The sequence below is a fragment of the Neopsephotus bourkii genome, unplaced genomic scaffold (assembly GCF_033783945.1).
Source record: "Neopsephotus bourkii isolate Nb327-2 ecotype Australia unplaced genomic scaffold, CSIRO-AGI_Nbou_v1 NB_1037, whole genome shotgun sequence".
Lineage (NCBI taxonomy): Eukaryota > Metazoa > Chordata > Aves > Psittaciformes > Psittacidae > Neopsephotus > Neopsephotus bourkii.
Genome location: NW_026901526.1, coordinates 1,806,683 through 1,950,861, shown reverse-complemented (window position 1 = coordinate 1,950,861; position 144,179 = coordinate 1,806,683). Strand labels below are relative to the sequence as shown.

The 144,179-nt window shown below is 40.0% G+C and overlaps 1 non-coding gene across 1 annotated transcript; it reads left to right on the top strand.

Moving 5' to 3' along the window:
• The first annotated feature begins 54,216 nt into the window (after window positions 1-54,216).
• TRNAH-GUG (transfer RNA histidin (anticodon GUG)) lies at window positions 54,217-54,288 on the top strand. The gene has a single exon. It is a non-coding gene; the product is annotated as a tRNA-His (tRNA).
• Window positions 54,289-144,179: the final 89,891 nt, after the last annotated feature.

Sequence of the window (144,179 nt, the reverse complement as noted above, 5' to 3'; positions counted from 1 at the left end):
GAAACAAAGCCGGTGGCAGATAAAATCTCTGCAAATGCAAGCCCTCAGCTTCAATAATTTAATAGTAGGAATAGTTTGAAAACAGCTCCACAAAAAATAGGATTCCTGCAGACTTTGTACCTGCTTGTACTTGTAATTCTGTTTACAAAACTTGTTTCCAGTATTACATAGAAGTTACTTTTCAGCACAAATGGTACTGTAATTTTAAGTGAAACAATTACTAAAATTTAGAAGACATGCATATCTAAAGCTTCTAACCAGAATGAGGGGAAGTATATGTCAATAGGAACTGGTAATGGGTGCTAGCTAGCAAACATAGTAACAAAAAATATGCTACAATAGCCAGGTAACTAATTTGGTATCAAGCATTCCTTTATTATCTATGCTAGTGTGGTCAATCACTGCCAGTTATAAGTCGCTGTTAACAAAGTAAAAATCTAATTACACCTTTTAATTTATGCTAATGTTCTTTATGCATCCCTCACAGTGTTCAAGGCCAAGTAGGACAGAGCCTTGGGTGACATGGTCTAGTGTGTGAGGCATCCCCACCCATGGCAAGGGTGTTGGAACTGGATGATCTTGGGGTCCTTTCCAACCCTAAGTATTCTGTGATTCTATAAAGGACAGATCCAGTTGTTATTTTACTGCACTGTGGTTCTTTTCTGCATGTGAAAAGTACCACACCAATGGATTTTCAATGGCCAAAATAAGCTGTTCCAAAAAATCACAAACAAAAGAAAAAAGATGCAAAAAATTAAGGAAGGCAAAACCTGAACTTTCTAAGCTTTAACACCTCCTTTTTGTAATTATTCTTTCAGTTCCTGTGGATATAATGAAGAAAAAAGCCTAATAGAGACTGCCTTTTTACTTTTCTTTTTTTCTCTTTTTTTTTTTTTAATACAGAAAGAAATCACAATGGTTCAAAATCAATACTTATCACTGCTGGATTCAAATGACTGATTTCTTGTAGTGAACTGTGCATTCTTAATCATGAGTCTAAATGCCTTGCTGCCAGAAGCATATACAAGATGGGCACTGTGCAGCTTGATAGGAGTTGCATTTTAGGATTTGAAAATGACTGTACACTTAAAAGAGAAGGTGTCCTCTTGCAATTATTCTTCCTGATTACAAAAAGCACTGTCTACCAGGTAGAGAACAGAATCTTTCTTCGATGAGCTGGCATGTTATTTACATAAACTATTCATTGGTTGCTTGCCATTATATTAACATGAGTTTAGGATTCAGTGGAGTCAGAGTGACACTTCAATGGTTTGGTTTTTTTAGTCTATGGCCTGTTAACTGGGTTAGAAAACAAGTGTATATTCTTTCTTTAAATGCATGGCAGTGTACACCCAGTATCATAGTCTCAAATTACTCCCTTTTAACTCATGACATGCTCATTAATTTTTTAGTGTATGCATCCCATGACATCACTGGAAATATGTTTCATTGGGTATGGCATCTCATCTTTTTAAAATAGATTGGTTTGGAGGTGGTATTTTTGTCCCCAAATTTATCAAATTAATAAAAAACTGAGGTAACATTTTAATGTTCTAATTGAGTTCTCTAAACAATTGTATTTTAAAAAGTTGCAATTTGATAAGGTTATTTCCTATTAAATTCCCTAGCAATTTTTGTTATCTGTGAAGTAATTCTTACCATGTTGTTAAGGAAGGCATAGATGATGTGTGGTCTTCAGCTAGTATATACACAGGTGTGCCTTTGTTGCCATTAAAGAATGGTGTTAGTTTACAGTAACTACAGGGGTGCTCTAGTGTCATACAAACTACTTTGCACTAAACTGCTGCTGCCTCTGTAGAAGTGCAGGAAATTGTACAAATACAAGTAAAAAGGTTGTATTTCATAGTGTTGGAAAAGATGTTATGTGAACTACACAACAGCACTGGTGCACACTGCATGCATGTAGTATAGAATGAAGTAAAGCAATCAAAATACTCACACAAGTATTGACAACTAGCTGTGTAAACTGAGTATTCCCTCTGTGCACTGTAAGTAAAAAGTTACCACATATTGTTTCCTGGCAGAAATTTGTGTTTCACCCTATACACATAATGTCACCTGCTGAACTGCTTGTTGTTTTTCCTGGACAGCTGGGGAGGGACAGGGAATTGGAGATCTTTAACTTCTTTTTTTTTTTTCTCTCAGATATATAATAGTATGTGTATACATGTATTTACATATACATGCATATCTAATACCTAAGCAACTGAAATATACCCATCACCGTTGCAGGGGTCCAATGTTTGTTGATGAAAGCAAACCATAAATCAAACAATTTAATCTTTTTGGATGATATTATTTGCAGCATAGCATCCTGCATATTTTTAGCCACAGAATACCCACAGAAGTAGTGGACCAAGAAGGTTTCTTTTCTTCCTAGCATTTTTGACAATGTGAATGCAGTTCTGAAGGACTTTCTTTTTTTCGTGGTTGTGGATAAGATCCTGTAAGCAAAAGGGAATGTGAAAGGCAGAAGCTAAAATAAAACATCAGAAACAGTGGAAATCTTAACTCCGTTATTAGCAGTCTGCCAATACCCTTGAACATAATTATGCTACTGAAAAATATTTGGTGTGGTTCATTGGTCACTAGATAATTACTAAGAAAAATTAGTGGAAAAAAAAGAAAGTTGATTTTTTTCCCCTCACTTTTCTTATCTGTTTATGGATTATGCTTACACTTCTGCTTACATTTACAAGAGCTGAAAGGGGTGGTTGTATTAAGATGTCACATGGTGCATTTGCTAGACCAATACAGCATCAGCAAATTGTTGGTTGGAAGTATGTGTAAGTAATGCACTGTATTATCTTCCAGCAGAGTAGAATGCCAGGCACCCTTCATTAACTATTTAGTCTTTGGCACTTTGCTGTAGTGGGGACCTCAGGACTGGGAAACAGTGTAGTCTTTGTGATAGGAACCCTCAGACAGTGAAATGATTTCTTTTGACCTGCTCTCTTTCCAGTGTACATCTATTGTAGATTTTTCTGTGTTTCTCAAACTTTTTTGCTGGAGTTTTTTCAGAAAATAAACAGTACTGCTCCATCCTAAGCAAATGGCTTTGGAGAGAGTGTCAAAATTACTCTCTGATCTAGCATTATGCAATCTAAATGCATACTTAGGCCATTAAAGACCTGCAGCTAATGAGACAGTCTTTTCATGAGATCTAGGGTCAGCTCACTCAGGGGATTATCTCTGATGTACACTCAAGAGCCCAGGTTTTGTAGTACTCTACATTCTGTAACATAGTCCTCTAAATAATGGCATCTATTAGCATTTTGATCTGACCCTAGGGGCTCCTTACTGCTATTTCCTTGTACCTTTCTCCAGACACTGTGACATTCCGTGCCACCACACATCTTCCAACTGCACATCATCTCAGCCCATACTCGTGTCTCCAGAAGCTTTTGCCTTCGAGGTTTCATTTTGCTGCACCTAGCACAATGCCTTCATCTTTTACTTGGTTCTCACATGTGTCACCTTAGGAACCTGACCATCAAATGCCCATTTTGTTCCTACTGCACACTCCCAGCTCTACTTCCCTCCTCTTCCACCCCGTGTCTTCAGGCAAGTGTGAAAGCCCTAGCTCTAACCCAGATGCCCAGCAAGCAACGTCTCAGTTAGGGTGGTGCCAGCCTGGGGGCACTTGCTTTAGTGAGGGGAGCATACAACTTAGAACAACTTAGGAGGGAAAGTTGCTGTGCATCACTGTTGTAACCACCCCAGTGAAGGCTTCTGCACTTTGTGGTACTAGGTACTTTGAGACTTAACATGGGTAGGAGCAAGTGATCAGATAGTTGACAAGATGCATCTGAGGACCCAGGACATAGTTCATTACTAGTGGTAGCCTGTTCAGGCTGCACTGCACAATCAGTGGCTCAAACAGCCAAGTCTACAGGGGGCAGGAAGCACGCTGAACTGTACTGGTCATCCACTGCAGGAAAAAGCACCATATGAGCAGTGCCTGAACCTAGTACTGCTGGGCTACTGCTCCTAACTCTTGTCATTGGCCTGGTGGATGACTTTGACTAAATCTCTTAATCTATATAGCTTTGCTTTCACTGTGAGTGGAATCTGGGTAATGCTGTCAAATTGCTTTGAAAGCACTCTAAGATCTAGTCATAAGTATATGATTTAAGAGTTAGGTCTTACTACTACATCACTAATTTGCTTTCCTATCAGCTGTTACATCTAATTTGGGGGTTCACTTTGTTCTCTGCTACTTAGAAGTTAGTTGCTTTACTGGTGTCTTGCATTATTTGTGTAGCTATAACTTTGGATGTCGGTGGGTATCCAGTATCTGAATTAAATACATGCTTACTGATCTTACTTTTTGGAATAAACTTTCTTCAATTATTTGTTGCCTGCCTAAGGAAATTTTAAAAACTCTAGTTATTAAAGTTGCTAATTTTCACTGTGAAATAGAGCAAAGGAATACAGAAATACTATGTCTTTCAGTATCTTCTTGAATTTGAAAATATGCCTGCATTAGTGTTTTTCTGAACTCTGTCCTGCAAGGTGATGAACAATCTTGTTCTGATGGTGTCAAATGAACTGTTCACATATTGAAGTGTTAATGAGATAAATATGTGCTTTGTTGGATTAACTTCTACTGGACAAAGCCTATTAAAAATTAGATCTTTTGCTACAATGAGATGAAATTCATTTCATACTGAAGATAATGACTAAAGTCACCGGGGGCTATACTTAAACACTTGCAAAATGATACATTCAACTTGTATCTATCCAACCTTTTGTAATATAGATGATATCAGGGTATTTTGGGGGGAGAGGAGGAGGAAGATTTTTTTTCTTTTTTTTTTTTTTTGGAAGGACTGTTATTGTCCACAATTACTGAAAAACATGCCTAGGAACTTCTGGTTTTCCATTAGCTCACATGAATCTAGACCCCTACCTTATAAGCCTAATTTTAGCTTAAAACTAGTTTTTTGCATCTCATGGAAAAATAGAGGTCTGTCGCACAACTGCTGACACATCCTTAACTATAGCATTGCTTCTCAGTGCTGCTATAATACAGTACATATTTCTTTGTGAAAGAACTGAAAGCTGCAATAATAAAGCTTAACTTTATGGTATCGAAATTTGCTGTGTTTGTACCTCCAGGGAGAAAAACAATTAGAGAAAGACAATCTACCTAAATAGGCTGGGAAACTGAATTGCTCTGTCTATGCTTCATTACCCTCCTTCTTTCTCATCTTACACTTTCCACAAATAGCATGATTATGTTTACCTGACATCTTCATGCTTCCCTGCTGAGCAGGCTGAGGAAGCCTTGCAGCTGAGATCAGCAGTGCTTTCTATGGAGAATGACTTAGATTATTTTTTTCCTTTTTTTTTCTTTGTCTTTTTTTAGGGCCCAATTCTGAAGCCATTTCAGTGAGGAGCTTCAGAGTGTCCACAGACTTGTAGGGAGAAAAATACATGAAATGCTAATGGGCTTTTTTTAAAAAATGACCCCGGCAATAACAAGTCCTAGCTTGGCTGACATTATCGTAGAATAATTAGGGTTGAAAAGGACCTCAAGATCATCAAGTTCCAACCCCCCTACCATGGGCTTTGACGCCTCACACTAAACCATGTCACCCAAGGCTCTGTTCAGACCGGCCTTGAACACCACCAGGGATGGAGCATTTACCACTTCTTTGGGCAACCCGTTCCAGTGCCTCACAGTAAAGAACTTCTTCCTTATATCTAACCTGAACTTCCCTTGCTTAAGTTTGAACCCATTACCCCTTGTCCTATCACTACAGTCCCTGATGAAGAGCCCTTCTTCAGCATCCTTGTAGGCCCCCTTCAGATACTGGAAGGCTGCTGTGGGGGTATAAGTACAATATCTAGGGACTGGAAGCATGTATTACCTGTCATCTTCTTTCCAAATACTGGGGAGACAGGCATCTTTTCTCTCTGAAACCATTCTTTAATGTAGCAAAAACAAAGCCACAGCAGTTTCTGGTTCAAAGGCTTAAAACCAAAAAAAATCCAGAGTAGTGTTCACTATTGAATTTAGCTGTGTGGGGTGGTGGTTTGTTCTGTCTTATGTGATTGTGTTGATACATCATTCGTTACTTGAATAGAAAGGCGTGATCTGAGATACTAAACACAAACTTGGTGATCTTCATAACTGGTAGAAAGCCTGACAGATTTTTCTGGAATGTGCCTCTGAGCACTAAAAAAGTAACCCCTTAGAGTGGCACTGAAATAAAATGCCCTGTTATGGATAAAGGCGTTATTATAAAGGAAAAAGATCTGGAATAAAACATGCAGTGAAAGTTACCAAATCATACCCGAATTTATGATTCAGGAGAACTGAATCGTAAATCCAGAGCAGCAAAAAGACTTGTGAAATATACAGGCTGCCCTTACAGGGAACATGTATTTTATTTTTTGGAATTCTGAGTTAATGGAGAAGAATTCAGCACTTCCTTGTTCCGAGTTGCCAAGTTATAAATCTGAATAATTAAACTACAGATAATTGGACACAATCCCTCAAATTAGAAACCAATATTACATGCGAGGATTAATGACGTTTCATTATGCGTTACTGTCTACATTAATAAGCTATGACTGTATTAGTCTTAGTGGCAGCATTACAAGGCTCTTTTTCTTGTAGCCCCTGGGATCTTGCTCTAAATCTAGTTTTAATCTAATGCTCTAAGAGCTGCAGAATAGCTGAACTTGAATTCATTTGAATGTTAGTTTGAAGTGTTCAGCAGTACACAGGACTCAGTTAAATCATCATGAAATTTGTAGATACCTGTGTATCTACATATAAACTCAGAGTCTACATAATATAGGCTTAATATCAGTTGCATAAACCCTGCTACTACATTTAGCTTACTAACATTTGGAAAGACATTGGTTGCTTTTCTGTCTTTATGTCTGACAATGAACATGACCTGAACCTGCTCTTCAGGTGCCAAAAACTTCTCCTGGTCTCAGAGTCCCAAATAACTGGAATTTAAGCTTTGTTCCACATTTTACAAAATGTCATCAAACAGAGACCATGGAGTTAATAGGCACCCTGGTTTTCCTGCCCTTTCACTTTTTTTTCCCCTTGCTTTGTTACAGTTAAAGGCACTTCACTAATATACTGACTAGGAAGCTGTCCTGAACTTTCCTTAAAACATGTTAAATCGAAATCTGCAGGGTTTTTTCAAATGAGCTGCATTGTCATGGATCCCACTTTCACATTATTGAAAAACCTAAGCCAGGCTAGTTCAGAATTATTAGCCCTATATATGCAGGGTTCTATTTCTGACCGCTTGCTTCTTCATCTCAAAGCTAAAACCTCCTGCAAAGTTACAGTAAGTTGCTGATATTACTGGCCAATAAACCTGGATCTGTTAGCAGTCCTGCATTAATGATTTTGGGTTTCACATTATTATTGGAGAAGTGTGCATATACAGGCAGATACCTTACAAACTCATACCTTAAAGGACACTGGAATTCATGTTCATGATTTGTTTTAGGATAAATACTGCAGGACATAGGCTGAAAACACTGGTCATCTTTGACCTCAGACAATAATAGTGACAGCATGGTTCCCACCCCTGCAAACTCATAACATAAAGATGTCTCAATAGACCTGGAAATATCAGTGAGATAGTTACAATTCATTTCATGTGCAATGACCAAAGCCAGGCTATTGACCCCCTGCGTGTGTTACAGCAAGGATGTGAATGGTAGCTATGGCAATACAATAAACTAGTGTCACACAACTTGATCTCATTCAGTACCAATACCTGGAGGTCTACATATTTTATATTGCACTGATCTAGGTTCAGAACCTTCAATCATTCATTTAAGTAAGGGATTTAACAGAACAGAATATTATTGCATTTTACATTTTAATATGTATAAATGTGTGATTTGTACAAAGAGTGCTTAATGCATTTCTATAAACAATACAAAACAATGTAAGGGTCCAGACTGTCAGTTGTGATTTGTATGTCTGTGGCTTCTCTATTCTTAGTGCTGCTATAAACAAAAATATCCGGTTATGTTGTAAAAGGGTTTTCATGCCAGCTAGCATTACCTGGAACGCAGTGACTCTTTGGACTTATGCCCTGTCTCCTGTCCACATATTTTACCTCCTAGTGCCAAGAAGGTATTGATAGGAGCCAGCACTGTCATTCACAGATTACCTTAGATCTTGGAAGCAAGCCACTTACAGGATCTTGTTAGCCTTTCCTTTGCTTTGCTTCCAGTGCAGTGCAGGTTTGCCAAGTCGGTGTGGTCTTACATTTTTATTTTCTCTGGTGAAGGTTGTTTCAAAAATTATGACATTTCTATCATAGAATTTCACAGCATTGAACTTGCTGCAGCTTCATATTATCCGGTGAAAATTGGTGTTTAGAAATGCTCTGAAGTAAAATACAGACTGCAGCAAATGGAGCTCACTTGCCTGACTAAACAAATGTGGATAGCTTGACGAGGAACAGTCATCAGCTGAAGGTCTTGACTTTAAAATGGGAGAGTGAGCACTCTGCAGAGGTATGACCTAGCTCTGAAACAAAGACCTTTAGCACTATAAACCACCTGGACATCTTTGTGGGGTGCTTTGCTGACCCAGTTAGTCCTGACAGAAGGCAGCACTGATGTAACTTTTCTGCTTTTAGAAACCAAGCTGACACTTCTGTGTAGTGAAGCTCTCTGCCAAGTGGCTGTATCAGGTCATTCAGAACTAGCTCAAAGATTTCTACATTGCAGAACATTTCAACGTGCTAGGCCTACCTGGAGAGTCCTTCCCGAAGGAATGCGCTATGTGTGAAACCAAATATTAGTTAGGTGCACTAAACATTTCTGGTTTTCTATTGCTATTAAAGAAAAATGAGAGGGTGGGAAAAAAAAGAAGAGGCACACCTTGCCAACTTTATTGTTTGAGAAATAGCAATAAGCAAGTCCATTAATACCCTGATCAAAACCTCTTCTGCACTAAATATATTGGGTCAGAAGTGATGGGTGTGAGCCTGCCTAGTTCCACTGATTAACACAGAAGTCTGGCGATTTACACCTGCGTTGACTCAGCATGCTTGCCCTTGTAAGTAGCCTGTGATAAAATAGACAAATAAATAAAATAAAAGCAAAAATTCTGTACTGTATCGAGATTGCTTGAATAATTCATTATAGCTGTGGGGATAGAAGTAAATACAAAGAAAATGCTTGCCTTTTGAAATACTAGCTAAAGCAAAGTCTTTATTTTTTTTCCAGGCTGGGGTAGCTCATATTTTCTTGCTACATGCTCTTCAAGAACTTATAAAAGTGAGCAACTCTTCAGGGTCTCACTTATTTATGTGGTGAAGCTGACATAGTGCTATAGATGTAAACGCTGTTTGCATCTCCTAGCACTGAAACAAATGTGGCTATGCAGCATATAAAACTGCAGTTCATTTATTAAGTCAGAGAACAGCTCTTTGCTATTAAACCCCTGTCCAGCTTTTTAATGAAGGCTCACTGTTGTCAAGTTGCTCAGCTTTGTGTAGGGCTGTGATAGAGCTGCACTTCAGCTGTGTCACAGATGTGGCTCTTGCACCTGAATTATGTGGTATTCAGTAGATGGCTGTTAAGCACCATGTAGACTTAATGCTAAATGGCTACTGTTGAAAAGTAAAATAGAGAGGGGGTTCAAATAAGAAAATTATCAGGCTGTGGTTTTATGCACCCCATTTTTAGAGACAAATGGCTCCGATAAATAGAAAACCAATCATCTGTATGGCACTGCCACTTTCAATAGGTGAGAAAAGCCATAGATTAAGAAATCACAGTGTTAATTTATGTTCTTGTAAAATCAATTAAGAAGATTTCTATAATACCACTTCAAGCATTTGAGGTTTGGGGACTGGTATTTTTTGCATTCTTTGCATGCCTGAAATGTTGGTTAGTTTATTTGTGGTGGGGTTTTATGTGGGTTGTGTTGTTTTGTTTTGGGTTTTGGATTTGGGTTTTTTTGTGGTTTTTTTTCTGTTTGTTTTTTATTTTGTTTTTTGTTTCATTGTTTGTTTTCCCCACAAAATAGGTATTTTCATATTGAAATCTACAGTACTTTATATTGTCATTGTAAAGCTCATAAAAATTCCCACTCTGACCATGCCAGCTGATTGGTTCTAGCATGTGGAGAAAAGAAAGAAGAAAACAAGCTTTTATTGATGAGATTTTTTGAGGTATTTAGAAGATCTCTGTTTACATTTATGAGTCTCATTAATTACCTCCCAGTTCTGCAGAGTTAAGCGTAGCCAATGTCAGACTGCACCGAAGTCACTAGAAATAAACATACAGTAGTTTTTTAGTGATACTTAACATGTGGCTTAAAAACCATACGCAGCTTCAATGCCAAGCAAGTGACTTGGAACACTGCTGTTTGACCAGCATCCTTTTTTTCTGCCTCACTTTGGGGTGAAGGAATTCAGATGCTGTAAATACTAACAGATGCATAGATCCTGCCTCACCCTTTCAAGCAGTTACAGAAATGATGGGATAAAAGAAAAAATCATTGTCTCCCCAGTAAATGGGAGAGAAGGTGCTTTCTGTCAGTGGCATCACACATTACCACAAATGAAGTTCAGGGCAAGATGTTGGGATTTCTTTGTATTTGTTTGTGACTGTATTTTCCACCAGCAGTTCTTGTATAGGAATCTGCTTTTTAAGAAATAAAAGGTTTTAAATGGAATTATCTGTAAATACATTAGCTTTAAAGGTAGTGTGCAAAGCAGTGTAAATGTGGCCCTCTTACAAGTGCAGGCCTTTATTCTGTTACACTTTTGTGTCATACTTATGTGCAAAATAGCAGTGTGCAAAGAAGCCTAAACTGATATAATTTCATATCAAAGCATGAAAAAGAGGATGTGAAAACACAGAGTTTAAGAGCTGCCACATTGGTTTAGGCCAGCATCTTGTATTTGAAAATGTCAGAATTAAATGCTTAGAGAAACAACCTAATAACACAAGGAGGTAATGGAGCTTCCCTTGTTGGATATTTTAGCAAGGGAAGATTTACTGAGCTCCTAAAGTAGCGGTTACATTTGGAAGAACATGTTTAGAAGCCACTAATCTAATGTTTCATAACTACTGATTAATTTGTCACCTTGAATTTTTCTTATGGCTTTTTGGTCACCAAAATATTTTGTGACAGTGGAGTCCACAGTATAATTATAGACTGTATGCGAAAAAGTTACTTTTAATTTATTTGAATGCCCTCTGCTTGTAGCATTATGAACAAGCAAAGACCTTCTCCAACTACCATTTACAGATCTGCATACTTCTATCTTAATAGTCATCCTGATTAAAATGTTTTAGACTGCTTTGACTTATTTCAGATGGAGGTAGATGAATACCCATGATCATCTGCACAGTTTTTATTGTGCCTTTTCTGAATAAAGACATTAACATATGCAAATTAAGTAAGGCAGGGGTACCTGCACAGTACACTTGTCTGTACACCTCCTAGTCTCCAAGATGAGCAAAAGCCCTGCAGCAGGTGTGCTGAATTGAGGCTAGCTAGGCTGCTGAATCTTGCTAATACCATCATGCAGCCTTCAGATTTGGGATGGGTTGTCATGACTGGGTGGGGTGTGCACAGAACTGCTATCACATTTTTGGCTGCCTTCAGTACCCTTTGTTGCTGTAGGCTGAGGTTATCCTTCATCAGGTAAGTTATAAGGGCAGAATGCTGTGAGAGTTTCCTGTTTGAAGGTGGTTTAAAAGCAGTGAGATAAAAGTCCTTATGCTTAGGCACTTCAGCCAGGATTGTTGAGTCTAACAGGAAACTGTTCCAGGCACCTTCTCTGTCTCCGATGGTGGTTTCCTTCTTTATGGTTTATACACTTAAATAATGTATGTGAAATTTCAGCTGTGTTTAAATCAAAGAATTCCACTGACTTGACTTTGGAAGGGATTTATCTGACGATATTTACTAACTTATAGCATATTCCCATTTAAAAGATCTGCTATAGAACATCACTATGCTGCCCAACAAGGTCTCAGTAGCTGTAAGGTGTATGTATTTTCAGTACCAAATACATGCTGCCTGTAAATAATTACAGAGAATGTGCATCTTGTTCTATATCTGCCCTTCTCTCCACCAGTAGTGTTGCTGCCAACATCTATCCTCATTTTTGTTTTTCCACCTTGCTCTCTAGTAGGATTGCACAAAAGCAGCTGGGAAAGAGAGTGAAGTGGCCCCATTTAGCTGGCCCAGTAGCTACTGGAGGAATAAAGGTTTGGCTGTAGAAAGCCTATATTATTCAGTATAAACATGGTTTCATTTTAAAATGGTGTAAAATACACAACATGGAAATAATTTTCTTCCTGTCAGCTGACAATGGTATTTTCATCTGGGTAACATTCAAAGGAAGCCTTCCAGTCCCCAGAGAAGGATAGCAAAGGCATAACAAGACAATAAAGATGAACAGATGTTTCAAGGATAAATGCTGTGAAGAAAGTCTGAGGATGTCTGATCATAAGGAAGCATTTATGGAACAAGAGTTCTTCTGAAGTAGCTGGGCTACTTCTGGGCTACTTCCAGCCTTCTGGGCTGGAGCTGAGCGTAGGTGATAAAAATGTTTCTTAAATACATGCAGGTGGCAAAATATGGGTATAACAAAGGGCAAAAGTGTACTGGAGAGTAGAAGGTTGAACAGCAGGGAAAAAATGGTAGTTCTTGTGAGTCATGATGAGACAGACACAGTGAAGTAATTTTAAGAGAAGTTTCCTTGCTTGGTGTCGTGGTTTAAACTCGGTCAGCTATGCAGTCTCTCTCTCACTCCCCTGCCCTTCATCCCCCACTGCTCCCAGAGAGATGGGGAGGAGAATCCAAAGAATGTAACTCCCATGGGTTGAGATAAGAAGAATTCAGCAACTAAGGTATAACACAAACCACTACTGCTGCCACTAATAATAATAATGATAAAGGAAATAACAAGGGGAGAGAATATAACCACTCACCACCTTCCGACCGATACCCAGCCTGACCTGAACACTGATCTAGCCCTTCTGGGTAACTGCCCCCAGTTTATATAGTGGGCATGACGTGCTGTGGTATGGAATACCTCTTTGGTCAGTTTGGGTCAAGTGTCCTGTCTCTGCTTCCTCCTGGCTTCCCCTCCCCCCTGGCAGAGCGTGAGACTCAGAAAGTCCTTGGTCAGAGTAAACATTACTGAGCAGCAACTAAAAACATCGGTGTTATCAGCGCTGTTCCCAGGCCAAAAGTCAAAAACACAGCACTGCACCAGCTACTAAGAAGGAGAAAAATGACTGCTACTGCTGAACCCAGGACAGTGGGTTTCAGAAACAGCTGAAATGTTTTTTGTAGTGGTGCAAGAGGCATGGAAAAGAAGGTGGAAAATGTGAAATTGAGTATCAAGTGTTAACAGAAACATTGTGTCACAGTACAGGTACTGGGGAATTCAATTTACCAAGGAAAGAGGAAAATAAAGGTAGAGATCACAGTGTACGTTAAGATAGGAATAGATTGTTAGCAATACCACCCACCTGGGTCAAAATCACTGTCAGCAGAAAGGAGATGAAGGCATGAGAGAAGTAAATTCTAACAATTTTAGAGACATAAATGATGTAGGTGACAAAGTCATATCAACTGAGCTTAGTGTGACTTTGAGAAGGCCTGATAATTCCTAAAGTCAGGGAAGTCTGTTGCAAATAAAAGGCTCATGACAAACTATAGAAATGTTACATGAAAGCAGAGATCTTACAAAAAGCATATGGATAAAAAAGAAAGTTGTGACTTTGTGGCTTGGAAGGGCACAGATCTAGTAAGACCTGCTCTAGGACTAACTTGTGGAGGAAATTAAAACAGGCAGTGAAAGATATTTATGTGGAAAAGAAGGGGTAAGGACTAAAGGTAAAAGTTTGATATTACTCCAAAACTAAGCAAACTATTTACCTAGGATATCTCTTAGGATCAATGAGAATGATGTACTACATGATTAGGAATTAGGAAATTAACACTACCAAGTCAAAAGCAAAACTGCAGGAACTACCAACCATCCAGTTCATGGGAAACTTGCGTAATATTCATTCTAGGACTGGAAAAGAAGCTGTATATGAAATCACAAATACCATTCCCTTTCTTTCCAAGCTTTCTCTTTGGATCTGGTTCTGTGTAATGCTGTGCCACTGGGGCTTTTGCTGGAGTTTTCCTTCACCAGCTGATCTCTTCTCCTTTAATTGGAAAGGAGCAAAGCCTGTGGGTTATGTAAAATGCCTTTCTTCTTAACACCTCATGGATTACATCTCGAGAGAATCTACATGAAAAATAACCTTCCTGAAGTTTTCCCTGAAAACATATCTGATTCTGAATCATCATCTTAACAGTACAGTTTGTGGAATTTAACATAAAGCTTATATGCGGAATGCCTGTTTCAATATAATTTTGTCCTTAGAGATATAATTTCAACCTAGATTCAGAGTTCTGCAGCTTTTATCTGTCCAGTCTCAGCAATATCCTGATCAATCGAAGCAAGCCTGACTTATTTAAATCTCTGATGTGTCCTTTCTGCAAGCTCTGTAATGCACTGTGGTTTGCTGCTCTCAGATGACTGCAGTCCTATCCACAGAAAGCATTTCCTTACCAAAAGTATCCCCTTCCTCAGAGTTAACAAGACCACCCTCAGGCTAGTAGAGTGGCAGAAGTAGTATTTTATGAGAGCCACTCATTTTGGCTAAAATTTATTCCTTCTTGAAAGGCGAGCTCTTGTCTTCTGGGCTTGTGTAGCCTATGTGTAATGTGTTACTTTGGGGCTGCCCCCCTGGGGTATATTTTCTATACGTTCCAAGCACTGACTATATTTTTTTCTGCGTATGTATTGCATGCTGCATACACATTTCCTGGGGCTTGCTGCTGTTACTGGAATATAAAGTATCAGATCATTGCAGCTCTTCAGGCACAGTGGATCTTCTCAGTCTTAGGGGAAAGGACCGACATTTGACATTTCTGATGAAATAATGGGTATTGGGCAAAAAAAATCTCTGAGATTGTAAAGACAAGGGTATACAAAATGAAGGTATTAACCTTGTTCATATTGATAAGGTTGTGACATACTCAGGTCATTTACTGGAGTAAGCTAGGTTGGTGATTCTTGTGGTAATGCATAGGTGCTCCTGTATTTACTTTAGTAAACATTTACTTGCCATGTATCAGCTTCCTCATTTTTGTAAGCATTTGTCAAAACACTTTTATTTTGAAAAATCTGAACTGACATAGCATTTTTTTGCAAGTTATGATGTCATTTCCATAGTGAGTAACGTAAATTTTCATTAGTGGTTGAAGTCACTTAACAGAAGATAAGCGGGCATGTGGTACTTGTTAAAAAAAAAAATAGCCTGCTGTGCTTGGCTGTTGCCATGAAACAGAGCTCTCAGGCTGTTCTGCAGCCTCTGCCTCTTCTTCTCAGACAACAGCATGCAAGTATGTGTGCCCACGCCTGAGTATGAGGGAGAGAAAGATATACTTCCTTTGTATTTTGACTGAAATGAATTGTCTTATTGCCAATAATAGACCAGAAAAAAATTTGGTCAGTTTTTTCTTACCAGCTAAGAGGAAAAATAAGAAATGTTATTTTCAACTTCTTAATGTGACAATTGTTCACATTTCCACATATTCATCCTTATCTCCCAGTGATCTGTTTACAAGACTGTGTTTTGTAGAAATCGTTGCAAGTGCCTGAGAACTAGACTGGGTTAGGAGATGCCACAGCTGTGGAGGGAGGGAATCAAGCAGGCAAATTTATGATAGTTTGACATTTCAGATAATAGAGGTCAGTCCTTCAAGTTGCAGTCTCCCCGAGATGAGTGGATTTCTGCCAGTGAGTGTGGGAAGAGCTGGTACCATTAAATTGTCCGTATGCTGCAAGTGCAGCATGTGGTGATAGGCTGGAATAAAAGAATTCCTTTAATTATTGCGAAGCAAGTTCTGCTCCGTTTCTGATGTGGATGAATGATCCCATTCTTTTCAGTGGTTGTACCCACAGCTGGAAGAACAGAATTGAATTCCCGGGATAAAGTGTTATGTTGTGAATGAAGTGGAATAAGATGTATTAGTGCATCAGTATGCAAGTCTTCCCTTTCTTGTGCTCTCATAATTAAGATCTGAAGGATTATTTACTCTGAACACTGTTCTTGACATCTAAGACCAAATAAGTTGTATCCACTTATTAACAGGTTTTCTGCACTTTTTAAAATGAAGATGCAATACTGCTTAGTCTTTCAAAGTACTGATGAGCCCTGTCCCTCAAGCTGTCACATCTCTCTGCCTCAGGCACTTGTCCTAGCACTTGCAAGAGATAGTGATATGCAGTGTGGTAACAGTATTGGTGTGAAGTTTGTAGCGTAATATTTGCTGTGTGTTTTGAAACTGGTACTTGGGAAATGCTCTGGAAGAGCAAATAAATTATATCTGTACTCATTTTCATTGAATGTTATGAGAACATTTTTATAGCTTTATGACAGCATCAAATTTAATAAACTATATTGGCCTTTTTCCGAACTGGGGATAAAGCCCCCAAATAAGAAAACTAATGTCAGTCCTCAAATTAGAAATATGGCTTTATTTGTTTATTTGGTTTTAGTTAAAATTAGATTTTTCTTTTATTTCAGTTTGCTCTTGGAACTTCCACTAAAAGTATTCTAATTACAGTGCCAAGAGCTACTCAGCTTACTGCTGCGCAATTGTGAACTGCTGTGTTTCTTAGTTATCTGTTTTTGAATTAGCAGTGGAGAAAGGAAAGAGTTGAAAATCAAATTTCTATAGAAAAAGAGGTCAAAATTACCTCCATATTCACTATACTTATTTGATATCTGGACTGAGATCTTTGTTCCACAGAGATTTAGGAAATAGCATAAACTCTTGCCTGTGATGTGACCCAGTGGTAACTTCCTATAAAGAAGCAAGAAACCAAAAGGGGAGTGGGGGGCATAGAGTAGTAAGATTTGTGATTTGCATTAAGCCAAAGTGTAGCATCAGATACAATAGTTTTTCCTGCAAAAATATGAGCTGTTTGACTCCCTTGGTCTTTGAGTTTCTATAGATGCTAATTAAACAGGTTCCAATTGAATCTGGAGGAAATTATCAACCTCTTTTCTAATTGAAGACAAAACATTTAATAAATATTGTAATCTTTTCTTTCTTAAAATGAAAATTCTATATGCAAACCTCTATTTAATGTGCCACTTCCCTTATGTTTTCTTATGAGAAGCAGTCTTGTGCTTAGCTAGAGTATTGTGTACAGTTCTAGTGTCCCCAGCATAAAAAGGATATGGAACTGTTGGAACAAGCCCAGAGAAGGGCCACAAGGATGATCAGGGGACTGGAACACCTCCTGTATGAAGATAGGCTGAGAAAGTTGGGGCTGTTCAGCCTGGAGAAGAGAAGGCTGCGTGGAGACCTCATAGCAGCCTTCCAGTATCTGAAGGGGGCCTATAGGGATGCTGGGGATGGACTCTTCATTAGGGACTGTAGTGACAGGACAAGGGGTAATGGGTTAAAACTTAAGGAGGGGAAGTTTAGTTTAGATATAAGGAAGAAGTTCTTTACTGTGAGGGTGGTGAAGCATCTGGAATGGGTTGCCCAGGGAAGTTGTGAATGCTCCATCCCTGGCCAGGGGGCAGTTCAAGGCCAGGTTAGACAGAGCTTTGGGTGACGTGGTTTAGTGTAAGGTGTCCCTGCCCACGGCAGGGGGGCTGGAACTAGGTGATGCTAAGGTCCTTTCCAGCCCTAACCGTTCTATGATTCTATGATTCTATTATGTGCCTGGGAGCCAAGTATGTGCGAGTAGCTAAAATACGCACGTGCAAGCTAGAAGTGAGATATTCTACTCTTACCTCATTTGTTCTGGGAAGAAGTGGTATATGCAAACAAAAAGCACGTTTGTATAGTAAATGCACAATAGTTACATTATTTATATATGTATTTATACGATGTATATAGCTGTACAATATGTGAATGAGAAATGAAAGAGGCTCTAAATGTGTGGATGACTCTACTAAGGGAAAGGGATAAGTTTTCTTTCCTGCTGAGCTGTGACAGAATCCTTAAGGTCAGAGAGCCACATTTCAGAATTCTGCAGTTATCTAAATCTTTAGAAACCCTGTGTTCCTTACTGAAGGCAAAATTGACTCTTACCAAGATGTGGATTTCTGTCCAAGCTAGGAGGGAAAGTACAGAATTGCTCTCTGAAGTCCCAGATGGCACTTTTATTTTGTAGGAGGTTAGTTTGTTAGGTTATAATCCACTTGTACATGCTCTTTTTACTTGCGTACTCTTTCTGTAAGAATTGTTTTATCTCTCCTTTTGGACTTCCAAAAAAGGAAAGAAGAATTGTGATGTTCAGGTGATGAATTTGAAGAGCTGGCGAGAGAAGACCATTCATTTAAATGAGCTCCTGTCTTTCCCTACCACCCTCTAACAATGCCAGTTTCACAAGTGTGAGTCCTTGTGCAGCAGCCTTGTTGTCCAGGCCTTGCAGCCAGGCTAAGTCCTGCAGAACATGGTTCCTGGGAACAATGGACACCATGAACAGTATTCTTGTCAATATTTCTTTCATTATTTTGCTGGATCATCATTGTTGTCAAGGAAAATTAACATTTTCAAGAGTTCTTGGTGTTTGCTTTAAGCTCTTATATAAGGGTAGAAGGAGTAAACCCAGGAATTATGGCAACTAGAATTCTTGTATTTTGTAAAGACCTTCAGATGACACATCACATTACTGCCTTAATGACTACATGTGTCAAGAATTTCTTATGAGGCTGACTTCCGGAAAATTATAAACTCTTGGAAACCAAGAAAGTGTTGAAAAATTAGGAAATTACTCAGGATGAGAAAGATAAGATTAAAAAAAATTAATGCTTATTATGGAGGGATGTGATTACAAAGCAAAGCTACAAAAATCCTTTTGGATTAGATGCTATCTGTGAGTCTATTTATCTAATATTCATTCTCTTTTGTCCACTTCAGTGTGGTGTTGAGGTTTATTTTTCTTATTGTACTCTCACGATTATTTACTAAGATTGTGCTTTACTATAAATATTGTTCCTTTATCTTTACTGCTTTTAAAGGCATGCTTTCATGATCAGAATCACAGTGCTGGACTCCCTTTGTGCTTCTTGAGAATTGTTATTCTTGTTGCTTGTCTCTGCCAGATATTCTCTGGAATTGATATCCATACCTGTTAAAAGTTTATTAGTGGAATACTTTCATATACTGCAGCCACAATTTTGTTTTGTTCATCTGTGTATTTCTACAGAAGGGAATTGAATTAGTCTGGCATTAGTCACTTTTGCTCAAAGAATCCAGTACTCTTGAGGTCAAAAGTTTAGAATTCAGGCCTGATCCACAGCCCAGCTGAGTTTCCCTACTGGCCATGGTACTGTCTGGATAAGGCGGCATTTTTTTATTGTAATTGATTTCAATCTGTTTCAGCCAAAAAAAGGAACTTAATTGTTTTTGTAACCTTATTGATTTGAGTCTGTAAACTGTATCTGCAGGAAACTGATATTCTATAAATCTGTATGATTAAGCTGGAGAGCTGGAGGTGAGAGCTACTCTGTAGTTAAAAAGCCAGCTTCTGATACCATGCTAGGCAGCATCAGAGGCTAGTGATTAATATCTCGCATCCTGTGATAATACTGATTACATTAGCAAATTCCTTTATTCATTAAATGTTTCTATTTATTTTCTTTACCAAGCCCAAATGTGAATGTAGCCTGAATTCTCATGTAGTCATGTAATCTTTGTACTTGTTACAGTCAGATTTTTTCAGGAAATGGTATTTGTCCTTGCTGTCCTGTCTCTTTGTTTTCATATGCCATCAGTTCTGTTTGTTATTTAATATTTGTACTTAGTACACATAAGATATGTCTATTTCAGCAAATACCACAGCCTCTACAAACAGATTTGTGTAGCAAAAAGGTTGCAACAGAGAACGTGCACAAGTCCATGGGTCCTGATGAAATCCATACGCGGGTCCTGAAGGAGCTGGCGAATGAAGTTGATAAGCCGCTGGCCATCATATTTGAAAAATCATGGCAGTCAGTGACGTTCCCGACAACTGGAAAAAGGGAAATATAACCCCCATTTTGAAGAAGGGGAAAAGGGATGACCCGGGGAATTACAGACCAGTCAGTCTCACCTCTGTGCCTGGCAAAATCTTCGAGCAGATTCTACTGGAAGGCATGCTAAGGCACATGAAAAACAACAAGGTGCTTGGTGACAGCCAGCATGGCTTCACCAAGGGGAAATCCTGCCTGACCAATTTGGTGGCCTTTTATGATGGGGCTACAGAACTGACGGACAGCGGTAGAGCAGTTGATGTCATCTACTTGGACTTGTGTAAAGCGTTCGACACTGTCCCACACGGCATCCTTGTCTCTAAATTGGAGAGACATCAATTTGATGAATGGACCACTCGGTGGATAAAGAACTGGCTGGATGGCTGCACACAAAGAGTTGTGGTCAATGGCTCAATGTCCGGCTGGAGACCAGTAACGAGTGGTGTCCCTCAGGGATCGGTGTTGGGACCGGTCTTGTTTAACATCTTTGTCGCTGACACAGACAGTGGGATTGAGTGCGCCCTCAGCAAGTTTGCCGATGACACCAAGCTGTGTGGTTCGGTTGATACGCTGGAGGGAAGGAATGCCATCCAGAGGGACCTTGACACGCTTGTGAGGTGGGCTGATGCCAACCTCATGAAGTTTAACCATGACAAGTGCAAGGTCCTACAGCTGGGTCGGAGCAATCCCAGGCACAGCTACAGGTTGGGCAGAGAAGAGATTCAGAGCAGCCCTGCGGAGAAGGACTTGGGGATGCTGGTCGATGAGAAAATGAACATGAGCCGGCTTCAGTGTGTGCTCACAGCCCAGAAAGCCAACTGTATCCTGGCTGCATCAAAAGGAGTGTGACCAGCAGGTCAAAGGAGGTGATCCTGCCCCTTTATTCTGCTCTCGTGAAAACTCACTTGGAGTATTGTGTGCAGTTCTGGTGTCCTCAACATAAAAAGGACATGGAACTGTTGGAACAAGTCCAGAGGAGGCCACGAGAATGATCAGGGGACTGGAGCACCTCCCATATGAAGATCAGCTGAGAAAGTTGGGGCTGTTCAGCCTGGAGAAGAGAAGGCTGCATGGAGACCTCATAGCAGCCTTCCAGTATCTGAAGGGGGCCTATAGGGATGCTGGGGAGGGACTCTTCATCAGGGACTGTAGTGACAGGACAAGGGGTAACAGGTTAAAACTTAAAGAGGGGAAGTTTAGACTGAGTATAAGGAAGAAATTCTTTCCTGTGAGGGTGGTGAGGCACTGGAATAGGTTGCCCAGGGAGGTTGTGAATGCTCCATCCCTTGGGGTGTTCAAGGCCTGGTTGGAAGAGGCCTTGGGTGATATGGTTAGAGCGAGGTGTCCCTGCCCATGGCAGGGGGGTTGGAACTTGATGATCTTAAGGTGGTTTCCAACCCTAACTATTCTATGATTCTAACCCCAAATCCATGGTGTAAGTATTTCAAGGGGGGGTTACTTTCCACTGGTTCAAACCTCAGTCCCCAACTGCTCTTTAGTGACTGGAAAATATCAGATGAAGCTCTGGAGGAATTATTCTTGTTCAGTTTGATTAAAAAAAAAAAAATCCAGTTTGTACTGACACCACCTTGTGATATGAACTGAAGCAGGGACAGTTGATAGAGGTCCTTCAAAATGCCCTTCTGAATGCTGAGCAGTAATTTAGATGCCCACAGGTAACTGAGGTGGGCAGAGCTTTTTGTAAATCAGATGCACAGAGATTTTGCCCAATTTTCAGGTGGTACTTTATAAGTTTTACTTTGGTAGATTTGGCAGCAGTTTGATAAACTACAGACTTTAGTGTGCCAAGTGTTTTCTGCCACCATTTCGTAATGAAATAGAGGTTCAGTTCATTGGGATTAGATGTGAGGTATAACGCTATTTGGTAGGACAGCAAACATGAAGGTGTTGCAGCACCATTTCCTCAGCATGCTTAGTTCCTATAAAACCAGGTTTAATATAAATATATATATTTGTATTTCTGATATAAATTATCAAAGCTCTTTCATTTCAAAAAAGCAGAATGATTTACAGTACCTGATGATCTGGTTGGTATTTTCAAAATACACTGCTGTGCACAACACAGTATCTCTTCCAGGCACATACGCAGTTTCCTGCTGAGGAAACCATAATGAAAAGAAGATCCCTTATCTTGCGGTATGGATTGCATAGATTCAGTGTTACTGCTTACTTCATTGAAAAAGTAATTCAGCAAACTGACTGGAAACAACAGGTTTTACGGCAACCTCAAGGAATGGGGAGTGACAGGTTGTATCCTAGATACGTTGTTCTGACTTTAGTGTGTATGAGAAATCTAGAGATTCCTGCGTGGAGTTCCTGAAAGAGATCTTCCTGTGGTGAAACCTGGCTATTAGAGTATACAAAAAGATACAATGCAGACAAATATATAACAGCAGGTGCTTAATTTAGCCCCCTGAAATCCTGTGAATAAACCATTTCCTATCCTCTGGCCAGGCTACTAAATGAGGCATGCTCGGTAATTACTGAATTATCCATTTCAGCAGGGGGAAAGCAACATGGGTGCTAGGCTTTTGTTATTTTGCATTCACCCCCATTAGTGTTACTTGTTACACCTAATAGGCTGATAAATGGGGTATTGCTACTGTCAGTGACTAAATGGCACTTAATATTCCATTTTGAAGTTCAGGAAATCAGAATTAGGAGGAGAGGCTTTTGATGGCCATTTACTCAGTGACACAGACTTATAATCAAGGAAATTGACGTTGAAGGTTCAGTTACATGGATTTTACCACAAAATGGAGCTGTAAAATAGTGCAGTGGATGCAATGGAATTCAGCGATATACCTCTTCACCTCATTAGGTTTACTTCCACAAATAGCATTAGAAATTAGAAGAAGACCCAGTCTCTCATTCCTGTAACATTACTTCAGTGTAAGTAATGAAAAGAAGAGGGTTTGGAGCAGAGTACTGTATACTATTGCAGAATATAGCAGGCCACTGAAGAAAGTTTAAGGTGGCAATTTCTACTTTATGGTGGGCAAAGTCTGTGAATAAGCACCTTTGCTCAGGACAGGGAGAGGATAACATCTTAAAACGTTCATGTTGTTATTTTCCATGGATTCACCCTGGGACAACTACTCTGCACTTATTAAAGCAGAGAGGCATTTGATAAATCCTTTGTAACTTAGCAATTGTTATCCCTAAGTACAATTTTCTCAAGAATCAGCAAAAGTCTGAACAGTTTTCACTCTGAAGAAAAGGAATTCAGATACAGGCAGGCAGAGCTTGCACAGCTGGATCTGGATGCAAGTCTGGGGTTTAAACATTCCCATTATTCAGAATTGTTTGTATTTGTACAGCTGGTTGTGATCTTTTCTGATTCTCCCACATAGAAAGATACTGTCCATTGATTCATGAGGAAAAGGTGATGCAGCAAGCAGCCTAACTGTAGACAGAGAGTGGCCAGTAATGTATATGCTGAGGTCTTATAGTCTGAGAGAAGCAGCTTGGCCTCTGCTGAGTCACTGAAGTCCTCCTCTTGGGCTGTGACCTCTTTTTTGGACCCATACACCGTCACAGGATTAGATGGATTCAGAGTCTTCATGCTTTCCTTGCCATTGTGCCTCTCTCTTGGTCTGAATTTCAGCAGTGTTTTCAGATCTACCTTCTTCACAGTCCCTACCATCTGGAATAGCTTCACTGTGGCGCTCTGCCTCATTGACTCTCTTCTTCATTTCAAATCTCAGTTGACCATTTATCTTTTCTACCTTGCCAATTTCTTTTAATTTCCCTGTCCATCTGCTTGGTCTATTTAACTCTGTGAAAGCTTTGAGATTACGTATTTTATAGTAGATGCATGAGAAAATGGTGCTGTATTATATATGAACAACTTCACCAGATTCAGCAAGCGTGCTGTTAGCATGAGCTGAAAAATCCTGTGTCTCCCTGATGTGCTCAGAGTTACACTTCACAAAGTTAGAGGGGGATGTTCAGATTGCATTGACAGCCAAAAGAATATACTGACTTTCCTAGAGCTACAGCAAGTAGAGCAGATGGTATTTTTTCCCACTCCACATCACTCTCTGTCCTTTCCTTCCTCATGCCCCATTGTTCATTTTTCACACCTCTCTGTCGCTTTGGTTTGGATTCAACACCCACTGAAGTCGATGGAGAATCTCCCACTGACTTTATTTGGCTTTGCATCATGCTTCCTCTCCTCCCTTCATCTATTATGCCTGAACCCAAATCCCTCCTTGACCTCTCAACAGTTTGGATCCTGTCTGTGCATCATCCCTCTTTCCACTTCCTGCACTTTGCCAAGAGCCTCAGCAGAGCAGCAATGGGGAAAGCTGTGAGGAATAGACACTGCTCAGGTCAGTAGCTGGAAAGAAAGCCTGTGAAAAATTTTCAGTTTGGATTACTCTGAAACAACATTTTCTCTAGCTTTTTCCTCACTAAACCAGAAAGAAAACAGGTACATGCTCTTGAGTTAAATATTATGGGAATTAAATTGAAATGTTTTGTTTTACTTTGGGTTTTATCTTTAATTAAAACAAAAAATCATGTCAAAACAGAAATCAAAACCGTCTGTTTTGAAGATGTCTTAGTGAAACAGTTTGCTTTTCATGAAATAATGCAGATAGTTTTCCATAAATAATTTTTCCCCCCAGTTCAGTGGTAATATTTATTAACACCAAAACATATCTTTTCTTTTATGTTGTATCAATTAGTTATTGGATGCTATTCCTCTCACTGTTTTTCTCTGTATTCCAAAGCGCCTCTTTCTTGCTGAGATTCTTCCTAATCCTCTATTTCTTTTGTAGGCCTAGAAATGGGAAATAGAGGGCAAGGAAAAAAAAAAAAAAAGGAAAAGAAAGAAAAAAGAGTTGTTGTGGCTTTACCACTGACTTTTCTTTTTTAATCATTTAGGCTGGCTGGTGATTCTCTTCATTTTTCCAACCCTAACTATTCTATGATTCTATGATCTAGTACAAGACTGGAATAATTGTTCCTGCATTCAATGCTGCCTTCAACTCCATTAAAATTGAGAACACCATCTTATGATCTCCTGTACAGTGTCTCATTTCAGCAATGGATTTGTGTATAGTTTATATGATTTTCTCCCATAAGAAGAAAATTACAGGCTTCACTCATTTTCCAGCTCTTCAATTCCTAAGAACAAAATTATCACCCCAAGAAAGTCAAACAAGAATTTCTGTCAACTTGATGTAGTCAGAATGGTTCCTTTTATACCGAACAACCTCTGTGTTACCTGTCACTTGAGTTACTCCAGAAAAAACCTTCTTCTTACACTAACGTTATGGTTGTCATAATCAGTACCTCAGAAACAACTCTGCACTTCCCTAGGCCTGGGAAATATGTTTTAATTGACATCCCTAGGAGTTGTGATATTTCTCAGCAACTTGCAGGATTTAGCCCTAATAGTATTTACAGTAATTAAGCACACTAATTAAATAACAAAACAACTAATAACAAATTGATTCAATGCCAAATAAATGACTCAAATAAATGCTTAATTAAAGATGCTAATAAAATCTCCCTCAGCCCTTTACAGTCCACTCCCTAGGGCTTAAGATGACTTTCTACCTCAGAAATCTTTACAGCCCTTTACAAGCCCAGTCTCTAGGGTTGCTGCCTTCTTTAACCTCTGGATTAAATGCTTGTTAGCTAAGCAGTGTGTAAGCCCATTTAAAGCACCATCAAAATAATTAAGTTGGATCCAGAATGCTCTGTGTCCTCCTTATATTTTACACCATGACATTCCCATCTGCATGCAGGTTCCCATTCCCTAGGGTGCACAAGGTTGTGTCTAATTTTGATCATCTGGGCAGGAGGGCGGATGTCTGACCATCAGATGTATTTAAGCCAGTAGGACAAATCATATGCTAAAATTTGGTCTGAGTACCGTAACGAACTGAAGCTAATGCAAAGAAGAGAGTAGCTATAATGCAGTCCAGTTTAAATGAAGCCGAGACAGTTGTTTTGTAATACATTATTGATGTTGTTAAGCTTTCTTATTTATCACCTAAGTTGAACCCAGCATTAAAAATATTTTTCTTTTTTAATAAATGTATTGGAGAATGGAGTTGCCATAAAAAAAAAAAAGGCTATTAATCAGCACTCGAAGAGGTGAGAGTTCTTTAAGTTACTATTCAATATTGCTTTCATGTGCCAGGAATCTCTCTCTCACCCTGGCAGATAGCCTCATTAGATATTTCTCTCCTTATCTGTATGCATTTTGTGTCAATAATGATAAACCAAATGCTTATAAAAGTAGAAAATGAAGTGTAATTTCCCAGCCTTTCATAGAAGGTTTGCAGAAGAAGGTTCAAGCAGACAGGATTTTGTGATCACCAGGTACAAAATATATAGTGCATGGCAGCCCTTTCCACTTTTATCTATAATGTTTTGTGATGGGATTGTTGTCTTTGGGGCTGTAGCAGATGGTTGATCTCAAAGTTTCTCTTTCTCCCTCTGATGTGTTACAGAATTTCACATTATCTCATCTAACAAGTCAGTGTGATTTTGGATAACACTGTATGTGTTTGACTTCAGAAGAAGCTCTGAGCCCAGCTTGGGTATCTCTTATCAGCTTTGGTATTACGCAGCTCTAAAATTGGGGCAGATGGAAGTAAATGTGGTGTCAGTGAAAAAGAAAGAATTTTTTATGCTTATATAAGCCACCTCTATCTCTGTGCTGTTTGCTTATAGAAGATAGCAGGTTGTGCAGCCTGTGAAGAAATTATTACACAGAGCTAAGTGACATAATTTGGATTCTGTTGGAAATATTAGCAACATATATCCTATACGCCACCTTTAGTTGTGGGAGAGGGCAAGGAGTGGAAATGAAGAAGGAGCTAATTCACACGGAGGTGCTTCTTTCAGTGTGTTAGATTACCTGTTGGATACCCAAGTACTTGCAAATACTGCCAATAACTTGCATTTATCCCTCTGGAAACCCAAGAGAAAATGCTTGCATAGCCGGCAAGTTAAGAAGTATGAAAGCAAATGAATGTGAAAGAGGCTTAAGAAACAAAGCCCCAAAACAAAACACAAAACCCCAAAGTGTGAACAGAATTAGAATTAACATCCTTAACCAAAACAGAGTTGCGTTAACCACTCTAATCTTTCTAAACTGCACTGCTCTACATACTCCAATTATGTCTGCATGCTGCTTTCCATCAAGAATAAAGGAAAAAATCCAATCCTTCAGGCAGTGGTATTTCAAATGATTCATCATATCATGAAACATGTACTACAGTGTCAAATCGGTATTATGCTAAGTCATGTTCTGACCCATCAAAGACTCTTCTATTTCCTTTTTCTTGTTTGTTCCTGGGCTTTAAAATATCTGCCTCATCAACATCATGTTTGGGGCTTGTGCCTGGGCCTGGCAACCATAGAATAGTTTGTGTTGGAAAGGACATTAAGATCATCTAGTTTCATCCCGCGTGCCATGGGTAGGGGTGCCTCACACTAGACCATGTTGCCCAAGGGTGTGTCAAGACCATGTGCCAGGGATGGAGCATTTACCACTTCTTTGGGCACCTTTTCCAGTGCCTCACTGCCTTCACAGTGATCAGGGCACTGAAGCACCTCCCATATGAAGACACACTGAAAAAGTTGTGGCTGTTCAATCTGGAGAAGAGAAGGCTGCACGGAGACCTCATATCAGCCTTCCAGTATCTGAAAGGGGCCTACAGGGGTGCTGGGAAGGGACTTTTCATCAGGGACTGTAGGGATAGGACAAGGGGTGATGGGTTTAAACTTCAGCAGTGAAAGTTCAGGTTAGATATAAGGAAGAAGTTCTTCATTTAACCCTAGCAGCATCCCGGGACATGCAAGTGTGGAAAGGGCCCCAGCCAAAGGCAGAGGAACACTCACTGACTTCCTCTCCTGTTCCCCTCAGTTCCTGCAAGTGTCACTGGAGCCCATCGAGGACAAGGCCTGGACTGTGGACCTGAGCCAGGAGCTGAGCCAGCAGCTGGGCAGCTCTGACCCTGGCTCCTGGGAGAAGGTATGTATCCTGTCCTGGGCTGCGGCTGGGACTGGGGCTGGGGCTCTGCCCACAAGGGCAGTTTCCACTGCTTCCCCTTCCTTTGCCCCCAGCAGGCACATTTTCCCCGGGGCTGGCCAAGCTACAGCCTGGCTACAGCCTGGCACTGTGGCTGGGCTCAGCTGGGTCCACGTGCAGCCATCCCTCTGCCGACAGGTTGGGCCATGGCCGCATCTTGGGCTCAGCCTCTTCTCTTTCAGCTGTTCCTGTACAAGGTTCTTGGCACAGTGCTGGCAGCTTGTCAGAACATCTGGCATGTCCAAGGGCAGGTGCTGAGCTTCCTGCAGGCAAACTCTGTGTCTGAGCCACAGGTGAGGTGATGCTCATGTCCTGAGCATCCCCTGCCTGCTCCTGAGGGAGAGGTAGGGCTGCTCCAGACCTCCTGGATTTCCCCACTGCTGCCTTTTATCCCTTGTTGCAACTTCTTGTCTGACCACTGTCACTGGCCACAACTGAGTGCTTGGTCTGGAAACGACTCCATGTTTCTTTGGGGTTGCAGGCAATGATTTCTGTAGTGTCACATGCTGCCGAGAGCCCCTTCCATCTGGTCCTGGACACACTGACTATATATTCTGACAATTTCATCAGACTCTATTTTGGTCAGACTTGCACGGGCTCAAAGGTAAAGGATCCATAGATGCAGGGCTTTGCTGTTTGACTTTCTTTTTTTGGCCTTATTTCCATTTTTACACCTGCAGGAGCCAGCCCGTGGCAGCTGCCTTTAGCTTAGTGGTCTCCTAAAAGCTACCCAACGGAGCCCTGCATTCCAGAGGGGTTGTCAAGGCAGGGCCCTGCCAAGTGAGCGTTGCAGCCTGGCCTGGGGAGAGCCAGCAGTATTGATGCTGCTGTCTGTACCTCGTCCCCATGCCTGTGCAAGAAGCCAAACTGTAGGATGGAACAGCTCCCAGCCCCAGAGCTCACACACAGCTCAAGGAGTGCGTTGGGGAGCTGCTTGGAGCTGCCCAGGGAAACAAGGAGCTGGGGAGGCCATGGGGCAGGGCCTAACACAGGAGCCTGCACAAGTCCTGGGGCCGATGTCTCGGGGAATCTCTGTCAACACAGGCACAACAGCAGCAGAGGATGGAGATAACGTAGCCCTTTTCTGCTGCTGTCATCCACACCTACAGTGCGATTGCTCGGCTTGCCCCCAAGGAGCAGCTGCTCTCCCGTGTGCATAAAGAAACCCTGGGGGATATCCTGCGGCTCTCCAGAGCTATACAGAAGGTAGGAGCACGGGGTGCATGGGGCAGGGATGCCTGGGTGCCCCGGCAGTTACAGCCCCTTGGGGCTGGGGTATACCAAGATGGACAAAGGTCTCTTTGTAAAGCTCTCCTGAAGAAGGGTTTGTCCTCCCCATCTAGCTCCAACCCCGCTGTGGGTTCCACCTGCCCACAGTGTTCTACCTTGCAGTCCTTCCAAGAGTTCAAGGGGTCCTTTGCTTTCCTTTGCTTCACTCAGGGCATGCAGCTCAAGCTTGCCCTGGTGCAGAGCATCACTGAGGTCTGCTGTGCCATCCAGGCTGTGGGCAACTGTGGCAGCTTTAAACTCTCCTCAAAGCAGCAGGCAATGTGGACCCTGCTGGTGAGTGACTGTAGCTGGGGCAGTCAGACAAGGAACTTTTGGGCTCCTGTGCAATCAGCCTGGTTTCCCTAGAGCCCCAGATGGTCTCTTGGCTTCATGTGAGCTCCTGTAGCTGTGTCCTGAGATGGTGCTGGTGCTGGGTGGCTGTGGCTGAAGAGTACTGTCCTTCCCACAGTGCCCTTGGGGATCCATGGGGGTGACTGGCAGTCTCTGCCCAGGCCTGGCACAAGACTCTGTCCCCAGGGAAGGTGGAAGAGTTGTTCCATGTCCCTGTCCTCTGCCAATGCTGCAATTGTCTCTCTGGGCCTTGCAGGACTGGATAAAGATTGAGCCCTGGGACTCTGTGCTCTGTGGAGTGTTTCAGGCTCTGGAGAAGTTGAGATGAGGTCTGTTCCCCAGGCTCCGGGTGCTCCCTGTGTGCCACATCTCAGGTGAAGCAGCAGCCCCCATGGCCTTGAGCACAGGGCCAGGAGCTGTGGCTGTGGCTGAGAAGTGGGAGTGTGTTCCCCATGTCAGGTATCTCCCAGAGGAAGGAAGCCCCAGGGGTTCCTTAACCTGGGGGTGGGAGTTTGCCTGCTGCCTGGGATGAGGAAGGTGTTCTGAAGCTGAAGGCAGTGTTCGCTGGCATGGGTTGGGCTTGTTGGATTTGGGATCCTCCACTGAGAGGAACCCAGCTGTGGTTTAAGCTGCTCTGGAGAGGGACAGTAAATTCCCTTTTCCTCTGGCCAGAAAGCTGAGGCCACCTCTGAGCAGGGAGGAAAATCAAAACCTGCTGGCAGTGTGCAGCCCCAGTGCTGTCCCCCTCCACATCTGTACCCCCTTTGATGTCTTAGGAGGGACAACTCCTGTGGTCAGACAGCTGGGTTGGATGACGTTCCCAATGTTTCAGAGGCTGCCTTACACCTTGCTCCCTGCTCTGAGCATAGAGGGACAGGCAGATACTACCCAGGCAGTCTCCAAAGTCATCCCTGCCAGGGAAGAGATTTCCTGCAGAGCACAAGAGAAGAAACCAGTTTGCTGCCCAGAGCAAACAGGCCAGGAAGGAGACATCTGAGTTGCAGGCCCACAGTGTGCTACAAAGAGTTGCATTTGAAGCCTTTTCTCTTCAGGCAGCAGTCTGCCCGTGCTGAGGAAGTTGCAAGGGTTTACTGCCTCCAAGAGGTGATGGTGGCCTGTGTGGGAGTAGGGGATGCAGCTGCTGGGAGAAGAGGTTGCTGAAATGCCAAAGCCTCAGCAAAGAGTTCAAGGAGAAAGCGGGCTCAGGAGGGCAGGATTTGTCAGCTGTTTCCTGGGCTTGGGAATTCCTATGGTGCTGACTTCAGTCACTGCCACTGCTTGGCTCCCCCTGTACAGGATCTGAGGCCGGAGATTGGGTTTCTGTAGACATGACTCCTGTTTTCTCCTGGTGTTTGTTCCAGACAATACTGTGCTGGTGATACTGGAGGCTCATGAGATCAGGTGGCTTTGTGAGGAGCTGGGCAGCCCAGACCCCGACAATCTGGTGAAGAGCAGTATCAAAATCACAAAGGTATCTGGCCCCAAAAGAGCAGGGTGGGGGCCCAGCTCCTGTTCTCCTGCACATCCTCCTGCTCACCTCCCAAGTCTCTTGCTGTCCAGAAAAGCTCTTGCTTGCAAGCAAAAGACGTTTTGGGGGAGATGCTTCCAAATGGGTTAGCTGCCTCAGATGTGAACAGCAGTGTCAGCAGAGAGGGAGGGTCAGGGGATTTCCCCCAACACAACTTCCAAACCATCAATCAAGTTGCCTTTCGGAGCTGGTGGAGCAGAGCTGTGACGCAGTGTCTCCCATTCCTGACTTCTCTCCAGGCTGTTTGCAAACACATCCCTCCAGCACAGGCTGTGGATTTCCTGAGGGCCATCTTGGACAGCCCACTACATGTCACCACAGCCCCAGAGACATCAGTGGTATGTAAATGGGTGTTTGTTTTCCTGAAGGAATGTGGGGACATACTCGCAGAGGTAAAAAGAGATCTTTTTTCCATTGGTATTTTCTCCTGTTGGCTGTTGCACTAGATCCTGTGTGGTGTAAGGCTTTGAGCTGGAGCTGGACTGTGTGTCAAGGGAGCAGGCACTGCTTACGTTTCCAGTGTCTGTGTCCGGGCCCTGCAGGACAGGGTAATGGATGCACTTAGCTCTCCTTTCTCCTCTTGTTCTATTCAGGTGCCAGAATTCCTGAGCACCCTGTACACCTACAGGCAGAGGGGTATCCACAGGTATTTTGTGCCATCTGTCATTGTGAAGCTGTGTTCAGCTGTCTTCTTCAAGCAGGTCACCTTACAGACAGGTATGTGCACTACCCACTTTCTCACTGTCATCAGAGACCCTGCAGCTTGCTTGCATGAGGAGGCATCCAGTGGAGACGCAGGTCTGCCTTTTCTGCCTGAACAGTCTGGAGGGCTGCAGAGCAGCGTGCTTGTGTCTCAGCTTTGAGTGGGGCATTGTGAGCCCCATCACAGCTGAGGAGGTCTGAAGACACTGCAGGACATGGGCTTGGGGGTGAATGTCTCTTCCCTTGCAGCAGCATGATGGAGCTGTGGAGGAGCCTGGGGAGAAGCACCTGTGGGATCAAGATCCTGAGGTGCTTAGTGGAGAAACTAAACAAAGCAGGAAACAACGGCTGAGGGTTTAGCTCTTCTGTTTGTGAGTAGTACAGCCAGGAGACTGCTCTGGAGACTCTGGCAGTACATGCAACAGCAGAAACCTTCTGTGGGTTTGCGTCTGCTCTCTGTCCTGCTTCGGTATGAGGGAGTCAGGTGCCCGTGATGGATGCTCCTGGAGACTCCCAGAGCACTGTGCTGGCTGGCCTCAAGGAGAGTTGGGAGCCAGGAGAGTCCTGTGTTTCTGAGCCACAAAGCTGTTGCAGAAGTGACCATTGCAGACAGTAACCCGCTGGCCCTAGACAGGCAGGGGAACCAGGCTGGTGGAAAAGGCCTTGCCTGAGCAAGTGGTTCTTAGTCATGTTTCTCTGCAGATTACCCATACCATCTCCGGGGCGGTGTTTGTCTTGAGCAGCACCGAGCAGCTCAGGCAACTCCTTCCCCACATCCTCCCCAGCCTCCTGAGGTGGGCCAGTGAAACAGTGGGTGAGGAGAGGCTGCCTTCTGCCATGAGCAGCTGGAGACAACTGTTCCTTGAGGGCCAGGTGTTTGAACAGAAGCCATGCAGGTAAACAGCCAGGGGAACAGACCTGAGGGGTTGGCTTTAGCTCCCCTTGCCAAGGCACCGTCTCTCTGGGGCTGCTTGCCTTGCTTGCCTTGGTTGGTGTGTAACATGGAGGCAGTCTAGGGGCATGGGTTTTCTTTGGCTTCAGTGGGTTTTGTGCATCAAGAAAAGGCCAGTGTCATCAGCTGTAGCCTTGAGGGCTATGAGCATCATTTCAGGGGTATTTAGCTCTGCTAAAGAGAAGTCATGTGCTGTGATTTGAGATTTTCTGGGTCTGCAGTGGTGTTGCTGTTATTTTGATTTGGGGTGTTTGGGGTTTCTGTTTATTTAGCATTTTGTTTCTTTTGCCAGGACTTTCATTTTAGCTCTGAATTTGGTACTGGAAAAATGCATGGAAGAGAAGTAGATGCACCTGCTCATGCATCAGGCAGTGTGGGATCACCTGCAAGATCCTCTGACTCACCCTGACGGGTGTCTCTCCTAACCAGGTAAGAGCCCCAGGGATGCATCTGGCCAACTCCTGCAGGGCTGTGCTCAAGGAGATGGCTGCTGGGACCCTTCCTGCATGCCTGGGAAGCCATCCTGAAGATCAGTGTCTGCCTGCGTGCAGGTGAATTTGGTGGCACCAGACCTGTGGCCTTCCTGGGTAAATGGGTATCTCTCACTTGTTTTCACTTGCAGTGTCCTGCTCCAGGCTGGGCTCGTTTCTCCCACTCTGGTGCAGAACCTCTTTCCATGGCTGGATTTCAGTTCAGTTAAACTGCAGGTGGCAGCTGCAGCTTTCTTTGATGCAGTAAGGCTAAGGGCTGTGGAAGGAAGGGATCACGGGGCTTTTATTGAGATACTGCTAATTGGGAGGTCTGGTTTCATGCAAAAATCGGTGGAGAGCAGGTCCCTTGAGTGGGGTGGCCATGGGAGCACCTGGCTGGGACCAGATTCCCTTGGCTCTACCTGTGTTGTTTCAAATCCCTCCGAGCTACAGGAGTAGAGGGCCCTCTGAGTGAGGCAGGAACTAGAGAATACCTTCTGCAATACCTGGCTCCAGCCAACACCCAGGAGTTCATTAAAGCTCATCACTTTAATGACACCTAAAGGGGACTAGATCTTGTTTTTGCCCGGTGGCACCCTCATGGTTGGAGAGACCACCTGTGGGTGACAGCAAGGTTGGGGTCTGCCAGCTGTGGGGACACTGGAGTCATGCCAGGAGAGACCCCAGAGCAGGGATCTCCCCATGGGATCCTGGGGCTTTCTCGTGGCCATCTTATTACTTTCAGTCACTTTAGTTTATTCTTTATTTGAGTCATACTGCCCTTTGTCTTTCCCACTGTTACTGTTCAGCACATATTACAAAGTTTGGGTGGGTTTTTTGGTCACTATAATGTGTGTGTATTTTTCAGCCATTAGGAAAGTCCGCTATTTTTAAACTCTAGCAACCATTCAAAGAAAATATACTACTCATACCTATAGCCTTTTATTGTTCATGTCCTTAGATATTCATGGCTGCAGCAATAGGACTATGGAGCATTTTAAAACTCTGTTACTAATGTGAAATGCTATTTTAAGCCACTGTGAAAGACTGAGAACAAAAGTAGAGCTCTAGGTCATGGCTTGTATCTGTTAGAAAAAATATTTAACTTAATTTCCCTCAAAGTTTGTTATGCAAAATAGCAATAGCAGCACTTCTCTGCCAGGAATTTACTTTGCTGGAGAGCAAATATGGGTATCACCAAAAAGCTCAAAAGCAAGGGATTCTTTTGGAGTGCTGCAGCTGCACACGTCTGTAGGAGTTTTGTCCTTGGATGTTTGAGATACAATTCTGCAGTGTGAAATGGAGAGATCAAAGCAAGACAGAGACAAGGCTGATGAAAATACAGCATCTGAAAGCTCTACTTAGGGGACTTCCTAATATTTGTCTGTGTGTGTCTCTCTCTGTCCTTTGTTATTGCTGTTGATGGAAATAGTGATGTCTGTTGAGGTAAATCCATACAAGCAGCTTCACATCCCTGGAGTGAAAGGGGCTTCTATTTCTTACATAGCCTCGGGAGAAGTTGAAATACAATTCTGAATCCTAAGTCTTTGAGCAATTATTTGAATTGTTCTCAATATCATGCAGCACTTTCATGGCTAACTTGAAAAACTGTTCTATTATCACCCCGGGAAGTAGCCTGGAAGGGAAATGCTACTCTATAATAAACAAGACCCTGTCTGGCATGGCTGTACTAAGATGAAGAAGGAAAAAAAAAATCACCATACAGTTCAGCAGTACTTAAAAGAAGCAAAATGATTCCAATCTGAGCAAAATGTCATGGTTGTTCCCAGAAGTGTCACAACATGGGAACATGGGAGTACAAGATAAAGCTCTGCTGAAAATGGTTGTGTCTCTCAATAGCTTTAGTCAGCTGTGCCAGGAAAAACAAAGGCATTTCTTGCTGTGCTGCAGAAATGTATATTGGGCAGAAATAAAGGAATAAAATTAGGAAGTCACACTGACATAATAATGCAATGCAAATTTCATTTGCTTCAGTAAAAGCATAACGAATTCTCTCTATCCTACAGTAATTTCAGTTATTCTTTTAATGGCATTAATTCAGGATTCTTCAATTGAAGTTGCAGTAGTTTGAAAGGTGGAAATTGCATCATCACTGCATAATAATGTGAAGAATATTAAATTAAGCTTTGTCAGTAAAAGTGTCTTCAGTTTAAAAAAATATTTCAATTAATGGCATAGAATAGTTACATATTTTACTGGAAAAGGGAAAAATAAGGTTTTGAGAAGAACATTTTCATGAAATGTGGGTGCTGAGTTGTTATTTTCAGAACTGCAGTAATTTTGATTACTGAAATTTTGAACCTTTGGGGGACCTCACCTGTTTAAAGTTCTGTAGAACAATTAACACTTAGAAACTATTACTTAAAAGGGAGGAGATAAAGAATAGTGTTAATAATTTAAATTAAATAAATCTACAAAGAAAATGTTAAACTGACAAGAAGTCATGTTGAAATGAGCCAGAGGAAGTTAACCAGGAGACTTTAGCTAGTCTGGTTTGCCAGGGATGTGTTATGCAGTTGTTCTGGTTTAATGTTGATGCATCAGTTGATGCACTAATTAGATGTAAAGTTAATGCCTTTGAGAGGTAAGGTACTGTGGGGAAGTTTGCAGGTGACACAGTGTTAAAAGTACCGTCAGTACACAGGAGAAACGGGGTATTTTCCAGCAAGAGCCAGGTGACCACGGTGATTGCAGCAATAAAAATTTGATGAAATATAATCGTGAAGGCATAAGGTTAAATAATCAGTAACGTATAAGCGGAATTTCTCCTCATGGAGCTCATGGGGCTTCATATCATGAGAGCTCATTAGTCAAAGCTTATTAAGGATCAGAAAGATCTACATCTACTAGTTGCTCGTTCAGTGATTAGGAGCTGCTCCTATCATGTTGCCATTAAAAGGTAAAGGCAACTCTAAAATACTTTTGACAAGCTGTTTCCGAGATCTAGTAATGCCAGTGGTTCGTCTGGAATACCATGTGTGCCATTCTGTGGTCCTGCGTACTAAAAAAAAAAAAAGAAGAATTTAGGCTTAAATAGGCATAAAGGAGGAGACTCAAATAGTGAAGAAAAAGAAGGGAGAGCTGGCTTTGCTGGCCTTAGCAAAATAAACACTGAAAAAGAATGTCATCTCTTGATGTGACATTTGTTGAATGCATTGAGAAACAAGTACCAAAGAACCTTTAAATGTAGAAAAACAAGTTACAATAAAAATATGTATAAATTAATGCCATTGCATTTTAGGTTTAAAAATCATAATAGTGGAGTTCTATATTATCATTCTAACAAAAGATTGAGAAGCAGCACATTTTTAACGTGAAACTCAGTTTACAAAGCCGTTAGAAGTGACTCCTTCTGGCCTGGATGGAAACTGAAGGTGTGTCTATTATAACACTTTAGGTGGAATCAGAAGTGTACTTGTGCAGTGGGCTCCCCATCATCCCCACGGCCATGCTTTGTTTCACAGTGGAGTGGTCTCACACTGCACAGTTTCCTCTCAGATGAAGCTGAACTGGCAGATGCAGTCCAGCATCCACATGGTGCTGCAGCTGCTAATGGCTTGTCAGTTGACAGAACCAGGCTAGAGCTGCTGGGAAATAAAACCCTGTGAAGTTTATATGCTGTAGATGTCAGGCTCTTAGCACAACTCTTTCACTGTCTCTGGCTGCTGCTCTTCCTGTAACCTGCCTGAAAAGAAAAAATGCTGAATCTGATTCAATTTCTGTTAGATTTCTTGTTCAGGGCTTGGAAGTCTAAAATGAAAGCCTTCTTAATGCCAAAGGAAGGCATTTTGTATTTACTTATATAAAGTTAGTGGTTACTGGCATTTGAAAAGCAGGAGAAGGGCTGAAGTTTGTAATGCTTTCTAGGAAGAACCATGTTTATATATATGTGTTTATACACACACTGCACATACAGATACATATATATTGCATGCTGTCTTGCAGAGCGGAGTCCTGTGTGACACTGCAAATGTCATAAAAGAATGGATCACTAATATGGTGTTATTTATAGCTTTTTACTTTAGTTACAATGCTTATTGCACGCCAGTGTACTCATTTGCTCCATTAGGTCACAATTAATAAGTTTCAGTCCCCAACTAGCTTATTGAATAAAATAATTTGCCTGATGTTGTAAGGTAGTAAGAGCAAAATTCAGGAGCCCATGACTAGCCAAGGACACAGTGTTCCACAGAGATTAAAAAAATCACCTTACAGATGTACAGGGTGAATGATTCTTGTTAGGCAGTACCTGGTCACATTATTTGCACTTAAACCTTGTTGCCTTAATTCTCAAAGATACTCTCAGTAACTATAAAAATAGTTGTTTATTTAGCTAGTTAAGTGCAAGCAAAAGAGGCACACACTGTCAGCACCTCTTTTAAAAACATCTGAGTTGTATTCTGGAGTACACATATATCTCATCTGTGCACCTGGTCTGTAAGGCTGCTACTGATGCACTAGAATGCTGGGCACCTGCAAAATATGAGTTGTCTGTGAAAGGCAAATGTATATGTCCAATCAACTTCACTCTTCCAAAACTTAACTGCCATGTAATGTTTATTCAGGCATTCAAAAAATGAGGAACACTGTGTAGACATTCCCTACCCTTAGCTAGGTGCTGTTAGCAGTGGGCTGGTGTGACAGGCTTGAAACAAGGGTGCCCAGAGCATAGGGAGACCAACTCTGGGGTTCTGCTTTGGGCCAAACCATTGAAGGGCTTCTGCTCCTCCAGCTGCCCTGCTGAGCTATCTTTCTGCAAAGTCCTTGGGTTGACTGGCTCCACAGATCAGGAGATGAGCCACGTCTCATCTTTGTTACCATTGAACAAGCAGCTTCTTGCAAACTGAGGCCTTGTAAGATAATGTAGCCTAATACACGATTGCTTTTGGTGGCCAAAAATGTTTATGATGAGGTTTTATTCAATATAGGTGGACACGTAAATCGAAGTGCCCAGGCAGCTAGGCAATTTATCTACTGAAATGTCTATAATTCCTTCTAAGAAGAGCCTTGTGTTTCTGTCAACAATTGATTTTAAGCATTATTTCTGTCTTGAAGAGAAATGATCAGACTCCACCCTTCTGCTGGGAAGAAGTCAGTAACACAGGCAACCACAAAAACTTTCATTTTTAGTAAAAGTTTGATGGCTTATTCAAGTACTGTTCAATTGTGTTGTGGTTTGGTTGGGGTTTTTTTCAGTCAAGAGCCCATAGCATTTGCTTCCTCACTTCCAGCTCTCATGTGTAAAATATGCTCTGGGTTTGCCGGAATATGGATAGTGATCCATCGTGCTGTTTCTAATTGTTTATTTTGTTTCTATTTTACATTTTTTAAGTAGGCACTTTAGGAATTAATTTAACAAGGAGAGATTAAAACAGCATTTAAATTGCATCGCTCGTTTTCTCTTTGTGTTTGGTACTTATGTTCATCAACAAGGCACTGTCATTTATAGTAATTAAAAAAAAAAAAAAGCCATAGCTGGCAATTTATTTTTGAAGTTGCTGCTCCAAGACTGTAGATAACCTTCGACCAGACAGGGTAAGCCTTTTTTGTCATACAAGGTTGTCAGGGTAGCCCTGTTTTGGTCAACAGCAAATATCTCTACACTGATAAGAGTCACTGTGCAGTAAAGTCTGGGTCTCTTTGTGAGAGAAAAATGTCTGGGAGGCTTTTAGATATCTGCAAAGATAGTGAAACCTTTACTCAGTTTGCGAGTGCTTCTCAGCTGGATGACCTGTGATAGGGAAATCATTTGCTAAGGATTGCTGAGTATCACAATGCTAATGCTGGGGGACTGTATTCAGTCCCCCAGATATTTCCAGTATTAATTGTAATGAAAAGTATTCAGCTGTCAGAGCTCCCAGAGTGTTCATGTCAAAACCTGACAGGCTTGGGGACTGTGGCTTGCATCTCAGTACCAAGGCAATCTCTATGTTAATAATTAAGGTTGCTGTAGGAAGGTCATTAACAGACTTCAAGAATTGGTAGTCAGTAGCATTTCCTTTCTTTTCTCACCTTCAGTCAAGTTGTAGAATGGCAATTTTCTCTCTCTTATATGGGGGTGAGAGGGCACTATTATAAGGAGACATTCCATTGTATAGGGGAACCTTTAAAGAAGGTGGCTTGATACAACCACATGACAGCGCCAACACTGACTTTTTCTAGAATTTCACCTCAGAGCCAGGTTACCTTCACAGGAATAATGAAAGGGGATAATTGAGTAGTTTTGAATCTCTGAAGAGTGTTCTAGAAGTCATTGGCTGAATATAGATGTTCATTCATGCATCCTCTGTGACTGAGTCACAGCAGGGCTCAGAAATTTGTGTGTTTAGTAGATGCTTCTAGTTTTTAAAGAACCATTCACCTCTTTATCAAATTAGTATTCTATACTCATACACTACATTTTGGTGCTGTTAGAGCAATTTGAGGCTAATAATTGCTTTAAATTGCTGGTTTGATAAGAGCTATGTGTTTACTCTGGTGATAGTTCTGGTGTCCTCAACATAAAAAGGACATGGATCTGTTGGAACAAGTCCAGAGGAGGCCACGAGAATGGTCAGGGCACTGGAGCACCTCCAGTGAAGATAGGCTGAGAAAGTTGGGGCTGTTCAGCCTGGAGAAGAGAAGGCTGCGTGGAGACCTCATAGCAGCCTTCCAGTATCTGAAGGGGGCATATAGGGATGCTGGGGAGGGACTCTTCATTAGGGACTGTAGTGGTAGGACAAGGGGTAATGGGTTAAAACTTAAAGAGGGGAAGTTTAGATTGGATATAAGGAGGAAATTCTTTCCTGTTAGGGTGGTGAGGCACTGGAATAGGTTGCCCAGGGAGGTTGTGAATGCTCCATCCATGTCAGCGTTCAAGGCCAGGTTGGACGAGGCCTTGGGTAATATGATTTAGAGCGAGGTGTCCTTGCCCATGGCAGGGGTGTTGGAACTTGATGATCTTAAGGTCCTTTCCAACCCTAACTATTCTGTGATTCTACTCCTAAGAATTTGCAGTGTGATAAGCGCTCATTACAACAAAAAGAAAAGATTTTATTTTTGATTGAAGACTGTTCTCATGAATGCAAGCAAACTGGTCAAATTCATCCCTCAGCTAGGTTTGACTTAACAATGGTATGACAGTTGTATAGATGTATAGTGCCAGGATTCCTCTTGGTGATTGTTAACTCAGGGGTCTAATGCTTACCTTACCTATACTGATGTTGTTCATAGTTGCTGAAGTAGATAAATGAATGTAGAGAAGTGCTAAAGATCATAGGTTATCCTTTATTTCCTAAATACCCGATTAAGCCTCTTTTATATACTTTGTCATTGATCAAAGAAGTAACCATCAATCATAAAATCAGTAGTACCTCTCAGCAGTACAGACATTTTATGTCATCAGAGATCTCAGAATGTTTTCTCCTTGTCCAGTTCAAGAAAAGTTTGAGCCAGTAAACCACCTCAAAACCAGTCTTCATTTGCTTTAGGAGCTCCACATTACTTTATTCTTCTTTGTGGATTCTGCTAAATCAATTGAAATGCACTAATTTTACATTATCTAAAACTGCATCTAAAAAGCAGTATGTACCATGTTGTTATGATGATGCAGACAGTTTCTGAGAATAATTAAAACCAAACACAGGTGTTTCAAATGCTTCCCAAGGGCATTTTGGTAACTGCTAAGATTTACTGAAATAATAAGAAATTAATCTTTTCATATCTGTATTTCTAGCACAATCTTGAAAAAAAAGTCTTTATTCAACATAAGGTAAAGCTATGTCAATACAATGTCTGTGGGAGACAGGCCAGAATTCTTATATACTCTTTGTTCCTTGATAGCCTCCCCCCAAGCCTAGTCCCTGTGCAAACATACAAGACAGCGTCCCTAACATGGTAAGCTTCAAGTGTAAATGAGGTATATGATAAAGCATTTCCAGCTTGTGCTCGCACTGAGCTGGTTATGGAGAGTTGTATTAACCTCAACTTGTGCATGCAGAAAGGAGACATCTCCAGATGAAAAGAGAAGTTTAACAAAGAGGCACAGAGAGGGGAAGGGAAGCAAGAAAGGCAAAGCCTGGAAGCAGGGAAAGACATTTTTTCACTTACTTGCTTCCTTTCAGGCATAGGTTTACATAAAATTGTGTAGAGCTGGGAGGAGCTGAAACTGAACTTGAAGCCCTGATGAGGTGACAGATATCCAGAAACATTTACAATCATCTTTCACTTCAGTGTGTCCTCTAACTGCATAGGATAGGTGTACAGAATTCTTTCATCTGATCAATGAAACAACTGATTGTTTCAATAAAAATATTTTGGTCCACCTCTGTTAAAGTTCTCAACATAATAATAAGTTTCTTGATATTCTTTCACCTTTTCTATAAACAAGTAGTCAAAGACAAAACAAACTGTGACATCCTCTCTTACAAAGATAAATAAAGATCAGTCTTTTCTGACATTCTGCTTAATAAAAAAGCAGCAAAGAAGTCAGAGAAAGAAAGTAAACAAAAAATGCTTTTAAAAGAGCTAAGAGTTAGGTAACAACTGTCTAGAAAGATATGTGTTCCTTGTGAAAAAAAAAAAAAAAAATTTGGGCTGGAACTGACAGCTCTAAGTATGAAAGATATTGAAAATACTTCTTTTCTTGTGAATTTTAACATGCATTGCCCTAGTTTTCACCTCCCTTTGTTTAGTTGCCTGCTTCTGAACCAAAAACTCCTCTCAGTACTAACATTCTGAATTAAAGGAGACAAATTTCCAGATAAATCTTTTCAGACGTGAAAAACAGAATTTCTTTCTCAAGCAATTTAAAATCAGTTTTTAATTTCCTAGAGTTTGGTATACATCTTGATAAGCGTATGTTGAAGTATTAATTGATGAATTAAATATCCACTCTAAAAAACTTCAAAAATTTGGGAGAACATGTGTGTGTTATTTAAAACTACCCTTTAGTTGGTTTATGATTGCCTAATGAGAACTGATTTAATGGATCAGTTTGACCTTGTGAGAATTAAAATAATGTAGGTAATAACCTTTTATAAAAGTATTGCTCAGTAGATGTTGAAATTAATCCTGTCTGTGCAGCACTCCTCATTCTTCTGTTTTTCTCTGTTAATATTCTCTTTCCTCTTGGTGGTAAATTGCTCATTTTCTGTGTAGTCTTAGGCCATGTCCCACTGATGAACTCATTTTAAATAGGGTAAGTAGTACAACACCGCATCGTTAAAATTATCATCCTTTTGAGGTAATCTAAAAGATTCTTTATCGTTTAGATTACCTAATTAGAACCTAATTTCTTTAATCAGCAAAGGTACCGCATTGCATAGTGTGAATTATGCAAAATAATCCCTCTTGGCAAGCACTGAAGCATGTGCATAGTTTTTGCAAAACCTGGCATTATAACATGGATCATATCCTGGATGGAATTTCTGTAGAACTTAGAGGAGTTAGTACAGGAATACACATTCAGGTTCATTGGTTCTCATAGAATCATAGAATAGTTTGCTTTGGAAGGGACCTTAAAGACCATCTATTTCCACCCCCACTGAGATGGACAGGGACACCTTCCATTAGACCAGGTTCCTCAAAGCAGCCAACCTGGCCTTGAACAGTGCCAGGGATGGGGCAGCCACAACTTCTTTAAGCAGCCTGTGTCAGTGCTTACCACCCTTACAGTGAAGAATGTTTTCTTAATCTAATCTAAATCCCCTCTTTCAGCCTCATTCCCCATTGTCCTGTTACCACATGCCCTTGTAAAACATCCCTCTTCAGATTTCATGTAGCTCTCCTTTAGATATTGTAAGGCTGCTCTAAGGTCTCCCCTGAGCCTTCTCTTCTTCAGGCTGGGCAAGCCAAACTCTCTCAGCCTGTCACGTGTCAGTGCATAATCAAAGCATTGATCGTATGATCTTGGGAGAAGAGTAATGATATCCTACCCACAACAAAGAAGAAGTGAAAATAACTTGCTGAAGTTCCCATTGGAATGGTTATTTTAATACTGACTAAATTCATTGTATAATGGGGTTTCTAAAGCACTGAGTATGCCTAAATAAATAAATAAGTGAAAACACACCCCGAGAACAGAAACAACAAATGAAAAAGAAACCAAACATTTTAAATCTTAATAAGTAAAGTGGAAAGGGATGAATTCTGAAGAATGATTCTATGAAAATTCCAAACTGGGAATGAATTCTTGTTAATTTCCAGTTTTAAAGTGAAAACATCCTGGTTTTAGAAATCCACTAAAAATAAAACCTCATCATATCATGAAAGATACCAGCTTGATCTCTCATAGGAGACCTTCCTAGTTCTCAAAGTGGCAAAGAATGCCATTGAATTTGGAGGTAAAAGGTAAACTAACAATGAAAGTACTATTTACTCTAGATAAATGTGCCAACTACTTTGAACCTGAATTTAATGCAAGTTTATCTTTATTTTGATCTCTAAGTAACATTACACAACAAATAGATGTGCCCAGTATGCTTTCTTTTTTAGTATTAGAAGTGGTTCATATTTTAGCTACATTTTTCAACAGGCGCAGAATAAGGATTATGTCAAGGAACCTGATGAAATAAAACTTCAGTTCTTGAAGGCATAAAATTAGAAGATGGCATAAGGTACTTTTGTAAAATTTTATACATGGGCAATTCAATGACATTATGTTCCTTGCAGTTGCAGATTAGCCCTTTATTAGTATGGAAGGACTGTGCAAACATGGACTCCATTCACATTTACCACTTACTAGTTAATGTAGTGCTTAAATCAATAATCAACCTTTGTATATGTGAAGAATGCCACTGAATCTATGAATATATGTTCCTGAATATATGGAAGACAGCTGCAAGTTGTGCTTTCAGTCTGAACCACAAGAAAACAAAACCCAGTCATATATGATCACATATGTTACATGCTTGTCTGTGCATTTCACTCCTTGGTGCCTCAGCTTGGACCAGGAGCTTCAAGGGAAAAAAAAAATCTAATTCCTATGCTTGTCCAGTCCCTAAATGCAGAAAGTTCAGAACAATCAGTGTGATACATGATGATAAAAATCAGTTTTATATCATCTTACTTCCATTTGCGTCAGAACAATAATGAGTTGAGAAAAAATGTTTTAAAAGGAATTCAACCAAACACTATGAGAATAATATACAGCAAGTCAGGCATGTGTAGAAGAAAGAGGGTAGATCTAGATTTCATACACAGTCTACACTTAAAACTCTCATTACTGAAATAATGATGTCAAGACTGTTTAAAAGAGAACTGTTCAAAGGGACAAAGGTGCCTGATATCAGCTTTCAACAGGAACTGGTCAACTCCACTTTCTGACTTTAAGAAATTCTTGCTATTGCAAAATACTGTGGAGCATTTTTCAAATACATTCTTGAGATGTCTGTCTCTTGCTCTATTAATTTTTATTGATATCTGTATAGCAATTTTAAGCTACTGTAAAATATGTTTTTAATGTCTGATCAATAAGAAATGTCATTTACTACCATAAGAAGCATCTGATTTGAGAGCTTTCCAAACACCATTACTGGTATAAGCAAATCAATAAAAGTAGTATTTACTGTATAAAGTTTATATTATTTCTTCCCTGACAGTGTTTTTAGCCACAGTATTGGGTTAAAATTTTAAACACCCCCCCCCCCCCGTCTGATTTCACTAATGTATTTGTGAATTCATAACTAAACTAATTACAGGTTACAACAACACAGCTATTTTCAGAATGTGGTCTGATGAGGTGTTACCAGTGTGGAGTGAAAATGAGTCGATAACTTACTCTTTCTTCTTAAGAAATAAAAGTGTTACAGTCCTAGTGTTTTCTAGTCAAAGTGGGTGGTAGTTTCTCTAGTTTATTATTACAGGTGTGATCTTAAATAAAGTCAAGCAGTTAATTAGGGAGTCTCTTACAAGAGTTGTGCAATGACTAAATAGACCTGCTGTGACAAATGGCGAAGTGTGACTCTAGTCAGTTTTCCCAGCAAGGAAGGCATCTGAAAATCTGATTGCTTGATCTGTTTTTCAGGCTTAAAGCTGTTTTCTCTTTTTAGCAATTATATTTTGGAATTATGCAGGGAAAAGAAGGACTTTAGGAGTTAGGTATCTGCTGAGATTTCCTTTCCCTAGTTGAGTTGTGCTTCAAGGATCAAACTGCAATTTATGCACAAGGTGTGCAGGAGATAAGGGAAGAACAAAAGTCCCTTTGTGCAAACATTAGTCACAATTTTGTATCTATCAAGTCCCTTGAAAGCTGAATCATTTACTCCTGCCCAGCATTGCTGTTGAAATGTTTTTGATTATGTTCAGTCTCTGTTGAGAATTTAGTGATCTAAAGGCATCATTCCCCTTTATGTGTTCCTGTGAACTACACTTTGTATGATTGGAGGTAATACGTTTTTCACATCAAAAAGTTGCACTCTGATGTTTCAGCCAGTTAGTTGGGTTGTCTACCCATTTCCCTCTTAATGAGGACACTAACGAATAGTCATTTATGACTATTATGTACCCTTGGACTCAACCAAATTTAATAGTGAATTTTCCTTATATCTGAATGGGAGACAGTTTTAGCTATCCAAATTCAAAGGATACCAGTATGTCTAATACTGGGGGAAATCAAAATGAAAAAATGAAATAAAAATGAATGCCCTGGGAGAAGTGTTGCAACTTGGTACTTTGATTAAGTTCCAAGTTTGCAAGTCAGAGGAAATGCTGGGAGAAAAAGGCTTAAATAAGGTTCTGACTGTAATCTCAGACAGAAATTGGCACTTATTATACCCAGGTCAGTATTTCCAATAGTAAAAGCATTACCTAGAATGTCTTCCCTGAAGATTGAATGCCATTTATTGGTAACTTTGTATTTGAAAGACACAGAAATCCCTTGAAGGTGAAGTAATATTGTTACCTGTAAGTAGCATTTTTCTTCTCATCTCTGTACATCTAAGCATAGCAGCAGTAATGTTTCTATTTTAATGTAAGTGAAGAAGTTATTTACATTTGCCTAGTGTGAACAATAATTGCCTGATAGCTGGTCCATCCCAGGCATGCATTCTTCAAGTCAGGGATATATAGAAACACTTGATCCTGTCTTCCCTTGCTTGGAGTGAAGACATTTTTTTCCTTCTGAAATTCTTTGTGTAGTGTTTGAAAGTGAGAATGCTGAGTTAGGAGTGTCATTTTTTCAGGGACCAGTGTTACTTTCAATATCCTCGTTATTCAACTGGACAGTAAGGAAAGTACCATAATCTCCGGTGCGTCTTTATTCGTGAGAAGATTTTTGCATGTACTCACTGTGTAATGCTGCTTTGCGTGTACTCACAGTGTAATATTGCTTTATAAATGTTGCTTTTTGAAGCTACCTCCTTAATTACATTGCAAATAAATCATCCTGGTTGAAGTCGTGATTCCACTATTTATGGTCTTGATAAAATAACCTAGCCAATTTCTGTGAGACCAGAAAGCCTGAAACTGTAAATTAATCTTAACACAGTGTGATGGAGAAGGCAAAATACAAAAGAAAGTGAGCTTAGAATTGGAGATGAACTTTAATGTTCTTTGGGGACAGCACCTAAATTTCTGTTCTCATGGCAAGTTTTTCACTAACTCCTTTGCACAATACTTGTAGCACAAAATACTATTATGGATGGCTTTCCTAGACTTCCATCTTTAGAAAATTTGATCGGAAGGAAAACTGTGCTGGTTTTTCTAGTCTAATCTAGAATGAAAAATTCTAATTTGCAGATTTTTTAAAATTTATTTATTGTAGAAAATTCCTTTTAGAAGTTTGTACAAAATAGTTAAGCTTTCATAGAATCCAGCAAGCAACATTGTCAGCCTCTGATCCCTTCTTTAAAGACAGACAATGGTATTGTTATTGGTAATTGGTATTGATAGATGCTATTGGTAGATGCTATATACATTCTTTTGCATTAAGCAAACATAAATCTGTCCTGTCAAAAAGAAGACAATGAGCTGCTTAGATCAGACTAGAACAGGCAATGGAAGAAGAATATGTAATTTCCCAGCTTGTATTTTCATTATTCATTTGGCGTTTGGTGTTAATAATGCATTGCAATACAGAACCAGGTAATCCAACTCATAGAGTGCTTTATTATCAAGTATCCTCAAGGCACTTCACAAGAACATCAGAAAGGATACCAAAAGACAATAGCTCATGTATAAGAGACTTAAAGCTTTTGTTTAAAAAGTGATGAGGTTGGGTCCCATCCACTTGAGAAGAATTTTGTTTAGGGCTATGTCTGTTCCTTTCTCTTTTGATATGTGTTTGTATTGTTTACTTCACAGAGGTATCAGAAGTGGGGGTAAACTAGCCCTTTTAGTGGCAGTCTGCCTGGCAGTGCTTACAGACTTCCTGAGAAAGGAGTTTAATGGGAGTTCCATGGCAGTCTGCTTATTTGGTGTTGAAAAGAGGACTAGGTTATCCCTTAGTACATACCATCATAGGTATTACAGTCCAGTGCTGTAATAGATCATATGTACTTTCACAAGAGAGTATAGTTTTAGGGAGTTGTCAAATCCAGCAATTTTCTGATAGAGACAAGGTAGCCACAGATCAGTGCTCCAGGTCCAACCAGTAGTGAGGCTGAGAATGTATTCTCAATAGGTACCTGCAAATGCAGGTGGAAAAAGCACATACACAACACAGGCTACACAGATTAACAGAGGCAGAAACACATAGTATTCATACAGAAACAGCCTCCTGTTGTCCCCTCTGGCTGATCAGGATGAAGACCTATTAGTGGAAAGTTCATATGTATTTACCACATGAACCTCTCCAGAAACTGGGCTTATCCACACACGTATTCTATTTTCTGGCTAGTCTGCCTTGGTCTTCACTAGCAACCACACACTGGCTTATGTACCCTTGCTAACTTCAGCTGCTGACATGCCAGACACATGATCCCCAATGACTTGTGATCCACAATCCAGCTGCTGGCACTTAGACCTCCATGCACTTCTATGCACATAGAATAGGGACTTCTCTCACCCAAGGAAATAGCAATTGTTAGTAAGAATACAAGACTGACTGTGTTGAACGGGTGCAGGGCATGGCCAGACAAAGGTGTTGACCAGTACCCTACTTACAAGTAACTGGTCCCTCTTATCTGCTTCTCCCTCACTTGCCACACTTGTTCCATAATAAGTCTCATGCAATCCCAAAGTGCTCTTACCTGCATCCCACAGTGTGTCGCATACACGTTGGACTGTGAGATTCTTCAGAGAGGCTCTGCCATTGGCTCATGGTGCTGGGTTTTCCAGTTGAACCACTTGGGCTGATGGCTGTTGTGGGACAGCTCTGGATGTGCTTGGGCATGGGCTCGTTTCTCTGCCTGTGTTACTGAGGTTTTACAACCTGCCAGTGTGCTTTACTGTATGGGCTGATGTTCTCTGGTGGTGGGCCTGGGTGGTGCCAGGGCAGGATAGTATTCGGGTTCCCCACCTCCTATTGTGCCTCTACTCCACTGCACATCTGCTGATGAGCTATTTATCAGCCTAACATAAAAGAGCTTGTGTTTTAAAGATTTATTATACTTGGCACTGAATAGGAATACAAGAAGACAGGGGAGCAGGTCCAAGGTGCCACCTTATTTTGTATGTCTGTATTAGCTCGACACAGCACAAAACTGCAGTCAAAGCTATTTTGTATATTAGTCCTCTAGGATTAATGATCATGTGTCAGTCTACACTGCAACTGCTGTCATCACTGCAGCTCAGTTAAAATATACATGTGCCCCATTCAAATTGACTGCAATCTTGCAAAAGTTGCTGGTGATGATTGATAAATCCATAGCTAGTTAACTAATGCTGCTGGTGATCTTGAGTAGTGATGCCACACAGACAAAGCAAGGCAGCTAAAATTATCTTTGAAGATCATGCTGTTTTGTGGCATCTCTACTGAGTCAGCTGGGGACAACTTCACTAGCAAATGCATCCATTTAGCAACAAATTATATGATTTGTGGGTTACCAAGGGCTTAGTCCACTTTTTGCATCTCTTGGGGAAGCTAATGTAGAGGATTTGGCCCACAAGTATCACAGAAAGAATCACTGAAATAATTCTAAATATGTTTTTGTGGAGCAGAAAGCATGGATAGCTTTTCAATAGACTTAGGCCCAAATTGCCATTATAATAAATTCTTTATAGTTAGCCAAAGCACAGTGAGGATATAAACCACATTTTACTAGGCACAGGCATATTTAGTCAGAATACTTTTACATGGGTATTGTGGTGATTGAATGAGATCAAATGCATAACCATTTTCTGTTTGATTAATACCCACAAGAAAATGAAATATTTGTTAACCCATATATCAATCTCAATTACTCAGTTTTAGCCAGAATATTAAACTGGGCACTGCATTAGATGTCTAATAGATATCTAATGACAAATGTGGAGGCTGACACTGTCATACAGTTTGGACAGGGGTAAAACATCTGAACCGTTCTTAATGTTTCTTAATCAGGATTTCAAACACCAATGAGATCAACTGAGAGTACACAGCATAAGTGAAGGCAAAATGTACCATTCAATTACTCAGAATGCACAGAGAATTTTGCTAGTGAGTTTAGCTAACAGCCTGTCAGAAATTTTTACTACAAAATTCCATTCCAGGGACTCTATTATGTAAAAGAAACTCTATTAACTAATTTCAAAAATTTGCTAGAATCTTTTTGAAAATATGCCTTTCATGAGGACAAAAATAAAGAGAAATTTTGAGGTCACTTTGGTGCACGTGCAAATTTATTTTACTTCATTATGTTGTCCATGACCAGCAGACAGCATTGTGGCTGAGACGTGTCTGAAACTTAATGAAAAAGCTGCTTTGATTTACTCTGGGACATAAGGGACAGAGCACATTTTGTCAGTTGAAGCCAAGGGATGAAAGTCAATAACTCAGATTTAGATGAGTCATAGTTTCTCTGGCCTTCAGTTTACTCACCTGTAAAATGGAAATAATGGAAAGTGGCAAAAATACTAGTGTGTGAAGATTTAAATGGTGTTTTTAAAGTTTGTTGCACTGAAAATGGCAAGGATTTCAATTAATGCAGAAGTACTACCAGTGGTTGTGCCTGCTAAGAACTTTACCAGCAGCTAACAGTATTGTATTATCATAGGAGGACTTCCCCATAGAAAAGTATCTTTCACAAAGTCAGCCATACATTGGTTCAGAGTTGGGCTATTGAGTCCCTAGTTTATCTACCCACTTACTGGTCCCATCTTATCATTAATGAATTTCAAAACCATTTCTAAAAACAGAGATCATGTGATGCAACCCATTAAGAAATCTCTCAGAAACACTGATACTTATGATGGTATTTCATCAGATATGACCAATGCATACTTCACTACGAAACTTCTGATGTCAATTTGTGTTAAGGTACTGTATCACTGGCCTTGGACATTCAGCTTCCAGGGTTTTCTTTTGGTTAGTATATTCAGACAGAACTCTCATAAACGGATAGGAACTGAATTAGCTGAAGAAAATAACGGTTCTGTGTGCAGTTTTGGAAAATATTTATTGGGAAATATCTTTGCATTCATCAAGATTATGCAAGGTGGAAGTGGGCCAGTCACATGAGTCAAAATGCTTTGATAAGGTAACATTATGAATCAACTGTCACCTTGTTCATGAGATGGATGGGCAGTAGAGAAGATCGCGAATCCTATTTATCAGGCATCTTGCATGTCAATTTCCTCAAATTATAGAGAAATTGAGACATGCTTTCAGAGACAACTTAAAAACAGGATTGGGGGGGGGTGAGGGGAAGGAATACTCAGTTCTGACCATTGCAGGTAATAATCCCTAAGTCTAATTAAATCTTTATTCTCCCTTATTAGTCCTTTTCATAATGTCCAACTAAATGGTTTTCTTTGTAATCACCTCTTGCTTTCTAACTTTCATTGCTAATTAAGGAATTTTCCAATAAATTCTGCTTTTATTTCAGGTAATCTGAATGAAAGGTTTCCTGGATCCTGCAGGGTAGAAGAGATGAGAAAGAAGCTGATCTATTGCCTTAGCATCATCACTCACAAAGTAATAATCTCAATAGAGGAAAGGGTTGTGGTTACTCTCTGATACACAGAAATACCCTGGAAGACACCAACTTAAAAACAGATGCAGAAAAAGTAAACTGAGGACTTTAGATTAACTTCAGTGAAATTTATGTTGTTACTTAAAATCTTATTTTTGGCAAAGATGAGAGTGACTGACACTTGGTGCCTAATGAAGAAGATAGGTCATTATTTCCATCTGCATTTGACAAGCTTTCAAAGCCACTGCTAGAAAGATGAGATTTCTGAACACCTCTGTGCTCTCAACAGAAAAGCAAAGTTACGTATGTGTGAAGTTGAACATTTTAAATTATTATTTAGGTTCTATATTTATTTTTTAAATGTTATGCTTAAATAGGAGAGTTTTCTATTGAGGAAAAAAACCCAGCCCTGCTACTTAAAGTAGTGATGCCTGCATGCCTCTGTTAGGTAGGCTTAACTCCATAGCTATGTTGCAGGATTGAGGGATATTTTAGAAATCCTTTACAATTAATGCACAAGGTTTGCCCGCATGACGTTCCTATTTATCAGTCTCAGATATTCAGTTTTTACCAGAGTTATCAGTCCCCTGAAGGGCAAGAAATTGCCCCTGTCAGCTTCTTTCACGAATTCAGCCAGCCCCTTCTCCTGACTCACACACCTCCTTTTGTTGTGTTCAGGTGGGGTTCTTCTTTGAAGTGCACCACATTTATTATTATTATTATTATTATTATTATTATTATTATTTTATTTTTTGCACCACATATGAGTAAGAACCTTTTATTCTTCCAGGCCCTGAGGTTCATGGTTTGGATCAGTCAAAAATGAAAGCTTTTGTTATAGTTTCACTGTAGGTGTGTTTTATATTGTAGAATCATAGAATCATAGAATAGTTAGGGTTGGAAAGGACCTTAAGATCATCAAGTTCCATCAAGTGCCTTGGGCAGGGACACCTCACACTAAACCATATCACCCAAAGCCTTGTCCAACCTGGTCCTGAACACTGCCAGGGATGGAGCATTCACAACCTGCCTGGGCAGCCTATTCCAGTGCCTCACCACCCTAACAGGAAAGAATTTCCTCCTTATATCCAATCTAAACTTCCCCTGTGTAAGTTTCAACCCATTACCCCACGTCCTACCACTACAGTTCCTAATGAAGAGTCCCTCCCCAGCATCCCTATAGGCCCCCTTCAGATACTGGTGTGCCATAAGTAAAAATTAAAAACCTTACTCAACTTTAACTTCACAGCATTATAAAAACATTATACAAATATGGAATTAGTCAAAACCCAAAGCACCCTGTGAACTAAATTAGTGATTTGAGGTTCTCATGTTTAATGTTAAGTATCTTTAAGATACCGGCTGAACTCACTCAGTGATAGCTTTTTGAGCCCTGTCCTTAGTTTCTGCATGTTAGGAAGTTTTCACCACATTTTTATCCATTGTTCCATTTCTTTAGTTCAGTAATATAATAAAGTAATTGAAATAATTCACTAGCATGTAACCACTTTACATTACAAGATACTAATGATAACACTTCTGACTTATTAAGTAACCTGTCCTTTCCATAGTCACAGGGCTGTACGTACTAGATTTAGAGTCTGTTCCAAGTGAGTTCAGTTATTTCACATTGAGTCCTTAACTTGCGGGACTTAATATGAACAAATTTACACACAATTTCTCAACATAACTCCATTGAAACGATTGTGTGATTCAGTGTAACTACATAAAAATGACAATATAGCTGCTTCTCAATTACCAAATGGTTACAGGGTAGTCAGTGTTTCAGTGCAAAATGTAATTGATTCTTAATTATACTATCTTGGAAGAAAGGCCACTGCTTATAATTTCATTACAGTTATAAAAAAATGTCTCTGCAAAGGGAAAGAAGTAGTCACATGTGTACATCCTTATTTTCTGTTTGCTGGAAGTATCACTTTTTGATTTATCTGTTCTTTCAGGTGAAGTTTGCAGAACAGTACTCTGAGTATCAACAGCAGTATCAACACCAGAAAAAGAGTTTCAGGGCTATTGACTTGATGTTTTGTTTGTTTGTTTGTTTTTCGTGATATGCACTTATTTACTATCCCAGAAGCAATTAGAAGATAAAGCAGTTTTTCAGGAGATATAACAGTGTGCAATAAAACCACATAGGCAGCTTTTCTAGCCACAGCTGAACCTTACCAATTACAAATTCACTCAGTGAGCAGAAGCAGGCTACCCTACTTTTGTTAATCAATTCTGGGTTTCCCTAGCTCCCAAGGCTCTTCCTCTTTTTTCAGCAACCTTCTTGTCCCCAGCTACTACAGGCCCCTGGTCCCTCTGCCCTGCAGTCAGGGCACACAGGACAGAGTGCCTGGGGGCACAGTCTGGCCACTGTATGAGTCAGGGATCTTGCAGTATTTGGATTTTGATAGAAGTGGAGAGTCAAGCATAGCAGAGCTGGTCTGTCTGATACTACATGGGAAGCTTCCTGCAGAAAAGCAGTTTTCCCATGATCTTTACCACCACTGCCAGGGTGTTTCATTCCATTGACATGGTAAGTGAGAGACTTTCACTCTAGGGGTGCAATTATTCTTCATACTGGAAGCTGGGTCAGGTTTGAGGATACCTTTTATAATGCTTAGAATAGTATAAAGATTATTTTCTCTGTTGTCGGTCTGCACTTACAGTAAAAATGTGGCCACACTGCACATCTATTGCTGTCAGAGCCCCGGTAGCACGCTGTGATCGTATAGTGGTTAGTACTCTGCGTTGTGGCCGCAGCAACCTCGGTTCGAATCCGAGTCACGGCATCATTCCGGTGATACCACGGCACACGGGCTCTGCTTTTGCCCCTCTATTCTGCTCTCTCATGAGACCCCACTTGAAGTACTGTGTACAGTTCTGGTATCCTCAACATAAGAAGGACGTAGAGCTGTTGGAGCAAATCCAGAGGAGGGCAACGAGGATGATAAGGGGCTCGAACACCTCCCATATGAAGACAGGCTGAGAAAATTGGGACTGTTCAGCCTGGAGAAAAGAAGGCTGCGTGGAGACCTCATAGCAGCCTTCCAGTATCTGAAGGGTGCTTACAAGGATGCTGGAGAGAGGCTTTTCATCAGGGACCGTAGTGATAGGGCATAGGCTAGCGAGTTAAAATTTAAGCAGGGGAGGATCAGATTAGATATAAGGAAGTAGTTCTTTACTGTGAGGATGTTGAGGCACTGGAACAGGTTGCCCAAAGAAGTGGTGAGTGCTACATCCTTGGCAGTGTTCAGGGCCAGGTTAGACAGTGCTTCGAGCAACCTGGTCTAGTGTGAGATGTCCCCGCCCATGGCAGGGGGGTTTGGAACTAGATGATCTTAAGGTCCTTTCCAGCCCTAACCATTAACTTATCAATAGGATTATTCAGCTACATGCACTGTTCAATTTGAGATCCTTAGGACAGCGAGAAGAGCGTGCAGCAAGCTCACTGCCCTAGACTTCAAAAAAGCAGACTTTGGCCTCTTCAGGAACCTGCTTAGTAAGGTTCCATGGGATATAGCCTTAGAGGGGAGGGGGGCTCAAGACTCTTGATTGGTCTTCAAGGATCACCTGCTACAAGCTCAGGAGTGTTGCATCCCAACAAGAAGGAAGTGCAGCAGGAGGGCCAGGAGACCTCCTTGGATGGATAAGGAACTCCTGAGGAAAATTCAAACGCAAAAAGAGCTTTATAGAAAGTGGAAGCAAGGACAGGCAGCCTGAGAAGAGTACAGGGTTATTGTCTGGGAAGCTAGAGACCAGGTTAGAAAAGCTAAGGCCCAGTTAGAATTAAAACTTGGCTACGGATATTAAGGATAACAGGAAGGGATTCTACAGGTACATAGCAAATAAGAAACAGATTAGGGAGAACGTAGGCCCCCTCAGGACACTCTCGGGTGAACTAGCTACACAGGATTTGGAGAAGGCTGAGGTTCTGAATGACTTCTTTGCCTTGGTCTTCTCTACCAAAGGCTCTGACCGCACCACCCAAGTCTTGGAAGGCAGATGCAAGGACTGTGAGAATGGAGACCTTGGGCCCACTGTAGGAGAGGAATTGGTTCGAGACCATCTTAAAAATCTGAATGTGCACAAGTCTATGGGTCCTGATGAAATCCATCCATGGGTCCTGAAGGAGCTGGCGAATTAAGTTGATAAGCCGCTGGCCATCATATTTGAAAAATCATGGCAGTCAGGTGCAGTTCCCAATGATTGGAAAAAGGGAAATATAACCCCCAGTTTCAAGAAGGGGAAAATGGATGACCCGGGGAATTACAGACCAGTCAGTCTCACCTCTGTGCCTGGCAAAATCTTCAAGCAGATGCTCCTGGAAGGCATGCTAAGGCACATGAAAAACAACAAGGTGCTTGGTGACAGCCAGCATGGCTTCACTAAGGGGAAATCCTGCCTGACCAATTTGGTGGCCTTCTATGATGGGGCTACAGAACTGATGGACAGCGGTAAAGGAGTTGATGTCATCTACCTGGACTTGTGCAAAGCGTTCAACACTGTCCCACACGACATTCTTGTCCCTAAATTGGAGAGACATCAGTTTGATGAATGGACCACTTGGTGGATAAAGAACTGTCTGGATGGCCACACACACAGAGTTGTGGTGAATGGCTCAATGTCCGTCTGGAGACCAGTTACAAGTGGTGTCCCTCAGGGATCGGTGTTGGGACCGGTCTTGTTTAACATCTTTGTCGCTGACATGGACAGTGGGATTGTGTGCGCCCTCAGCAAGTTTGCCGATGACAGCAAGCTGTGTGGTTCAGTTGATACGCTGGAGGGAAGGCATGCCATCCAGAGGGACCTCGGCATGCTTGTGAGGTGGGCTGATGCCAACCTCATGAAGTTTAACCATGCTAAGTGCAAGGTCCTACATCTGGGTCGGAGGAATCCCAGGCACAGCTACAGGCTGGGCAGAGAAGAGATTCAGAGCAGCCCTGCAGAGAAGGACTTGGTGCTGGTTGATGAGAAAATGAACATGAACTGGCTTCAGTGTGCGCTTGCAGCCCACAAAGCCAACCGTATCCTGGGCTGCATCAAAAGGTGTGTGACCAGCAGGTCAAAGGAGGTGATCCTGCCCCTTTATTCTGCTCTCATGAGACCTCACTTGGAGTATTCTGTATAGTTCTGGTGTCCTCAACATAAAAAGGACATAGATCTGTTGGAACAAGCCCAGAGGAGGGCCACGAGAATGATCAAGGGACTGGAGCACCTCCCATATGAAGATCGGCTGAGAAAGTTGGGGCTGTTCAGCCTGGAGAAGAGAAGGCTGCGTGGAGACCTCATAGCAGCCTTCCAGTATCTGAAGGGGGCCTATAGGGATGCTTGGGGTGGACTCTTCATTAGGGACTGTAGTGGTAGGACAAGGGGTAATGGGTTAAAACTTAAAGAGGGGAAGTTTAGATTGGATATAAGGAGGAAATTCTTCCCTGTTAGGGTGGTGAGGCACTGGAATAGGTTGTCCAGGGAGGTTGTGAATGCTCCATCCCTGGCAGTGTTCGAGGCTCAGTTGGATGAGGCCTTGGGCAATATGGGTTAGGGCGAGGTGTCCCTGTGCATGACAGGGGGGTTAGAACTTGATGATCTTAAGGTCCTTTCCAACCCTAACTATTCTATGATTCTATTCTATAATTCTATGATTCTAAAATTTCACTTTGTGCAGTTGGGTTTCTGTCTTTCTCTTATTTCCACATCAGAAAATAATTCTAAAGGCCACCAGCACAAGGTTAACAGAAGAGAGCTGTCAGGTGAAACACTCTTCCACAGAAATGAAATACCTTTAAACAATAAGTGAACATCCTCAAGGAGAAGTGGCCTTTGTGGATGGTTGCCTAGTGATGAGAACATCCGGTGCCAGGCTGACTGACTGGCAGCTCCTGTTTTCAAGTCTGTAACAAGTCAAGGGGTTTTCCAGCTTGGGGAAGAGAGCTGCATAGGGAGGGCTTTCATTAGGTCAAAATGAGTAAAGCTTTTTGAGTGGTATGGCAGCATATCCCATCTACATATAGAAATTCCTGTGAGTGCTCCCTGAAACTGGCCAATGCTATGGTGGGGGGTGGCGGGGGGGTGGGTGGAGCATTATGGCTAGAACAGTTTTTCCTCAATTTTTTAGCTTTTTCATTTGTGTAAGTTTAGAGGTTCACCATAAAATTTGTTCCAGGCTGTAGTTAAACTCCTGTGTAGCTTATGTACAAATCGTGCTGCTACTTAAACATATGATTTACAATGGACTCCCCACATGCAAACACGTGTGCATAAGAAACAGAGCAAGATGAAGTAGAAGAAAGGTTGGAACTGATTTTTATTGAGGGGGGAAGGGCAGGATTTGGAATGGGAGGGCTTATTGCAGGCAAAAGTGACTGTGTAACTAAGGTCTCATGTTAGTGTGTACGTTGTGACCTTGAAAAGACAAACCATAAACCCTCAAATACCCAGATGACTTGTGTTCAGAGAAACGTGTGTGTTTTGCAGAACGTGGGAATTTGATGGGGTCCCAGTTCATAATGTAAACTGGAAGTCTTCTTTATCAGGATTGACCTCAGGCACTGACCGAGCTGCGTTTAAACTCCTGGGAGTTAAAATGGTTTTATTTTTGAAGGAGGTTCAAAGTCAAACACCAAGAAGTTAAATAGCCTGAAAGTTATTACATGATGTTTTATTTGGGGTTGAATTAAATGTTTTAGGTTGACCATAGGTTAACCATTTTTCTTTTCTCTTTTGAAAAATAAACCACCCTTAACACAATACCTCAGCATACTTTTCAAAGTAGAGGCTACAGCTATATTTTGATGATCTGGAATTACATCTACTATGATATTTAGCATTGTAGAATCACAGAATGGTTTGGGTTGGAAGGGACCTTTAAAGATCATCTAGTTCAACCTCCCTGCCATGTGTGGGGACATCTTCCACTTGACCAGGTTGCTTGCCTTACCCATGCAGTCCCTGGCAAAAATCCTCTCCATCTTTCATTTAAGCCCCCTTTATATTCTGATAGGCCTCAATACGATCTGTTCTAGCCTTTTCTTCTGCATGGTAAACGACTTTCTCAGCCTTTCTTCATAGAGAGGTGCTCCACTCTGTGATCATTTTCATGATCCTTCTCTGAACCCACTCTAAAAAGCTCCATGTTCTTTACTCTTGTGCTCCAGAGCTGGATGTAGTACTCTGTGTGGTGTACTTGAAGTATTTGGTAACATATTTTAAGAACAGAGGTGCAGCAACCTTGCTTTATAATTGTAGGTATCAAATGTTCCTTCAGCCGAGCAGTCTGCAAAAACTGGCAGTGTTTTTGTATCCCAGTTAGATCTGTGCAAACTGTCAGACAAGTTTCACTGATGCTTTGTTATCTCATGTATTTTTTCCTTTTTTCTTTTTTTACTCATTGATACTTTATTGTAGAACCTTAAGACAAAAAGCTTTCACTCATTCAAAGCATATCTGTACTTTCTTTGCATGTACAGAAGAATCAGAGAATTAAGCAAAAAATCTGTTGCACAATGTCCATCAAAATGTTTTGGTTGTACAAGAACTTCATAAGTTATATGTCAGAAAAACAAACAAACAAACAAACAAAAACAAACCAACAAAGGAACAGTGAAAATGCCTAATCTGAGATACGACTTTATTTGACCATGTGAAAGCTGGCGGAGTGGCCAAATCTGAATATGCAATGAAATGTCCACATAGGTCCTCACAGAACAAGACTCCAGTGGTGAACTTAGTTGCATCCTGTAATGACTATGCTTGCCCTCTTTCCTGTCCCAGTTCAGTCTTCAGATATCTGCTGTTGCCTCCTCATCATGAAAACCCATCTCCTGAGTCCTTTATCATGTGTTTGATTCCTCATGATGACTTCTTAAGATACCTTGAATCACCTCTAGACCTGATCTGACCTGCAATACATGGAGATGGCATTAAATAGAGTGCCTGACCTGCATAGTTTGTGATAACACATATTTCTTGTTAGTTTACCAGTGTGTTTCAAAGCTGGCAGAAGTTTCCCAAGGAGCAGGCAAGTCATGCCATCTCGCCTCTCCAAGTAACTAGTCACTCATTAGAGTGACAAACCCTGCCAATAAGCATCCCCTGCTAGCAGCTGTCCAGAGAGGAATGTTAATCTACAGAGAAATTGCCTTAGGGCATGGTGTGACAAAGAATATCCACAGAGAGAAAGCTGTAGTGATTCCTGTTTATCATTTCTGTTGCATTACAATTAGATCTGTAGAAAAAGCTCTGGCTGTCCTGACCTATCATGTGCTGTGACTTTGAGGGCTGGTATGTTTTCAGGTTGTTATCTAAAGAATAGGAGGACAAGATTTTTTGGCAGTTTCAAATTTCTTCCATGATTTTTTCCTGTCAGTTTATCTAAACCAGCTGAGGGACAGCAGTTTGCTGAGTTAGGCTTTTTGACATGTGCTACTTGGTATCCCTGAGTGACGGAGTACCACATAAGGTAAAAGGCATAGAACAGCTCAGAGGTGGGACAGGAAGGCTGGGTGCCTTCATGGTGGTGGTAACAACAAAAACTAACCTCTCAAAATACATTACTTTCTAACACCTCTGGCCATCACAAAGAGTGATGGCAGGACTCAGAAGGGAGGTTGGTGGGAGAAAGTGGCTCTAAGAAGTGCTGCACCTGTAGGGACGTCGCTGGATGCCAAACATGCTCTGGTTGTATGTGTAAAACCCAGGCAGGGGAAACATGAAAACTTAGCTCAAAGGGAGCCGGATTGGAAGTGACTAAATGAACAGCAGCTCAGCAGCCTGTGCAAAAGATTGATACCACCACTGGTACAATGAGAGCTAACCACAACAGGTTTTGTGGGCAAAATTGGTGGGGGATCAAGAACTGCAGTAGGTTTCATGCCTGTGTTACCAGTGTAACCCCAAGGGCAGTGCTCCTATGTATATGCACTGTGAGGAGAGGTTGGAGAAGGGGCTCAGTTTCTTGATGTTCTGTCATGTTAACGTGCAAGTAGTTAGTTGTCAGGCAAACTGAAGGAATGAACATCCCTTCATCCTAGAAAAATTGAAAAAGTATAAACAGTGAAAAATCTTATCTTGTATCAGGAATGTCATGTTTTTTCAAACACATATTCAAGAACAGTCCTTTTACTTGTGTGTGCTCATTTTTGGGTAGATGCCCAGATCACTTAAAATAATTGTGTCTTATTTGCATTTTTATACAATTTATTGCTTATTAATATATTTTCTCATTTTGCTAAAAACAGTGGATAAAAATCTGCACATCAAATGAAGGAAGTCATAGTTGGTGAGTGTAATTGTATTTTCTGGTTTAAGCATTTATGAATCATACGTAATAATTTATCCAGGACATAATCAGTCCAGAGCAGGTATCTGTCACAACCTTTCCAATTCAATATTTTTTTTACAGCCACTTTGCACTCATGGGCACATATTTCAGTGCTTGTCTACCTTGTGCACCATGCCAAATGAGAACATAGGCAAACAAATCAATATTTGATCATTAAGATGCATAAAGTGATTTTGGTTTAAAATGTGTTCATGAATTTGAGGACCATGCTTTTTAAAATGTACCCTGGTCAAGTTCCTCATGTTGTGGGGAACTTGTAAAATCTGAAGGGGTAATGAGCTTTTCTTACGCACTCACTGTCTGCTGCTGCACAACCCCAGTCCCTATTTGCTGACAGTTAAAAGCTGCCTGTGAAACCCTTGCACCTGATGTACACACATGCCATGTGCATGTGTTAGGTGCCACCTAAGATGTGGCACACAGTAAGCGATTGTTAAGAGTTTTGCCATTCACTCCTTTGATAAGTGAGACTGGAAGGCTTTTATGAGCTCTCATCACAGGGAAGACAGCGCTTGCTGTGAGGCAGCACTCCTGTGCACAGTGGAAGGAAACCAGCAGCATCCAGCCGGCCGTATGGAAAGCCCAAACAGTTTGTAGTTGAACATATGAGCCTGGTGGCTGCCAGTCGGGGGAAAGGGTGCTGAGAAACAGAGGAGCGTCTGCATGTGTCTGAGCACTGTCGTCTGAAATATCTGAACCTGAGCTTGTATTTGGAGTATCAGTAGTTAAGAGCTGTATCGCACCCAGTGCTGTGTGAACACAAAAAAAGACAAGCACTGTGCCTTGGAAATGGTTTTAATTTTGATCATGATATTAATTCCTTAAGTCATAGAATCATAGAATCATAGAACAGTTAAGGTTGGAAAGGACCTTAAGATCATCAAGTTCCAACCCCCCTGCCATGGGCAGGGAAACCTCGCACTAAACCGTATTACCCAAGGCTTCGTCCAACCTGGCCTTGAACACTACCAGGGATGGAGCATTCACAACCTGCATGGGCAACTTATTCCAGTGCTTCACCACCCTAACAGGAAAGAATTTCCTCCTTATATCCAATCTAAACTTCCCCTCTTTAAGTTTTAACCCATTACCTCTTGTCCTACCACTACAGTCCCTAATGAAGAGTCCCCCCCCAGCATCCCTATAGGCCCCCTTCAGATACTGGAAGGCTGCTATGAGGTCTCCACGCAACCTTCTCTTCTCCAGGCTGAATAGCCCCAACTTTCTCAGCCGATCTTCATATGGGAAGTGCTCCAGTTCCCTGATCAACCTCGTGGCCCTCCTCTGGGCTTGTTCCAGCAGATCCATGTCCTTTTTATGTTGAGGACACCAGAACTGTACACAATACTCCAAGTGAGGTCTCACGAGAGCAGAATAAAGGGGCTGGATCACCTCCTTTGACCTGCTGGTCACACTCCTTTTGATGCAGCCCAGGATACGGTTGGCTTTCTGGGCTACGAGCTCACACTGAAGCCGGCTCATGTTCATTTTCTCATCGACCAGCACCCTCAAGTCCTTCTCTGCAGGGCTGCTCTGAATCTCTTCTCTGCCCAGCCTGTAGCTGTGCCTGGGATTGCTCCAACCCAGGTGTAGGACCTTGCACTTGGCATGGTTAAACTTCATGAGGTTGGCATCAGCCCACCTCACAATCATGTCAAGGTCCCTCTGGATGGCATTCCTTCCCTCCAGCATATTAACTGAACCACACAGCTTGGTGTCATCGGCAAACTTGCTGAGGGCGCACTCAATCCCACTGTCCATGTCAGCGATGAAGATGTTAAACAAGACCGGTCCCAACACCGATCCCTGAGGGACACCACTCATTATTGGTCTCTAGCCAGACATTGAGCCATTAACCACAACTGTTTGTGTGCGGCCATCCAGCCAGTTCTTTATCCACCGAGTGGTCCGTTCATCAAATTGATGTCTCTCCAATTTAGGGACAAGAATGTCGTGTGGGACAGTGTTGAACGCTTTGCACAAGTCCAGGTAGATGACATCAACTGCTCTACCGCTGTCCATCAGTTCTGTAGCCCCATCATAAAAGGCCACCAAATTGGTCAGGCAGGATTTCCCCTTAGTGAAGCCATGCTGGCTGTCACCAAGCACCTTGTTGTTTTTCATGTGCCTTAGCATGCCTTCCAGGAGAATCTGCTCGAAGATTTTGCCAGGCACAGAGGTGAGACTGTCATAAGTTCTATAACCTAGTATAGTATGAGGTACTTCAGAGGCAGTACAGAAAATTTGGAATGAAATCTTTGAGTCATGCTGCTTTTTGCCCTGTTCTATTGTGGATGCCTCTTCCACCCCTCCCTCACCCCCCTTTTAAATATATTTTAGCAGGAGAAATTCAAAATTCAACTTTGCAAGAGCAAGTATGGTAGCAGGAGCTATAACTTTTCTGATTGCATTTGTGTAAGTTGGATGAATTCAACTGTAGCACGCTGTACGTATTTTAGACTAACGGGGACTTCACTATCATAAGCTGCCGATTCCACCTGTCATGTAATGCATAGTTTTTATGTGGTTTATCTCAATTAAGTTTCATTTCTAGAGCACACTGCTGCATATTACTGATCTGTTAATGAAGCAATAGCTGTGTTGTCTTTCTGATTCCAGCAAACACAAAATAAGCACAAGTCAAAGATTCCCTTGACAAATCGTATGAGCAAGGCTCGCACTGCTAGCCAGAAAAGTATCAGTTTAGCTGAGAGCTGTGTAGGTTATTATACCTCTTGGCTCTGAGACTTTCTTGGTCTTGGTTGAGTTGCTGGTAGAATTATTCCAAATGCCAAAGGAATCAAGGAACTTTTCTGCCTCTACAAAGCAGAAGATGCAGGGATGGTCCTCATCAAAACAGCGCACCCCAGGCCCTAGCAAAGACCAAGAGTAGCTTCCTGCAAGTAATGCCGCCCATGTTCAAGGCAGGAAGAAGGTGAGGAGAATTGCTGTCTGCTGGTAGCATACACTCTGGCATTGAACATCAAGTTCAAGGCTGGCTGGAAGAAAGGTGATAGCATTAGAAAGGAGCTTTCCGAAAAGACTTTCCCTGTTTTGCACTTCCAGCTGCTGACGCAATTCAGTATTGTTCTCCTTCACCCTGCTCTTTTCCAATGGTGCTGAATGCTGATGAGCTAATACTTGGCTCAACACCAAGCAAGTAATTTCCTGGTAATTAATTTGTTTTGTTTACACCTGACCTGAATTTTTTTCAGGTAATTTGCAGGTTGGGTAACCCATAAGAATCAAACAATTTTAGGGGGTACCCAGGAGTACAATAAGTAATGGTTATTTTGACTCTGACTTCCTTCAGATTCTTTCTCTCTCTCTTGGCATTAGGGTTTCATTGCTATTATAGCACTTTGCATATAATTACCAACAGCTTTAGGTTATAATTACATTGTCATTTAGTACATTTGTAATGGGAAAGAATGAACAAAGCAGTGGATTAAATATGCCAATGACTGTTGGTGTTGTGTGCCTTTTGCTTTCTTAACAACTTCATTAATATTTCGCAATGTTTATGAGGAGCTACCTGGAAAAACAGCCATCACATTCATTTATAAATGTCATGACTCTAGGAGCTAAAAGGAGAAAACAAACAGGATGAGCTGATATCCTTTAGGATTTAGGGTTTTTTTTTTAAATATGGACTTTAAAAATTATTGCAATCATTTGCATGTTTATTTCACATGACATTTTCAAAAGAGAGCAGCAGTGGGCTAATGCTGCAATAAGTGGTAGAACTCCTGTTGAACTCAGTAAGAGCAGACGTAAATAGGTACCATTCACTGAAGAAAATACCACAGGGTGCTAGCTGTTTGTAAAACAGTGAAAGTTAAAGCATACTGAGTCTATCTCTTTGTTCTTGAATTAACATCCAAACTCACTATCTGTATGGTATTTCCTCTGCTGGTAACCAACATAAAATATAGTTGAACAAATACATTTTGCCACCATATACGTAGAATAAATTTAATGGCTGTCTCTAGGCAATCTAGAATGGCTCTAGTTTATGTGAATCAAAGCATCATATACACTTGTTAATATTACATAATTTGTAATATTATGTAGTTACATTACATAACATAATGTAATATTATATTACATTGCACATGTAGAAGTGTACTCAGTTGTATGTGTATTTGTATGTATGCACAGCTACAGAATTAATTCTAAATTATATAGTACAGTAGAGCACTAGGTCCCAGCTGCCTGACTCAGCAGGTGATCATAAGTGTCAGGGATGTCAGAGGACGTTTCACACCCTTGTACTTCCTCCAGTGTGCCACGTTACATCTTTGCCTCTGACACTGGTTGCAGCACAGGTGGAGGGGATGGGTTAGCACAACTAGTTTAGCAGCAGGCAGAGGTGGAGTTTATTGTAGCATTGGTATCTGCATGGGTAGCACTGCTGCTTCACTCACAGCCCAGTTTGGGTCTCCTTCAGTGACTTAGAGCTGTGTCACCTGAATATATCAGCACCATTTCTCAGAGCACAAAATCATTATTAAAGATAATGGTCACTTTTTACAGTCCTATGAACTCTATGAGAGTAGGCATGAAAGAAACAATGTCTCTGAATATCTAAACAATTTCATGTAACTGTGTGTGGTCATAAGAGATCTATCAAACTTGAATACTGGGGACTTGCAGGTAATTCCACAAATCTAAAATAAGGCAAACATAATAAATTTGTTTAGTTAAATACTAATTCTGCAGGCCTATCCTTCTCTGTCTGGTCTCTAGCTAGAGAATACTGGCAGTATGATATTACTGAATATATGAGATCGTAAAGCATAAAATATATCTGATTCATTGAGAACATCTTCTATAAGCTCTCAATACCATATAAGCCTGTGTAAAATGCACTTTTCCAGACTAAATTCATTGAGCTTCTACTTATCAATAAAGATGATGAGTATTTAGTAAAATAACTGGTGTTTGTAACATATTTCAAGTGAGTATGAGAGGCTAGAATTTGACAGCATGGACGGAGTTGTTACTGAAGTTGGATCGTTTTAGTGATTTTGTCTGTAAATAGGATAGACGTCTCTGTATAGCAGAAGCATATTTTTTTATAAGTGAAATCTGAGCATCCATTTGTAAATAAAAGACAATTTGCAGAGAAAGAGAGTTTGTTTAATTTAGAAACAATTGTCAAGATAAGTGAATCAGCTAAAATTAATTAGGAAATGAAAGCGTATGAACATTTTTTTTCATATTCAAATATTTAGGATTAAATGCTTTACAATGTAACCCTTCAGTCCTACATACCTTTGTGTAGCGCGTATCTTTGTGCAATGTAGAAGAATGTGTGAAGGTAAGAACAGTCAAACAGAAGTGGAAACTGGTGGGCATTTCTTAAATATAAAATTTCAGTGACATTATTCTCAAGTGTTATACATGAATAGAAGAGTATTTAAAGGTAAAATGTATCCTATCTTCTGTCTTTTCCTGACCAGCTAGAGGAATTAGGAATGGAGATCAATATGACTGAGTAGGAATCATAATACTTTGTTCAATGGAGAAGCCATAACACTCTATGGGAAAACTTTACTTGCAAAAAGATGGAATACAAAAGTCTTTGAATCCAAAAGCCAAGCTGTCCACAATCAGGGAATGCCACAATTAAGCTTGTGAGCATATACTTCAAAGTTATGCCACCAGATTGCTTACTTTCTAGGATTTCTTGGTGCAAAAACGCACAAGGATTTTTAGACATTGACAATACATTTGCTCCCGTTTTGGATAACTGCCGACACAGCAAAAGCTAAGCAAGCACTCTGAAGTGGGCAAATGATATAGACACTTTCAGGCCAGTGCATTGAAATTTGGCAAAAATCTAGGTGCAAATGAAGTACTGTAGCGGAGAATCTCACTGATTTTGTCATGCTTAACTGCCTGAAAGGATCTGACCTAGAGACTTCAGCCTAGATGACAACTTAAATTTCTGAAGTCACATAGCCATCAGTAAGATTACAGTGTTACTTGACCCTGAGGTAGCAAACATCCTGCATAAGCACGTAAATGCCAGATTGTGAAGTGCTAGACCTGGTGTCTTAACCCTAGCAGGATTCTCAACACTGAGATTGCTGTATGAATCTTTTCTGTAAAACCTGAAGAAGGAGGATTTTCTGAGTTAGTGAATTCCCTCTGAAGAGAATGATAATGAGCCGCTGAGTAATGTATTGCTTAGAACAATAAGAGAGTGTGATAGCCTCCAATTCAAAACTTTCTATCTCTACCCAATTTGAATTCTGGCTCTGGGTGTGATTCTGAATACAAAATAAGCACCTGGAGCAAGGCTGGAAAATTGATTCATCATTTGCTTCTCCTGACAATCAAGTTGTAAAATTGTTCACACTCTTTTTTCTTCTTTCTGGATTAATGATTACATAGTATTTTAGTGTGATCAAAGTTATTCTAAGTTTCAAGATCATTGTTATTAATTATGTAATGAAAGTTTTGTTGATTGGGGTTTTTAGAGTTTGGAGGGGTTTTCTTTACTTTTTCTTTTTGGTACTGTTTTTTATTGTTGTTTTGTTGGTTTTGTGGGGTTTTCTTAATAGGAAGGAACAAACCCAGACCTTCTGAGCTATGCTCTTTTAATGAAAGGAGGTTAGAGAATTCATTAGTTTATGACCATTGTGTACTAAAAGGCAAATGATACAAGTTTTCATTTTTCAAATTTTATGTATAAGGCATAAAATCCATTGATAGCAGCAATATTCTAGCAGCATGGTCTCTTAGTAAACAAGCTTTCAGAAAAACTATGATAAATAAAGCATCTTTGATAGATAAATTAATGCCATGAAAGCTAATGCTCTGCTTAATGGATGTACAACTTTACCAGCATCCATTAATTTGTATATAAATAAGCTGTAAGTATAGGTGGTCTTCAAGTCAATTATACTTCAGCTAAGCATGACATGGAGAGCACACAACGAAACAGCCTCCTTGAAGATGCAGTAATGGTGAACAACAGGACAGATAATCATGAAGGATTATCTTACTGGCTCATAAATCCAGATCAATGCTGACAAGACTCAGCTCTGGGGATGACAAACCTCCTCTTTCTCTTGTGATGTTGACTCGAAGACGCCAGGCTAATGATCTTACTCCATTAAGCTTTTTCCAGTGCCATCATTCGATGGTGTCTTGTTTGAATGTTTCTATTCATCTTCTTTTAAGTTATCAGATTACTTTTCAGGCCTTGCTACATCTGACAAAAGTAATTCTGCAAGCTCTTTTTCCATTGAGAAATCAAAATATTTGCTATTGTTTCTAGAATATTGCACTAGTCATCAGATGGCATTCCACTTTCTTCTAAGGCAGAAGTCGAACATTTAATTAGGACTAATTAAAATACAGCAAGAAATCAAAATTAATCCCCCCCAAATGTTACTGAAATTTTAGAAAGACAGATACATTTTTGTTAATTTGTCTAACTGTTCACTTTGTAGGTTGGGGGGGGTTCAAAATGAAACTGCTGAGAGGTGTTTTTCTTGTGCCTTTTTCTTGTGTTTATTATTAACATAAGTTTGATCTAATGATGAGGTCATTATCAAATGTTTCAGAAGGGTGTTTCAGTTTTTCCATGTATAAAATCTGTAACTCTGTTCAGTGTGCTTTTCTGACTTGTCCATGCATATTGCATCTGTTTAAAGAGAGAGTGTTACTGAACATAGTATTCAAGGTAGAGGAACACTGCCATGCCCGTGGTTACTAATACAGCTACAGATCATTCAGATTGTGTTAATGAGGCTAGGTTGTCAACATTTTCTCACCTATTTTCTGCTACCCTTTATTTTCTCACCAGTGAATTTCTCTTTGTAATGCCCACCTGCCTATGTTTGATAAGTCCTTCAGCAGTACCTTACCAACATCTGTGTTCTTCCTAGTCAAAACAGCTCTGTGTATATATTCTAATTTATAATAGGTACTAATCTGTTGATCAATAAACTAAAGGTCCCTTTTCTTCTAAACTGGCTTGATTTTTAAAGCTGCATTGTGCAAGGTCCTGCACCTGGGTCGGAGCAATCCCAGGAACAGCTACAGGCTGGGCAGAGAAGAGATTCAGAGCAGCCCTGTGGAGAAGGACTTGGGGGTACTGGTCAACGAGAAAATGAACATGAGCCGGCTTCAGTGTGCGCTTGTAGCCCAGAAAGCCAACCGTATCCTGGGCTGCATCAAAAGGAGTGTGACCAGCCGGTCAAAGGAGGTGATCCTGCTCCTGTACTCTGCTCTCGTGAGACCTCACTTGGAGTATTGTGTGCAGTTCTGGTGTTCTCAACATAGAAAGGACATGGATCTGTTGGAGCAAGTCCACAGGAGGCCACGAGGATGATCAGGGGACTGGAGCACTTCCCATATGAAGACAGGCTGAGAAAATTGGGGCTGTTCAGCCTGGAGAAGAGAAGGCTGCGTGGAGACCTCATAGCAGCCTTCCAGTATCTGAAGGGGGCCTATAGGGATGCTGGGGAGGGACTCTTCATCAGGGACTCTAGTGACAGGACAAGAGGTAAAGGGTTAAAACCTAAAGAGGGGAAGTTTAGATTGGATATAAGGAGAAAGTTTTTTACTGTAAAGGTGGTGAGGCACTGGAATAGGTTGTCCAGGGAGGTTGTGAATGCTCCATCCCTGGCAGTGTTCAAGACCAGGTTGGATAAAGCCTTGGGTGACATGATTTAGTGTGAGGTGTCCCTGCCCATGGCAGGAGGCTTGGAACTAGATGATCTTAAGGTCCTTTCCAACCCTAGCTATTCTATGATTCTAATTTATGTTGCTTAAAAGGTCAAGTGGATGGTATTGTGTTTTTTGTGCTCTCCTGTTTTCTTGTGTTTGCGAACACCAGTGTTATGCAGATACTGTATTGCCCACTTTAAGTCACTGGATATTTGTCACTTGTTCAGTGGGTAAAAGCTTTGCTAGCATAACTAATAGGTAAGCTCCCACTTTCTAGAAACAAATCAATATGACATCAGGGACCTATTTTTTCCCCTTAACTTTACCTGCCCTCATCTGTTTAACTTGTCTGCCTCTATTATCTCTGTTTTAATATGAGGTTTCAGGAGTGAAACTGAATTACAAATGAGTCCTAGTGTCCTGTGTTTAAAAAAAATCATGTGACTTACAAAATTATGGGAACTTTTGGTCAAAAATAAACTCCTGAATGGTAATGCTCGTTTTGGCTGAGACAGAGTTAATTTTCTTCACAGTAGCTGGTATGAGGTCATGTTTTGGATTTGTGCTGGAAATAGTGCTGATAATACAGCGATGATTTCATTATTGGTGAACAGGGCTTACACAGAGTTAAGGCCTTTTCTGCTTCTCATACCACCACATCAGCAAACTGGGAGGGAACACAGTCAGGACAGCTGATCCTTCCTGACCAAAGAGATGGTCCATACGATAGAGTGTCATGCTCAGAATATAAAACTGGGGGGGGAGGGTGAGAGGAATGGAGGGACATTTGGAGTGATGGTGTTTGTCATACCAAGTAATCGTTACATGGGATGGAGCCCTGCTTTCCTGAAGATGGCTGAACATCTGCTCATGGGAAGTGGTGAACGAATCTCTTCTTCTGCTCTGCTTGTCTATGCAGATTTTGCTTTACCTATTAAACTGTCTTTATCTCAATCCACAAGTTTTCTTACTTTTACCCTTCTGATTCTCCCCCGCCATCCCACTGGGGTGAATGAGTGAGTAGTTGCATGGGGCTTAGTTGCTGGTTGGGGTTAAACTATGACAATGATCTCACAGGCTTCTGTGTACCTTCTTTTTATTATATACTCCTAGAGAGTAACACTGAAAACAGCATACTCCTGAAAAGGGACATTTTTCAATTGTTAGTATTATAAAATAGAACAGAACAGGTCCTGAATTTTTTAAGTCTTTATTAATTGTGCAAACATTGGCTTCTTCAGTGTGAGATTTGGTTGAAACCAGACTGAATTACAAAACAAGTGGTTTTGACCTTCCATTTTAGTGATACCAAGGCTCTACAGGGAAACCAGCACGTAAGTGTTGATATCTATAAACTTTTTTGTTTTATATAATTGAAATATATCCTGAAAACTCCTTATTCATTACCCTAACTGTATTATTATTTTATTATTCCTTTTTTTGTACCTCAGGTTTCTGAAAAGAGGAACAGCCTACACACTGCCAAGGGAGACTCTCTGTGAGAAGTCCTGGATAAATATGGCTTGAAAATCTGCCATGAGACTAGCATGTCAAGTATTCTGGTCCAGGATCTTGACAAATGAACAGTTAAAGGAGAGTTCATTACTTCCCCTGCCCATTCATTGCTCAGTTTTACCTATGGAAAGACGAAATGCAGTAAGGAAGAGTCTAAAAAGGTGGATAGCTTACCACTACAGAACAGCTCCTTTTCTTTTACATTTGCATGCAAATTGATCTAGAAATCCATCAGCTGACTCTGCTAATGAGGTCAAGAAAAACATGCAAATTTAATCAAACCGAGCTATAGCATTTATTGGTTGACTGTCTCCAAGGATGGAAACTCAGAAACACAATATTTTGTCTGTGGTTACAGAAACACCTTGCCAAAGCAGTGGTATCAGAATTTAATTTCATTGAAGAGCCGCCTTTCTTTTCCCTTTTGCACAAAAGTTACCCATGCATGTCAGTCTTGTCATTTTAATTGAACTTACAGGCGTGACTGGCACGTGGTGGAATTTACTTTGTCGGTATAACAATAATAAATTATTGCAGAAGGTTTGATAAAGAAACCTGGGACTTTGCAGAGAAGAATAGTAAGGAATTGAGGGTAGAAAGGAAAAAGTTTCATGAAATACAGCTTTGCCTGCCAGTTGACTTCTATGGTTTATGCATTTATTGTCATTTTGCTGCCTGTATTTGCTTAATTATTCTAGACACTATCCCCATCATATTCTGCCTTAGAGATATTAATCAAATGGTTCAATCTTCTCCAGTGTGCCTTTCAGAAACAAAAATATTCCTAGTTACTTTTACAGCTCCTCTGATTTTTCCACCATTTTGCTTGCACTTTGAAATGAATTGTAGAAATAAGATTTTATCTTCTTGAATCCATGAAGGATATTAGGGAGGAAATTAATTTCAAATTTGAATCTGATTATCCCTGAAAGATTAATTGACATTGCTAGTTGTGACTATGTGGCCTGAATAAAAGCCATTATGGGAAATGCCTTGATTCAAGAGTATTCTAAATAAAGTCATGCTGTAGTACATGTATTTGTGAGAAGTGTATCCATAGACGCCTCCAAGTTTAAATTGCAGCCAGGGGAAAAATAGTGTTTGTTTAAGCACGTGTGTAACTGAAATTAGCACCAAGAGTTTATGAGACGTATGATGGAATTATGCAAAGAAAGGCCATGCAAAATAAAAATATAATGCCTGATGTAGTGGAAAAGAAAGAGTCAGAATATCTGGAAGAATGACACTGTTTCTCTTTAAGAACCGTTGGCCATCTTGCACAGGTTTAAATGTTAAAGGACCCTGTCTTGGCCCCAGTTTGTTATGATAGTACATAGTAACTATTTTCTTCAAAAGTGTATATACCTCTTTTGAAAATTGAGTATCAACAATATTAAAAAAAAAACCCAACAAAACCAGTTAAGGCAAAATTTATACTTCTATATAAAAAAAAAAAATGGTACATGGATGTCTCTGCACTAGCAACTGTCGGAACCTTTAGAAGCCTAAATGAAGGTTTCCACACATATGTAGAGTCATCTTAAGATCTTAGATGCCCCTTTGGTGCATGCAGATGTGAGGTGAAACTGCACCAAAAATCAAAGACGTTTGAGAAGTCTAGCTCTATCTGCCAAGTGTGCCCAGGGCAAATCACAGCATCCTCACTCACTGCACTTTTCAATATGGCCAAAGGATAAAATGCAAATAGTGGATTCTGCCTCAACAGTTCAAGCATTTTCCATTAGACAAAAAGAGGCATGAAATGGGCTTGGCCTCAGCAGAGACCAGACTAACAGTTAGCTCCTCACCAAGGTGAATATCCTAACTGTTTGCATAGTAAGTAATGTTTCTTGATTACTGTAGGGAATTTTGTCAAGTTTAAGAGTATTTAGAGATTTCAGTGACTAAATTAATCTATAGGAGGGTTCTCAAATTGTAGAGATACCACCAAGAGTGAACAAAGATGCCACTTTGAGTAAGTGGACCACTGAGGTTAGCATGAATTAATAGGCAAGGAAAGATCTTGAAGGTTATTCAAGTGTGAAGAATAAGGGGTAGTAGGATAGTTTAATGTAAGACACAATATAGACACTGGACAGGAAGAACTGTGTTTCTGCTGAAGAGAGCAACACTGAAGTAGCAAATATGCAAACCCAGAAGTTTACAGAAAATCATTTTCTATGCATGTATGTGTAAGGAATGCACAATCTTAGCAGTATTACTCAAAGAATGTGCAAACTCTGTATTTTCAGATTTAGGAAATGGTCCAAACAAAAAGTGGCATCCAGACAAGTGTGACAGTAAGAGGCATCACACTGTTGCTCACTCTGATGGAGGGTATAAATGTAAATCTTGAAAGGAAGAACAGTATTTCTGTTTTAGCCGTACTGAGCCTAAACTAACAGCTGCACCACTGCAAGAAATGTCAAAGAGACTAACTATGATTTTAGTTTAGAGAGAGAAAATTTTGGAATAGCAAAATGGATCCATGAATTGTCAGAATAGAGGAGGTACTTACATATGTGCTTCATGAGCCTGTCACAGCAAAAAGCTGTATTTAAAACCTGAATTTAGTTACTAAATATTATTTTAGGTCCCCGTAGTTAATAGGAAGAACAATAGTCGAGGATGTGGCTGTGAAGCAAAAATAGTTCCTCTTTTATCAATGGCATTACCTTGGTGTTAATTTTTTTTAAGAAAAAGAACATTCAATCTCTAAGAATCATTCTATTGGGTATGTATTTGAGCAATAAACATGCAAAGTTAAGGTTGTGTTTCATATTTCATAATTAGAAACTAAAGTGTTTGATAATAATGGTCCAAATGGGGGTTGCAAATAATCATGTCTAACTAATTATCTACTCTATAATCAAAAAGCACAAGAGGAACAGACACCTGCATAATGCAAGCCTTTGGAACAGATGTGCCCCTATTAATAGACATGAGTTGCCTATTAAAACTTGGTAGTGACACAGACTGTTTTCTGCTTTATGAAGGATACCCTGACTAACCTTCAGTTTCTATGTAATTATAAACAAGAAGAATATAGAACTGGCGCAGCTTTCATCTTTTCTCTTTTATGCTACAACATGAACTCTTAGCCCTCCAAGGTTTTAAGGGTGTCACTTATGCCCTTGTCTTCAGTTAATTTTATGGAACACATATTGTCTGAAGTCATGACAAAAAATACAATTCAGTGGGAATATTTTGCCAGTAAAGAAATTCAGCATTCAAAGTCCATTACAAATATTGGACAGATGTGTTGTGCTGATGATCATGGGTTTAACAAACCATGTAGTGTGGGAAGGTTTTCTTAAATATACTAAAATAGTAGTTTCAGAGCTGTATGACCATAAAATAACATGATCTACTTAAAAATATACTACAGGGAACAGAAAACTCATGCATTTATTCATTAGGGTATTTTTTCATATATTAATAACTGTATCCTGGCCCCAACACACTTCACTGGAGTTGAGCGTTAATTTCATTCTCTATAGCTGCAGATATATGTTTGACATTATACGTGTGGCTTTTCCTATAGATATTAATGGTAAGCGTGGGTAAACCACCTCCCAAATCTTCACTTGCGAAGCCAAGCCATCAATCAATCAATGGTATTACTTACATGCTTAAAACTAGGTAAATCCATATGCATTTCCAAAACAGAGGGCTTACTATTAGAGATGCTGTCCATTAAATTCCTGATACATGCAGCTAAAATTTACCAGACCTGAAAAATAATAGACCCATAGAATAGTTAGGGTTGGAAAGGACCTTAAGATCATCAAGTTCCAACCCCCTGCCATGGGCTGGGACACCTCACACTAAACCGTCTCACCCAAGGCTCTGTGCAAGCTGGCCTTGAACGCCGCCAGGGATGGAGCATTCACAACTTCCTTGGACAACTCATTCCAGTGCATTCCTCATAGTAAAGAACTTCTTCCTTATATCCAGTCTAAACTTCCCCTCTTTAAGTTTTAACCAATTACCCCTTGTCTTATCATTGCAGTCCCTGATGAAGAGTCCCTCCCCAGCATTTCCATAGGCCCCCTTCAGATACTGGAAGGCTGCTATGAGGTCTCCACGCAGCCTTCTCTTCTCCAGGCTGAACAGCCCCAACTTTCTCACCCTGTCTTCATACAGGAGGTATTCCAGACCCCTGATCATCCTCGTGGCCCTCCTCTGGACTTGTTCCAACAGTTCCATGCCCTTTTTATGTTGAGGACACCAGAACTGCACACAATACTCCAAGTGAGGTCTCACGAGAGCAGAGTAGAGGAGCAGAATCACCTTTGACCTGCTGGTCATGCTCCTTTTGATGCAGCCCAGGATACGGTTGGCTTTCTGGGCTGCAAGTGCACACTGAAGCTGGCTCATGTTAAGTTTCTCATTGATCAACACTGCCAAATCCTTCTCCGCAGGGCTGCTCTGAATCTCTTCTCTGCCCAACCTGTAGCTGTGCCTGGGATTCCTCCGACCCAGGTGTAGGACCTTGCACTTGTCATGGTTAAACTTCATGAGGTTGGCATCAGCCCACCTCACAAGTGTGTCGAGGTCCCTCTGGATGGCATTCCTTCCCTCCAGCATACTAACCGAACCACACAGCTTGGTGTTATTGGCAAACTTGCTGAGAGCACACTCAATCCCACTGTCCATGTCAGCGACAAATACGTTGAACAAGACCGGTCCCAACACCGATCCCTGAAGGACACCACTTGTTACTGGTCTCCAGCTGGACCTTGAGCCATTGACCACAACTGTTTGTGTGTGGCCATCCAGCCAGTTCTTTGTCCACTGAGTGGTCCATCCATCAAATTTATGTCTTTCCAATTTAGAGACAAGGATGCGGTGTGGGACAGCGTTGAACGCTAAAAATGGATGGATTCCTTGATGCTGCTGCTCATGAGCTGATCTGAATTGAAATATTTTTCTGAGAATAAGTGAGAAAATCTCAAAGATTAAACCAATATTTTGAAGAGCAATAAAAGTGGAGAAAATTAAACACAAGAATCTGATATCAGTTGTCGCTTTTTTTTTTTTTTGGTGGTTCTCATGAGCAACAAAATTGAAATGTTATAAAAAAACATCATTCAAGCTGCCTAATTCTGCATCCTTAGACTTCTTTCCTTCTAAGATTTTCTAGAAATAGATACTCTGAGAGAATACTGTAGGTATCGTCCAAATTTTCTTATTTGAGATACCCAAAATACCTAGTGTCAGAGGACAGCAATCTGAAATGAAAGTTATCCTTTATACAAAACCTTTCAGGTGAGAGAGAAATCCCGAAAGCACATGTAGGATTGGGCATTTGTCTCCATAGTATTTCTTTTGGATTCATCTCTATTGAGTTGAAGAATTAAATGAAGGTGAAGAATTTTAATCTTCCTTTTTTTTACAACCCATTTCTGAGAGCTGATTGACTCTTGCAGACCACACAGTGTCCACTGACCCTGGACTGTAAATGCCCATTAAGACTTTGGGTTCTTCCCACCAGAGGATCAAGTATACTGCTCCCCTACACTCAACTCCCATTTCTCCAGAGCAAGGTGAAGGCAGAGGAACTGGAATCCTAAGGAACAGCTCCAACCTATGTTCATGCAATATTAGCTGATTTTTTTATTTAAAGGAATAAATAGTTGTTGTGGTTTAAGTCCTGTCAGCAAGCCAGCCACACAGTTTCTCTCTCCCCTGCCTCTTTCTTCCCTTCCACCTCCCCGCTGATCCTGGAGGGATGGGGAGGAGAATCGAAGGAATGTAACTCCCATGGGTTGAGATAAGAACAGTTTAGTAACTAAGGTATAACATAAATCACTGCTGCTACCACCAATAATAATAACGATAAGGGAAATAACAAGGGAAGAGAATACGGTACCACCTGCTGAAACAAGCCCGATCAAGCAGTGGGTCCCTTCCAGGTAACTCCCAGTTACATCCCAGGCATGATGTGCTGCGGTATGGAATACCTCTTTGGTCAGTTTGGGTCAGGTGTCCTGTTTCTGCTTCTCCCAGCTTCCCCTCCTCCCTGACAGAGCATGAGGCTCACAAAGTCCTTGGCCAGACCAAACATTTCAGTAGTAACCAAAAACATCGGTGTTATCAGCACTGTTCCCACACTAGAAGTCAACAACACAGCCCTGCACCAGCTGCTAAGAAAGAGAAAAAATGACTGCTACTGCTAAACCCAGGACGGTAGTTCATGTTCATGTGTGGAATAAAAGACTGTGACTATTACTGAGATAATCTGCCTGAGTTTGCAGAGAAGTGGAAGATACAGAACACATCAGTTCAGAACACATAAATGGAGAATGTTGTCCACAGATATATCCATTCAGGGGAACAGCAATCTTCCTTTTGGAATGACGTTACGCATTTTTTACATATATTTGACAGCATCAAGGCACTACGGTGAAGCCAGAGGACAGCTGAGGTTTAGATGTTTTTCATGTCCGACATATCTTTATTTTGATTGGTAAAGATTAGCCTTAAAGGTCAAACTGAATGTTATAACATACTGTAGTAAATGTAGAAGTTAAAAATATATTCACAGAGAATGAGAGCATGTCTGTATTCATTCAGTGGGAACAGATATACTCAAGTATATACAGAAAATCTACCCATCCAAGTCTCTCAGACCTAAAGTACTCACCCTTGAAAAGTTAGCAGTTGTTAATGTTTATCACAGAGTAGGAATGAGATTACCTCAGCTTTTCATTCCAGTTAAGATAGAAGATATTTCATAATAACTGTAATTTTTTTTTTTTTTTTAAGTATATACGTGGGGTAAGCATCTGTCACAAGTTACTGGAAGTACCTCCAGTTTGAAATTTTAAAGACTGGTAGAGCTTAATCATGTCTACGTGAAGCTGATGTGGTAGCCTTTGCTTCTCTGCTTGAAGGTCACATTAGCGTTGATATTATAGATCAGAGATCCCTTCCTCCCTTTCTTCTTACTGTTCATTCTGACAGTAACTGTGCTGCTGAGCTACTTTATATTTGACATTTTTGGGGCTGAATTCACTTCTCCATATAAGGCATTGAATGCTTTTTGAGTTTCCCTAGTGTATCAGTAACATCCATATTGAGCTGACAGATGAAGAAATAGGACCTGCAAGAGACCTGTGTCTTCTGAATCGGCAGCCAGGATTCAGGTGAAGTATCTTAGAGCAATACAAGTGGCACTATGTCAAAGTGACACTTTGATATCTATATGTGGAAGCCTAAACTGAGCCCTTTGTGACTTTGTTTCGTGCAGTGAGAGGTACCTAAGTTTCTACCTGCTTTCTTTCCCTCCCTTCTCACCTGCTTTTGTGACAGAAATAACCTGCTTATGCTCATCAGCATAACCATACCGCAAGGTAGCTCTAGATAGATATATATGTGCATGCCCTACCTGCAGCAAAGTCCCAGCTCCCAGCATTCAGGAGAATGCATTTATGTATCTTTTCTGTGCTCTATTCACTCCATTCATTGCCCTCAGGGACACCCTCACTCACAAAGATTTGGCACCTGTCATCCAGAACTCATAATTTTGTTGCACTTTAGATTTGACTCAACTATGATGAATACCCAGGGTACTGCTTTTTTCCATTCTATGAGTGCCACTTAAATTTGTACATTCTGTGTTATCCTGGTGACTCATTTCACTTTGCTACCATTTTTTAACCTAGAAGGTTGAACATCATGTCCTGACTTTGGTCTCTTGCCAACTGTAGCAAGCTTTGCTTTCCCCCACCACCGAAGATCTTTGCCAAAAGGCAAATATGTGCAGCTAAGAACTCAGCTGATTAGAGTAACCCTGGTCATCCACATGGAGGTGGGAATAGGCCATTGAACACTGGAGGAGAGCATTTAATTGGCTTAGATTAGCCTTTTGTCTTCCTCATTCTGGAAGAATTTTCTTTCACCCAATACATTTCAGCTGTATTTTGCTTAAATTTTTCAAGGACATTGGACCTTCTTTCACAAGTCTGCTGGTGGCCCACAGTAACTTCAGAAAGTTAATTCACTTCCCCATCATTCTGTTTCCTTATATGTAAATGGCAATAACCACCACTGTAAGTCATATGCAGATTTTCAGATAAAAAGAGAGCCTTTCTGAAAACTGTGAGATGTTACTGTGATGGGGTCTGATGTGCCACATATTCTCCATATAGTTACGTGAACAAAAAATACTGTGTGCCACCAGAGCAAGTTGCATACTTTTGCAGCGTGTGATAGCATATCTGAATTGTTTTTATACAGGTCAAAATTATTTCTGAATTAGAGATGTCTGCTCCTACATGCCAGCAATCACCAAACAGATACACTATGTAACCACAGCTGTCCATACTACATAGAAAACAGAAATGTGGGACCTACATCATGCCAACTGAAGAGTGATCCCATGGATTCAGTGCTTCCCCAAGTGTAAGGGATTATATCTGTTGACACTGCTAACTCAAATCATCAGTACTCAAAGCAAAAAACAGGGGTGGTCTTCTCTTTAAATAATGTGCATATGAGGTAGCTAGTCTGTCAACCAAAAGACAGTGGGAACCCAAAAGCCAAAAGAATCCTTCTAGAGGATCTTTCTTCAAAGTTGGTTAAGAATATTTTATTTGGGATGATACTTTCTTTCTCTCTCTCTCCTCCTTATTCATTAAACAGACATGAAAGAGAAGCAGGACCAAGTCTGGGTTCAAATTCATTTAAATCCCACCCATATAAAGGGGTCCCATGTGTATTTACTACAACCACCCACACAGAAGAGCCTCTATTCTGGGAAACAGCACTTCATCACAGCTTGGTTGTAGATCTCTCAAGTTTGCCCATGTAACCCCAGCCATCTTAGAGTTTTAATCTTATAATTTCTATGGTGAGCTCACACCACTCTTTTTGTATTATTGCTTTATGCCTAATGAAACACCTATGGAATTTGAAAAGCAGGACTGCAAGTCTGTATTCATATTATGAAGATTCGTTAACAGTGGGGTTTTTTTTCCTGATTTCTCAAAATACTCCAGGTCTTGTTATTTTCTATCACAAAACAGCACCAGAAATGTTCTACTGCAAACATATAGAAATGCTCATCTAAGACTTCTGATCCTTACTAAGTGTAGACTGAAATGATGTCCAAAAAACAAACAGCACATAACAAAAACTTTATGAGACAGAAGAGCATGTACCAAAGTTGGAAAACCAAGTAACATAGATGAGCTTTTTAAGATGACCTCTGAGAGACAGGAATGAGCCTGTCTTTAAAATAGTTACACAATTTGGTAGTAAGTTGGAACAGGCTGTTTTGGCAGAGGAAATTGAATTAATTTGTTAAATACCTGTTTTATATACTCTAACTCATACATGTATGGAAGTATAAAATAGATTAATCAGCCTACTGGACCAACAGACATTTGATGTCCCCAATGTTACATTATTATGAACTTCTGTCACATTTTTACCTTCCGTAGATAAGAAGAACTAAATGTTGCATATTTCTGAAATCAAGATTAGAACTACTTTTCACATGTATTGAGCACAGTTATTACTTTGGTTTTAATTCTTTTCATCTAAGCAGACATGACATTCTTATAGTATGGGTTTTTTCAGACTATGGAGTACAGTACAAAGTTATTCTTGACTATGTGTGGTATAAGGAATATGTTATTAATTTTAAATCTTCCTCTGTTTGTAATGATGATTTTCATTATCTAGATGCAAAAGTGGAAGATTAAACACTGCCAGAGTTGATTGCACTGAAGACTTTGGTCAAAATCAAAGCAACAGAGTGAGAAGGACACTTACTGCTTGAGGGCACCATTGTTTATACTGAATATATAGCTCTAATGTCTTACCCTTGGGGTCAAAGCAATTAAGGCAATTCTCCACGGGACTAGTGCTTTTCTGTGCCTTATTTTTTCAGTGCAAGGTGTTAAAAACTCCATAGTGTCATAATCTGCATACACAGAAAGAGTTTTCTTCCTGAAGGATCAGAATTAATTTCCTGTATGTAATTTTTATTATATTGTTAATGTTAACATTCTAACAAGTATTTTTGGACTCACAGAGTCATCATTGGGTACCTCATATGTCCTCTTATCTTTAAAGAAAGAGAGAACAGAGGATTCAAACCTGCTGCTAAATTCTGTGTTTTATAGTAATAATATGCTGATTGTACTGGTAATAGCCTTTAGAACTAAATGGGAGGATAATGTCTACTGACATGTCATCATAATGAATTTATGTGAATTCTATTTAATTAGATATCTATATCTAGATTACACTTCCAAATGAAAGTCATCCTGTATTTTGAACAGCTTGGGTTCCATAACAGAGCACTGTATAAATCAGTGTCTGTTGCATAACAGGTATATGATTAAATATTAGTGAAACAGAATTTTTTTCAATAATAAGCCTGATACTTTAGTCACACCTCAGAAAAAGATCCGGTTGACTTAGTGAGCAATTGTTCTACAAATATTTTGTAATAATTTATTTTTTTTTAGTGATAGAAATAGGATAGTTGACATTGCACTTACAGAAGAAAATTACACAGTTAAATGATGGATGTTTCAACAGAATCTGTAAATTTGATGAATTTGCAAGAGATGTGGTTTTCCCATATTTTGTCCCCATTAAAATAATCTGGGAGTATAGTAGAGGCAATAAAACTTAGGTCTTTGTAAATCAAAGATAGTGCCATTGAACTCATTGTGGGCTGGAGGCATGATAGAAATTGTGCTGTAGTATTTCAATTTCCCTCTTCTGTAACAGAACAAAAGGTACTGTTCTATTTTCTTTATGAAGTCAGTGAGCATAGCATAGACACATATTTGACATGTAAGAAAGTGACGCCTGCCATATGAAGGAACAATCAACTCAGTAGTCTCACCTAAAGGGCCAGGTTGTCAAACCCATGCACTCTTCAGCTAGGCATGCTGAGCCCAGAAGGTACAATACTGGAAAGAAGAAGGACTTTTCTCTAACACTTAGCATACCACTGGCAGGTCAAGGCTGTGACCTGTACTACAGCCTGCAGGCAGCAATAACTCCTGTTGCTTAAGAGACCCTGATTCAGTGGCAGAACTGACTGCTACTTTAGCTGTTGGGTCACTAGTCCTATCGCACTCAAGATCCCACATCCCATGAAGGGAGAATGACTGGTGTAGCCATAGGCATCAATTCAGAAAACATGGCCTTCCACCTCTTTCCACTCTCAAGAAATAACTCTTGCTGCTGGGCCCTCAGCATCAATTCTTTATATCCTGCTCCCATGCTATGTACAAATATACCCAGATGTGTTGCAGCTCACTGCTCTCATGTGTGTCTATGTCTGTGCATGCACAACCATGGAGGAAATCATCTAAAAGGATTTTAAGTAAAGGCAGAATTTAAGAATGGCATCACTAGACACAGAGATTACTAGTTTCCATTTTAATTGCACCATTAAGTACTTCAGAAGCTAAGCATGCAGGACCCCTCACCACTGCAACAATTCAACAGGCAGTCACATAGTTAAGACTTATATTTGTGATCATGATAGAAGAGAATCCAGCCCAACTTCAAGTGTGTGGCTGGCAGTGTGAAATACCTCATGAACTTTTTTATTTTTAGAATTGAAGAATATGGCTTCAGGAAGCCACAGACTTGAATTGCAAAAGGCTTATTGTGTAATACAGGGCATTCTTAGAGAGTAAGTTTAAAACTGTAAACCAAAGTCATTTTAATGTAAGGTTTCTGATGCAGAAGTGTCCATCTTAACTGTGTTGCAACACTGTATGTTGGATGTGAAACAGAAAAAGGTAGGTGGTGGGTGTGGGGGCCACAAGGGAAGTCACTGTTGTTGCATCTTCAACTGAGGAAGCTTGGAAAAGCTACAGGTTCCTCCTACCAAAATCCTGAAGAAGGCAGATAACACTGTTACTCCCTTCTACCATTCAAGAATCCCATAATAAACTAAGGTCATCAAGATATAGCAGTCTGTACTTTTTTATAATGGAAAGATTCAATCTCTTGCTATAATAAGAAGTTCATTCAGACAGTCTCTCCAGCAATATTAAATCTCCATTCTGTCTCATACACTGCTGCATTTTTGGATCTTCTTTTTGTCAGATAAATATATCTGAGTTCATTGTGGGCATTGTGTTGTGGGATATCACATTCACAGGCTTCATCCAAGAAAACCTCTTTAAACTAATGAGCAGTGAATCATGTTTCTATGTAGAGTGTTTACAACAATCTCACAGCCAGACTCAGTTCTTTTATTAAAAATAGTCAGCAAAATTAGTGGTGCTGCAGTTTGCTTTGTTTTGAATTATTTTAGCCATTCAAAACCAAGAACCCCTTCACCTTGCCTAGGGCAACATTACCATAAGCTCACCTCCTCAGCAAAAACGTTCCCCTTCCCTAGTCACAAAACTGACACTGAATTGATGCTGTTTGAGTATATGTACTTAGCTGGTGTAAATCAGCACTACTGCTCTGCTTTCAGCAAAGCAGCACCAGCTTATATCTGACATTAGACTTCTCTGATGAAAAAAGGCAGGTGCTTCAGGGAAGAATTATACACAGGCATGAAGTGTTGTGGAGAAGTTATGTTGTTTTGCGCTTCTGCATTTGATTTTCAAGCAAAAAATATCACGGATAATTAAAGTGCTTAGCATATCCACAGTCCTAGTTATACTAGTTGGTAAAAAGAGGTATTATACCTCCTACAATTTGCTCCAACTTTAAATATATAATTATATTCACACATCTTAAGTACAAGTTTTCGCAGGGAGCTTATAATGTGCTTTCCCAGGCCAAACACCATTAATAATCAATATTTTACTATTCATTGTTAACAGCCAGCTAAGTAATAAGTGCTTTTCCTCCCTTTTTTCTGCATTTTTTCTCTTCTCTCTCATCTTGCATCCCTCAGACCCTTTTCTGTCAACCAAAGAGTAATTATATGTATGTTTTTGTTATCCACAAGTCAGTCTACACATGTAGCTATAAATTCAGAATGCCTGGGTCACCTCTTTCAGCAAGCCATATATTTAAGGCATTGTTTTATTGCTATGGCTTTTAGTCAGATATCAGGAACCAATTAGGTTTTCCTTCATCTTTATTTTTCTTGTGGAACATAATGACTGAAGAGGGGAGAGAATAAATGACAAAACTGGCAAACACAGAGCACATGCGACATCAAGATACTTTTCTAGATTATTTGTACTATCTCGAGAAGAGTAAAAATCTCATTAAAAGAGAGAAGGAGCCAGGCAGGTTACTTTTGACACTATATTTCTACCTGAGACAAACAACTATGTCATTTCTAAGGTTGCCCAGCTACATGGCCTTGTCTCACATCGTGTTCTAGTGAGTGTCTACCAAATCCGGTGTTGTTACCATTGCATATAACTTGCTATGTAGTTTTTACTTAATTTAGTGGATGCATTTTGAATACCAACTGAAACATGGGCTTATACATTCAGATTCAGAAGGGAAGTAGACTGTATTCAGGTTAATGAAAGAGTGGATATCCCAGACTTTTACATTTGAAGCAGTATGAGCACGTGTCCCATTTCAAGCACAGTGCCTATTGCACTATAATTTTGCATTACAGCTGATGCTTGGAATTCTACAGAAACAGTAAAACTTTGCAACACATTTTCTCTGCTGGTGTTTATGTTTTGGTGTGACATCTCCTGTTGCAATTCATCACCTTTGTAGCAGAAATGAAATCTATGTTATCTGTAACTTCCATGAAATATGAACTTAGTAATGTGAGCTATGAGCTTTTAGATGCTGCTAAAGATATCTTACCTCCAAAATATGGCATTATTGAATTATTTCTAAATCTGGCAACTTTTCACATGTTGCTTGAAATTTCTGGATTTATATTACCAGTGTTTCTACATTTCTTAACAGTTACAGTTCTAGTGAGAATGTACTAAAATATAATTTGTCTGTAAATCTTCCCTGTCATATGCAAACACCATGAGATCTTCAAGAGGATTGCTTTTCTCTCTTTTTTTAAATACAAAAAGACACACTTTGCCTAGATTAAGTGTAAAGCCCTGTGTGCAAAATACAAAGTAGAGAAGGTATGCCCCAGAATAATTGATATACCTTTGTCTATCAATCAGCAGTGTAAAAATCATAACGGCAGTATCAATAACAGAAGGTACAGGGCCAGGGTCTGCCATCAGGGGTTTCCCTGACACTGGGGATGCAAGCAGGTAATTGTCACCATAAGTGAGTATCTAGTAAAATATGGCTAGCGATGAGTAAGTGCTCATCACTGAGCGCTTGATGTGGAGTTGCCGATAAGAATTTTGAATGGTAAATGGCAGCTTAGCAGAAGACCCCTACCTGGTATCTTGCTCCTGTGAAGGGCAGTTTCTTTCTTGTTCTCCGCATAGTTCTAAAAGAGGGTAGTTGTGTACCTGTACTTTACTAGCATTCAGTTTCAGTAATACAACTGTATCAGCTGCAGTAAAAGTCTTGATTTTGAAATGTGGCTGATTGGGTATCTTTGTGAAACTGAAATCAAATCTGTTTTCTGAATCACACATTTGAGAAGGAAAAATGCTCTTTGGTATATTCCTGTTAGGAACTTGCTGTTCTCTGTATTAATGTATGGTGAGAGAGATTTATAGGTTCAGTCAGGCATCCTCTATCTGTATATTTTTCATTTATAGGCACTTGTTTAAACATGAGAGAATGAGAATTAACCATCCTTAAGGAGAAGGAGTGTAGAGTACCTGCTGTTGGTTCTCCTAGGAGTCCACTGGGAACGTGCTACTCGGTTTAGAACTCCTAAGGAAAAACAACGGTATAAGCTACCCAGAATATATTTTGCGAAGCTAGAGGAACAGTGACTGCTAGGGACACACAGGCTGGGCTTCAGGGTATTGCATAAGCTCTGTCGAAGAGGTATGACCTTATAATAATGACTTGAGAGAAAGAGAGAAGGAAATGTTTAGTATTGAGGTATGATAGTGCTTTGGGGTAAGCAATTTGTCATTCAAAACTCCTGAGATACAAGTCTTGCAGAGGTTCTTCCTTCAACTTATCTCTGCTAATATGCAGAAAGCCGAATCTGCAAGTCATTGTGCAGAGAGAACATATTGCTCTGTTCTTTAGCTTCCCCTGCACATCACTCTCCTCCAGGAGAGACTGATATCTATTAAATGGTCACCTCTGACCAACTCTGCTCTGTTGACTAGGTTTGAGCAGGAAATGTTCCAGCAAAACAACCTCCAGCTTGCAACGAGGAAGAACAGCCATGCAGCTCTGCCCTCTTTCAGTTGCTTTTCACTGCTCTTCTCTCTGGGCTTTCGCTCCAGGCCAGACTGTTCACGCCTCCCTTCTCTCACTAAGGTCTCAGGAACAGGGAAGCATGTTTTGTCAGTGACATTTCTGTGCATTTGAGAGATGGATTCTGTCCTTTGATGTACTCTCCCAGCTGTAGTCTCCTCCATGGCTTGACAAGGGAGGGAGGAAGATGACCTCCAGGCTTATAAGCAACAGCTGCCAGATTTCCAAATTAGGGGCTCACTGTCTTGCCACTCTGTGTCTTGAAGCTGATGACTTTGGGAGTCATTGCACGATTCAGGGATTCCCCCAGTTTTCACCTGAGACTTTTAAGGAACCCATTTACCAGATTTAAATTTAGTTGCAATCATGTTAGTTCACTCTGTACTTAGCTATTTTCTATGCTCTGTAATCATAGTTTAAGGAAGTCTTGTTTGAAATCCAAACAGGTCGATCAACAAGAGAATAGGAGTGACATATCTCACAGCAGAAATAATAAACCTAAGCTATGGCCAAGGGCATGCTATTTGTTGAAGTAAGTGGCTTCCAGCCATTCCTGCTGAGGTCACAGTCCAGCACAGGGAGAAGAAACTAAGGGTTTGCTGGGCAGTACCATGCTGTCCATTCCTCCAGACATCAGAAAAAGCAGCAAGCTGAGAAGTCTGGAGTGGCATTGCCCATCTGGGCTATGGGACTGGACTCTTTGTACATCTCTGTGATGCATGGCTCCAAATATGTACTTGCTGCAGATACAGCTCTTCCACAGAATATAACTAATAGTTATGTGGATGTTTACAAGTTTCTGCATTTTGTCTTCACAATCCATTCAAGCTACCTTGACATGTGAAGCTAATTGGGGCTATACCTTCTTACTCCTTCATTTTAAAGAATCCTCTGGTGGCTAACTGAGGCTGGGTTATACATTCCATAACCTTATAATAAAGTACAACATCTCCATAAAAAAAAAAAAAATAAAATAAAATCCAACAAACAAAACCCTTCCCAAAGTAGGATGGCTGGTATTTTAAAATCAGTGTCCTGAAGAGGAATCTATACTTTTGTGAGGATCAAGGCTTATAAAAGCCATTCTTTTTTTAATGGAAAAAACATACCTTGTCATCTGATTTATAATCCTGGCTCACATTTACAGCCACTTACACTATATTAATTTAATAAAATAGCTTTTAAAAGCTGGCTGTGGAACAATTTGAAAATACCTTATGATGGCCAAAATGTCAGTTGTAAAAGAAGAGAAAGAGCATTTGGGAGAAGGAAGAGTAGCTACAAATTGTCTCTGTCGGTCTAGAAACAAAGCAATGGTGTATTTGTATTTTTGTATGTGTGTTTGCATCACATTAATGAGGTATAAGTGAGGAGGGGAAGACAGGAAGTTTGGAAACTAGATTTTCCTGATAGATTAAAAGGGGGGTTGTGGGGAGGGGTGGTTGGTTGGTTTTTACCCATTTTTAATCTTGAAGTCATATTGTAAACATACAGAAAAACAGGAGGAATTGCAGCCAGGGCACTAATAAGGTTTGATCTTAAAAAAAAATCAAAAAGGAATGAGCAAGAGAGAGGAGAAATATAATAATGTTTTGAATTTGAATAGCATGTTAGCTAACAGCAATGGAAAGAAACATCAATTCAAAGGGAAGGAAAGTGGCCAAAATTGCATTATAGAATATGAATCATAGACAGCAAGATATGTAAGAAAACAGCAACAACACCAAAAAAAAAAAAGACTGGACACCTTGCAAGGAATCTGCTGTTGAAGTAATTATCTATTTCTACAATTTTTCTACCAACAAATGTAATTCAGATCTTCCAGAACAGAATAAATAAGTATATAGAAACTATGACATTTAAGCAAATGATTTTTAAATGTGACTTTATCACCAGCCTTGACTGCATATGCTGATGCTAACTTGTACTGTGATTCCCTTTCCTAGGCTATCATCCATCATGTCAAAGAAAAGTGTCAGGCTAATATGAGACTACCTTTAGTAGATAAATATTCTATTTGCCTCTTTTTTAGTTTGACCCTCATAAGTTGTTCTCGAGATTTACAAATTTTGATGAGCCAACTGTGGCCAACAGACACATGGTTATTTTCTTTCTTTTCTTAAATAATGGCTATTCTCTTGTTACCTATGCGAATTAGTATTATCCTGTTCTGGCAGAGCTGCCCTGAATTGTCTCCAGTAGCTCATGTTGCTGTCACATTAGAAAACTGAGGTGAGATATTTGTCTGGGTTTTTCTATTCATACCTGCACTGTCTTTATTTTTCACCCTATTTCTTATTATGTAAGATCCCACTTTTCCTCTCTAACTTTCAGCATGTGTCTGAAGGGCATTTGGGGGGCACTTTTAGTCTATTTGATTGCTCTAGTTCAGCTCGCATTCTCATAATTCTCGCTAAAACCTCAGCATATTGACCCTAAAGACACAACTTGATTTTGTCAGTCCCTTTTTTCCACCATTCTCATCTGCAGATTCTCTGCTGACTCCCAGTGTCTTATTTGAAGTAATCATTTATCCAGTTATGTGTGGAGTCTTTCCCTGCAAGTCTTTTCCTCCTTTTAGCAACAAATTCTAGCCAGTTTTATACCTTTCACGCTATTCACTCACAGATTAGTTCTCCCACATCAACAGCCATAGAAGAATTAAGGTTTAATATTATCAAATTATTTCCTTTTCCAAAGTCCATTGGCAAAAGGAATTAAAAGTTTTTTGCTGGAACTGTCACGGTGTAAATCAGTCTGAGGTAAACAATTTCAGATTTTTATTATATTTTCTTTATCAAGTCCTAGGACGTATGCTTTTGTTCCAGGCTTTTTATTCTCAAGGTCCTTAACCTGAATACAAAGGGTTGTTCACTTAGCTAGGTGATAAACTGTTAGACCTGAGAATGACTGCCGATGACACCAATCTGTGTGGTTCGGTTGATATGCTGGAGGGAAGGAAGGCCATCCAGAGGGACCTTGACACGCTTGTGAGGTGGGCTGATGCCAACCTCATGAAGTTTAACCATGACAAGTGCAAGGTCCTACAGCTGGGTTGGAGCAATCCCAGGCACAGCTACAGGCTGGGCAGAGAAGAGATTCAGAGCAGCCCTGCAGAAGAGCTGGAAGTGCTGATCAATGAGAAAATGAACACGAGCCAGCTTCAGTGTGCTTGCAGCCCAGAAAGCCAAGCGTATCCTGGCTGCATCAAAAGGAGTGTGACGTTCGAAGGAGGTGATCCTGCCCCTTTATTCTGCTCTTGTGAGACCTCACTTGGAGTATTGTGTGCAGTTCTGGTGTCCTCAACATAAAAAGGACATGGATCTGTTGGAACAAGTCCAGAGGATGGCCACGAGAATGATCAGGGGACTGGAGCACCTCCTGTACGAAGACAGGGTGAGAAAGTTGGGGCTGTTCAGCCTGGGGAAGAGAAGGCTGCGTGGAGATCTCATAGCAGCCTTCCAGTATCTGAAGGGGGCCTATAGGGATGCTGGGGATGGACTCTTCATTAGGGACTGTAGTGATAGGACAAGGAGTAATGGGTTAAAACTTAAACAGGAGAAGTTTAGATTGGATATAAGGAGAAAATTCTTTTCTGTTAGGGTGGTGTGGCACTGGAATAGGTTGTCCAGGGAGGTTGTGAATGCTCCATCCCTGGCAGTGTTCAAGGCCAGTTTGGACGAAGCCTTGGGTGCTATGGTTTAGAGCGAGGTGTCCCTGCCCATGGCAGGGGGGTTGGAACTTGATGATCTTAAGGTCCTTTCCAACCCTAACTATTCTATGATTCTATGATCTGCCAGTGGTTACAACAGAGTCAAACAAGCTTCTTTGAAAGCAGTCACATTAAGCCAGGTGGTTACTAAAGTTATCTGCCATGGTGAGTGTCCCTGTGCTCAGGGCAGAGGTTCATAGCTATCCACCTATTGTTTTCTATCCACAGGAGTGAATTAAGCAGGGCCAGATAACATTCTCAAGTGCTGGATATGGATTATCTGGACTATTATGTTGTTAGAGCCATCTCCAGCATGAGTTTGGACTATCCTCAATAGGCAGTTTGCATGAAGCCACACTGTGTTGTTAGTGGTGTAATAACAGTACAATAAATAATACAATAATAATGTTGTTAATATAAATTTAATTGTTGTCCACGCTGAGCATCTTTCTCAGGTCTCCCCTGGACCCCTTGTAACCTTGACAATTTTGTCAAACACATTTTAAAGTCAGAGTGTCTGAAATGGTGCAAGTATTGTGCTGTATTCCACCAGTGATGCCTTTCTGTTACCGCACCAGGTGCAGAATTGCACCTGCATTTGCCTCAGAGATAACTAATTACTCAGTTCATTTCAAAAGAGAACTGGGTAAAAAAATGATGTAGATTTAGCAGGGCTGGTCAGGGAATCAAGCAGCAAACTGGGGAAATAAGCTACCTGGACAAGCAGCTGTAGCCAGAGAGCTTTTATGTTTGATGCCCAGCCTTTTGTCTATATGGTGACTTTGAACTTTGCTAGCATAAGAACCTTAATTAATAGGGAAGAAAACCTGTCTTGGGAAAAGGAGCATGTAGTTGACCAGAAACCAGGGCAAACAGCTCTTCTGTTTGTGCTTTCCTTTTGGTTGGATTAGGAAGCTCCAGATTATTAAGTAAACACAGCAGCTGTGAGCCTGAAAATGCTGCAGGAGCAGGGCAGAGCTTAGATCTGCTGTGCCATGCTAGCGCCTTGTTGTGCTCAGTTCATATGGTGACTGGGAGCAACCTTCATCAGCTCACTTGCAGTAGCCTCAATAATATGATGGTTGTTATTTTTTTGTGCTGGAAGTACCAGGGAATGCTGAAACTACAGCAGCATGCATAATGCCAATGCAAACAACTCAGGTGCTTGCACAAGCATCTAGCTTTAATGCATGAGCAATCTTGTTGACTCGAAGGGCACTTCTCATGCATTTACAGTAAGATATGTTCTTCTGCCTGTGGCTGAAGGGAGCCAGAACACTATTTCTGTAGTCACACCATGTTACTTCTGTCTTTGATGCCTACCGTTATTTTGCAAACACTGGACCAAGATCAAGTGTATTTATGCTGAGTAGCATTACCTCAGTCTGTTGGCATTTCCTTTTCAAGTCAGTGGGGCCATTTGCAGAGCAATGCTACTTGGTGTGAGTAAAAATATCAGAGTCTGGGTAGTGATGTCTGTGTGACATTACAAATCTGAGTCTGAGCTGTTTGGTTCTGGCAGTGCTAAAACAGACCTAGAATCAATCTCCCTGTCAGTAAGCATAGTGTATAATAACACTCATATTACAAGCCACTCAATATTACTTTTCAGCCTCACACCATTACTAGTAATTAAGGTATAATAGTAACTGCTTGCTGGTTTATAGGACAATATCTTGTTCCCAAAGGGATAACCACAAACCAAAAGAAACCAAATTATTGACAGGAAAAACAGGGAGGGCATTCTTAGAGCTATATGAAGAGATACTCATCCTGGATGTTTCTGAGAATTGCTCCTTTGGTTTTAAAATAACAAACCACTTATTAGGAAGGAAAATGTCCATCTTGCCATTGATTGGCTTTTTTCCTGCTGTGCTTTCAGGGCTGAATTAATAAATTGTTTACCTGGGAAATCTAGAATCCTCTTTATTAAGGACTGTATTTTAAAAAACAGTGTAGTTGTCTCTGAGTATAAGATGATGATTCAGCTTCAAAAACTGGAGCTAGTGGAACAAAATCAACAACAAAACTACTTCTGTTCATGCTGATGTAGGCATGGCTTTTATAACCCACAGATTTCATCCTCAGTTTTCAAATTACTTGCAGTTACTTTGTTGTAGAAAATAATGTAATTTGGAAAGTAATGGTTTAAGGTAGTTAAGAGGGAGTGTATCAGAGTGCTTTGATGTTGTCATGAGTGAATGCTGTCTATCCAGAAAAGAACAAAAAAACCCAGAGATTGGTAGCAATCCAAAGCTAGCATTATTTAACGGAGAAATTAAAAGGCAAATGAAAGAGGCCCTAAACAGTAGCTAAGCAAAATAAATGGCTATCTTCCCAAAGCCTATCTTACTGAAATGAGAAAAGTTAAGATAATGTGCAGTGATAGAAATCAGAACCATTCAATACAAAAGACCAAGGAACATATTCCCTTCCAGATGGGCAAGCCAAAGTGAAAATGAAGGTCACAGACTGAACTGTGCATACTAATTAGCTCAAACTCAGTAACTACAATGTTCTTTCTTCCATCCTAGTAGAACAACCAATAATCTTAGGCTGACAATTGCAGGCTTACATGAAAAAAACAAAACCCTGCAACAAAATCCCACTAAGAGCTTTGGTCTAAAAAGGCACAGAGAGCTATTAAAAAGTAATCCCTGCTTGTGTAGTCAAATGAGTTTGCCTGAGGTTCCCTCCACATTTTCAGCTGTGTGCTCAACAGATTTAGGCATTACTTTCTCTTATATTTGCATATGGAAATACTGTCTTGGGCATATGGAAATAGACTTGCTCAATCTATATCTGTTTAAGAAATAAGGTGTATGAAACAAAATGTCACCCATGGGAAATGCACAAAGAGGTGTCCAAAACTTGAGAAATAAATGTTTTGATTAGCAACAGCATTTGGAGACATTACCTGTAAAACTGGGAAGAGCGCGCAAATGCAGGGAGAGCTTCCATCAAGATAGGAGTGAGGTTCTCAATGGTGGCTCCATATGCTGCCACCAAGCTGCTGCCTGCTGACATACAGTGTTAGAAGGAAAAAGTAATTGGAAGAAGGACGGCAATGAAGCAGACAGTTTCTTCCTTTTCAACCTTCTGAGGTATTCATGATAAAAGATGTTTGGGTGATTAGCAGGCAAAATGAAGTAACTGATGTAGAAAAACCTTGATTTGTATGGCCAGAACTAGCTATGAGAAAACCAGTGTAAAAACACTGATATAGCTACCAGATTATATGCTTACAGTAAACCCCTATATTTCAAACTTTTATAATTATTAGCCAGCACCATTCAAATCTGTAGCACCCTCATAGAAAAATAATCTGTACACAAAATGATTGGGAAATCCTTTGGGCATCTGAGATGTAACAATTCAGACTCTTCCAACAACATCATCCCAGCAGCTGCAGAAACTAGTGCAAAATTTAGGCTAAGCTCAGTGGCTCCATTCTGCTTCCCACAGACAGCAAATGTTTCCGTCTTTTTATGTCACACTAATCCATCTGTAAAATTCTGGCAATGTGCAGGAAGCAGGGCTGGGCCCTGAATGTATAACTGTGGGCACTATTTTCTAGCAGGGTATATCGTGGCAGCTAGGATTTGGCTGTTTATACACTTTAATTTAAGGCCTAACTATTCACAGCCTTCTTACTACTCATTGTTATCTTCTGAATATCTGTCACATCAGGACAGACGGCCATGGAATATGCAGCTTCATGTAATCTATCCCCTCATTCATTTTGTGCTATAGTAAATATTCAGGCAGAGTCAATTATAGAAGTAGAAAGGGAAGAATAAAAACCTAATGAAAGTTAATCAAAGAGAAGAACTTCCTTCAGGCTGGCCATGCATGTCTGTAGTTTGTCTGTCATTTATAATGCTGCAGCTTCTGGTTCATAGTCAAGCTGTAATTCTGCCAGTTAATGTATCCAATTAACCCCACTAATGAGCTAATCAACAGTGTAAAATCTGTGTAAAATCACTGAGGGTGTATGATGAATGGGAAATGCACTGAACTCTCCCAGTATAAAAAGTGCTTTATTGCACTTGTTAAAGTGGCACTGTCTTTTCCCTCTCTAAAGGGTAATTTATCACTAGGGTCTGTAACAGTGCCATGCCCTGATAAGGGAGAGGTGGCAATAAACCCATCATAAAATGATTACTCAGGAATGCAGAGCAATTAAAGTGTCTGTGCATATCAGAGTCATAGGGTAGAGAGGAAAAGTGGATTTTTTTGGTGTAGGGTGCTAATAACGGTAGGTAGTTGCTTGAAGGTGATCCACAATTTGGGAAGCAAATGCCTGTCTAATACAAATATTTCAGTTTAGGGTATATAATCTACTGGACCACTGTGGGTTATGATTTATGAAAATCATTCAAGACTAGACTCTGCCAACTTTTTCAGTATGAGAAATATTTGCTGAAGTGATAATCCTGCTAATTTCAATGAGAACATGTGAATAGCAAAGTAATCCTCAACACAAATAAGCATGACAGGGTCTTGCTAAGGGAAAAGAATCAGATGAAACTATGCTTTCTTTCCTACAGTCATGTCTAATCCAAATCACTGATAACACTAATTAATTTCAGTTACTGTTTTTTTACATTTTTCAGTATCCCTACTGTTTTTCTTTCAGCATCTTTTTTTTTTTTTTTGTTGAGATATGGTTTAAAGAAATATAACACATCACAATAGAAGAAAGAAAGCTGAAATGTTGCCATGAGAAAAAACCCTATACCTAAGTAAATGACAATAAAGAAAGGAAAAAATCTTCTTAACCTTTGAAAGAAAAAAACAAAACCAAAAGCCAACAGCAAAAAGCAAGAAAAATGAACTTTACCAAATAAAGGGATGAGGAAAATTATCAGAGGAGTCTGGCAAATTATCAGTGGAAATAATCAACACCAGCTATCAGGAGCTCCTATTTTTTGTGTTTACCTGGTGCAAAGGAATGGGTTACATGAGTTGCCAGACATCCAAATTGTTCTGTGACTGAAGTTGAAGCTATTATATTTTCCATGTAAGAAGGAAATATATATATATATATATATTTTAACTTATGTAAGAAGAAGCAATGATTTTAGCTGAAATAAAAAGAATATCCAGGGTTGCCTGGAATACTGAGGGACACATAGAGCTTCAGCTCTACTGTTTGTACTATAGAAATAAGAAGATAGCCTGCAATAGGCAATGCTAAAATGTAGCCTTTGCAGATGGTTTTAGTTTTGGTGTGGTTTGGTTTTGGTTGGTGTTTTTTTGTTTTGTTTAGTTTATGCAAAGGCCAAATGAATAATTTTCAAAACAATTATATGAAATGTATGTTATCAAGATTTATAAAAAGCAGTGTTTGCCAAAGCATCCTGCAAAGAGACAAACTGCAGGACTTACTACAAGAAAGACGTTGAAGTGCTGGAGTGGGTCCAGAAAAGGACAACAAAGCTGGTAAAGGGTCTGGAGAGCAAGTCTTTGTTGTTTACTCTGGAGAAGAGAAGGCTCAGAGGGGATCTTATCACTCTCTACAACTACCTGAAAGGTGGTTATAGTGAGGTGGGGGATTGATCTCTTCTCCCAAGTGAGAAAAGATAGGAGAAGAGGTAATGGCCTCAGGTTACTCCAGGGGAGGTTTAAACTGGGTATGAGAAAAAATTTCTTAACAGAGAGGGTCAGGCATTGGAACAGGCTGCCCAGGGAAGTAGTGGAGTCGCTGTCCCCATGCAGATGAGTCTCTCTGTGACATGGTTTAATGGTGGTCTTGGCAGTCCTGGAGTAATGGTTGGACTTGATGATCTTAAAGGTCTTTTCTAACCTGGTTGATTCTATAATTTTTTTGCTTGTAGATTTTTCCTAAGTCTTCACAACAGAGTTATTGTTTTGGCTCTTTTGATATTCCCCACTACTCTTCTGCTGATAAAAAATAGGAAGCTTACAGAAATATTCTGTGCTGGGTGTAGCTATTTTTTTCTGTTGGCATGACTATATTACAGGATGTGAGGGCAAGTCCCAGGCTGAGCTCTGTGGGGTATTTATGCCCTTCTTTCACCTTCTATCTGCACATTTCTGATTTTCAGTCTTACTTGTGAAAAGGAAAGGCAATTGAGTGAGTGGAAATGGAATCTGTGAGGTTGCCCAGACAGCCTTTGGAACTCTTCACTACCTTGGAGCGGCAGAGTGGCTCACTGGGATATTGTGGCAGGGTGTTCAGGAGATCAAGACATACAAAGATTCAAGAAAACCTGTAAGGAAAAACCCTGATTAACTTTAGTTGCTAAAAAGAGAACAAAAAGGGGTGATAAACTAAAGGTAAGTGGGGCATTGTAGGGATAGGACCTCACAGAGCGTCTGGGAGGAATCAGGAGATTCCTATGGGGTACACAAGCTGCAGGAGGCATGGAGGTTCTCCTGTTTGGAGAACAGGAGGAGGAGGTTAATTTTGAAGAGGCATTGGCAGAGAACAGATATGGTAGTGAGAAGTGTTCTGAGAGTGAGAGAGGAATAACATATTTATCAAGAAAAATCATATGGTCTTTTACTACAGAGACATTTACAGAACAATGGGCATCTATATCTTCCCAGTTCCCCGTCCACCTTCTCTGCACACCCAAATTTGCTGGCAGAATTATCTAATTTTCTGTAATTCTTATAATTAGGGTTAATATTGCAATTCCTATGTTGTGAGTTAGAAGGAAAATCAGGACTGTGGTTACATTGCATGGATTGGCCGTATGAGTGTTCAGTTACTTTACAGACACACAGGATTGAGAGATAATTCTGCAAGTTATTTCTGAAAAGGACATATAAACTATTATTATTCTTACTGTGTTAGGTTTGAAGCACTGCATCACTATGGTTGCTAGGAACAGTTCACATTTCTTTGTTGCCTTCTGAAAGACTGTTGCATGCTTTGAATTACTCAGTTCCCATTTGGAAGGCTTTGAGGCAGTCACAAGGGATGGAAATAGAAAGGGGGATGTGCCTTCTGCCGACAGTGGGGCAAGTGATGCACGTGCAATTTGGGCCACAAGACACCAGTAGTGCCACTTAACTGATGCTGATCTTGCTCCACTCCTTCTCTGTGTCAGGCAAATATTCCTGCGCCTTTGTTGTGAATTAAGCTTAGCAGCTGCTCTGGCTTAAGCCTCATTTTCATCTTTTTTCTAACTTAGTTTTAACCCAAGTCAGTTGCTCACTCTAGTTCTTTGCATGGCACAAGAAACAAGAAGGCAGAGGCAGAAAAGTAATTGGCCCAGGGCAAGGTGAGAGCAGGATGTTAACTTTCAGCTTCAACACGAACTCATGCTGCCTTAGCATGCTAATGTGAAATAGCCTATATACACACCTGAAGCAAGCTACATCTTTAACATTACTACTATAAAAATATAGTGTTAGAAATTGCTGTCTGCCTCTAGTCACCTAAGGATGGCTTCACAGATGCTACAGTATGCTTTATACCTAGATTAAAAAAAATCACCACATTGCATTTGCTCACTTTCCTGGGAAGATGTTTGCTTTCTGAAAAGGAATACCTGAAGCAGGGGTTTTATTTCAGACCAACACAATAATCAGAATTTTTTTTAATTATTATTATTATTTTTTTCCAATTAGCTTCATAGATGAAAGCTGCAGAAAGATTGTATATGAAAAATCCTCTGTCTAGGGGCTGGTAAAACTGATTCATGATTCAGCCTGGATTTATGTCTAGTGGTAAATAAATCACTTATTTGCAAAGTTGTCTCAGGCATCAGGTAAACATAAACTTAAAAATATTCTCTTCAAGTTCTTTTCTGCCTAGACTCACAGTCAGAACCGTATTTGTATGCCTGAAGATAGGAAATGTCATATTGATGGATGTGTTATAAATTTCCCTCTTTGTGGCTTGGGTACTGGGAGCTCGATTTTGCTCTCTGTTCAACTCTTCTGAATTGAGTGGCATTGCACTGGCATAAATGAGGGCAGAAAGGCAGCATGGGAGTGCCTTTCACAATCAATGAAAAGAATTTCATATGAAGATTAATTTTCCAAGTGGAACAGCATCAATTAACATACTACTGGTACTGGAAGTACATTTGCCCATATGCAGTCATTATTCATTTTCCTTTGCAGGAAATGTGAGGTTTTGCCAGAACATTTATATGGGTTGTGTTCTACTAATTAGAAATACAACTCTTATTCACATTTTATGAAGTAGCTGTTTAGGTGACATTCTGTATTTTCTACAAGTTTTGAGTATATTTTCATCTATAGATTAAACTCCTTCTTCTCATCTCCATAAATCTTACCTTAGATATTACTTTCCTGTCAATGTCACCATTAATGATGCAGCAAAGGAGCTGCAGGGTCATCTGTCATTGGAGCGCCTCTACATTTCAGGCTTAGTAGAGACATACACTGATTAGTATAAATATTACCTGCTATGCTTTCTGTATCCATCTGCTTTGTCTCTGAAGAGTAAGGTACAGGCAGCATGAACCAGTAGGCCAGAATACTAGTATCCCTGTCCGACAGCAGTGAAAAGCTATATGACAGATCAACACTGACCAGCAGTGCCAGCCCCTCAGCCCTGCGTCTCAGTTTAGTGTCCCTACTAGAAACTCAAATTCTGCCATTTCAGCATTTCTAAATTTCAAGGATTAGCACTTTGACCCAACCTAAGTTTTTTCAGCATTCAGATTTTTTGAGTCAAGCATTTGCTGGAATTAGTCCAATATGTAAAAAGTTTTGGGCAAGAAAAATGTTTTGCAGTCCTTCTTGTAGTTGAGTTATTTCTGCACACCATTAAAGGCATATTCCCAAACTGAGTGTACTTGATTGTCAATTCAGAATTACATTGTCAGTTTGACACCATTTATAATTTCAAGGTAGTGTAATTTAGAGGCAGGCTTTTCCAAAATGATCCTTAAAGCCTTCAACTAGGAAGTGTATTAAAATATAAACAGACAAACAAACAAAAAAAAAAAGTCAGACTTATATTCAGCTTTATCCCTCTTTAACTGTATCCCCAGATTTAGCTGTAAGTGCATAGATGCTTGAGGCTCTTTTTTTGACTCGGCCCACTACAGGATTACATTATGTTCCAAATATTCCATTTCAGACCCTATGTTATATTTCAGGTGTACCTGCATAGTTCAAGTTTAAGGTTATTTTATACCTTTTGATATTAAAATATAGTTTTCACTGTAGGGATCTAATTAGAATATAAAGTTAGTCTGTAAAAAAGTAACTATGCAGTTGAAGAAAATTTCTGTTTCCCTTCAGTGTTGTAAAGATTTCAGTTAGATGCTGATATGCAGACCAGCCAATCTTGTAGAAAAGGTAAGCAGTGTAAAATTATCTGTGAGTTATTAACAATTCCTAATAGGAGGAAAAAACCTGACAGAAAGAGTGAATGACTGTAATAATCACAGAGATGCATTCCTTGGGATTCATTTCAGCACATTTGTGATACTCTGTAATGGAGAGTCAACTTTTAACCAGCAAGAAAGCATGTTCTCCCTCATTAACAGTATTTCCCCTTGAATTTAGATTCTTTTACTTCACATTCACACAGTGATGCCAGTATTACCCTGGTAGAATGGGATTTTATAAAAATGATTCTCTAAATACCTCCATTGAACTACAGGTCACAAAGTATGGAACATATTGTTTATGTCTAGTCTCAGACCTTTGTCTATTAATCTCCTTTTTCAATGAATTCCAAGAATGCACTAAAGAATTTGTTATTACACAGTATTTGCTAAATACTGTGTAATAGTAAAAGGGTCTCTGCAAGAAAATTATAATTATAAAAAAAAGAAAGAATACTATGCTACACTGCAGAAAAACTGTGGAGAACTATTTGGTGATCTTATTATGCTAACCTTATCTGTCTGTTAGAAATTTTAGTCCTGCTTTGATCCAGTTGTCTTTCTTACAACTGATTTTCAGATTATAGTATCTCTTTCCATGTGGATGTATTTTTAGCACAGAGTTGTTCTCCCGGGTTCAGCAGTAGCAGTCATTTTTTCTCCTTCTTAGTAGCTGGTGCAATGCTGTGGTTTTGACCTTCCTCTTGGGAACAGCGCTGATAACACCAAAGTTTTTAGTTGCTGCTTAGTAATGTTTAGTCTGACCAAGGACTTTCTGAGTCTCATGGTCTGCTAGGGAGGAGGGAAAGCTGGGAGGAAGCAGAGACAGGACACTTGACCCAAACTGACCAAAGAGGTATTCCATACCACAGCATGTCATGCCCAGGATGTAGAACTGGGGGCAGTTACCCGGAAGGGTTAGATCACTGCTCGGTCAGCTGGGTATTGGTTGGCGGGTGGTGAGCACTTGTATTCTCTTCCCTTGTTATTTCCCTTATCATTATTAATATTGGTGGCAGCAGTAGTGATTTGTGTTATACCTTAGTTACTGGACTGCTCTTGTCTCAACCCGTGGGAATTACATTATTTCAATTCTCCTCCCTATCCCTCTGGGAGTGGTGAGAGGAAGGGGAGGAGTAAGCGAACAGCTGCGTGGTTTCTGAGTGACAGATTGGGCTTAAACCATGACAGTTGTCTATATGATCTTTGATAGAACATGATCTGGATAAGACTGACAGCAGATTGAAATATTTTAACGAAGATGATTTTATTATATGTAACTAAGTTTTTCTCTAGATTTTACATGTATTTCTAAAAGGGCTAGGGGAGTCCGACAAGTATTTGTGCATACACACACACACACCACCACAGACCTGCTGCCAACACACAAACTTATAAAGGAAGGACTTTTCACTAATATGGAGGCTACATAAATGTCAACAAGAGATGTAAATAGTGGACTTTGATTTGAGTAAGGAGGAATTAAGTTTAGGAATTGAGTAAGGGGAGAATTAAGAATAGCTGTGGAGGAAGCCTTGGTAAAAGAGAAATGAGAAGAAATAGTTGAAATAGGCTGAATATGCACTACATGAAAGAGGAGGTATGCAAAGTGTCTGTTATATATCGAGTTTCATCAGAATCCAGCTTTGGCTTAAATACAAGTATGAAGTACCATACTGTTATAGAGAAACTGGGACAAAGCTTAGAAAACAGGACTGTACCACACAGTGAATGACTTCTTGTAAGTTACACAGAAGATGAGTAGTATGTTCATTGCAAATGTATATACAGTGTTAAATGAGTCTATAAAACACAAAATTACTAAGTGAATATTACTGTTCTTGTTTAAATTACAACACATGGTTGCGATGAATTGGAAAATACCAGCATGAGTGTAGGAATCTGGGGGTGGAGGGAGTTAGTTACTCACTGCTTTTTTTGGTGGGTGAGTTTTCTTATATTTGTTCTTTTTTATACTTAAAAAGCTTCCACTATAATTTATCTGTTCCATATAAAGAATTAATATTTCTTTATATTCCTTAGCTGGTCAGTATTTTCTTCTATTAAATTGGTGGTATGTTTTTGTCTTTTGGTTTTGCTTATCTGTTGAGAACTTTTTGGAAAGTTTTGATGAAAACACAAACATCACAAGAATATGACTATATCCAGATTTTGATGAGTTTCTAAATCTTCTGAAATGAAGACTAGAACTACCATTCGTCCACATTTGAGAACAGGTAAACATATACACTTTGTCTTCTCATCTGCCATGATCCACAGATGCCTGTAAGAAACAACTACTTTGCATTCCCATTTTTATCAGTGCATGAGCTCATGTCTTTATGGGCTTTTCCTGGCTTGCCAAACAAAGCAATTACTGTTGCATCTTTTCTTGTTCAAAAAATTGTGGTTTAATCATTGCTTACATGGTCTGTTTGGTAAGATCAAACAGCAGTGATGTGTTCCTGTCTTGAAGGTCCTTACTATTTTTCTCAGTAATCTCTAAATATTAAGTGTTTTTTTCCTGGCCAAACACTATCAGGAGCACTGTGCACAAGTAATTTCTGTTAGACAGGCAAACAGGATACCTCCCAGCACAAAATGTTAGAGCATGCGTTCTGTTTTGGTGGTATTTTCCTCAGTGCAAATAGGAAAGCAGAAAATGCATATGATCTCTTCATTGTTTGAGATCAAGCACATACTCCAAAAAAAGTGCATATTTGAAAAAGGAATGGGTTTTATGCTATTCCTTGAGTGGCAACAGACCATGCACTCTCTAGATACTCCTTTGTTCACTAATCTCAGTTATTTCAGGAGATTACTGATGTTACAGAGTGTAATCTTAAAATACAGATTTGCTTTACAGCAAAGTCAAGGCTGTTGAATGAACAAAAAAGAAGACTTTATAAACTGTCCTGTCTTACTAGGTATTGTGAGGATTTTTCTTTAAGGCTGTACAACATCGTGCACTGTAAAGTAACATTCTGAACTGCTTTTTAGCTTTAATTTCTTCAGTATGGACTTAGAGATTTTCTGTGTTGATTATATTTCTGTTTGACTATCTTGGATAAAATGTCAAATCAGACAAATGCTTCCGGTTTGGAGTCTTCAGTGAACTGGTTTAGTATGCCCAAGGTTATAAGCTTTTTAAAGGTTGCACATCAGGAACTTGTTCTTGACAATGCTGCATCTATTCTAACTTCAGGATGGAGATGGTTTTAAGTACAAGGTATCACAGAAGTTCTTAGAAAAAAAGGGATCAGCTATTGGATTCATGTAAAAGGAGGTAGGAATAGAAACTGATAGGTTGGGAATGAGTTTTTGTTGAGTGTGTGTGTTTGTGCAATACACACAAAATTTAATCAAGACAGGAATTGAATTAATTGGGAAAATGCACATGAGAATAATGGTATGAGAAGATGACAGGAATAATACACGGTATCAAGAAAATGCTGGGACTGGAGAAACAGAGAGGTGAGATAACACCCAGAAAGAAAAAAAGACTGGACAACTGAAAAAAAGAAACCCAGCAGCTAGTGGTAAACGGTCATGACAACATCTGTGTGACTAATTTGTGTCTTGCTGTAAAGAAAGTCAGAGTATACTAAGGGCAAGGAAGCAGCAAATTGAACGAGAAGAGAAAATGAAGCTAGATGCAAGGATCTGAGGGTCTGTGAAACACTGGGTATATACTGTGGATTTACAAGGGATAAATTATGTAAGCCTAAGGGAAACAGATCAAAGTCTGGGGAAATGAGCAGAAATGCCTGTACTCACTAGACCCCCGTGTGCTGAGCAGCAGCAATAGAACCAATTCCTGTCTCTTTCCATTCATTTGCTATCATGAAATATTTATGCTTCTCATTGCCTAAGAGTGTTGATCCACATGTAAGATTGTAACTATATTACACAGCTGTCAGTTGTGCCATTAGCCCAAACAGCAAGCACCTATGTGGCAACTTTCCATATTTAGAGATACTCAAAACCATCTAGACATGTCCCTGGGCAGCCATCTCTAGATGGTCCTGCTTGAGCAGAGGGGCTGGACCAGATGACTTCCAGAGGTCCTTTCAAGCTCAGCTAGTCTGTATCCTGTGAAGTCACAACTCAGTGTCAGGCAGTGTGAAGGAGGAAGGCTAGGGAAAACGCTCCTTTCTCTCACCTGCCCATACACAGCAATCTCTCAAAATTAAAGAAGTGCTGGAATTAAAACTTCCTGCTGGGCCATTATCTCCACTCCCATATACACTATGATATTTTCAATTACATAATTGCATACCGCTTGTTTACAGATCCCTCAGACTTGGGAAATCATATCTGGTTTAACAGAGCCTGATTGTCATAATTCAAGAAAATGATTTGTAAACACAAATATTCCTGCTACTAAAGGAAATAGTATGCATACTGTGAGTTCTCCTAATCTTCAAACAAACTGAAAGGAATCCTAAAAACCATACAATATTTATATACTAGTTTTGCAGTTTAGAGAGACCGGCTAGCATTTGTCTCTACAGTCTTCAATAAAGACTATATAAACCAGATGAAAATAAGACTGCATTTTCAGTAGAATGGTTAAGTATGAAAATGAACACTCACAATTAGATTATGTACCCGTTCGGAATTTATGGAGACAAGTGACCTTCATCTATAAAAAAGGAACAAGGAGAGCTAACAATGCAACAAGTTTTGTAGTGACATATTGAACAGGGTTTGGTTTTGCCTGGTCATTTTTAACTGTTGTCATCAGCCTTTTCACTGTAACTAGTTCTGGTTCTGGCACAGCTTCTGCTTTCATGTGGTTCATGTGGTCCTGATCTGTGTTGCAGATGACCACAGGAGGAGAAATACACTGGCCACCATTGGGAATTTTCAGATGCCTTTCAGTAATTCCCTGTAAGAACAGTTCAGTGATACAAGACATCTCCTTATAAGCAATTTAATTCTTAATTGCTTGGGCTTTGAGTGAAAAGAAATTAAAGCTTATGATGGAAAAATGCCCAAGAAATGTGAATGAGCTCTAGGGAGATGTGGAGACTTATTCTCTGTTATCTTCTGTGGTCATTTTCACACATAGCAGCTGTAAATGGTGTCATACAGATGATGACAAATTTCAGAAGAGCTGTAGAACAATACAGCTGCTTGTAGATCATATCTCCATGAAATGAAAGGTGAAAAAAGGCTTGGCTTCTACCTATATAGGCTGACCACAAGGAAAGCAAAAATTTAGATTGGTTTGTTTTTTAAATTAGGATAGTTCTTTGCTTCTGCATTGGAACTGGTTTTCCCTCTGCTGTGATGTACTTTCATACACCCCTTTTCACCTAAAGGAGTGTCTTTTCTCACAAATACTGACTCTGCATGTCTTAAGACTGGTTGCATAAGTGTCCTATGGGCCTGCACAAAACAGTGCCACGTGGTGCTGCGTGCTCACAGCTTTGAGTCCCGAGTGTATGAACAGTGCACAGTGTGAGCTGCCAAGTCCAGTTTCTATATGCTGAGCCCCATATCAGGTATGACGCTCACATTTTTAAATGGGTACTTGTGTTAGGAAGCTCCAGAATAATTTCAGATATGTATATATAGACTTCTGAATACATGTATGTGGTATGTAGGTGTGTGTATAGTTCTCAAAAGACCTGAACTATGAGCTCAGATTGTTTTTGTAAGGTTGCTTTCTGAAAAAATATAGAGTAACTGAAAGCACTATTGACATAATTCATAAACGGAATAGTTGATTACCTGTTGTGTAACTGAGCCAATGAATATTCATAGTTCCCTTGGTGTGGAGCTAGCATATTTCAGCTAATTAACTCTTCTGCTTAGTTGGTGCATATGCACATTTTTTATATGATACCAAAGTATGTTTAATTGAAGTTTGACAGATAATACCAAAGGCAGTTTGCAAACAAACAAACAAAGTAGACTCTGCTGTCATTTCCATAAGTGGAATGGTATCAATTAACGAAAACCTGCATAAAAATTAACTTTGTCACCTGATTTCAGAAGGGCCTAATATCCAGACTCTTAGGGCATGTTTCAGGTAGAAATTGGCAAGAGAAACCACTTTTAGGAAATACACTTGTTTCAAAAGAACATACAAATTCCTACTCAGAGTGCTTCTAAATATTGATATTGACATTATCCTCTTTACTGAATATATTTGCTAATACTATGCCACCTTTGAATTAAAGTTTTAAGATATCATTTTGCCTTTGAAAATCTTGGATACAAGCCAAAGTAAACTAAGATCAGAAGCTGAGCTGCTTTCTCAAGCAGTTTCTTTCTCAACTTCCTACTGTCTTTCACTGGGAATGCACATAGTGGCTGGCAAGAAGCACAGCATATCACAGGGTCCTGGTCCCCACCTTGTTCACAATGAGATGCCTAAAAACACGCCCTGAGGCCAGTTTTGGTATATGTACCTGGATATCCTTTCAATGGCTTTGCCATCTTGCCTCAGAGGTAGTTGTATTCATGCCGGGGTCTTGATCCAGTGCAGAGTCTGGACAGAGCTGAGGTGCATCCCCAAGCTAGGAATGTGGAGATGTGGTTGAAATCTCAATATCCAGTCAGAATAAATTGATACAACTGATATGCTCTGCTACTCCCCTTCCACAGAGCTCTTACTTGGTATCTCTTTCTCTCTTCCAGTCATCTTTCAGCCCTTGCACAGCTGAAGAACTAAAATTTCAGTTCAGTGCCACAGTGTTTTCATGTCAGTGGGACATATCAGTCCACCCACTGTTCTTGAGTTATTCTTTTCTGCTTCTCAAAATGACAGCTTACTGATTTTTTGTTTTAGCTTATATTTCCTCCTTTATCTAGTCTTTCTTTTGTTCAACCTCTAACCTTATCCACCATAATGACATTTCCCCATGCTTTTCCTTGATATCTGTTATTGTACATAAAACTTTTGAAAGTCCTCCATCTGCAAGAACATCTTTATGTCTAATTGACTCCTGACACTTTCTGGATTCTATACTTTTCTCTGACCCATGACTGCTAACACCTGTAATAAAAATGCTTAATTCTGGCATGTGATTGATTTAAGGTTGGTTACAAAACAGGACTTTTTAATCAGTTATACTTCAGGTACACTCCTTCTTATAGAGGTCCATCTGGAGGAATCATTCTGACTTAAGTTTGAGGGAATAAATGGTGTTTGCTCTGTAACTGGTGGGAAAAAGTTTCCATGTATACAAGCTCTAAGGCACTCATAACAATGTTTTATCGGATACCACCCAAAACATTCCCCACACTCTGCACTATTTTAATATACATTTTCGTCAGAGTTAGACATCATGTTACAGTATGTGTTTCTTAATCCAAGTCAATTTGCTTTTTGCCTAACTCAAGTTTATTTAAGCAGTTATCAGAAACTCTAGACCTGTTCCCTAAGGAAGGTGTGGCGTTACTTGTAACCAAAATTATGACATTCTGTTAATATACTAAATTTAATTTCTAATCTCAGCCATTAAAATTTTGTTGAACTCAATGAAAATTAATTCTATAGCTCTTTTCTTTTTTTAATTGTATCATTTCTGTGCCTACTCTTTAATCTGCTCTGAACCACTGTAGCACCTCTGTCTATGAAGCTATAAAAAAATATAATCTCTTATAGTCATGCCCAATGTAGTTTTTATGTGCTTAATGCAACTTATCAAAGAACGAGTAGAAAACAGGACATGATCTCTTTGAAAAGTAAGATCTGAAGTACATTTTCATTATTTCTTTCATGAATCTAGCAACAGTCTGGTTCATGATCTGCTGCAGTAACTTCTCATGAAGAAAACACATTTAAATCTGATGAATCTTTTTCCTTTTTGTATTTGTTTTTCTCTCAGCTTTAAAAAATGAATTCTATAGTCAAATTATTTTCTCTGTAAAGCTAAGAAGTTGAGGCTAATTATATCTTACCTATGTGATGATTTTATCATAAATATCTATTAAATCATAACTGCAAATCATATCACTATAAAAATCTCATTTCATAATAATCTTCAGTAGATTTTGAAACAGCAGTATCTCAAAAATATTTGGAAAATAACTGTTTCTACAAATGTTAAGCTGTATCAGACTTGGGGTTTTGTATTGTCAACCATGATGCAAAGAGCAAAAGTAAACTTGTGTTCTAAAAAGGCTCAGTTTGTTATTAAAAAAAAAAATAATAATTTAGTGTAGGCTTTAGTGTGAACCGGTTTATTGCCTTTCCTATGTCCCAAGCTTACACCATCTGCACCACAGCAAGGGCAAGCCACTTCAGGGAAGGTGTCAGGAGTGTGCAGCCATGGATGAGTAATTCCTGCTATCCAAAAGCTCTCCACAAGCAACCTGGGGTGACCATTCTGGTTCTGAGCCTTTGACCCTCCTGAGATGGGTTTCTTTGGTTACAATGCTGTCTTTCTAATTAGCATAAGCATGGAAATTATCTGATAGTGGTACTGTAGCAACCTCAGTTAATGCACTGGTTTTAGCACTGTATTTTAGAATGGGATAATGAATCTGGATGTGCATGAAAATATTGCAATAGGCATTTTATAGTATTTCTGTGTAGATGAAACTAGAGATTTATAATAACAAAAATGTTCTCATAAGCCACTAACATTCTCCCACACCTCGCAAGATTATTTGGACTAGTGCTACCTTTTAGCACTATGATTCTCAAGTACATATTTTTATCCAGACCAGAGTATGATCCAGTTTTGCCTAGTTTAATCTGACTCACAGGAGACCCCCTGACCTGCTTGCCCAGAAAACTGAGAAAACAGAAACTCACTTGATAGTCTTGTGACCTGGAGTCAGAAATCAAATTGCAGTATCTCTCAGGAGCACTAAAATTCACTTTCAAGAAGCCATGTATTTAGAGGCACCAGCCTAAGTTCTTATTAGAAGGTGAGACCTGAGAGAGGTAACTCATAAATAAAACAGATAAGGTTACTTGTATGCTGCCACTCCAAATTAATTTACTTCAGCAGACAAAAATATGTAATGGATTTGTTTCGATGTTGGGTTTCCCTTACATAGTCTGGCAGCAACTTGGCAGAATTTGTTGGAATTATGTGAGTAGGAAGTAAGCAGAATTATGCATGCTTCTTCTTGACCACTGTGTATTCTGTTTGCTTTATAGAAACATCTTTCTCCCTGGACAGCAAACATCAGTCAGTAGACCTGATCCAGAATAAATGGCAGTGATTTTTTTCTTGCAGAATTTAAGTCAGATTCCCATCCTCTTTATTTTATGGAGACAAAGACATCATACAGTCAAAATTAGTTGAAGTATTTATGGACTAAGGCAATAATGTAAATAAGAGTATCAGAATCTAACCATCTAACACTAAATAATTAAAGTGAGATCATAAATTCCTTTTTGCCTTCAGGTGCTTGTTTTCCTGTAGCCTTTTTTTTTTACATGCTAGGAATAAAATGTAAATAAGGCAGGCAAAGACATTAAGTTGCATTATAACAGTTTTTAACTTTGATAGCATTTCCTGGATCCAAAATAACCACTATTATTTAAAACTTTACCTCTTTGATCTGTCAATAACTTAGTCCCTTAAGCTGGAAGGTAACAGAGGCAATGATACTTCAGCAGTTTTCAAAGGCAACTTGGCCTTCCAAACACAGATACCATGAAATTGATAATGTTTGCTTTGTTTTTCCAAAAGCAGAGTGGCAAGGGATTTCATTTACACTTTTAAAATTAAAGATAAAATATCTTCCTGATCCGTTGACTAAACTTTTAGAACATAGTCTCAATTCTTCTTCTCTTACTCAATTGCTACTTGTATGCCTGCATGCTTTGCTCATCATCGCTATTTCGGTATATGATGATATTTAATCTGGAAGTATTGCAGTCCTTTTTCTGGCATGTTCTGGACAAAAAATCTGAACATTATTATCTGTGTTTAATGTCAATTAAAAAAGAATCTTTGATATTAACTGAGGATTGAAACATCGTGCAAGGCTACTGGAATCTGAAATATTTACTTCACACAGAGCAGTGGAAATGCTAGTCCAGCAGATGAACTCACTGTCCTGTCCTGAGAAGATCAATCTCTTTTGTATTTGTTACTAAGTGCCGGTCAATTTAGTGTGGGGATGAACATGAGCAATAGTAAAATCTTAGGAGTACTTAAACCTAATTATCAAATACTGGATCTGAATTAAAGGACTGAAATGAGCCAATTAATTATACTTTATTTTTATCACTGATATGCACAGATATTTCATGATACAGATTGCCCTGTTTGTGCTAGGAGCAATTTATAGATTTATTCTTGACTAGAATTTTTTTGTTACTATTTGTTTAATTCTGATGTTAAAACTGAAAGCATAAGTAATATCCAGCATACCAGCCTTCATCAAGCCTTGCTCCACCATCACAGGGATGAATGTGATGTAGAAACATGGGTTAAAGTCTTCTGCGCACACCTTGTCCTTGTACTGCGTCGCCCCATCCTCTGATGGGGAGACTTAGGCCTTCCTGTATCCCTTACTGACAAAGTCCTTTTCAGTGTGGTCAGTGAACATCGGGTTTTAAAACTGCAAGGAAAATGCCAGACAACTGGAATGAACACTGCTGCAGAACGTAAACAGCTCACAGGTCACTTAATACCTGCAGGTACTTACAGGCTGGCTGGCAGCTGGGAAGGAACAGCTCCCTTCTGGGAGCAGAAAGCCATCAGAAACATCACCCCTTTCCCAGCAAGGGCCAAAATCAGTTTCAGTTGTACTTATGCTAAAGGTTTACATGAGTATATATAGACACAATGCATTTGTATTCACATATCAATGATGTGTTTCACCTCTCCTCTATGTGCAAAAAACACAGAGAAAATGTTGTGCAGTGAATTTAGATATTGCCTAAAGCAACCCGATGGGTGTGTTGAGAATGTGTGAGAGCAGTGCATTTATGTAAGTAAAGTCCTTCTGACTTGAGTCCTACAGCAGATGCTACAGATGGAGCTGAAATAAACATTTCCTTGCAGACTGGTGTGGTTATTTGCATTATGACAAGAAATCTTTCAGAAAATTTCAGTCGTTTCCCACCTCTTTTCACCTGTCTGGGACATTCCTTTTTTATCTTGCTTCCCACCAAATGAACCATGGAACATTATTACTCTTCTTTCCCCTTTCTGTATCGCAGCTTGAGAGTTTCTGTCTCAAGGCTGTGGGAGCTACTAGATAGCTATTTCTGAGTTTTCTCTTTATTGAAAAGCAGTCAAACAGGGCCTCTCAACACTTTTTCTCCATAGCCTGTTAAAAGCTTCTGTCTCTTAATGCAGAGCAGAAGAGGCTGATTATACAGATATGAGGCAGTGCCAGAAGATGTCCAGTTTGCATCCACCTTCTACTATGTTAAAGCTTAGGAGTGGATGAAGATCCTTAAAACTGTGTATAGTAGCTGGGGGATGTTAACAGCCTTACTCCTCCAACGCATAGTTGCTAAGGTATAACTGAAAAGCAATAGTTGCTTACTGGTTTGGTTCTGCAAGGGGGAATGCTTCACTCTTCCAGTCCTCTGTGAAACACAGATGGATCCCACAAAGCAGAAAGGAAACATCATCTCTTTCAGTAACTCTCCAAGGAGACAAGATATCTGTGGGAAGCATCCAGGGCTTGTTAGAGACATCAAGGTAGTTTGCCACCAGTAGAAGGAGATAATTTTCTCGGTAACAGAAGAGGAAATTTTTGTGAGGAAAGGAAAAGAAACTCTCTGTGGGAGGAATGTAAGTGGGAGTCCAGGCATGTTTGCTTTTTGCAGATTCTTGTTTTAGTTTATGGAAGACACTAGGCTTCAAATAGTGATTAAAGAAGGGGAAGACCCAATAGGCTCCATAGATCAAGGAGTAAGAGGACTCTTTCAGAAAGCTGCTTCCTTTTGAAAGATGAAACAACTGACAGTCTTCAAATATAGAGACTTTGTGCTTATAAGGACAGTAATTTTCAAAGCTATTAAACACTGCCCAGGTTCCAGGATTTAAAAAATATATATGGGCCTTGACACTTTTGAAAGTTGGTTTTTAAAAGGAGCCTGTATTTTGTCTTCTACTCTTGAAGAGGACAGCAAGGTTTCCAGGAGCTGTTGTGACCAGCCAAGTTTTAGAAAAAATATCCAATCCACCTCAGAGTTGGACTGCTTCTCCATGTCTGTCTTTAGAGCGATTGCAACTGTGATTAAGATTTCCAATTATATTATAGCTGGAAGGATAAAGCACATCAATAAAAGCAGAACCAAACTGCAAAGCAACCTGCGGACAATAAAGAAACTAAGCCACAGGGAACGAGAAAGTTATTCACTAGTAAAAATATAATCTGTTATGAAGTGCCTTTCAGTTCTGCTTCTCAGAGCAAAATGTACATTCCCATTCTCTTTTTAATCTGGAAGGAACTGAGGCACTAAGCATGGAAGCCTTCAGAAGTGTGTTGGAAGGCAATTTTCAGCAGTGAAGTTATCCACTATTTCTTGTTTGCCTTAATTTTTGACTGGAACAAAAGTACAATTTTCGGAATTTCTATAGAAAGTACAGTTCTAGAGGGAAGAATAGGAAATTTGGGTTATTGGAAATATTTTGCATTTATTTTGATTTCTGTTTCAGAATGTAGTGAACAAATAGGATAAATATTTCACAGAAAAAAAAGTTAAATTCTTCATTCAGAAAAGGCTGCAATATGACACTTTGATATTAAAATTCCTTCCTTTTTTTTTCTCTTTCAAATAGCATTCAGCAAAATCAACAGTTTAGCAAAGTATTTTTAGTTTTTTCAGAACCATATTTTCTGACACAAGATGGTTCCCTTATAATTTTTTCTGACCAGCTCAATTTCAGAGCCATATATCTAGCTATCCTTCTGCTAATGCAGAATTGTTCCCTGCAGTATAATTTACCAATGCTTTGTCCAGTCTTCCTATAAATGTCTCAGACAATGAGACTCCCATTGAAAGATTACTCCATAGTCTAATAGATCTGTCAGAAAGATTTTCCTGAAACTCAGACTATATTTTCCTTGTCTTAATTTGGGATGTCACGGAGCAGCTCATGAAGTGCAAGTGTAGTAAATCACTTGAACCAGATGGTATTCATCGGGGGGTTCTGTAAGAAATAAAGTGTGAAACAGGGAAGATCCTGGCAATAAATCATTAAAAATAGCAGCTGTTCCCTTTAAAAGGGAAAATCCAGCCTGATGCCTGTACTTAGAATAAAAGTTATTCTTTTTTAACTGAATAACAGAGCAATTTCAAGAATTGCAGCCTGATGAGCTTAATCTCAGCTTCAAGGAAATCCACTAACAATATGACTATAGTCCAAGTATTAGATGATTATAATTTTAGAGCAAACCACGGCATCTCCCACAGGGGTAAACAATGGCTCTCTAGTGTGAGAGAAATCTTCAGAAGAAAAACAGCTTCAGTCATGTGAGAAATTCCAGTCTAGAAAAAATTATAACTCAATGGCTCTAACTTCCCTGGATTTTTTAAAAAGCTTCTGGAAAGGAGTCTTCAGAAGAAGGGTTCACTGGAGGAGGAGTTTGCTATTACTAAGACGGATAATATAAATGAAGGCTCCAAATGCTACCAGGAACTAATGTCTGGGAAGGCAGCAGGGAAGGAGTTTATCACACTAGGTGTCCAAACCTGCAGTAGTAATGTCTGTCACGATAAGATTTCTATTTTGCTTTAAAATGCAATGTGCTTACATTATAATAGGCAAGGTGAAGGAAATAAATACACCTTGCAAATGGAACATGAGTGACTTAAGATTTGTAATGGTCCCTAGGTCTGGGGGCAACCCTTTCTTCTTCGTGGCCTCCAAAGGAATCTTTTATGTCAGCCAGTAACTATAGGAAATCTGCTGCATCCTCCTTTACTTTGGATAGATTTTCCATCAGTGGATTTTAAACAACAAACCAGCTTCTCCCTTTGAAGTTTGTGCGAATTATAAGTAACTGAATATGAAACACAAGAAGGACATATTTCTATTTTCTTAAGAAGCAGGTATTTGTATTACAAAGCAGAAGCAAGACAAATTGGTATTTTTGTATAGACATGACGAATTACACTTATTATTCAGATCTTATCTCCAGTTGTGTTAGAAGTTTAGCAGGTATTCCTGGGGTTTGAACCACCTGTTGAGAAAATCTCACTGATTAGTGTTGCATGAGCAAGTTACTGGAACAGAATTGTGAGCAGAGACAGTGAAAGCGGTCACAGAAAGAGGAGCATGCACACAACAAAAGGCTGGTGGGAGTTGTGTAAAAAGCCGAAGAAGACTGACAGCTTTAAAAGATCTATTAATTCATCTGAATGTTTCAGACAGGAAAAATAAATAACTTCTTTCTTTTCTTCTGTGTCATTGTAGTGCCTACTTGGTCCATTTGGATTTCCTCTCTTTAGTTCTCATTCATGGTGGCTCCATCCATCCTGTCCTGCTAGATCAATGTCAGGAGGACCAGCCACCCAGCATAGCTGCAGTCCTAACGTTTGTTTTCTCTGTTTCTAGGCATCACATTCAAGCCTGACTCAGGCTGCTTTTACATATCCCATCTGCATTTGCATTAGGTAGAGTCTAAGCCCCCATAGAAAGAACACTGGAATCCCTGTGTGGAATAACTGGATCCACTTTCCACAGATGACGCAGGCAGATATAGATGAAGGCCTGCTTTATCCTACTGCAAAGGTTTGGGGAAGAAGGGATTCTTGCAAATACTGCTCTTTTCAAAAGTTTACCTCAAGCAATCCTGGAAGGCTGCACCAGAGCCAGCACTGGCAGTGTTCCTGCAGTGTTCCTACAGGAATTTTAACTAGTTATTTTGACCTCAAAGCTGTTGGTAGGAGGAGTGGAGAACTCCACCTGGGCATGTAAGGATTGCTACTGAAGTCTGAAAAAAGTTTTGTATCCAGTTAACTAGAAATGTTTCCACAAGTTTTTCTCATTTCAAACTCTTCTATTCTTTTCTGCAGCAGTACTTTTTTGCTGTTCAAAATACTCGTTGAAAGACAGACTCTTACATCTTTCTGTCTGGCTGAAGAAACTCTTATTTCACAAGTACTTCGGCATAGCACTGCTGTATTTTAAACCTGCCTGCCCTTCCACAAAGAGCAACAGCTACAGAGTCTCAGGCGGAGGCATAGTTGAGACCTTGTCCCTATATTACCTTGGTTTAGGATTCCTCCACAGATAGGCAGCTGACTGAGGCACCTTTCCCACTACCATCTGATGCACAAATGCAAATCTCTTTAAGTAATTCAAATTCTGGGCCACTGTCCACACAAATCTGAGCATGTTCTGCCTGAATTTAATAGTTTTAACACTGAAATCCACATGAGAGGAAAGTGGATGTGGTAAAGAAGAGAATGTGATTCCTCAATAAGAGGGCTAAATCTTAAGGAAAAAAAGGAGGGTGAGGGGGGTGTGGGGTGGGAACTCCGCAGGCAAAGGCTTCAGTTTCTTTTGTCAAATGCAGCAATTCCTGTGAGTCACCTGAGGCAGGTGTGCTCTGTGGTCTTCCTGCAGCCCTAATGCCTAGATTATCCTGAGTGAGGGATGCACTGGACTGCTCCTTATGCTGTTCACAACCCAGGGTTCTCTCCAGTCTGCAAGGGGACTGACCCCTAAAAGGCTGGAGTCAGCCAAGGTTTACCTCTATTGCCAGTGCACCACAGAACAGTGATAAAACCACTTTGATCCAGTTTGATCCTTGTTTTTACCTTATACTTCCCTTCCAGCATTGTTATTATGTGGCCTTCAGCAGAAATTGTTTGATATGTAGTGGGGTCCCAGAGCAGCATCAAGGTAGCTTCTCTGAAAGCTGTTTTTGGAAGACTATGAAACCCCTCACTCAAAAACTTTGAGATCAGTTTAGAAATCATGATTTCTTGGAATATTTTTTTTCTTTTCTCCCCTCTTCCTTTGAGGTTTGCATGTTTACAGAGTAATCCCTATACTGTGAGGGCTGAGTCCTACTGCTGTAGGAGCTCAGGCTGTAAGAAGATATGTAGAAGTTCAGAATTCACCATAAAATGGCTTTTGTTCCCTCTAACGATTTTTTTGTATTAATTCCTCTCTGCTTCTCAGAGGTGCTCTTTGGAATTTCTACCAAGCAATGATGGAAACACAGACATGTAAAATAAATGGCAATCTTTTTCTAGGGCATTAAATGTTTTTTCTTCCAGGTGTCTAGATCCATGGTAGGCTATAAATGATCTATAGGTATGCTGTCAATTCTGATATAGAACTACATTGTTCATATTGGGTTGTGTCGCTGCCTTGATAATGAGCATAATTTTAATGTGCTTCTTTGCAGACATATTACCGATACAAAGTCTTGTTGGCTTGTGTCTCTTTGAAAATTGCTTCCAGAGTTGTTCTATCATTTCCTTCAAGGGAAGGAAGCATTGTCATACTGTTGTTGCCTTGGAGTGCTGTGTTAGTGAGACCTACTGTGGCATGGCTTGTCCCCACTTATCTCAGCATAGCGCAGGGTCTCAGACCCCAAATTCTTCAGAGTTACATCTACAACAAACACAAATATGGTAAAGATGTCACCATTTTCAAAGACAGGGAAGAAATCTTTGGTTAGGAAGAAAAGATAAAGACTTCCAATATAAGGATTATATCATGTGAAAGAAAAACACTGTGCTTTTTCTCCCCTTTTTGTAGATAAAACACTAGCGGATAAAATAGGGGATCATATTCCTCTTTTCAAAAACTTACTACTTAGAGATTTGAAGAAAAATCAATGTGACATTTGAATACACTTTGAAGTTCTTTCACAGCTTGAAACTTCACAACTTTTGTCTCTTCCTTTTTTTATCAACTGTATTCATTACATTTCCATATAAAGCAGTCTGCTTGTTAAATACCATCTTTTTTCCTCTTGCTCTCTTCCTCTTGCTTGCTCTCTTTTTTCATTCCCCCCCCCCCCCCCCCGCCCCTTTGCTCTCCAGGAGTATTGAACACTTTCTCTCAAAGGTAGCAACACATGATTCAATTAAAGCTCCGGCCTTTGTAAGGACAGATAATAACTTTGATCGCTGCATTTGTATAATTAAGGGACAGGCCTCCAGTTTAAAGGGGCTCCTCGCTCGCCTTTGAAACAGCGAGAGCATGATGACTTTTCTGCGGCACCAGCACGGTAGGAAAGTCTCAGTCTTCTTTGGTGTCACATCTATCTGCGTCCCCCAGCCTGCTCGTTCCGTGTCCCAGGGACAACGATTAGGCAGCCCCCCTGCTGACTGCAGATGGAGTGAAGCAGAGCGATAAGGCAAGCTGCCTTTCTCCTCTGCCTCAGATCGGCGGAGGGAGAGCTCTTCTTCACAGGCAACCCAAGTGTAAGCCGTTTAAACAAGCGTGCAGGAAATATTGGGGTAATTACCAAGCACAGGGAGGGGGTCTCCAGCTGTCAGCAGAATTGAGAATGGATTTGAAAACTCGCTCGGCACATTAATTGATCCTTTTTCTGCATCCAGTCTTTTGAAATATTTCTCACAGCAGCTTATAGCCAAAAGTTGGGAGCGTGAGGTGTGCCGAGGAGAGGCATCCTCACCCGCAGCCGCACGTATTTACTAGCATCTGTATCTGACTTTCTTCTCTGCCAAAGCATTAAGAATTTTAGTGATAATTCATGCTTGGCAAATTTGTTTTCTGTAATGAGATCAAGAGTAAAAAGCAGCACCGCCTGCGCTTCCTTATCGGTGGTGATGCCAGCTAAGTGCTCTGATCACAGGAAGCTGCTCTGAGGCGCTCCCGCCTGCTACTTAATTCAGTTTACTTAGAAAAGAGTTAGCCATGGGTTTAATTTTCAGATTTGCATCAGTGAAGTGGACTGCCAGCTCAGTGGAGCAATAGTGACCAGCAGGCCCCCATGGAGAGTAGACAGGTTCCTCTCTGTCCCAGCAGGCCACTCAAGTGGAAACTCAGCCAAGTGGCAGGTTTGTTGCTGGGGAGATGAGGACTAGTCTCTCAGTCCTCTCTGCCACTGTCTTCACTCTTCCCAGCTGGTGGAGGAGGGAAACTGGCAGCAAAGACCTTGATGCTGTACCCACTTTTCACATTTGCCTGATGGGGAGGGAAATGGCGCATGGCACATTCATAGCGGTACATGTGGGTCTTCTCTATAGCTAATGTACACTCATTTGTATGTTAGCACACATTTTGTACATAAAGCAAGGAAGTATCAGAGAGGAAGGAGAGTTTGCAAGAGTTACACTGTATTGCTCTCCTGGCTGACTGATATAAATTGCTCATTTAAGGAAAATACTGATTTAGATGCTGTGATGCAGAGAGGATTTCAAAACTCTTTGTTAGTACTGTCCTAGCAACTTGAGATAAAACGAGTGACAAATATGCCCTGATTTAAACTTGAATACCTATATCTGTGCAGAATGCTACAGCATGTTGGCAGTTTCTATCAGGGCACCTATCAATTCAGACTATATTTAGTCAGAACACAAAATAAATTACTATTCTACTAAAAAGCAGTGAACTGAGCAATTAAAAGCCATTTTATTATGGTTGACAGATTCTTCATACAGGAGTAAAAATATATTGCAGAAGGTCTCTTAAAGACTCACAAGTTTCTGTATGTTTTCCCTGTCTATTTTTTCCTGCTTTCTCCAATATTACTGGTACATCTGCGAGTGACATATTCCTCACTCTCAAAATACCAAGGGCCAGACTTTTACAATTAAATTGCAGCCATTTGCGTGAGGAAAATTACATGCTGATGTTATGTGGGTTCAAAAGACCAGAGATTCCCATGATTCGCAGCCGGGCAGATGTCTGCTCTGCCACTAACATGCACACATTTCTTTTGCAGGCACATCACAGGCATCTGCAAAGAAAATCTGCAAGTGCTTGCATATTCAGGGTTGCACTTCAAGGCCCTGACTTCTACATAATGCTTTCAGTAACTCTTATTTCTTGTTTGGTGTTAAGAGGTTTTCAAATAGAAAATACTATTTAGTGTAAGCAGGTGGATTAAAGGAAATTGTTGGGATTACTGTGACTACGTGCCTGTACACCTCCATCTTTCCGTCTTGTAAATTGGTGAGAAGCACACCTAGCTGATTTCACAGGATCTTATTCAAGTATTCTTTCCTGCTTTGACCACAGGTCTTATATTCCTTCAGCATTGGATGGTGTGATAAGAGTAGAAGGAATCCACAATCTCATTAGCAATACTGAAATTCACCTATGTTTGCACTACAGTGCAAAACAGAAGGGTTCAACTTCACCCCATCCAACTGCTTTCCATTTTGCATCCTGGTTTACCCTTATTTCTTAGGGACTGAGGTACCTTCAAGAACTGGAAATGACAGGGTATCTTTTTTCCTGCCTGCCTTTGGCCATAGTTCAGTGGTCACTGAACAGCAAAAGCAGGTATCTGCTCAGGCAGAGGCCAGAGGACCTCGCACCCACTCAAGCTAGCTTGGAGAGTAATGGCAGTCAGAGGGCTTGACTCTTTAAGGTAGCCACAGACTGAGCCAAGAAATGCCATTAAATACACCAGCCACTAGTCGTATAAAAACATTTAAAACAGGCCAGTATGGCCAATGACATCAGTTTTACACTGTTTAAAATCCACTTCTCTGTAACTGTGCACATGACTGATTGCAAGGAAACCTATTCCTAGACCCCAGAAAGGGAGGCCATGGTATTGCTGTGCTGAGGGCTTTGAACGCACCCATAAAGACAGTGTTGCACAATTGGAAGCCTGTTTTGTTTTGAAAAGAGCACAGCCTATCTCCAGCTTGCACTCTGTCATAACATGCATGAAAATAATGTTGTGCTGTAAGTGCACGTAGCATAAAGGAAACCTTTTGTAGTGTTCATTTTTGAAATTAATCTATAGCTGCTAAAATGTACCCATTCTGAGGAGAAGAAGCAAGGCTTGAAAACACTCCAAAGAACCGTGTTGACACCACAGCTGCTGTTTTTAATACCCCACTGTGCAGGGTAGCATCCTGAAAGAGACTAAAAGCCTCTGTCCATCTACTCATGCCAGATCCAAAGCAGGTGGCTGTTAGAGCTGTCTTTTTCCTGTTGCCAGGCTTTCTTTTGGGGGATCCATCATAGAGCCAAGAGTGTTCTCCAGTGGGACTTGGCACCAATTGTTTACTCTATTTATATTTAGCTAATTAAGTGATTATCCTAAAGTATCAGGGCACATATGAAGTAATAATTATTACTCGCAAAACACAAACTGAACAAATGATTTGTTCATTTTGTGTTGTTTGTGCCTAAAGATAATGCATCTGCCAGCTGTGAAACTGCCGGTCAAAAGTTATTCAGTTCGTCTTGGGATGGAATTCTGCTGGAAAAACTGGAATTATAGACAAGAGGAGTTTGGCCCACAGATTAAAAAAAAACCCACAACAAAACCAATAAACCAATTTCTGGTTTCAGGGAAGGCATATATCACAAAAATCTGTGGGCTGGACTCAGACCTGATGTCAATAATTTCGTTAAATTACCTATCAGAGTGTTGGAAGGACCATAACTCCTGGTCACAGGAGATACTCAGAGGTGACTGGGAGAGCTTTAACCACTCAGCATGTCTGGAGATATGTGATAGTCTCCTGTTGTGCCTGTTCCACATGTACTACCATATACTTCTCCTCAACCTGTTGCGTGAGCAGAGAGGAGTACTGAGCTGGCCTCCTGCACATGAAGAAGTTTTGCTGTAATAGAGGTTTTTTGTCTGTATGGAGAGGTTTGTTCTTTGTGTTCAGGCCTTAGATACTGGCAGGCCAGCTTAAATAAAATGAAGTTCTTAGTACTTGTTGAATAGGCAAAAATAATAAAATATGGTAGGGCACACTTATATTCTCAAACTTTTTTGCAGAACCAGCAAGGCTGCAAAGTTGTTGGCTTTTAATTTATAGTAACACTTTGATACCACCATAGTCTCACTATTTTTTTCCCCAGGGTTATATAAAGCATAGGATAAGATTCTCAACTCTGACAGCAGTGGGAAGTGCACCAGCTGGAAGTGGTGCAAAAGGCTCTTTAACTGGAATGGCAGTAATTTGCAACCACTTTACATGGAAATATCATTCAATTTCTTCTTTTTCTGTGATGTCTTCATTATTTTGGAAGAAGGAAAGATATCTCAGATTTAGCCTCTGCTAAACCATGTGGGCCACATAGAGGATAAATAGGGCTTGCCTGTTTATACTGACTCTTCCAGCACAAAGCACCAACTTGCATTGTCAGATGTCAGATTCAAACCAACATTTTACATTGGTCTAAAGAACAACTACACAGGTCCATTGGAGAGAAATTTGTCACAGGCTATTAAAGACTGAATGACAGACAGAATAACCCAGAGGGAGTATCACTGCAAGCTTCTCTGTTCTTCTTACTGCTGGTGGCTATCTGAGATGGGATCCTGCACTAGATAAGTTTTTTACCTGACCTGTTGAGCTATATTATTTTTTCCCTTTCTTTTGTTTTGTTATTTTATTTTTTTTTAGAATACTCCATGACTGGAGTTGGGAAGGTTTGGTTTGGCAAGCATGTTCTTGCAGGAAGTCTAGCCCTTGCAGCGATACAAATGTGGGCTTACTTTTAAATTATAAATCACTGCAATTCCTTTGATATATATTAAATATTTTAATAAACAAAAAATAAGAGGAAAAACTTTCTTTTCTATTTGACCACATGTGATTAATTCAAATTGGATTTCTAGTTTTTAAGAGAGAAGAGCTCAGGCTATAAAGCCATTTAATTGCATTATTTTACTCATTTCTTTTCCTTTTTATTGCTAAATAATTTATCAGTTGAAGTTACCCTGTGTGAAAGCTAAAGGCACCTTTTATCAAGCCAGTGAGGACAATCATCTATGATTATTATTGCTTTAAACGGACTGCTGTAGGAAAAAAACAAGTCTATATGCATGGCAACTATTTTAGAACCATCTTAGTAAAAAGAATACAGAAGGATCTATCAGATCGATGGCTGAACTGAGCAAAGTGTCTTTTCAGTCGTTTTACATGGGATGTTTAGCTCACTGATAGGGCGGAAAGTTAGAGCTGTAATGTGCAGTAAGTCTGCAGGACTGGGACCTTAGCTAAAAAGCAGTTTAGGAGTTAAGGAAAAAAAGATCAGGTTTCATTCTGACAAAATATGGTTAAAGAAAAATAGGAAAGTGAGGTTTTGTGGCATCAAAGATTTTAAAAGAAAAAGGGAAAATAAGAAAAATATGAAGGAAGAATATAGTTAAAAAAACAGGCAGAAGAAATCAATATAGCAATCAGAAAAAAAAACCACCCTGCAATATATGAAGGGGACTTATTTTTAAGTTAGCCTCTTGAATCATGCAATGTAAACCTGTAACTTGAGATTCAGTGACTTGTTTAAAAGAAATCTCAGTTTTGTATGATTTTTGCAGTGATTCATACAAAAAAAGTTGAGTTTTTTACAGACCCCTGAAAAAGAAAGCCTGTTTCTGTCATGCAGTGGCTAGTCCTTTTTGCCCTTATTTGTGTTTCAAAAGTTACTGCCCATCCTGCTCCTCTCTGCTGTGTCCCCTGCCTCTTCTTGGATCATCTCCAGTTTCAATTTCAAGTCTCTGTGGCAGCTATTTCAGGTATGCACTGCCTTCCAGTGTACTGCTGGCATGTTGCAGACAAAAAACGGGGGTGGGGGGGAAGGGGGGGGAAGAGGAAAAATGTAAGACTGCTTGAAAGGAATTTTCCTATTATTTTTATGTGCAGTTGTCTTGAGGGTTATTTGTAACAGTAGTGCATACAACATCTTTAGGAGACGTTAAATCATCAGCAATGTCTTTAGTGCATTTGATCACACAACTCGATGTGGAAACCCTGTTCATGTGTCGTACGTGCTTGTAAACCGCAGAACATCTTGCTGCAAAATAAAGGGATATAGGTAGGACAGCCCTCACTTAAAACTACAACAGAGTACCTCCAGTGAAATCCAAAGCTTCTGCTCATTACCATTTTTCTTCTAGAGAAGTCTCACTGATTTTTATCGTTGGCAGAAATGGCCAGTAGGTTTTCACAACATCTTTCCTTTAGGAAGATTTCACAAAGGTGAAATCAGAGGCATGATAGAACATCCCTTTTCTTCAGCATTTGAATTTAAATAAGTCCTTTGGTCTCTACTCAAGACCACTTATTTGAAATACCAATTTTTCAGAAGCCATTTGTTTCACTCAGCTCAGAGACCCTGAGATCCTGTTTTAACTTGGTTTATTTAAAGAGCCAAAATAACAAGTGTATAATGTTTAGGGGCAGGGGAAAGCAATAGGGCACTGGCAGGAAGCTATCCATTTTCATCCTCAAATCTGGTCTTGTATGTGATCTCTGTGATGTTGGACCTTTCAGTGTGCTTCCTTGTGCAATATATCATTCAAAATAAAACAAAATAAGTCAAACAACTAATCTTTCCTTTACCTGCATCACTAAAACCTCAAGATGCATCATCCTGGACATGTCAGAAAATACTCTTCTGTTTTATAAAACCTAACTTGCAGTGAAGAGTGTGATGAGGTGGCTCTGCAATCCCTGTGCCTCTGCTGTTTATTTAGCAAATAGCCAGACACCCCACAATGTCTGTGCTGGTACAGATAGTAGCAGGATCAAGCTTGGAAGGCATGCATTTAGTGCCTATGAAAGTATCTGTGTAAACACTAGCAATCTCCTCATGTAGAATTAAGATAAAGATAATTAAATAGACTCAACAGTGCATCCTTTCCACTCCACCAGCACCACGAAGTACTTAAATCAGTCAGGATCCTGATGTGCTGCTAAAGAGCTTACTCTGCCCAGTTTATGCTTTTTATTAATAACTTGCACCTTTATGCAGAGTTGATAATTTCCTAATAAATAGTGAATTAAACCACATTATACCTGTCAGACAGTTGCACATACCTAAGATACTATTACATGAAAATGACTGTGTATTCTCCGTTTTGGGAAGAAAATGGTGTGTGCAGATTAATGAGGTTATGCGCAAATGAGCAGAATAAGCCAGTAAAATGTAATTAAGCCATTTAGCACTCTATAAAAACAGGAACACATAAAAAAGTAATGCAAACCACAGGGTGCAGTTAGTTACCAGCCCCAGTATGTCAGTAGGACTTAAAGGGGTACACATTTTTTTTTTACTTTCAATGGAAAAAAAAATGTTCAAATCACTCCAAGCTTTTAAAGTTGTCCATCCGTGTCCCATCCCTGTTGTGTGTGGTGCCTCCCGCCCCCCATTAATGTCTTCAGCAGGAGGAGAATGTTTTTGAAGAAATCATTGGGGTTTTTTTCTGTCTTTCAAGCTGTTGACACTGACCCTTCTTCAGCAACTGTTACCGTGTTCTCATCTGTAGCAGGACATGTAAACTCAGCAGGATGGAAACACACCAACCAAAATTGATAGTCTGTGGCATGCTTTGGTATTTTGCTTCTAGAAAGGGCACTTCATCAAGGATGCCTGGACTACTGATCCCTAGGAAGCTCAGTACTGCATCTAGAGACAGCGAGAGGGAGTTAAAGTGTTCATTTACGACTGAAATAGACTCTCAGAGATTACCCACAGCAGCTGCAGTTCAGCAAAGATATTTTCATTGCAGAGAACAGACATTTCAAATAGTTGTTGTCTATCAAAGGTTGTAAAAGTAGATTTTCATTATGCATGAAGCCATTCTAAATGCCATCATGTAAGAGGAAAGGGATTGAAGGCAGAGAGCTTGCAGGATGTGTTTAGATTCCTTCTAGTGACCGATCTTCCAGAATTTAATAAATTACTATTGCCAGGAGCAAATATAGTCCCTCATTTAGACAAAGTGGTAGATGTTCAGACCATCATGATACCTGTGAGAGCTCATGTCAAGACACAGGAAGGGAAGAGGCAGAAGGAATGAACTAATGTGTTAGCAGAGAGCTGCATCCAGAAAGGGAACTTCTGAGAGAGACAAAGAAAGTGATGTGCCAGCAATTGCTTGATGTGACAGATCAATGGTTCGTGTTCTACAGAAGACTGGATGCAGTGAAGGTGTGACGATCTACATGAATTGTGATAACAGTCAGATAATAGCAATGAACTTAAGTAAACTTGGAAAATTATTAGGCAAGTTTTCAGGGAGGAATTCAAACTCAAAGCGGAGAGCTGGAGGTACATAGAGGAGAAAATACAAAGAGCCGACCAGAAACCTATATATCCTAATGTAAAGAAAACAGAGTGGTTGTAGTAAAACACCAAAATGCAACACCAGGACCTCTTGAATGACATGAAAATCAAAGAGAAACCATGAGCAGAAACAAGGTGCTGGAGGCTGAGTATTAAAAAATATATGGGCATGCATAGACAAGACCAGAAATACTAATGAAGAAATTTAATTACAACTGGTGATAGATTTATGAAGCAACATAAAATTTCTATAAATATAGTTCTTTTATGGGAGACAGAGCAAAATACAATTTCTTACCTAACGAAGACAGAAGCAGAAACATTCAGCTTTTTCTTTCTTTAATGTTAAAAAATAATGAAATTGTGGTTGCACCTTGATATGATTAAAAGCAATTGAGAGGACAAGAATTCTGGCCAAATAGTCAAAGCTCATGTCAAATAATACCTAGACACATTTGACGTGCTGTGGTCATCAGATCTGCTGAAATATACTCTTAGAGTATTTAAGCGATCAGGGTGAGCAGTTGCTGGAGAGTGATTAATATCTTGAAGGGACAAGTGAATTCTAGAAGTCTGCAAGAGGACTGGTATAATACTCACTTAATGGAATGAGGAAGAGAAAGGGAATTAGAGACTAAGAGACTGAATTTCTGTATTGTGAGACTCTAGAAAAAGCTTTCCAGCATTAAAATGTTGCAGTGGTAAGACAGAGCAAGCATGGGTTTATCAAGAGCAAATAACATTGAAACAATGTCTTGTTGAACAGTATTGGACCTCCAGTGAGTACTGCAAGGAGAGGAAGGATGTGATGTTATCTCCATTCCAGTGAGGCTTTTGGCCCATTCCCACATTGTTCTTGTAAGCAGTCTAAGAAACTCTGGTCCAGGTGAAACTGCAATCAGGATGATACACAGCTGAAATCTATAACATGATATTCAGAAAATACCAGTGCAAAGTTCTGTATTTAGGACTGAAAATCCTTTACACAAATGGGAACTGGAGGCTAAGAGGCTGGTCAGTTACATGGCAGTAGTATGACCTGGAGCCTGTATCCTGTGTTCTGGGCACTACACACTGATTGTGAGTCATCAAGGAAACAAGCCTTACAAAGTTTGTGCTTTCTGAGAAATTAGCTGGTTTTAGAATTTTATCTCACTGTTAAAGAAACGTTCGGGTCAGTAGTTGTGAGTTCGTTGTGCAGAAAAGAGGATAGCAAGGGGCATGGCTGTCCTCTAAATTTTCAAATCATTGATTAAGGAGCATATACGTTCCAGATTCTAGTCTGTGCTGACTTTCTGAATGAATGGTCTCCCTTGGTTTCAGCTTCTGACTCAAAACTTATTTTTAGACTATGAGGATCAAATGGACCATTTTTAATCAAATAGCCTGGCCTCATATGCAATAAAGATCTTTTCTGAATTAATTCCTGTCTTAGTTAACCAAAGAAACTCTTTTAGAGTAACCTCCAACACTATTGTTAACATTTCCACATTTGTGAGCCTAGGAAAGATCTTTTTAAATTATGTCAGTGACTGGTAGAAATGTCGACTTCATTTCTACTCTCTTTAGGACTTTTACTTCTGAATATTTTTATATTACTTCATTATCAAAGTTTTCTTTCCTGTTATGTAAGGACTCTGATGAAGTTATCCCTTAAGCTCTTTGATGAACTGACTACATAACTGTCCTGGAATTTAAAGGCTTGCTTTCCAGTCCTGTAATGATTCTCACTGATTTTCTCTGAACCCTCTCCAATTTATCAACATCCCAGATGAATCATGGACACCATATTTCAGCAGCATAAACTTCCAAACACAAAGCGCCAGTGCCAAATCCAGACTTAATATAATTCCCTTCTGTTTGCCTGCAGAAAGGCTGCCTACAGATATTCTCCTGTTTATTCTTTCAGGGACTGTATTTTCTCTTTTGAATGCAGCATCACGCTAGGCACTCATGTACTGTTGATTATTCGCTATGATTCCTAAATGATTTTTAAAGTCCCTGAATTAAACTCTCCTTGTCCTATAAGTGTGTCTTACACATCATATTCTTTTACATATAGCTGTAGCACTGTGTTATAGTACTCAGTCTTTGCTCATTTACCTAACCTAGCAGGAAATTTTTTCTGTATCACTCCTTCTCATTTAGCACTTTTCCGCTTTTAGCCATAACTGGTAGCAAAGATTATGATTTTCTGTCTTCCTCCAGATCATTGATGAAACTGCTATACACAAGGACCAAAACCTGATCGCTGTGAGGCTCTGATAAAAACTCAGTCTATCATTGATGATTCTCTGATTTGAATCCATTAAAAAAGTGCTCTGATGGCTTTCCATTGCTCCAAATTCTTGATCAAAATCCCCCACCAGCCATTAAGTCATCTTGACTAGATGCTGTATCTTGCTTGTGCCTTACTGAGAGGGTGGGTTCCAGTCTTCAGATTACACTGCTGTGAGTCTAAGTGAAGTGGTGCTTAGGATTTTGTAGTCAAAAGCAAAAATCAAATCGTACATGAGAATTACTGTGGGCTGCGGCAGGGTTCAGTAATTACATTTTAGTGTTGCAGTGCGATGATACGTACTTCATCTGTGACTAATTTCTGTGAAGATCAATGTGAGATTTGAGGTGTTTGCAGCTCAATAGCTGTAAAATTATGATAGATACCTTAATATTACTATATTGGCTTTCTAGAACATCCTGAAGAGGATTTTTTTGTGGCTTTGCAGGGGGCGGTTTAATCAATTTACTTACATTGGCAACCCAGTTCTGAGTCAGAGTATGAGTTTGCCTTATGTGTTTCTTGTGCCTTTTTATCTGCTGGAACTTGAGGCATTATCCTCAAGTACCAAATGCATTAAAAAAAATGGTAATCAAAATCCCACTAATATTTACATAGTTTTCTGAAAAAAAAGCATTGTATTGTCTTCCTCAGTATCTTTCTAGAACTTGGAAATTCAAATAATTATACTATATAATTATAGTCTACACATCCTGATTTTTTATTATGCATATAAAATATCAGCATACACCCAGTTATTACTGATCTAGCAGAACTCTGAAAGGGAAGAATCGCTAATATTCCTACTTTGAAGATTGACCCATTTTTCACTGATGTTTGAGGAGTTAAGGGCCATTAAGTTAACAAATATTTGCTACCTTGGGTGTCATAATGTAGACAATTGCATACATATTTGGCTTTTACTTTTAAGTTCAGTGTTTTGGAAAAGTACGGAGCATTGCCAGTTTCTTCTGAGCCCCTGCAAGTGCCTGAATAAGTGCATGCTGTCATCTTAAGACACTGATAAGAACAATAAGGAGAACATCAGCAGCACCCCTTTTTTATTCTATCGTATATAACATGCTTGTCACACAGAATACAGCATAGTAAGGTAATGACTGCACTGAGCAAGCAAGCTCCAGAGCAGGAGGCGAAACCCCAACTGCTATGTGACTGAAACAGTTATCTGTTTCTAGGACCTGAGCCAGCAGCTCTCCATGGCTTTGTTTGTGCTGTGCTGTGAGAAGCCAGCCTGGGGGTCTCTAAGCCATTTCTGCACTGCACAGTGCAGTCAAAGCCACAGACAGTGTTTGTAGATTATTTCTCAACCACTCGTGCATTATTCTGTATCTTCACTAAACCATGGCCCCTTGAGGCCTGGGGCAGTTTGAGGGTACCTTTATCAGGTGCCATATGAGCAGGGAGGTGTGGGTTTGCTACCCCCTGCCTAATGGCGGTCTGCGTGCTCCTCTGGCCATGCACAGGCACATAATGGCACAGCTCATGTTCCGGATAGAGGCAATGGGACAGCATGCTGAGAAAAATAATTGAAAATGAAGCTGCATTTAAAAGGAATCAAATTACTCCTTGGGATTAAATTTTTAGAGCCAAATTTTAGCCCTCCTTATTCTACAGCAGTGCCTTGCCAGGACCACATAGCTTGGCCTAGCTCCATGCCCGGGGAGAGCTTACTACTTTTCTGAGTAAATAGAATATATGAAGCCAGATTCTCATCGCTTTTATGCCTAAGTAAATGCACTGCATTTTCAATTGAGTTATCCCTGATTTACGCATATGTCCATGAAAAACACCAGAAAGAGGATGGCTTCACAGATGCTAAACTCTTGTGATGTCTCTAGTTCTGCTCCCAGAGTGCTTAGGAAAAGAACTGACAATTAAAGATAAGAGGGCATGATTACTTGGGGACTGATTACTTCTTCAGGGATTCTGGACCTGCTGTTAAGGGGACAGTAACCTAATGGGGAATTCATAACACAAACTGCTTGTGTTACTGCCTTTTGCCATCTTACCAGTAAGAGCAGTTACTGAAACACATGATGAGGAGGAAGCTTTATAGCGCCTGTAAAGTAGAAGCAAAAAGAGGACATTCAGAGGGCATAGTATGTCTCTGGTCATCCAGTGCACTGCCCTTCCTAGGAGTCTAGTCATGGAGCTGTCAGGTTTTGGTGCTCAGAAAAATTAAATTTGCCACTAAGCTGCCCTGCCTAGGAGAAAAAAAAAAAAAAAAAAACAAAAGGAGAAAAATGCTTCATTTACCAACCATGAATATAATTTTGTGGTTTATGTCTCTAATAGGCACCTCACTGACCCTGGACTCTTTCTTCAATTCCTGTGGTGTGCACATACATGTACAACATGCACAGGTAGGTAGGAGTGGGACCTCCCACCTTTGAGTGAGGAGACCTGATTTCCAGCTAACACCCGTGACACCTGCATGAGGAAGCATCTTGTTTGTACTCAGTACACTAAGAACACCCAGGCTGCAGTTTTTAGGCAAGAGCCAATAACGTGGTAGAGGCTATTGCAATGAGGTCTCAGCACATGAGCTTGGGTGTCTTACATTGTCTTAAGAAGATGCTTTTAAACAATATGCGTTATGTCTATAAATATATATATTTATATGTATATTTCTGTGAATGTTTAAGCAGAGCACAAGTTAATAGTTTAAGAAAAGAGAAAGAAAACTGTTGAGGACAGTAGCAAGATTCTTTGTAACTGTGGCAAATATACCACATATACCAAATATGCACTGAGGTTTTGCATTGTAACATATATATCTGTCTCACCTGTTTCTTATGCTGAGCCCATCAGCATGTTATTTGAAGACTTTTGTGTCATACATCCTACATGGTGCTCTGACAGCATCTAGGCACCACAGAGTGAGTTAAGAATGGACTGACACTTCCAAGGCAGTCCCTTGCTGTTAGTTTAACACTGTTTCATGTGAAAAATATCTTCAGAATGGCTGTTTCTTTCTCAGGTAACAGACCTGTCTACCCTCAGAAGTGACAGCTCCATCCCTTCCACTTCAGAAAACAGAGGTTATCATCAAAATGCTTACATTCACCAAACATTTGTTAAACTTATAAGATTTCCTGTTTTCCATGGACGAATATCACAAAAAGAAAACAGTGAAGATAAATGCAGAGGTCTGACAAATGTCAAGATTTTAATGGAACCCACACTGTCAAAGACCTCATAAACAACCATTTGTTCAAGAAAAATGTCATCACTTCTTGGCTGTTCTGATTCTTGAAAATTGGTAGACAGGTTTTACTAAAATTAGATTTGTAGTGCCCCAAGGTGAGAGTCACCACATCTGTGGTCTCATTAGAGGACTTGTCTTCCTCCACAAATGCATCAATCAAAAGTGGTAAGAAAGAATTCAAGTAATGAAATGAGATGTGCTGGCTTCTTTGGAAACTCAGTTCAATATTCACTGCAATTAGTGGAATATTGTAATTAGATCTTGTGCCCATTTGGGGGTTTTCAACCTGCATTTGTAAGTGACAAGGCTGTAAAATCTTTCAGGTTGTTTTCAAGATGCAAAAGAACTTTCAAGTAATAATGTGTCATCTTTGGGTTTCACTAAATCCATGTGTGATCTGCTCTTGTGAGACCTCACCTGGAATATTGTGTGCGGTTCTGGTGTCCTCAACATAAAAAGGACATGGAACTGTTGGAACAAGTCCAGAGAAGGGCCATGAGGATGATCAGGGAACTGGAGCACCTCCCATATGAAGATCGGCTGAGAAAGTTGGGGCTGTTCAGCTTGGAGAAGAGAAGGCTGCATGGAGACCTCATAGCAGCCTTCCAGTATCTGAAGGGAGGCTATAGTGATGCTGGGGAGGGACTCTACATTAGGGACTGTAGTGATAGGACAAGGGGTAATGGGTTAAAACTTAAACAGGGGAAGTTTAGGTTGGATATAAGGAGGAAATTCTTCCCTGTTAGGGTGGTGAGGCACTGGAATGGGTTGCCCAGGGAGGTTGTGAATGCTCCATCCCTGGCAGTGTTCAAGACCAGGTTGGACAAAGCCTTGGTTGAGATGGTTTAGTGTGAGGTGTCCCCTGCCCATGGCAGGGGGGTTGGACCTAGATGATCTTAAGGTCCTTTCCAACCCTAACTATTCTATGATTCTATGATTCTTTATAGCTAAAAGTAAGCATTATGAGACATAAGAATATCAAAGTTTCCAAATCAGATCAGACTCATTCAGACTCTGAAATGGCCACATGCATGGCAAGACATGATAAGAAATCATGTACTAGCAGAGCACAAGCACAGGGTAATTTTCTTTCTGCCCGTCTGTCAGATACAAAGAGCTCTCTGCTTTGAAGCATACATGCTTATTTCCGCCCAGGTTTTGTTGTTCTAATATATCCAGGGAAGGTCTTACTGTCCATAGATTAATGAAGTAACCAATGTCACATTCTGGCCATTTCCCAAAAAGCAGATACAAAGCAGATAAAGGGCTCAGACTCTCTCTCATTAGTCTGATGGCAAAATTCCCATTGTTTGTTCTGCCATAGGAGGAGGTATTTCTGTTGAGACTTAATACATCAAAAAACGACATAGAGTCAGCCAAAAGGTTTTGTGAAGCACTTGTTTCATTTATAAAATTTTATCAGGGAAAAGGTACAAAAGCATGGAAAATTAACAAAACCACCAAACATAGTTTTGATTCTTGTTTTCAAAATTGTCTTGCTATATCTCCATCAACTTATTTTTACACTTCTAAAAATCATAAAAAACCCCATCTTAGTTAGCAAAACCATGCTCACTAGAAGATAAATCTTTAAAACCTTTTTTTCTTTTTCTTTTGCCTCTAGGTAGTATTTTGAATCAGTACAAATTTTCCTTTATATCAGATTTTTCTTCTGGCCAATAAAGAAAAATTATCAGCTGTTCAAGTATCCCTTTTGTCTTTACCTGTGAAGGACTAGGATTAATTGTGGTGTATCCAAATTGCTGAAAATGGTTTCTGTTTATTGCTAATTAAGTAGCCCCTTATCAAAGGACATCCATTCACAGACGAAAGGAAATTCCATCATTTAAAGGGCCAGTAGTCATTAAATATAAATAAGAAGACAACAGTAAGGCTATGTTCTGTTAGCATGAATCATATTGTACAGTGATTTTTTTAACTTATAAAACATTAAACTGGTTGAATACTGTTTTGCTCTGTATCTCTTACAAGGATTGCTCTTGGGTAATGAAGTGTAATTAAGAGGAATTTTATGGATCCATTCAACACCAATGATTTCCCTTCCTATTAGTTATACTCTGGAAATACTGTGCTTTACAGAGGCAATCTTTGCTATTGATTTAATTTATCCAGCTGTCTTCAGATATTAGAACTGGGTACCAATGGCTGGATTATTTAAGTGTGCTTCTGCTTAGATCAGAAGTCAAACAAATATGAACATACAATATTCCTTACTAATCATCAGGACAGTTATTAGGGTCAATGCTAAGCAGCCATTCCTTCCTTTGAATAGTTTTTTTTTCCCTGAGAAGTTTCTTCGCATTTGAATTTGCCAAGCTGAGTGTAAGTCAGGTCATTTTCTTTAGATTTTTTTTTTTCTTGCACTCAACTACTATGCTTCAGAAGCTAGTGAAATATTAGCAGGACTTGGGCATATATAATAGCTAGGCTAACCTGCTGGCTTTCTGAGAACTGAAAATCTGTAGTATCAGTTTGTGATGTTGAGGTAAAGAACATAGAAACCGAAGGAAGGCTGGTGCCCCCTCAGAAATGCAGCAACTCAACATAGGTATGTTATTCTTTGTGGCTGAGTACTGACATCTGACTAAGGATAAAAATTACACCCTTTACACCTCACTGGAAATTCACAGCCATTTACTGTAAAATTCTGAAGCCCAATAATGATACACAGGTGAAACTCAATATAGACACACTGAAATAGAGGATAACTTACATTTTTAAAAAAGTGAACTTGTGAAAGTGAACATATTCTGACTTTCATTTAGATTTGACAATCCTTTATCACAGTATCACAGTATGCTAGAGATTGGAAGGGACCTCAAAAGATCATCTAGTCCAATCCCCCTGCTGGAGCAGGAACACCTAGATAAGGTTACACAGGAACGTGTCCAGGCGGGTTTTGAATGTCTCCAGAGAAGGAGACTCCACAGCCTCCCTGGGCAGCCTGTTCCAGTGTTCTGTCACCCACACTGAGAAGAAGTTTCTTCTCAGGTTTATGTGGAACCTCTTGTCTTCCATTATGGAAAATATTTATGAGTGAAAGACTTAGTTCACCTACTCTCAAAAACTAACATGGGCAAATTTAAGTGACTGTCACTAAAATAATTACTGGACAGCATCACCTCAGTTTCTTTCAATTTCTTTACCAACAGTTAACTGTAATGCATTTCATCAGCAATATTGATATCTGCCTAAAGGGATCACGGGAACTAGTGAAACTGGTTTAAAGGAGAAGGTGCTCTGATTTACAGGTGAGTGAAACCAAGAGAGATTGTCTGTTATACAGGTGTTTGTCTAGACTGCAGCTGTCTTTTCATAATGGGATATTAAAGCAAGCCATCTACTTTCCTGTATGGATGGGATAGGTTCATGTGATCATCACTTCATTCCTTCCTGAAAATGGTCTAGTCTAAAATCACCATGTCCTTGCTCCGTCTCTGTTGTGTACAACATAGTGATGCCAGGTTAGTGATGGAGGAGCAGAGGCATTACACTCCATCCACATGCAGTTTCCCAAACATAGGTTTCTTCACATGGTAGGCTGTGGTTTTGCACCACACCATGCTCAGGCTTCTGTGAAAGGGACTTCTAATCTAACTCAAGGATTACTTCTTTTAGCTGCCTAAAATGAACCAAGACCAACTGCAAATCTCAGCCCAGACCTGTAATTTCCTGCCAGTCAGCACTGCCACCACTGTATTAATGTTCATCAGATGGTCATCAAGAGTCATCTTCACTTTGAAAAAAGCTTGGAACATGAAAATAATGACTAAGTAAAGCTTGAAGCTTAGGGATAAATATGTGATTTATGTTATGTCACAGAAGGAAGGTTACCTGTATAGCACTTCCTTGGTATGTATATTCAGACAGAGAGAGGAGAATCTGTTCTCCTTCAGTCACTGTGCATGTTTGTATATGTTAAAGACAGGGAACAGAAATCTTAGTGGGTCTCCCTTCATTTTCAGTCATTTAAAAAGTGTTTTAATGAAGTATTGCAAAAGAGGTTCTGGAAAGTCATATGGCATTTTAAATAACTACTAAGAAAAGAGATTATTTTAAAATACTGGATTTTAGAGCTGACAGGAGATCTCAGACAGTTTGTTATTCATTTCAGCCTAATGCAAGTATTAGCAAGTTTACTGGATAAGGCATCTGCTTTCTGAAATGTCTTGACTGTCTAATGTTCTTCATTAATTGTTCTAATATGTATAATTCAGTGCAGTTTATTGTATATGTCTGAACATTCTTTAAGAAATCAGGATAATAGGGTCTCTGGCCATTTAAAATGCCCTGAACTTCTCAGTTATCTTTGTTTTGAAAATATAAATTCAAAGAGCTCTTAGAAGAGAGGGATCATTAAGAGGGCAAAAATATCAGTGTGGCAAAACAATAAAGTTCTTTAGCTGTTAATAATCTCTGAACTGCTAAGAAATGCTTCATGCAGTCTGCATTTTAGAAACCAAGGCAGTGATAATGATATTTTATATCCTCAGGATCCTCAGTGTTATCATTAGTACAATCTCATTTCAGGATAAATTCTCCATATAGCTGAAGGAGCAGTTTGGGACCTGGCTTCTGCAGTATGCCCCTATGTAATGTGTGTGCTGCACTGGCAGCAGCAATCTGGACACCCCTCTCAAGTGCGAGGGATGGAGCTCAGGTCAAGCGTCCCAGTTGTCATGAGCCTCTCAAATATATGGCATTGCCTGCTTCATGGGACACCACCCCAGCTGCTGTAGGTGACAATGAGCCTGAGTCACAGTCTTGTAGCTTAAATATGCCCACCATTTTACACTACAGGAAAGCATGCTTGATAATTGCAGGCGTTACCAGTGTTAGATTTATTTATTGCATAAGGTGAGAGCAGCAACTACAGTTGTCTTATATCTCTGTACCAGAGCCTTTCTGTGTCCTGCTCTGCTCTGTGTGTCCATATAGTGTCACATCCTGAAGTTACACAAAGGCCTTGCTAGGTGAAGGAAACAGTTGTTACCATTAGGGTTGACTGAAAGCAGCGTTATACACATTGCAAGGTCTCTGGAAGATAGGGACCATCCTATGCTATGAAATTTCTTCCTATTTTTGGCAAATCAGAAAAGCATGTGGTTTGATAACTGTGGTGCTTTCTTGTGTCCAGGAGCTATGGGGTTTTTCTTACATTTGAACAGTTCTCAGCGCAGCACAGTCATTGTTCAGAACTTGAGCTCTCACAAGCTACAGTGACAGAAGTAGACATAAATAATACATAGAGCAGTGCTTGCTTCTCCCAAAATATTGATGCTTGCTGACTTTGGAAGCCACAATAAAAACACCTCACATTTCAAGCCAAGTAAAACACGTCAGTTCTGAAAAACTTATGTAAAGCCCCTTGTTGACCTTTGTCCTTCTGCCACTGCTGAATTTAGTAAGCCTAATCTTGAGGCAACTGGCTGGCTTAAACCTTTTGTATTTTATTCTTCAGACACCACTGATTTACATGATAGTTTGCCTTAGACAGGGATATCAGGCTTTGATATTTGATCCCCATGGGAGTGTTCATTAATAAGGGCTGAGAGAAAAAGTTGTAACTGCAGAAAATGAGGGTAAATGAGAGTCCTTTGTAAATGAGAGTCCTGGGATCTGCAATGATTTCAAATTATATTTCTGTGTACGTGCATGCGCGTGTGTGTGTAGTCAGTCCTTCAGCATGCCAACAGTTCTTACTGCACCTTGAAAAAGATGCTCTGAATATTAACAATCTGTAGAGATGAGCTCTTTTGGTTCAGATAATTGTAGAAAAATAGCACCATCAGGGTGGCACAATTGAAAAGGAACAAAAAAATCCCACAAAACTAACCTGCAAAAACGATACTGTAAAAATTCAGGAGGCTGAAGAAAACAAAAATGATCAACATTACAGCTGAGAACTATGCAATTTTTTCCTGAAGGCATGATAGGAGAGAATTTATTCCTTTACAAAGCAAGATCTGAATTTGGGGCAGGAAGGAACATGAGAAGTAAAACTGGAGGCTTGACACTGGGCCAGCCACCTGACCTCATTGCTTTGGACTGTTCCTGAGCAAACAGAAGCTCCTGCATTTCCTATATTCCAATTTTGAAAGGGTCATGGTGTGGTGTAATAGCCCTAGCTACACAAAGCATCTGACACTTTTTCATATGACCACACATGACCTTTCTTAATGTGGAAAAGGCTACGAATCTACCCATCACCACCAAAACCTAGTAATCAGTTGTGACATATGCAATCAAAATCTAAAAAATTACTTTGGAAACTGTAGTTTCAATAATCTCAAATTTTGCTGGTGACTTTCACTGAACTGATTGTAGTTTGGGAATACTGTGAAATCCATGGAGGCAACATATTGCAACCAGCCAAATGTTGAGTGTTGGTTATGGTTTTCAAGGCATATGATTAGCTTAATATTTGTATTTTATTTTACTTCTGATTACTTGCACATGGAATAGTAAAGCTGGCATTTTGCAGCCAGTATAGCTAGGGGTATTTAAGTCAGAACATAGATGTCTCTTCTAAGTACAAACGAGAAGGGCAGACACTTAATAGTTTTGAAGCATATGGTTAATAGGCTCATATTTTTAATTTATGACTGTATGATTATGTTTTATTTTTCAGTTCGTAGGTATTGGGGAATGAGTCTTCAGATGGTCCTTAATGATTTTGAATACAGCTAATGAGATATGTTGCTGCATTCCAAACTCAAGGCTCATAATAAATAAAAGCTAAAAGGAGGCAATATATACATTCCTGTTTTCTTGCTGAATGTTAGTTAGAGAAAAAAAAATATGTAAAATTTCGTAACTACTGAGCCGATTTTTAAAGGTTATTGTTCTACATCTCCAAAATTTCATTGCTGCACTCTGAGTTCGATGCACTGTTCTTGAGGGACCTCAGCTCTTGTTTCCACCACAGCAATTGGTATGATTTGGGCAGAGGGGCAAGAAAAGACAAAATAGCTCAGTGTACTGTGGAAAGGCTAACCAGAAGGGGCCAGCTATCAGAGCAAGCAGGAGCTGAGCATTCGCATAGCCACTCTGACTAGCCACTCGGTACCTGTATGGTGTTTCCTCTCGCTATCCTGCAAAGCAGGGAAACACATCTCATTTTTCAGTTTAGGAGCTCAGGACAGGTAATGAACTGGGTGAGGCTATGTTTCAGGCTGAGCACTCATCGTGGGTTACACAGGATGAGAGCAGCCCCTTTTCCCATGAGATGAGGTTGGCTGCATGCTAGAGCTGCAGTGGCCCCAGGACAAGAAGGGATGGAGTGTTGGTTTGGCAGATGCTAGAAGGAAGATGATATATATCACTGCAGACAGAGTCACCCCTAGTGCCACCACTGTGGGTGAGGAATAGGGTATGGGACCACAGAGGCAGATGGTTTGAAGGAGAGATGGGATGATACCTTTATCACCATTCCTCTCCTCTTGATCCCAGGAAATGCCCACCTGGCAGACAAACTAAGTGTCTTGCCCACACTGCACTGAAGACTGACAGAAACACAAGGTCACACTTAAGGCTGGTATCCTGGCCAGTGAGCCATAAGATTTCTGTACCCACAACTCTGTACTTGGAATAACTTTCTTGTTACAGTTTGTTTAATGAAACTGAGATCTTTATGGATCATGCTTTCTGCTTGTGCTTAACAAATGCTGCATCCTCTCACAGATGCAAAGCTTCCATTGTGACCAGCAATCTAAGTATGCCTCTAGCAAAAAGCTGTCATTCAGGGATTAAAATAGACATTGTTTACATAATATAATACTTTTTTTCTATATAACTTTCAAAGGGTACAAGGAAAACATGGAACCCACCTTTGCAGATAACTCCATTTCGCTATAGCAGGTTTGCTCATGCTTTGGCCATTGGTTGGACTTTTCCTGTGGACAGTTTTCCACTGCTGTAGGGAGTTCTGCCCTATCCTGTGTGTTGTTTATGCTATTCCTGGGGATTCTGTGGGCAAACAGAGAGAAACAATAGGAAAAAAGGGTTTGGTTTGGTTTTGTTTTGTTTTTTTTTTGTTCTCTTTCATTCATTCTGAGCTGTACAAGATACACAACCCTTATTCACATGAATAAGCCACTTATGCAAGACATCCTAGCAAAATTTCATGTTTTCTTTTGTTCACACTAGTACTGATGAGCTCTTTACATCAGGAGCTTATTTTATTCATCCTGTTGTCCTTGTCACTGGAATTGTTCAATGGATGTTAAAGTAGTTTCAGGCAGCTGCTGAGCCTCACAGAAGACACTGAAGGCTTGATGTGATAGCCACTGCTCAGGGATTACAGATTCATACCATGGTGCATGAATTACTTTGTACTGACAACAGTGATCTGATCCCTGAAGTCATCATTCTGTGTCATTTTTCCCATGTTTGGTTACACTGCTAAGGATAATCACTCTTTAATGTCCCATCACCAGTCCTTCTTGTCCCTGAGCACTCTGCTGTGCATGTCCCCTTTCCTGAATGCCCCACAGCCTTCTGAATCCTTCAACAGACACAGGGTAGATGCATGATTTTTGTTTATCCAAATGGCTACCTTCTACCAGAGTAAGAACTTCAAGGTTTTGGTACCTGGCTCGTTTACTGTAGCATCTGACTTGCAAAGGAATCATTGTATTCCCTGTGGGTTGAATGCACCTGGGTGGTTCTCTTCCATGTGATAATTCCTGGTGCTGGATCTAGTCAGGAATTTTGCATTGAACTGCGTTCCATTTTCAACTCCTAAAAAATAAGGAGAAGGCTAGTATACTGTTATGTATAAATTATCTTAGACATATGTTTTGACCTTGATTTAAACAAGCTTTTCTAATAATATAGGAATGAGGAGAATGTCGGTTGACATGATTTCCAGCAAGGTATTTATAGAACTGTTTGAACAGACCTTGCAATAATTAAAACACAGTATAGCTTATGTTAAAGTAAATGAAGTCAATTTAGTTCATCATCATTTTTACAGTGTTGGAAATTAACATAACAATGACAACTATAGTTGTCATTGACTTCAGCAGCAGCAGTTAATCATTGCAATTAATCATTATTAATACATAATTCATAATGATCAATCATGCTTGACTCTAGGATCATAGTGTGCTTGTATTAAATACTATACAAATATAAAAAGGCATTAATTACTGTCCAAAAGCTAGGAAAATCAGGCCTCCATTTTCCATTTTGATGTACTGTTATGAGCTCTTGCTGTCATGTGTCTGAGTTTGTTAGGACTTGTTTAGTTTGAATTAATCTTGGCAGGTGAACAGTAAGATTTCAGCACATATATGCAAATTGCAGAAATGTCCCATATTTGGCTAAGATAGCTGTTCTACGCTTCACAGATCCAGTAAGCCAGGCAAAACTTTTGGTCAGAACTGAACTGGTGCTTTGGCCTGGCAATTCTCCTCTAACTCTCCTCATTGCATGCTGAACATCACAAAAAGTAAATGTTGGCTTTTGAGAACAGCCCAGTTCCTCGTCAGCCACTATTCTCAATGTTTGTTGAGGAAGATGGACACTGAGGTTGAGACTGACTTGAGGTTTACACTTTTTGAAATACACATGTCCAGGAGCACAAGAATCTATGAAAAGTAATTTTGGAGGCTGATTATATGTCTTTACATGCTGCAAGTGTTCTGAAGCCTATAGTCTAGAAGCCCATGTTCCAGACCATGTTTTAGTTTGTTCGGGTTTCTTTTTAACAATTTCTTTGTTTATGTGCTCATGTACTTCTCCAGGAAGCGGAAGAGGAATGACATAAGTACTTTTTCAGAAAGCTTTGGAGTACTACTTTTCAAGATAAATCTGCCTAGACCTTTTAATGAGCCATCTTTGCACGGAAAATCAATCATCTCTGCTGGTTTTGACTGAGGTAATTTTCTTCATAGGATCTGGTATGGGGCCATGTTTTGGATTTGTGCTGGAAACGGGGGTGATTTCATTATTGCTGAGCAGTGCTGACACAGAGTCAAGGTCCTTGCTGCTTCTCATCCCACCAGTGGGTAAGCTGGGGGTGCACCAGGAGTTGGGAGGGGATACAGCTGGGACAGACCCCACTGACCAAAGGGATATTCCATACTATATGAAATTATGCTTAAAATGCAAAGCTGGGAGGAGAAGAAGGAATGAGGGGGTTGTTCGGAGTGATGGCTTTTGTCTTCCCAAGTAATCATTACTCATAATGGAGCCCTGCCTTCCTAGAGATGGCTGAACATGTACCAGCTGATGGGAAGTGGTGAATGAATTCCTTGTTTTGTTTTGCTTGTCTGTGCAGCTTTTGCTTTACCTTTTACAGTGTCTTTATCTCAACCCACAAGTTTTCTCACTTTTGCCCTTCCAATCTCTTCCCCATCCCAACAGGGTGGGGAGCGAGCAGGTGGCTGCACGGGGCTTAAGCTGGTGGCTGGGATTAAACCATGACACTATGGTTCAAATGTATACTGCACCCCAGAAGAAAGAAAAAAATACTTTTGTCTTAAATGGAAGGCTATCTTAGAGGGTTTTTTCCCTTGAGGAGTGAAAAGCAAATATATAGAAGATAGGCTGAGACTGACATGCTCAGATCAGATGCTACCACCAATAGTTTTTCTGTGCACTGTATCCATGCAAAAATCATGAAATAAGAGGCTACTAGTAATATGGAAGAGTTGAGAACCAGACTCTGATGTGCACCTTGTTTCTAAGCCCAAGCAGGGAGCTATTATTTGATTAAAATAGGACTCTGCTCCTTTCTCCCCCTCCACATTCTTACTGTTTAGCTGTGATAAAATTATTTATTACCTGAATTAAATCAAGAATATATTCCGTCTTTTTCCTTCTATTTTTTGCTCAGAATGACACATGGAGCTGGAAGGAGTTGAGCAGAAAAAACTTGGAAATAATGTTGCTATTAAAAAATATTTCAAGCGTCTTTCTTCCTGCAAACTAATTACTCCAAAGGTTTTAAGCAAAAAAAAAACAGACTTGAAATGACCCAAGATAAAAGAAGGTCATATTAGAAAGAAGATATTCATAAAAGATCATATTAGGAGTTAGAAGATTGCATCCATCACAGGATTTTGTTTTAGCCATTAAAAAAACTTGACTGTCAACAACATTTACATTTTCAGGCCCTGGCCCCTGAGAGATGAATCCTATGCTCAGTGCCTCCACTCCCTGAAGAAAGTGTGGAGGACTGGGTAACTCAGAGTTGGATCCAAACCATCTGAACTGCAAAGACAGAGAGGATGAAATAAAACCACTTCAGTGGTGGGTGAGCACTCCTTCTGTCAGCTTGAAGCTTCACCCGGGATTGCAGGGAGGCACCTTTGTCCAGCTGGGCTCCACAGCCTGAAGGAAGTCATAAAACACTTTTCCCTTTCTTTTGGTAATGGAGGTGATGAGCAGGGTTTTCTGCTCTGATTGAGGAGAGTGCCAGCAGCAGACATATGCAGGTGCGAGCCTCAGTGCTTAAGGGGTTCAAAGTTAAAGAGAGCATAGGTACCTTCAGGTTGAAGTTGTTGCTGGTACCTGGTTTTGAACTGCAGTTTTGGACTGAGGTAAATGCTCTCTGTAACCTCTTCTTGCAGTGCTAAATCTTTTATTGTGTCCAGCTCTTTATCACTCAGTTCGCATAGATTAGAGGTGAAGAACACAGAAGCTTTCTGGGCATTTTTGTCTGTTGTATTTATATTCACCACTCTTCTGTTGATGAACTATTACTACTCACATACAAAGTGCAGAGTGAAGGACTCATCAAAATTGATGCATGCAAGAATAATGGATTATAAATAATAATGCATATGTGTTTACCTTGAATGAGGTGGTTAGGAAACTAGTTTGTTTCACAAATGCAGTGAACCTATTCATTTTTCAGGATACTACTGTAAAAAAGGGTTAAGTGGAGCTTTAAAAAGTCAACTAAATTATTCTCTCCTAAATTATTTCTGTTCGTGTGAAGTCCTGAATATAATATTTTATCAACTGATTTCCTTCTGTTGTACGTTCTATTGCAGTTCTGTGAGTCTCATGAGTAGAAGACCTGTGATTCTCTTAGTGGCAGATTAAAAATATATAGATAAAAATCTTTTTATATGAACATAAAACTCTGTAACATATGGTGGCTGGATGCCCTACATATAAAGATAATAAAAATAAGAAATATGTAAACAAATTGAAATTTTAGATATATATGAATTTTCATCTAGAAGTCACTGCTTAAATTAGGAATATAAAAACCAGTTAATGTTTACATGAATGAACGACACTGTCACACTGACACGTTGTTGCAGGCATGAGGAATGTGTTATGATATATTCTTGAACTACTCACTCCATTTAGGAGTGCACACACATTATTGCAAATCCGAGCAACGATAAAGTAATTTGCATATTACTTGCATAAAAAAGCTGCAGGCATTTGTGTAGGAATATGAATATATCTATGCACACAGCAGAATATTAATAGTTTTCAGTCTTCGTTAAAGTTGTGGTAAAAAATCTTAGCTCTTCAAAACTGAGAGCTCTTGATAGCCAAAGCTATGAATGCGAGCTCTGAAAATCTGTGTGTTTCCTGTGTGTCCCTCTGCTTGGAGTATCAAAAGACATTTTTTCCCAGATGTCAGCTTTCTGTGCGTTTTTTTCATACCTCAGACTCCATGGGTGCCCTGTGTAATCCACGCATTTCATTGATGTTACGTGAATGTTGAATTATCTGAAAATGTAGTCCATGGTCTCGTCTTCAAAAACACAGGTGCTTATTACCTAGTTCCACTTACCAGTCAATAATGATAAATTTTTACTTGATAACGTTCAGGCGTTTGGAGGGAAAGCAGTGTGGAGACTTTTGTGAGTAACATCAACAGGAAAACATTGTGTTTCAGTATTTATGTTGTATGCAAACTACCTCTGTACTGAAGACCTCCCTCCTTCCTCTTACCCACAAATATAATTCAGTTACAACCCTGATGATGTTTACACTCACACACATCAGTTTCAGGTTCTTTTTTTTTAGAGAGATATGGCAGTAGCTAGTGGCCTTCCTCTTCCATCCCCTTTATCATCTTAAGTCATGTCTCCGGACCCGTGACAGGCATTGATTGAGAGTGACCTGCAATATCTATATGAAAGCTGCAGTACAGCTTGATCTAGATATTATTATTATTGTTATTATTATTATTAGTGCACATAGTCTTGCTCGCTGCTGAGTCCCTGCTTTGTCAATGCGAGCTGAAAAACATCCACAGATATAGAATGGGAATGCTAAATTCTTCATGATACCACGATAACAGGGAGTAGTGAAGAAAGCATAGACAGCATTTTTATTATTGAATCAAGGTGTAACAGTAGTGGTTTTCTGTGAAGTTATATTCCTGTCAAGAACCAATTGCTGAGCTACCCCAATGTCAACATGAGTTTATGTCTGCAGCCTTTTAAAAAATGCCACTGTTGTGGTGCCTGGTGAGGTTGGCATGGCTCAATGAGAGCCCTCAGGAAATAGGCACCAAAACTCCTCAAGAAATTGCCTACATACTCCTTCAGATTCATCCAGTTGATGCTTGAAGACGGCTGCATAGACTTTGGATTCAGAGTATGAGCACACTCATTTGTTTCCTACCTGTGCACCCAAAGAAGTCACCATTGCTGTGCCTGGAGCTCTTTCCACGCCCAAGCCCAGTTTAAATTGCTATTTTATTAGGTTATTTGAAAAACAAGACTCTGTCACAGCTCAAGACCTTACAAGTAATTATACCTTGGACACAGTTAGAAATAACCTCAGCTGTCAGTCACCTGGGTTGATAATAGGTAGTGATGAATGATGATTTCTAAATGCTCCTTTATTTCAAGGAGGCTGGCTAATTTTGCTCATAGATGAATAGTAGTAATGAAGGGGTTTTGGCATCTGCCATTACTGTGGCAGGAAATTTTTGCTATATATGTTGTGAATGCAACTTGGTATAGTGAAATGTATTTCCTCCATTCAAATACGATTTGAGGGTACTTTTTAGTTTCATGGAATTCTTCTTGCTATAAAAAATCAAACAACAGCATACAATTTACTGTCCATACCACACTCCATTTAAATTCCCTTATGGGTGACCAGTTTATGAGTCATTTTTTCATTTAACTCTTGTAATGTAA